Below are 144,179 nucleotides of genomic sequence, written 5' to 3'. Positions count from 1 at the left end.
GCACTGTGGCTCTCTGTGCTATAAATGCCTGAGGCAAGATGCTGAGAGATTAAATTTTGAACAGTTCCAGCTAAAGAAAAACTTGGGAGTATGCAGTGAAAAGAAGAGAATAACTAACTGTAATTTATTTTTATCATATGAGCAGAAGTTTACTTAACAGAGAAACTGAAGATGATTGAGTGCAGAAGCAGAAATTGGAAAGCTGATCAAATCAAGCGCCACAGAAAGAGGCTGGAGTGGGTTACCCACAGTGGAGAACAGCACAGTGGTCTTGGCATTGTGGGTTTTTTTTGTTTGTTTTTTTAAATTTTCATCAATTACACTTTATTCATTCTGCATCCCCCCATAAGCCCCTCCCTCCTCCCCTCCCAGTCCCACCCTCCCTCCTCCCTCTGCTTGCATGCCACTCCCCAAGTCCACTAATAGGGGAGGTTCTCCTCTCCTTTCTGATCTTAGTCTGTAAGTTCACATCAAAAGTGGCTGCATTGTCCTCTACTATGGCCTGGTAAGGCTGCTCCCCCCCCAGAGGGAGGTGATCAAAGAGCAGGCCAATCAGATTATGTCAGAGGCAGTCCCTCTTCACATTACTATGTAACCGGATTGGACTCTGAACTGCCCTGGGCTACATCTGTGCAGGGGTTCTGGATTATCTCCATGAATAGTCCTTGGTTGGAGTATGAGTCTCTGGGAAGTTCCCTGTGTTCAATGTCTCTGACAGAGGTCATGAATCAAATGGACCTAACAGACATTTACAGAACTTTACACCCAAACACAAAAGAATTTACCTTCTTCTCAGTACCTCATGGAACCTTCTCCAAAATAGACCATATAGTGGGTCACAAAGCAAGCCTCAACAGATACAAGAAGATTGAAATAATCCCATGTATCTTGTCTGATCACCATGGAATAAAGCTGGACCTCAACAATAACAGAAATAACAAAAAGCCTACACACACATGGAAACTGAACAACTTGTTACTAAATGACAGCTGGGTCAGGGAAGAAATAAAGAAAGAAATTAAAGTCTTTCTAGAAATCAATGAAAATGAAGACACAACATACCCGAACCTGTGGGACACAATGAAAGCAGTGCTAAGAGGAAAGTTCATAGCACTAAGTGCCTTCAAGAAGAAATTCGAGACAGCTCATTCAAGCACCCTAATGGCTCACTTAAAAACCCTAGAAAAAGAAGAAGCAGACACACCAAGAAGGAGTAGACTGCTGGAAATAATCAAACTCAGGGCTGAAATCAATCAATTGGAAACAAATAAAACAATTCAAAGAATCAATGAAACCAAGAGCTGGTTCTTTGAGAAAATCAACAAGATCGACAAACCCTTAGCCAGGCTAACTAAAAGGCAGAGAGACACCACCCAAATCAACAAAATCAGAAATGAAAAGGGGGATATAACTACAGACACTGAGGAAGTCCAAACAATCATTAGGACTTACTTCAAAAGTCTATATGCCACAAAATTTGAAAATCTAAATGAAATGGACAATTTTCTTGATCGATTTGACTTACCAAAGCTGAATCAGGACCAGGTAAATCAACTAAATAGTCCTATATCCCCCAAAGAAATAGAAGCGCTCATCAAAAGTCTCCCATCCAAAAAAAGCCCAGGACCAGATGGCTTCAGCGCAGAATTCTACCAGATCTTCAAAGAAGAGCTAACACCAATTCTCTTCATACTATTCCACAATAGAAACAGAAGGAATATTACCAAATTCATTCTATGAAGCCACAGTCACCTTGGTACCTAAACCTCACAAAGACTCAACAAAGAAAGAGAATTTCCGGCCAATCTCCCTTATGAACATTGATGCAAAAATACTTAATAAAATACTTGCAAACTGAATCCAAGAACACATCAAAGATATTATCCACTATGACCAAGTAGGCTTCATCCCAGGTATGCAGGGGTGGTTCAATATACGGAAATCCATCAATGTGATCCACCATATTAACAAACTGAAAGAAAAAAACCACATTGTGGGTTTTTTAAAAAATCAGGCAAGGGGAATCTTTCAGAATTTTTATGAATTAAATTGTTCTTTGGCAATTTTATTCATGTCTATAATACACTCGGATTGCTATCACCCCCACCCTACAGTACTCATGTGTGAAATTTTAAAATAAATAAAATAAAATATATACATTTAAAGAAATTTTTATAGAACATGTCCTCATCAAGGAAGGAAAGTAAGGAAAAAATGTAGGAAGGGGAAAAGTAATAGAAGAGGAAGTTAGAAAAAGAGAAGAAAAGCAAGAAAGAGAGAGGGGAGAGAGAAGAAAAGAAGGAGGTCTGACCCTTCAGCACATATCATATGCTTCTTTACTAAGTGTAACATTGATTATTTAATTTTTTTTTTCAATGCAGTTTATTCAGGAACCTTGTGACCCTTCAGCACATATCATATGCTTCTTTACTAAGTGTAACATTGATTATTTAATTTTTTTTTTCAATGCAGTTTATTCAGGAACCTTGAACAATCATCTGACCCTGGGGAAAGCCAGCCCACAGCTTAAATAGCCTCTGGGTAGCCAACCCCAGCGTGCCATATGGGCAATGCAGATAGGTCCACATACATGGAAGCAAGCCAGATCCTCAGCCTTAGCCAAATGTGGAGTTGTTCGTGACAGAGAGCACTCACCATCAGGAAGGTGGAAGGCGGAAACCAGCTCCATCTTTAAGGCGCGGCATTACACAGCTCTCTACAGTTCCCCCTTTTTGTTTTAGACGCATCAGGCAAGAGTAGAGGTCTGATCTCTGATATTAGAAATAAATTGGGACTTTGTACTGATGTTCATTTAGGTGTCATCCACTCAAAGAGCATCAGACCTGTTCGATACCTTTTTCTCAGAGGCGGGACCTGGGGCATCAACCCGCATGCAATCAGACATGCTCTTCTCTGGGTCCAAAGCGGCTGACCCTGAGTGCAGTGCTTAGCCTCGCATCCTGAGCGTTACATTTTAGCTTTTTATGGTAGCCAACCATGCTTGGGGAGACTGTCTTGCTTCAGTGACTGTAAAGGCCTGGATGGTCATGGCTGCATTACACTGTTGTGAGACTCTAATCTTGCATATATACCACAGGCAAACCAAGGAGACCAACACCAGAAGGCCTGCTAATGCTCCCATGCCTGCCCATTCCTTCAGATGATTCATGGCTGCAGCAATCCATGATGATAATCCTGTGGCTAGTCCTGCGTCCACTCTGGTAGAATTTACTGTGACAATGGCCACTCTCAGCTGCTCCATCGTAGTATCGAATTCTCCAGTCCAATTACCTAAAATATAGCTTGACAATTGTTTAGACAGATTTGCAGCACAGGAAAAATTCTCATGTTATATGCTAGTGACTCAAAGTCCAGCATATTTTCATTGACAGCCAAGTTGAGCGATTTGCCATAGGTTATCAATTTGCTCCTACACGAGGTCAATCCTCTGATTGAACACCATCAAGCTTCCTTTTAGTTGAGCATTAATTCCTTTTTGTACAACTAAGGCATGAGCTACATTGGCTAAATGATTATTCAGGGTCTGAGCAGTCTGCACAGTATGACTCATGGCTAATGCCCTGGTGGTAGCTCCAACAGCCACCAATGAGATGGCAGTAACAATGGTGGCTGTAGTTCCAAGATCCCTTTTCTGTCTGAAGAGAGTCATAGCGTGAGGGGCATCAATGGGCACAGGCACCCAGCAAGATTTATTCATTTATGTATACAGTGTTCTGCCTGCATGTACACCTGCACGACAGAAGACAGACCCAGATCTCATTATAGATGGTTGTGAGCCACCATGTGGTTGCTGGGAATTGAACTCATGACCTTCAGAAGAGCAGCCAGTGCTCTTAACATCTGAGCCATCTCTCCAGCCATATTTAATATTTTTTAAAGTTTAATTTATTTTTCCCATCTCCCTGATTGTCTCATATGTGAAGACAACATATTTAAGTCATACTCTCCCTTCCAGCTCCTCCTGAAGCTCCTCCTCCTCTTCCTCTTTCTCATCTTCTCTGTTTCCATAACCCACAGAGTTCAATTAGTGTACTGCCCATGCGCATGCAGGCGAGGGCTGTCCACTAGCAGCACATGGCTGACTCACCGTGAGTCATGTTGCAAGACAACTTACGCTCCCTTCCTCTGTAGCCATCACCTTCCCAAAACACCTCACACAAAAACAAAAACAAAAAGAAAACAACAAAAAACAACAAAGGCAGTACTTTTAAAACTATAGCTACTTTTAAAACGAGAAAATTGTACATCCAGAACAAACACAGTATTTATTAATAAAATACGCCATGGTTGATACACATAAATTTAAATGTCCATTTTGAATGCTGCAAAAATGGGTCAAAGCATGGTACCCATTCATGGAACTTAACGTGGTTCCTGTTTAGCCTCAGGTTGTGGCTCTCCTCAGCTGCTAAGGGTTGAGGTCCTGACTTTGATACCTCTTTCAAACCATATGAATTTCTTTTCCTTCATCCAGAGTCATGGAAAACATAATTGCTGTAACCATGTGTAAAATGCCCCCATTTTCCAGACTGGCTCACACTTCTGCACACAAGTTGTTGACCTAAGAACACACCATTGCCTGAGTCAGGGTTATCTCATCTTTCAAAATGTCGAGGGCAAATGCTGCAATTGCTGCAAGTTGTCCTGACTGGTGAACAGATAACATTTCATTGTGAATGGGTTCAGTCCTGGGAGCTGGAAATGCAGCTTCCTGACTCAGTGGTGATGGTTGGCAAACTCTTTCCTAGAAAAGAAACCTTTTCGTCTGCTAATGAACATCTGGCAGGAGTCTGGCATGGTCAACTGCTGAAGACTGCGAATGCAGAGCAGCTTTCCTCAGAAGGTCCCTACACCTGATTAGCCAACATTTTATAAATAATTTCCTCCTTTGCCCTCCTTCAGCAGATCCGCATAGCTCATTTGAATGTGGGGAGAGATTAGGATCCTAATTTTGCTGGTAGACAAATGGAGATTTCGAGATGCAGGGGAATTCAAGAATAGTTAGAAACAAAACCACTCAGTCTCTATGTGGGTTCCCTAGTAAGGGGAACAGGGACTGGCTCTGATGTGAACTCAGTGGCCAGCTCTTTGATCACCTCCTCCTGTTTGGGGGGGGGGGGAGTGAGAAGGCAGCCTTACCAGGCCACAGAGGAAGGCAATGCAGTCAGTCCTGATGAAACCTGATAGGCTAGGGCCAGATGGAAGGGGAGGAGGACCTCCCTTAACAGTGGACTGGGGGAAACAACATTGAGGTATAAGAGGGAGGGAAGATGGGACTGGGAGACCAGGACGGGGCCTACAGCTGGGATACAAAGTGAATAAATTGTAATTAAAAAAATAAAAACTAGGAAGTATTTGAGACCTTGTTCTAGTTGATGCCCCATGCACTATTTGAAGTATTTTTCTTGTGCTGATCTATTTAATATCAACAACAGCCCTCAGGAAGACAAAAAAATGTCAGCAGTCCAGTCTGGACACAGGCAGAAACAAGCACAGCCGGGTTTATTTTAAGGGATGAACACTCTTTTTTTGTTGTTTTGTTTTGTTTTTCAAGACAGGGTCTCTTGGCCATCCTGGACTCACTTTGTAGATGAGGCTGGCCTCGAACTTTCAGAAATCCACCTGCCTCTGACTTCCAGAGTGCTGGGATTATAGGCCTGTGCTACCATGTCTGGCTGAAGCCTACGCTCTTGCCTCCTGCTAATAAGATTTTAATGTGGCATCAAGTGAGGCATGAAAAACCAGGAGCTGAGAGAGTGGGTGACAGGAAAAACAAAACAAAACAAAACAAAAAAACCTACTGGTATATATAGCATCTATCTACTAGTAGGTGTTTTTCTTATCTTTTCAGATTTGGGGGGTGCACCCATATTAGTCTCAGCAAAAGGAGACAGAAAAATAGATAAAATAGGTGGCTTGGGAAGCTGGGGCTGGTGACTATTCTGAAAGCTGTTTGAGAGAAGTTACCCTTGTGGAAGGAGACGACATTTACACATCGCTTGCATAAGCTGCCTCCAGGCCATCACTACTTCCAAGCTTAACATGTAATGGCACCCTTGATCTGAGAAAGCAATTGGTCATGATATTTTCCAAAGCTTTTAGGCTGCAATAAAATATTACTCTAACTAAGAAAATTCTTTTAGATTGTCCAATAGTATTTTTTGAAGTGGTATTAAATAGTGTTATATTTAACTTGAAATTGTATTGTAAGCATTCCTAAGCATATTGTGCAAATCATCTATTCAGAATGAAACATGAAGCATCAATGAAGAGCCATGTCATTCCACTTAACACAGAGGAAGTTTTCACCAGCCAAATTTTCAGCCTGGGAACAATGACCAATGCATAAACACATTGGTGGATGAATTTAAATCTGGGTTTAGATAACAACTCAAAAGGCGGTAGGAAGTGAGGAAACTAACAACAGGTCATTTTCAAAGCACCACTTGTCAAGATTGACTCATGGAATCCGGGACTTGGGAATGCTTCCCTGTGGCCAGCCAATGAACACAAGGTAGGGATAAGGAAATTATCACAGCACACAAACCTGCTGGTCCCTAGTGATGTCCTGGAAATAATGCTTGACCTGTCCCAGTCTGTCCAGGAATAGTAACGGTGAGTAATGGGGAGGATCTTTGGCATGAAGCAACCCAAAGGAAATTGGTCCTCATTACCCAAGGCCACATGGGTTATTGCCAAGGTAAAAGCGTGTGACTAGCACATATGGTGGCCTCCATACTAAGAATCCCATCTCCTTCACCTTTCCTTGTGTTATTAAGAGAGATCTACCTCTTCTCTAATACCCCAGTTATGTGAGAGATGCTATCTCCATCCTGGCTCTGGAGATGGACACAGGCTAGACCAAGTCATCAAGGTTCATTCTCTCTTTATTAAAATATTTGGTTAGGCTAGAGAAGTGTCACAGTGGTTAAGAACACATACATGTTCTTCCAGGGGACCCTAAATTCAAATCCCAGAACCCACGTTAATTGTCACAAAACTCTGTAACTCTACCTCCAGAGGTTCTAACACCTCTGGCCTCTGCAGACACCTGCACTTGTGTGCACCTACCCCCACACAGGCAAAGGCACAGACACACAAAAATAAAAATAAAATAAACTTTGTCCAAGGGTGAATTGGGATCTACAAGGACACGTTCTGAATGGAAGGAACCATATTGATGTGATCATTCTCTCTATCTGTCTGTCTCTTTCTCTCCCTGGAGAGGCAGACAACTGCCATAGAGCCAGTTACCTGAAGTAACTTAAAATATGATGTGTATTCCATGACTCTGTCATAGGGAAATAAATGAGGTCCTGTGGACATCTGTCTAGTTCGGCAGTTCTCAATCTGTGGGGTGGCATTCATATCAGATATCCTCCATGTCAGATTTTACATTTCTGCTCATACCAGTAGCAAAATTACAGTCATGAAGTAGCAACAAAATAATTTTATTGTTGGGGGTCATCGCAACATGAGAAACTGTATTAAAGGGTCATGGCATTAGGTTGAGAGACACTGGCCTAGAGTTGATGATAGAAAGGGGTGAAGAAGCTTAGCTAAAGGAACACTGTATTTGGAATGGGAGAATGTAGCTTTGAGCCTCCTGTGCTGCTGACCTTCTCTGTGTCTTTGGGACAGTCATTAGCCATTCCAAGCCTTAGATAATCCTGTGGGAAAGGCTCTTCAATATACGTTTGTTACAGGGTTGGGAAAGGCCATTAAACATGCTTTCATTATGGGGTTCTGGTAATAATCATTAAGCAAGCATTCTTTCCATATCAGGTTTTCTGAGTTCTGCAACTTAAAAAAAATAGGCAAAACAACTTAAACGAGAAAATATTAATTTTTGCTTATGATTTTAGGAGCTGTCAGTCTATCATGGCTGGGAAGGCATAGTAGCTGAGGTAGCCAGCGGTGGCAGCAGTACAATCTTTTCTTAGCTTTGTTAAGGTGTTTTTATTTTTAATAGTCACAGATTCTTTAATACTTCTTCAGCTGACCAGTATCTATGTCCCTGTGTTTACATATCACCTCCAAGGTCTATCTCACAGAATCCATTTTGGGTAGCCACAGATCCAAAAGCTTCACCCTCTCCTCACACAGCAACACCACCATTTGCAAGCCAAGTGGACAAACGTATCAGCTAAGACATTTCACACTGAACTGTAAATACCTTGCGTGAGCAGCAAGGGGCTATCAGAGATACAGTGTCAATGTCATCTTTGAAAACTTGATGCTATTTTTGAAATGCCAGCCTTAAACTGTGCCTGCTTGAAAAATGATATTTAAGTATAAAGTGACAGCATTAAAAGTGGCTGAAATATTTATAAACCTGGTTTTCAACTGTGCCGAGAATATTTTTGACAGGTGAGTCTCAAGGGAATCTTTCAAGGGACAAGTTCAGAGGCCCATGAAGAAGGCTTATAATTGGGGGTACTCAGTTTTACCTGAATGCTGAATTTTTAAAGTATGGGGGAACAGTAAGAATTTGAAGAACACAGCTTTTGCGTAATTCTTCTACAGTTTTACTCTCTGAATATGTTTTTTCCGGCCCTGAATCTCAGCTCCATGAAAATAAAAGTCTATCCGTTATCCATGAGGAGTGCTCAGAATGAAACAATTGATCAACTTTGGGTGTGATAAAGTTATAACCTAGTTCTGATGGTTTCATTCACCGTCTGTTCCAACCATGACGGCTCTTCCCCACATCTTCAGATGGGGCTGCAGAGATATGCACATGCAGCTCTCCTGTCATAGACTGTTTAATATGGTTCTTCTCATTCCTATTTTTCCCATCCCAATAGCTCCTAGCTTGCATCTGTCTATCTGATTTCTAAGAAAGTAATGCCTTCTCAGCTTCCTCGGGTAGGCATGAGACATAAGTTCAGCAAACCATTGCATTCCACTTCCATGGCTTCGGGAGTAGAAATATGACTGAGCTTAGAGAATTTAAGTAAGGTTTAGTTGACTACTGTGAACTAGTTAAATCTGTTGGTCAGAATAGAGCAGACACTTTTCATTTTCCCATTAAGTATGTATGATATTGCATACTATTCTGTTGAATGTCCAGAAACTCCAGTGTATTTTTTTTTCTAAAAACTGAAAAGGGCAGTCTGATCATGTTCTTAAGAAGCTTAGTTAAAACTGGAGTCAACCATTCAAAGGTTGATTAATTGCTCATGAGTACGTAAGTCTGACAGCTCTTCTCTATAACTGTTACCTCATTTCACTCTATTAAAAAGACAAAACCAATCAGGATCACATCAGAAGAACTTGACTAAATCATTGCAATAATTCATGTCTCTAAGAACAGTGGTCATTAGTTTACACAGTTTTTCCTAGCCTTGATAATGTGACGTTTTTAATGGTTATAGATTTTTTTATACTTCTTCAGTGTGTCTGTCTCTGTGCTTGCATCTGACTTTACACAAACTATTTCATGTGTGTGGTGCTTAATGACGTGTAGCACTCAGCCATTGACTACCACATGCTTTCTCCTTGATGCTCTTGAGAATTCGCCATGAAAGAATTCTATATTTAAACCATGATGGCCTGAAATGGTGCTGCTAGAGAGACTGTGTGTACGTATTTCACTGGCAATCCCCGTGAGCCTGATATTCAAGTCTTCCACTCTGAGGACCACATCATCCGGCAGAGATAAACCATCTGTGATAGCTCTTCTTGCTTGTCAACTTGATTACATCTGGAATTAACTAAAACTCAAATCGCTGGGCACAGCTGTGAGGAGAGTTTTCTTAACTCATTTGAAGTGGGAAGACCCACTTCTAGACAGGATCTTTGAAGTGGGAACATCCACCTTTAATCCCAGCCACACCTTCTACCAGCAGCCTATAGAAAGGACACTGAAAAAGGAAGCTTGCTCTCTCTCTGACAGCTTGCTCTCACTCTCAATAGCAAGCCCAATCCTTCACTTGTGTTAGAGTCTACTTCTTTGGGATTCTAGAATATACTTAAAACCATTAGTTAAGATGTTCAGCCTCGTGAACTGAACAACCACTGGATTCTTGGACTTTGATTTGGATACCAATTTTTGTACTGGATGAACCATAGCCTGTAACGCCATTCTAATAAATCCCAGATAGATAGATAGATAGATAGATAGATAGATAGATAGATAGATAGATAGATATAGAGAGATAGATATTATGTAACGTAAAATATTATATATATATACATATATGATGGTCTGGGTTCTGATATATGCATGTGTGTGTGGTGTCATATGTATGTGTGTATCCAAAAGACAGATAGAATCCCGTTTTATAAGTTCTGATTCTGTAGATAACTCTAATACACCATTTGTGTATATAAACACAGAATTCCTAATGTAACAAAAATACTTCATGCCAGAGTTTTCAGGGGTTAATTATATAACATAGTAACAAAAATAATTGTCTTTATTGTTCATCATAGATATACTTTTAAGATTTTCCTTTCATAGTCTTCAACTACTCAGTACTTAGGTACATCTCTCTGAAACAGTTAAGATTCAATGACAGTTTTTTTATTTTCCTTTTACAATATTGGAGATAGTCAGTGGTACTTCCTGAACATGAGTGTGTCTCTTATCTGACCCCATTTTTTTTTTTTTTTTTTTTTTTTTTTTTTTTTTTTTGCTATTCTCTGAGTCAAGTTTTTAGCTCTTTAAATCCCAAAGAATTTATGACACTTAATAATGAGAACCTTAGCCAGGCGCGATGGTATACATCAATAAAGCCATCACTCTATAGACTAAAGCTCTGCTTCTTAAACTGTGGGTGGCAACCCTATAGGGGGATGTGACTGAACACAGAAGACACAAAACAAAAACAAAACCTGGCACTAGTGAGAGATTTCTGTATTGCAACAAAGTGAAAAATGAAAAGCTCACTCCCATTGCACGGCGTGACTTCACTTCACTCCAGTCGTGGTTCTGAACACACAACACATGCATTTTACACTAAACGTACCAAGACCACACTGCACTAGCAAGCTTCTGGAAACACCTCAACTCAGACTCAAGACTTTGAAATGTTGTGAGTTGTAGTGCTTCTTTCTGTATATATGAACTTCCCAGCTATTATAGAAACTCGATGGCTTCATTATTTAAACGTACCAGCTTTTACTGTTCCCTCACTATTATTTCTTGGTATGTTAAATATATTAGGATATCTCTGAATTGTATTGTCCTAGGATATTTGATTTTCATAATTGGTATTTGAATTGCTGACTTACATTAAAAAAAAACAACAACATTATTTCACCCAGTAATTTTGTTTTTGGATGGAGTAGGGCTGAATGTCTAATATCTGAAATGACCATAAACACACATCTTCCCTTCTGAACTATAAATTCAAGGGAAGAAGCAACAGAAGAACTGTTGGTAACAGAAGCAAAATATTGATCAGTTCTCCAGAACACTGAAGATGCTTTCTATCCTACAGAACCAAATATTCAGCCATGATTTAATTCTTTATGCAAAAAGTAAACAAGCACACTTTCTTTGTGTGTAAATTTGCTTGAATCTGTAAAGAGTGGTAACATAGAGACCAAAGGATTATTTTTAAATAAATTCCTTCATGATTTATTATCAGAAAAAAATTAACTCCTGTGCTTAAATTTTACATACTTGGTGGGGGGGGAGGATCATATAAGAATTTCTTGAGCAAAGGCCAAGAGTTGGGGAAAGATTAAGAACAAAGGTCTAGATAGAACTGGAGAAATGGCTCAACAGTTAGGAGCACAGACTGCTATTGCAGAGGGCCAGGGCTCTATTTCCTGTATCTACATTGTGGCCTACAAACATAAGTCCTGACCACGGGCATCCAATGCACTTGTCCAGCCCCTGAGGACAGCAGGTACACACCTGTAGCACAGACAAACATACAGATAAAATACCCATACATACAATTGATAAATTAATTTTTAAAAGGCCTACACTAGGCAGATAGTTTGAGAAAAAAACTCAAAGTTGGCCTAGCTACATGTCAAGACCATATCCCAGTAAAATAAAACAAACACTTAAATGAATAAAGAAATAGCAATAACCTTCATGAGCCCTTTACCAATGTGGTTTTTAAGCTCAAGTTGAAGTTTCATCCAGTTAGGATCAGGTGATGGGAAACCTGAGCTATTTAGAGAAAAGACACTTTGTTAAACAGCATCACTGTTGCATAAGTGTCCACCCTAATAGAAGCATAAGTTCCCTTCCTGGTCTGTTTTTAGAAAACTAATACTCCAAGGAAGGAGCACTGATTTATTGGCTCACACCATCCCAAACTTGAGGTAATTTGACTTAGGATGATTAACTGATAAATTTAGTTCTTATCTAATAACCACAGGGAAAAAGTCTTTCTTTCATGACCTCAAAAGTAGCTCATCTTAATAGCATGCTTAATGTAAATGTGGTCATTATTAATAAAGTTTTATCATTAAGAGAAGACATAAATTCCCAAACAAATAATTTCCCCCCATTGTTTCCATTCTGACCAGCCTGGATATGCTTATTAAATAACCACCATGAAAATACATCCCACAAGGGATGTTCTTAGAACAAGAGACCCAGTCTTCATCCTAGTGGTACCTAAGAAACCTGAGCCAAATCTTTGGAAGTCCTAACTCAACCCTGAACAACATGGTAAGTTAAAATCAGGATCCTCATTAATAAAAGATACACTTTCAAAGTAGCCTCTCAAAACAGCCTCACTAAACTGAATTCTGAACTCCAACAAGAACTGTTTATTTGAGGATAGAAAAACTGTTAATGTGGATTTGGGGAAACATCTTCCATGACAGATACTCAGGTGATTATTGCCAACTCTAGAATTTCCACACTTCGATAGGAAAAGAAGCTTACTGAGATGTGGAACATGCTGACTTTAGAAGTCTTTTATGCCTTTTAAAGGGAAATTAAGCAACCATTCTAGAGCAGATTAAGCCTTCTCCAGACCCCATGTCCCTCCGCATTAACAGTTCACGAGTATTTTTCTTGCAGAGAACAGTTGCACCTGTGGGAATAAATATCCAGTGTTATTTCAACTTTTACCAATTATCCTAGTAAAGGAAAATTTTATGTTAAAATTGAAGCCTGTGAAACAGATGCTGAGATTCACAGCTAAACATTAGGTGGAAGGTGGAGAGCCTTACCGAAGAGCAGGGGGAAGGACAGAAGGACCAGGAGGAGACAAGAACTCCAGGAGAGCAACTGAGCAACTAACCTGAGCCCTGGAGAGCTTGTGGAGAAAGACAGATGGACTGGACCTAGGCCCCCTACACATGTGTAACGGAGGGGCAGCTTAGTCTCCTAGAAAGGGGAGCGAAGACTGTCTCTGCTTGTACTCTGTTGCCGGCTTTCTGATCACTCCTCCCTGGTGGGGCTGCCTCACCAGACCACAGGGGAAATAGATGTTCAGTCCTGATGCAACTTAATGAGCTGGCGTGGGTGGGTAGGGGGGTTCCTCTAATCTGAGAAATAGGGGAGGAGGAGGGGGGAGGGGATGAGAGAGGGAGGATGAGACTAGGAGGAGAGGAAGGAGGGGGCTAGAATCAGGGTGTAAAGTAAATAAATTAACTTACAAGTAAAATAAAATGGAGGCCTGCAATTTAGTGGTCTTCATCTGGAAACAAAACAGAAATTATGACTTGTTTGAATGAGCTTCTTTTGTTGGTATTAGTATGAGCAAAAGAAAATCTATAGTTAGACTCAGGAAAAAGAAATATTACCGTGCTGAATTTTTCAATCCGATATAAAATGACCTTTAAGGTTCCTGTAAGGACAGCCCCATGCTTACAAAATCAACTTTTTATATAACTAAGATTTCACTTGCATGCCACCTTAAATGTTAAGCAAACAGTCATTAAGCATTACTATACCTAAATATCCTAGACAAAACAATACAAATCAAAATCACTGTTTGCCCAAAAAAGTCATTCTTCCCATCAAGTAACCCATAATATTCAGGGACTGGTAACAGGAAATAGTTAATACATTAAGTGCATTAGAAGGTCTTTCTATCTTCTTGGTCCAGTATCATCTTCAGATAGATAGACAGACAGACAGACAGATATAGAAATAGATGATCGAGACTATTGATCTATATGTTGATTAATTTTTGAGAATTTCATACATACTTCGAATGTATTTAACCCCAAATCCTCACCTTACCACACCTCAACCAAGAAAGAAAGAAAGAAAGAAAAGAAAAGAAAGAAAGAAAGAGAGCCAAAGAAATAAGCATGAGAAACACAAACTCAGACACACATGTATGTTCCCATATACAGGAATCCACTAGGGAGGGAGAATGGAAGGAAGGAATGAAGGAAGGGAGGGATAGAGGGAGGGAAAGAAAAAGAAAAAATCTGACTTGTCACAACATTATGTGACAAAAAGCCTGCAAAGATGGTACCGAGTTCATTTAATGATGCCCATCTACAACTGGTCATGGGGCCTGCCCTTAAGAATGGCTTGTTTCCCCCAGTGAGACTCCCTTGGAAAGAACTGAGGTGTTTATTTGTATCTGTTTGTTTTTTATAAGTGATTATTAATTGGAGCTAGCTTCAGGGTTAGGAATGGGGGCACATTTCCACTTTTCCTTCCAGCTCTGTGACCCCATCTGGTACAGACCTGTGCAGGCCCTGTGAATGCTGCCTCCACCCCTGAGCTTCTGTGTGTACTTTTGTGTTTAGAAGACCTCATTTCTTTGGTTTACTCCATCCCCTTTGACTCTTGTACTCTTTCCACTACTTCTTTCACAAGGTTCACTGAATGCTAAGGGGAGGGAGTTGATGGAGACTGATGGAATTGTCTATATTGTCTCTGTATTTGTTCCCATCTGCTGCAGGAAAAAGCCTCTCTGATGATAGCTGAGCAAAGCACTGATTTATGAGTATAGCAATTGCTATGTTTCTTTTACAGAACAGTAGTATTTGGTTTTACCCTGTCTCTGGCCTATCTAGTCTCAGGTTGTTGGCAATGTCAGGTATGGAATGAATCAGATCTTAATTGGGAACTCAACAAGCTTGGTGACGCTATTGTACTTATCTTGAAAGCAGATCGCTCTTGTAAATCAAAGTTTTGTAGCTGGTGTTTACCTTTCTTTTTCCTATGGTAGTCTGCATCGTATGTCCCTCAGAGGTGAAGGCTTGGGATAGGCACTTGTTCAACTTCTCCATGTTCAATGAGTTCTGTGGGTGTTGTTTTCAGCAATAGGACCTTACTGTCAGTTTATGGAGAGCAACCAATTGTCTTGAGCAACCAAAAGTCTGGATTGTTTGGAAGTTCTCATGAAACTTTGGCTAACAACTCAGTTAGATATAGCCCATTCTCAGTACTGGAAGCTTTATTTGGTGATAAGAGATGTCCAGCTGGGGCCCTATCTCTATTATTTGGCCATATCACTTAGGTTGGTTTCATTATGTATATACTTTAAGCAGATTATACTGGATTAAGTTTTCATATGGTCCCTTAAATGGCCCCTTCTTATATTCCCTCACTTTCTCCCTCTTCTGTACCCCTCCCTATTTTGTCTTGTCTTCCCATTTCAATCTCACCCCCATCCCCATAGTCTATCCATAACTATCCTATTTCCCCTCCCTGGGGAGACTCATCCCTCCCATAGAGTCCCTTATTTTCTACCTAACTTCTGTGTTTCTTTGGATTGTAGCTTTTTTAAATCAGTGACTTGACAGCTACTATACACATGTAAGTGAATAAAAAACATATCTGTCTTTTGGGGTCTGGGTTACCTCACTCATTGTGATTTTTTCCTAGTTGCTTTCATTTACCTATGAATTTCATGATTACATTTTATTAGCAGCTGAGTAATATTCCATTGCGCTAATATACCACATTTTCCTTATCTGTTCATTCATTGACAGACATGTAAGTTGTTTTGCTTATTTCTGGCTATTATAAATCAAGCAGCAATGAATATGGCTGAGCAAGTGTCTCTGTGACAGAATGAAATAACCTTTGGGTATGTGTCCAAGAGTAATATTGATGTGGATATTGATGTGGATTGATTCCCAGCTTTTTGGGGAACTGTCACACTGGTTTCCACAGTGGCTGTACAAGTTTACAATCCCAACAGCAATGGAGGAGTGGTCCCCTTACTCAACATCCTTGCCAGCATGAGCTGTCACTCGTTTAATTGACCTTGGCCATGCTGACTGCCATAAGATGAAATCTCAAAGTAGTTTTGATTTCTATTTTTCTAATGACTAAGAATGTTGAACATTTCTTTAAGTGTTTCTCAGCCACTTGAGTTTTCTCTTATTGAGAATTCTCTGTTTTTATCTGTAAGCAATTTTTTAGTTGGGTTAATTTTTTTCTTTGATGTTCAGTTTCTGAGTTCTTTGTGTGTTTTAGAAATCAGCTCTCTATCAGGTGGTAAAAATCCTTTCTCATTATGTAGCATAGCACTTTGTCCAAATGATGGTATCCTTTGTCATGTAGAAGCTTCTCCGTTTCGTGAGGTCCCATTTATTAATGAGTTCAGGACTATTCCCCCACTTTCTTTTCCATAAGATTTGGTATATTTGCTTTCATGTTAAGGTCTTTGATTGGTTTCAAGTTGAGTTTTGTGCAGAATGATAAGAATGGATCTATATGGATTCTTTTACATAGAACAGTACCAGTTGCTAAAGATGTCAGTTTCTCCATTGTGTTTTTTCTGGCTTCTTTATAAAAAGTCAGGTGTCTGTTGGTCTGTGGAGTTATGGCTGGATCTTCAGTTCAATTCTGTTGATCAACATTATCTGTTTTTGTGCCAGAACAATACTGTTTGTAGTAGTATATAGCTCTGTTGTACAATTTGAGATCAGGGATAGTGATCAGCAGTTCTTTCATCTTTCAGGAGTGTTTGGCTATCCTGGGTTTTTTTGTGCTTTCTGGGTATTTTGTGCTTCCATATAACGCTGAAAATTATGCTTTGAAGTTTTGGGAAAAATTAAGTTGGAATTTTGATGGGGATTGTATTGAGTTTCTAGATTACTTTTGGTAAGATGCCGATTTTTACTATATTAGTCTTACTAACCCATGATCATGGGAGAGCTTTCTCATATATTCTTCAATTTCTTCAGTGTATTCAAGTTTTTATCATACGAGTATTTTGCTTGCTTTATTAGAGTTATTCTAAGGTAGTTAATATCTTTCCCAAGGCTACTGTGAAAGATGTTGTCTCCCTTATTTCTTCTCCCATCTGTTTGTCATTTCTATATAGGAAGGCTAGTGATCTTGTGTGATAATTTTGTATCCTACTACTTTTCTAAAAGTGTTGACCAGCTGTAAGAGTTTTCTGGTGGAATTTTTAGTCACTTTCATATACTACCATATGATACAAAAATAAAAAGATATTTTGACTTCTTCCCTTCCTCTGTGTATCCTCTTGATTTCCTTCAGATGTACAGATATTCAACATATGTATATGGATAAATATAATTCACCATATAAACAAACCGAGAGACAGAAGCTACATAATCATTCCATTAGATGCCTGTGACAAAAATCAACACTGCTTCATGATAAAAATGCTGGAGAGATTGGGGACATACTTCAACATAATAAAGGTAGTTTACAGCAAGCTCATAGCCAACATCAACCCAACTAGAGACAAACTCAAAGCCACTAAAATCAGGAACAAGACAAGGTTTCCCACTTTCTCCATGACTATTTAATATAGCACCTGAAATCCTGGCTAGAGACAAATGTTTTTTAACAGCTCTGGTATTTGGCCTCTTGAAAAACACTCTAACAAACACATCTGCATTATGCTGAGATAAGGTCTTCCACGCCCAGGTTGTTCAAGATGGTAGTCACCAGTCACATTTACTACTGAGAACTTGAAACATGGCTGGTTTTAGTCAAGATTCATTTAGCTAATGCTAACAATACAGAGTTGACATAACAGCTAATGAATGTATTTAGCTTGGATTTCAAGCAGATGCTTCTGCTACAAGGTCATATTAATTATTCTAAAGCATATACAAACCAGACCTGCCAATTGTGAGGAGAAGTGATACAGAGAAATGCTTCTTTGGCAGACAATTTAGGCAGCAGGCAACTTTCAAATGTAATTAGAACAAGAAAGGTACATGCATCTAACTTTTCAACTAGAAATATGAAATATAAATACAAATAAGGCATTTCTAAATTTAGCTTTTAAATGAAGATGAGTCTGTCCTGCAAGCTATGGTGCTGTAAAAAGGCCCTCATTTTTTTTCAGTCTGGACAGAGAGTTCATGGAGAGTTCAGGCTATGGAGTCATTGTCAGGTGAACATTCCTCCCTGAGGTGGGACAGCTCATGCTGCAGCACGTGAAAAAGCAGAAGCTTGGCAGGTCACAGGAAGAGTTCTTGAGATGCTCTGACCTTCAGGACAGACTGTCTGCCTTTCCTAGTCATCTCACCATTCTTCGGAGCTGTGTGGATCTAACGGGCTCAGCACAGTGCTGTCCAGGGATATTTATTAGACCAAGAAAGCAATCCAGAATTTTTATTGCTTATTTCCCACAAAACATACCCAGGTTCACTGCACAGTGACCTGAGCAGGCTACAGTAGACAGAGTTTTCCCTGTCCTCAAGCACATCATACTTTTTAATGAGTTCTTTAATGCTTTGGGTAATTTTCTGTGTCTATGTGGTGAGACTATAGTTTCCTACGATTTAGCCAAGCACTCTCAAAGGTTTACCCTCTTGTATAAATGGGAAAATTCAGAAGAGGTGAAGGTGGGTTGGAGAGCCTCCAGCCAGGGGAGAGTCTCCATCCTGCCACTATCATTATGGCCATTTTCACCCCACCTGTGAGGGTTAATGTAAATGTGTCAGCTCTGCTGCTCTACTCCCAAGGGCCACAAATCAGAGGCACCATAGATGTGCAGAGCTGATGTACTGAGAAGCAGTGGCCTAAAGATACCACACACGCACTATCTAAAAGCAAAGGATATGGAGTATATGGATTTGCCAAATATCTAGAAAGTCATTACCATGTAACAATTTGAACTAAGATAAGGGACAAAATATCAAGCAGTCTAGATAAGACTAGTGATCATCAGCATCCATTTCTTTCTGTAACTCAGGGGTTATCCTTCATTTCCTTCTAAAGTCTGGCCAAGTGACAAAGAAAGATGAGTGGCGGTAACATGTGTCCATTGCACTTGCAGCTCTATGGCCTTTCTTCTTGGCCTCAGTTACCATGAACCACCTGCCGAGGCTAAAAAGGCATGTGACCCCCATGGGGGTCAGCTGTCCTGAAAACCCAGAACAAATTTTCTCTGGGCAAGAGATATCTTTTGTGTGACCCTCCTGAAAATCAAGGGGATTTGTTATTTGTTTGTGCCAACATTATCTTCCCTATTATAACTGAGGAACTAAATCAGTGGTTCTCAACCATCCTAATGCTACAGCCCTTCAGTACAGTTCCTCACGTTGTGATGGCTCCAAACCATAAAATTGTTTTGTTGCTCCTCCATAACTGTAATTTTGCTATTGTTATGAATCACAATATAGATATCTGATATTCTGGGTATTTGATATTTGACAGCAAAGGGTTGTGGCCCACAGGTTGAGAACTGCAGAACTAAATGATGCAGGGTTCCTGTCCTCTGTTTTCTTATAGTCCAGGAAAATTTTTTTACTGTATCTCAATGGCTGTAATAATGCTATGTTCAGCAAAAACATAATTTACATAAGCATTCACTTCCAAAGAAGTTGAAAAGATGATTTTCATAAGAAAGCATGTGCAAAATCAAGTTAAGATCCAAGCCACTAAGGTATTTATTCTCAATACTCAGTAATGATTTAAATCACATGGTTGAATTATCTATGACAAGGGCCTACATCCCTAAAGACTCTAGTTAGTACTGGGTAGGGCCTAGGCTTCAGAATTGTTCAGAGACCCTAAGTTTCAGACTCAATGATTCTGATTGTTTCCTTAAGCTCCTGAGACAAGTTTGCATGTGACTCTCAAAACTAAACACTAAGTCCAACACTCAGGTTATTTGCTAAGCAAAGAAAATAGAACTTCTATTTCTGGAAATGTATTGTATTTTAATCACGTCTTTAATGTTCCTCCCTGTGGGAATCAGTTTCATGTGTCACGAAGCTAGGCTACAGTTTAGCTTCCCGACTATTCAAACAGACACTAAAGTAGGTATCCCTGTGATAGTTCATATGGTATTACATATAATATTTCGTGGAGAGATAAAGACTATCATTTGCTGACTTGAAATGAGATAGATTATCCTGCACTCCAACAGGGCTTAGATAAACCGATACACCTTTACACTAGAACTAAGACCTCCCTCACAGACAAAACAAAGAATTCCACCTGCGAACAGCAGCTTTCACTTTCAAGCTTGGACACCCTCGTCCTTGTGGCCTTCTCTGGGGATTTCAGACTGCTCTGCCCATCCCCCAAAGTCCATAACCCAGTTGCTTACAGCAAACTCCTTTATATACCTTCCTCACTCATTTTTTTCCTCAGTGAAGCTTGACCCTCATTGCTCCTCCCTCATTAGCTTGTAAACTGTGGAACATAGATAACTGTCTTATTCATTATGATTTCCTGGTACCTAGCAACACGCTAGCCCCATCCAAGTCACCCATTAAGTCCACACTGGATGAATAAAGAAATGAACAAATGGAAGAAACATCTGGCTGCTGAGGGAAAAGTATAGGCGAAAACTGAGGCAAGAGGGAAAAATAAATGCTATTAGAGTTGACTTTAAGGCATATCTCTCTCTCCTCTCTTACTTTCTTTCTCTCTGTGTATAAATAAATAGATGAAAGATAGATAGATGACAAATAGATGGTAGATGAGTCTATATTTGTAGCCTACTGAGCCTGCACAATATTATCTGATCATGGAAGCTAAGCCAACTCTGCTCAATTAATACTTGGATCAGAAACTACATCTAATTTTCATCTTCTCCAACTAACGTAACCTCTAAAGGTGAAGTTCCCTGTGTTCAGCCCATCCATTATCCCCAGGGAGGCACAGATTAAGCATTGATTCTAAATTAATTGAGTGTGTGATTGCTCACTCATTTACTCAGTTGGAAAGTTCATCAATGTTCACCAGTGGATCCCAACAGCCAGCTGCATCTAGTACCAACTCAAAGCAAAAAGAGAAGCCGTGTCTCCCCGTGGTGGGTCCAGGTTGAAAAGTGATGATTACCACCATAGCTGCAGGTCTCTCTGCATATGGCTGGGTCTTTAGGTGCTTTCTAAAACCTTTGGGGCTTATTCCAAAGACAAGGACTATCTGATAAGCACACTGACATTTGTGAAGGCTAGACGCAGGTTTGCCAGATTTTTCTCTGACCTCATCTCTCCTCTATGAGGTTGTGCCAGAGCCCTGGGGAGAGGATAAAAAAAAATAAAAGTGTTCTATCATAAAAATCTCCGTGAAGCACAAGGAAACAGCTAAGATGCTCTGGAGCCACAAGGCAGCACAGCGGCAGTGCCAAAAGCCACTTGAGATGAAGCAGATTCTAAAAATAGACTATGAGGGCATGTCCTCTATCAGAAGAGGAAAATGAGAGGGCCAGCGAAGTCAGAAGTGGGACTGCTTGTCACAGCGTCTGCGTCTGTCATGGAAGAAGCCATATGTCTGACAAATGAAAAGTGGTCCAGGGAAAATTCAATTCCTGGGGCAGTACCCCCCCTTTTTTTCTTCTTTTTCTGGTACTTCAATCGAACTTGTTTATGACAGGTGGGCACTTGACCACTGAGGATAACCCCAGCCTTCACTTTTCTTTTACTTTATGCTTCTTTCGAGATAGGGTCTCACTAAGTTACCTAGGCTGGCCTTGAAGACATGATTCCCCCACTTAAGCCTGCCAAGTTGCTGAGATTGCAAGCATGTACTGCTATGCTTACCTGACAATCTGTCTTTCAGTGCAGACCTTCAGTTTGGTCACAGCTGTACCATTATTATCATGGCAGAGAATCACATAAGTACAACATAAGATTGTACAGAAAATCTCTCCAACCTAGCTGGACCCTCACGACCACCCATCAGCACTTTGTGAGATCACTTGTGACCACCCCAAACCGAAATACTGTCAATATCCATCTCAGTCCTCCAGTACTACAGCCACAGAAAATGGCCCCAAAGACACCAAGGTCATCAGGCTTTAACTGGCCAGGACTTGTTGCCACTGGCCTGAAAAGCAAAACCAGAGCATTCTTCTACTATACATTCTTCTATTATATTCTTCTACGATCCATAAACAACCCCACAGAATATTAACATGAAAGAGGTCACCCTATAACCATGATGGATAAGACAGAAAAACATCTCTGCTCTCCAGTCACATCTGAATGGAACATTAAACGTGTCAAGAGATACAGAAATGACTCAACACCTCCCTCTCCTGGCCAGGATGAGTGACAGCTGCTCCTTTGCCAATCACAACTTCAGTCTTGCTCTATAGCCGGAAGAGCCGGCTTTCCCTAAGCATAAAATGCTCCCTGCCACCATGATAACCAACTGACCCTCTAAAACTGTAATCCAACCCCTGATGAAATGCTTTATTTTATAAGTTGCCGTGGTCATGGTGTCTCCTCAGTAACAAGACAGATGGGAGAGGACCTGTATGGCTCAGTTGAAGGTATAAGAAAAAAGAGCTTCAGAGACAAAAGGTAAAAGCAAAGCCATGTAGAAACAGAAGTGTGGAGCATCTTAAGACAGCGGGTGAGACGCAATGAGTACTTCTGTGATGTATAAGCTAGTGGAGGATGCTATAACAAAACACTCACAGTAGGAGCTTAAACAACCAAAACTTACTTTTAAGAGATCTGGAAGTTTGAAGCCCAACATCCAGGTGCCTAAACATTTGATTTCTTCTGAGCTCACTCACTGACTCTATTTCTTTCTCTCTGCTCTCCCTTTCTCCCTGCTCTCCCTGGCTGACAGATGGACTCCTCATTTTGTCTCGCGTGGTCTTTCTTCTGAGCAGTGACTAGGATCCCTTTCTCTGGTTTTCTACTTTGGATGGTGGACTACAAGAAAACTTGGTATGGCATGTCTAATGTCATTACATTTCCCAAAAAATTGAGGGTTAAATTTATTCACAAATTATCTAGGCAAGTCATGGCATATAATTTGTAACAACTATAACTTTGTGCTTAAAGAGAAGTCTTGCTTTCTGATGTATAGATATTTGTATATGTTTTTTCTGTTTCTATTTTTTCTTCATACTAGATTTACCAGCAAGACCCTGCAGATATTGAAAAGATAGCTAAACAGGCAGGCAATACTAAAAGAAGAGATTTGCCTATGACCATACGACCCCAAATGTGACTGATCTCATCTTAAAAGGGGGATTGATTACTATTTATAAACATTACCCCAAATGCTCGGGAAAGCAGCTGATGCTCTTCTAAATTCAGGTCACCTGCTGTGTCTGAGGAAGTCTGAGCAGAGCATTGGAGGATGGAAGTCTCCATACTGCAACATCAGCAGGGAGCCCGTAGGGAAACAAAGGTGCTGCCCTTGTGCCCTTGGACAAAAGCTGGCAGTTAGCAAAAGCACCTTTCCCCAGGTACAGGTTAGCACTGATAGGAACCTTAAGATGGATATTCTCCAGGGAGAGGGGGAAGGTCAAACACACTTAGCATCAGTCAACTACACTGAAGGCCTCAAGCTATGGAGTTTCTGTGTGTAGAAGCCCATTTCATTCCATTGTCATATTTCCATGTTACGGGTAAGGTAACAAGCATTATTGACATGTTCACAGAGACTAGAACAATGAGTGGAGTCTGCTGTTATAACGAAGCCATATGCCAGGTGTTTCCCTGACCCACTAGGTCATAGTGTCTTCAGCCTTTGCATTGTGTTCACTGTCCACTGTCCCTCTTCATCAGGCTGCAGTACTGGGGAGTGGGCCATCATTCAGGATTGCTCAAGGACAGCTCTGAGCTGAGCAAAAACCTCCCACCCTGCACTGAATAAGCAACATATGAAGTCAAACCCTATGCAATTATTATAGGTCAAAATTTGTCAACATTTATGATTGCATATGATTTACACTAATTGCTTATTCATAGTCATATCTCAAAGCACTCTAACTACTCATCTCCTTCTCATTGGAGAGTGTCGAATGCACAGGCCTTTTGCCTCGGGCACACCTAGAAAATAAGTCTTATACTGCCTGGGGAAAGAAATCCAAAATTATCTTCCAGAAGCTTCCCTCACCTTCCACACACAAGCTGGAAAGCAAGGAGAGCCGTTAAACAGAAATTCAGGCATTCTCCCTGCGATTGTTATTTCCGTAATTAAAAATGATTATGTCCTAGAAATACCAGCAGTGTGGGTGGATGAAAAATAAGATACTAAACCAGAAGGAATACAAAAAGAGGAACCCTTCCGAGAAGGTCCTTAAACATGTATCGTAAAGCAAAGTCAGAAATGCTGATGGTCCATATACCAGAGAAGCTCATGCAATGTGCATCTGCAGCCATTAATTCTGAGAGACACTGGATTCTTTCCTGGCTTCCAACAAATAAACTTAAGTTCTGGAGCATTCACCAATGTCTCCAGTATGTATGGAACACTACATATCAGAAAACCCTAGAGGATGTTTCCACCTTTAAATATTTTAAGTACTTTATAATCTTCTAATTTTTCCTCAAGTATTGGAAAGAAGGATCCTAGGAGCATTATGAAGTCATACTTAATTAATTTTATTTACATCCTATGTGTCTCCTCACCCACCAATGAAATTATTCCCATTGATGTGGAGGCTGGAGAGTGGCCTCACCTGAGTTAGAAGCACAACGCTTTGCAAGGAGAAAAAAGGTAAAGGAGCTGGGGATGACTCAGAGTCAGGACCACTGGATTATTAAACCGAGCCAAACTGGTACTCACACCCCTGAATACATAAGAGGTCATAGGAATGGGAGCTCAAAACAGTCACTGCATTTCATTAACGCCTTTCATTCCCTATGGAAAAGGGACTTGGATTTGCAAACAATGTATTAATGATAAAGCTGGTCCTGAATGGACAGATTCTTTCACAGGTCTGAAATCCATCAAATTCAAGTCACAAGGTAAATGTCCACAAACACCAGCTAATACTAATTGAATGCTTACGCTATATCAAGACCTTTATGTGTCTACTAGCTGATTTAATCTGAGCAAAGTTCCCATGTACTGTTATCAATTCTATTTTAAAGATTAGAAAACTCAATTATAGAATGTTTGATGTCCCCAACATTTCAGTGCCAGGAAGCAGAAGTGCAGATTAGGAGAACAGGCCGTCTGAATCCAGAGCTCATGTTTCTAATCACAAAGAACTATGGCTTAAGTATAACCAGCTGTCAGAGAAGTCAATTCTTGCTGCAAACGATTAGGAAGGTTTGATCTCAAAAAGAAAAAATAAAAGAGATTCTAGCCACCAGTGAGAAAGAAAGGACCTCTTCCAGAATACTAAGTGTCAAGATCAATGGTTTCTATTGCTGTGACAGAACACCATGACCAAAAAAGCAAGTTGGGGAAAAAAAGGTTTGACTTACACTTTCACAGCACTGTTCATTACTGAAGGAAGTCAGGATAGAAACTCAAACAGGGCAAAAACCGGAAGCAGGAATTGATCCCACGACTTCCTCAGACTGGTTTCCTTTTAGAACCCAGGACCACCGGCTCAGGGATGGCACCACCCACAATTGGCTAGGCTCTTGCTCTTTGATCACTAATTGAGAAAATGCCTTACAGCTAGATCTCATGGAGGCATTTCCTCAACTCAGGCTCCTCCCTCTCTGTTGACCCTAGCTTTTGTCAAGTTGATACAAAACCAGCCAGTTCACTAAGTGATTCTTACTCTTGAAAACCTTAAACTGCTCGCTTCCCCAACTGGATTATTGGTTATACCTGAAGAGGAGAGGTCTCTCTGCCTCCAAAGTTCCCACCTGAAAAGATGTCACTCTATCGGAGGGGACCATCCAGTATTTCTTCTTTTTGCTCTGTCAAGCAGACCCTTAGTTGCCTCTGTTGTCTGAAAGGAAGTGACAGTAGCTGGGCACCCTTGACACCAGCTTCTGAGTAGCAGATTTTTTTTTTTTTAGTTTGGGCTCATATGTTTTTAAAAACAAATTTTACTTTATTTTTTATGGGCATTAGTGGTTTTTTTTTGTCTGCATATCTATGTGAGGGTGTTGGATGCCCTGAAAATGAAGGTACAGACAGTTGTGGGTTACCATGTTGGTAGTGGGAATTGAAACCGGTCCCCTGGAAGAGCAGCTCTTGACGGCTGATCCATCTCTCCAGTCCCTAGTCTGGTGCTTCTGCTTTTGCCAACCAAACACTGACTGACTTGACCATAAAGTTCACAGTTACGTAATGATAAACTAAACTACAATGTTTACATTCTCAAGCCACTGATGCTACAGAAGACTTCATTAACACACAAAACCACCCATGTTCTCTCTTGTAAAATAATGGTGTGAAGAGACTTTTTGTTCAGCATTGCAGTCTTCAGTACTGGTCATTGCAAAATAAATGTTACCACATGGCTCCCACAGGGGACCTTTAAAGAAATATTGGAGCTATCTATTATTTAACTTAATGGTCTCTGTCCTTAAGATAGATGAGAAAATGTCCCTGCAGAATGTCAGAATAATGAGATATGTCATTTGTCCCAGATCTGCCAGGATAGTCCCGAGATTTAAACCGTACCACATTCTGAGCATCTGTATCCCTGCATAACCCTTATCTGTAAATCTGGAATTAAAAAAGAAAAATTACTCTGCACAGTCCCTGTTTGTTAAGAAAAGCATCATCTACAGAAAGATAAAGACTGCCACCTGCTGAGAGGACAGAAGAAATCAAAACTTGTAAGTCCATAAACCTTGAAAACAACATCTTCCAGGCTACATCAAAGGGACTTAATGTGTTCTTCGCTTTCCCTAATGATGCCTGACATGTGGGAGCAAATATTTGAGCAACATGCCATATTCCCAGCCAAAGAGCATCAAAGGGGGCTTTGTCCAAAGCAGTGAACCCAACGTTTCCTTACAGGCAAAGCAAGTGACTATCCTCACCATTATTTCATCTGCCACGTCCACAGAATTTGCATTTCTTAAAGGTTCACAAATTATTCACAAACCAATTTAGCACTTCCAGATAAGGGGAGAAAGAGAGGAGGGTGAAGAGAGGTAAGGAAGGGAAACAGAGCCAAAATCATTCCCACTTCTGAACATATGTTACACATCTCTGGAGTCACCATTCCTATTCCTTTACTCCCAGTAAACATACTGATTTATGAGAAAGTCTTTTGAATATAAAATACCATAACTTTTTTACTTTTGTTGTTTATTTCATAGAGAATCTTAAAAGGTGGGAGGAAGCTGGAGTAATTTACAATTTTATTCAGTTTCTGTTCCTAGTGCCAGGGTGAAAATAAAATGGTAGCTTACAGATTGAATAACAGTAAGGCTGAGAGCTAAAATATACTGAGATCAGTTCTTATGATTTGGTGGCTGGAGGAAAAAAGAAAGAAAGAGAATGATCCCCTGTTGACAAGAATGGTGCTTCTGAGAGCACATCAAATGATTCATCAAATGTAAAGGATAGAATGGATGAAACTACAGCCATCCCCCGTGACCATGCAGTACTTGAACTGTAGATTCAACCAAATATGGACCAAAACTGTTTTTGGAAACTGTATTTCTATGAGGAATATGGACCAAACGTTAACATCTAAACTGGCCTTCTCTTCACTACTTAGCACTTCTGGCTCAGTAGAGAATCCTGAAAGATAGTTCATAGTTAACTGGAGAAAATATGCACAAGAACAAGCCAGAAACACTCCAACCTGGAGTGGGGAGGGGCTCACCAGCCTTCACTCCTGGCTGAGGATCTGTTAGCCCGTTGGTGGCAGCTAAAGGAAGGAGAATCAGTTTTCCTTAGGGTGCTTCTCTGTTACTGCTTCCCACTGGATGGCCCCATATCCCTAAGTACATGGCCAGGAAATATTGGACAGTGTTTTGTTTTGTTTTAAGAAAACAAAGGAGGAGAAGGAGATGTGAAATTGGGAGGGGCAGATCTGGGATGAATTAGGGGGAGGAGGAGAAGATGAATATAATCAAAATATATTAATAGAAGGTCAATTATCCTAGGAATGTTAAATTTGTTTCATTTAAAAATCTAAATATCGTATGAATCCCTGCACTCTACCCTAGCAGTGGACTTGGAAAGGGGCAGGGAGGAGATGAGAGAGGAAGGGTGGGATTGAGAGGGACTGAGGGAGGGGGCTATGGCTGGGATACAAAGTAAATATCCTGTGATTAATATAAAAATATTTTAAAAATCTAAATATGTCTCCATAGGACACTATAAAACATCAAAATAATTCAGATCTTTACTCTAAGTTCTGAAAAAATGTGGTGTTCTTTTCTCAAAAAAAGTGGGGCTGAGCCTGCTTAGTACCTGGATTGGAGAACACGTACCCAGGCAGCCTGACTATATCATTCACAGGAAATATTACAATACCATGCTGTCTTTCAATCAAGTACAAATAAAGTGGTTGTGCCATCACTTTCCATATCATCTTGATTATTTAGGCACTTATTTTTAAGAAAGAGTTTCTTCAGTCCTGGAATCCCAGGCCTATAATCCAAACTTCTCAAGCAGCTGAGGTTGAAAGACTACAAAATCAAGGCCAGTCTGAGCTACAGAAGGAATTCAAGTGAGAAACTTGGCAAGACACAGTCTCAAAAGAATACGGTCACATGACTGCCCTAGCTATCTTTCTGTTGCTGTAATAAAACAATGACCCAACCAATGTCTGGGAGGGGTCATGTCATACATAGTCTTTCATTGAGGGATGTTAGGACGGGAACTCAAGGCAGAAGTGTGGAGCAGAAATCAACAGAGGAACACTGTTTACTAGCTTGCTCCTTCCTGCTTGCTCAGCTACCTTCCTTATAGAACTGAGGGCCACCTGCCCAGGGAAAACCCAGCCCACAGTGAGCTAGACCCTTCTACACCAATTAGCAATTAAGATGTCCCACAGACATGCCCATAGGCCACTCCAGTGGAGGCACTCCCTCATCTGGGCTTCTCCCTTCCCAGATGTGTCAAGCTGACAGTTAAAACTAACTGTAACACATGACTAAAGCCAACTAAGGGTCACAAGTATGTGTCTACTTCTTTAGAGTCTTAAAAGTAGCTGTCACAGTGGAGAAAACAAAACAAACAAACAAAAGCCAGTAACTTCATTAAAGTGTTGGGGAAGCAGGAAAGGCATACAATAAATACAACTGTATCTTTATTGCTATGGTTAGGATCCAGAACATCTCCCAGAGTCCCCTGTGTTAAAGGCTTGGTTTCCAGCTTGGTGTTATAGGGAGGTGGTGAAAGCCTAAATAAATGGGGCCATAGGGAGGTTCCAAGTCAGTGGGGGCACGACCTCCAAAGGGACTGTTGGACCCCCTCAGACAAAACTAACTCACTCTCTCTATCTCTCCCTCCGTTTTCCTCCCTTCTCACTGTCTCTTCTTCTTCGCCCTCCCCTTTCCTCTCCCTCTAGCTCTCTCCTTCTTGGCCTGGCCATGAGGTAAATGATTTTGCTGTCCCTTATCTCCTTTACTACAAGCCCAGGAGTAACTGGACCAACCAGTTCCGTACTGAAACTTCTAAAGGACAAGGACAAAAACAAACCTCCTTTAAGTCAATTTTCATTATCCTGGATATTTGATCATAGTGATGGAAAGTTAATTAAACTAAATGATGTAGACAATACACAAGAGTCAGCTCAGAAATCCATTGGAAATGTTAACACTAAGGCCTGAAACCATAAAACTTCTCCAAGAATCATTAAGGGAATATACTGTGGCACCAGTCTCGATGATGGACATCGGTTCCGTTTAACATATCCTTAGAGATGAACCCACCTACATGTATTCTATGCCACTTTCAATACAGAATACATTTACTGGCAAGAACCATTTTATTCTTTGTGATCTTACTCTCCAAACATATAATGAAACACTATTGATAAGACATTTTGTCTAAAGATTTTATTGACGAGAAACTGTAACATCAGCCTTTGAGCAGAGTCTAGAAGATTCTAGAATCTAGAAGAAGTGCTGTAAAGGCACTCTGACTTCACTTATCAGTATGCTGGTGCTACTGAAACACAAAACACAACAGAAACAATGAGTGGCATTGACCGCGTGTTACGCCTGCGCCTGTCAACAGCTCAGACAGCACCAAGAGAGGATGTAAGCTCACTGGCTTTCATGCTCATGTCTGTGAGGTGGGGGGCAGGGTGCCCCACAGGTGAGCTGCACGAAAAGGGGAAGCAGAGGAAACAGGCTCACTTGTTCTCTGGAGGTTCAAGTTACTGGTCACTGTTGCCAACAGGCCTGCCCTGCCGCAGGGTTCTCCATCAGCGCCATATCCTGCAGGAATTGTCCTTGCTGCCTGGGGAAGCAAATTGCATGATCATGTTCCCCTTATCTTATTTTTGTTACCCTTTTATGCTTGTTCTAATAGGTGGGCTTTCTCCTCGGCCACTGCTACTCAGCCATGTGTGAAATATGAGGCTCACCTAAAGGTCACACAATTGCTGATAGCTGAGAAAACCCCCAATGCCTAGCCCTTCCCCCACATATTGATGTATTCAACAATACATCTCTACTGGGCTATAAAACCATCTTTGGAAAGTGATGGTCCTGACTTGTTTGGGGTATTGGTGTCCATTACCATCAGCTCAGCAATAACCATCAGACCCATGGATGGCTGGAAAAGTACAGTGAGCAGCGGAGACAGGTTTCTAAATGGCTACCTTACCTAGAGCAACAGAATTAAAAGTCACAGAAGCTTACTGCCAGTAGCAGGACACACTCTTGTGAGCCCTAGTACAACAAAATGGGACCGGCATGGTGGTTAACACCTCCAAAGCTAGCGCTGGGGAGGCCAAAGCAGGATTGCCCCAAGTCTAAGCTAGACTGCACTACATAGCAAGGTAAGGACACCTGCAGATACATATCAAGATCCTGTCTCAAAACAGTTTTTATAAACCCAACAATAACAAAAAAATATCAATAATGGTAGCAAAATGAAATTCCAAGATAAGCCAAGCACCCTGGAAAATGGAGCAGAGGTTGGGCGTGAACTCCTTTTAGCATCCTTTTAAAAATCTAGTAGCCTTCAGGAGCAGTAGTGCATGCCTGTGATCCCAGCACTCAGAGAACCAGAGGCAGGTGGATCTCTGTGAGTTCAAGGCCAGCCTGGTCTACAAAGTGAGTCTAGGATAGCCAAGGCTACACAGAGAAACACTGTCTCTAATAACAAAAACAAAACAATCTAGTAGGCAATTTAAAACAAAAACCAGGTCTACGATGTGTATTTCTCCGATACCTGTAATGACTATATTTCCTTTATAGTTGAAAGCACATGAAAATATTTCATCAGTGTGTCCCTCGAGGACCTGGAGACACTGGCCACTCTGAACATCCCAGATTCTGGCTGTCTTATCAGAGCTGCCCGTCAGGAGACGGTTTCCTTGGGGATTGAAAGAGATCTGCAAAGAGACCACAACAGGTTGATATTTGGGTTAACAGTAGACTTCCATCAGCAAAACGAGAGCTGAGCACTCCTTTTCTCTCTGTCCTGGTATTTATTTTTAGAACAATTTCCTCCTGATGGGAAAAATATAGGGACTAATATCTAAAAATTCAAACCTAGATGCTAACGTTTAATCACATGCTCGCTCACATTTCTAACCATAAAAAAACCAAAGCACCTGTACACTTTGAGTAGTCTCCAACAGTTTCTTCCCAAAGAATCATGGTTCCCTGATCACCCAAAGGAGAAGCAGAGCCAGGTTTTAGAGAAGAACAGAGCAAGCTAGATGTGTAAAGTCCAATATCACCTCTGCAGCACATTCTGTCACTAAAGGTACATAGAGGCCCTTTCCGTCTGCCCCACAGAAAGAGCAGACAACCAGGACAGGGCTTCAAAAGGATGTTCATCCATTGCCACCCAAAACACATCACTTTCAGATAATACATTTGGATACTTCCCCCAGGCCAGGTGTTCTCCTTCAGTGTCTGAGTGGCACAGGGACCTGCTGCTGGCCATTGCATCCCCCCGATAGGTCTGGTTACAGCCATTTATGTTTATCACAAGACAATGATTTGAGCCACTTCCACTGGAACTGAAGACAGGAGGAGGACAGAGCTGTGTCTGTTTCCCATCCCCATCTCACCAGCATCTGCAAAATGCCCAGAGTGGTGGAAGCTCTCAGAGGATTACTGATACCCACACTCCTCTGAGCCATCCTCATGAAGCTCACCGGGCCGCACATAAAACTAGAAGAAGACCGACTGGAAATAGGAAGGGGATCTACAGGAGAGGAGGACAAGAGTGGCCAGTGGGGATGAATATGATGAATATGATCACAATACGTTATACACGTGTGGAAAGCATTATAATAAATCCACTATTGTACACAGTGAATATGTCCTAATGTTTTAAGTGTTTGGTGAATGAATAAGTGAAGCACTAATCGCTTTGGCTCTGTGCTCCTTATGAATATTGCCAGACAGTAAGTAATTTCATGAGCAATATATTCCAATTTTTTATAGTCACATGTTCACAAAAAGAACCATGCATTCATAGAGGGAAAATGTCAAACATGATGGTAGCTACTTAGCCAGGCACTTGGGAACATGACCCAGGGTGCCCTTCCATGCCCTACTTTCCCATGCCCTCCTGCCACCCCTTTATCTCTCAGTCCACGAAGGGGTCAGTGGCACCCATTGCCATGAAAACGAGCACTTACCAGCCACAGTAAGTGGCAATGGCTACCAGCAACATGGGTAAAGAAGAAGGGATGGAAAAACACAGAGGCAGTGCTGGAATCTGGCTATGAATTTTCAGAGTTCTGAAGTAATTAAGCTGTTATTCCATAAGGAAGGAGCAGACAATATCTCACTTTTAAAACCAAGAATTTGGGCTGAGCTGGGAAGCAAGAGTCCCCAGTTCCAGCATACTCTGCCACGTTTCAGGGGACACATACAAATTTCAGACTCTCATCGGATAGCTCTGTTCTGTGGAGGTTCTAAAAAGTGCTCAATAAAACCCTAAGATACAGCCCTGGAGTTTCAAAATGGGTAATTTTAAACTTTGTTAAATATTTCCAAATATCACTTCATCCATTACATCTAATTCAAAGATCCCTTGAGGCACCACATGCTTCTCTGCATAATACAAACTTGCCTGTTTACTAGAACTATAAAAAAAAAAAAAAAAAAAAAAAGCACTTTACAAGCTCCTTAAATTGCTGAGCTGGGTATTTTCAGCTAATTAAATATTTGCTGATGTTTGAAAAGAATACTGTTTTATGCTTTTTAAGTGTTTAGGCAATCATTTGTTTTTGCTGAATCAGAGAGAACAGACTCAAAAAATAAAGGCTTAGGTAGTTGAGTTTTAGAGCAGCATGATATAATTAAAGATACTTTAATATCTCAGTCCCAATATACCTGTCTTTTCGGGGGGATTGGGGGGATTGTTTGTTTTTTGTTTTTGTTTTTTTTTTTTAACTGCTTGAGACAAAGTACCATTTAGCCCAAGCTGGTCTTGAACTCCTGATCCTCCTGTCTCTGCCTCCAAAGGGCTGGAATTATGAGCATGTGCCACCATGCCCAGCTAACACCTCTAGGATGTAAAGACACAGGGTGTCAGGCAAGCACCATGAGGTGTAGCTCTACTCTCTATGAAATAAATGAGCTTGCTGATATTTTTCAAAGGAAAATTAACTGAAATCCTTAGATTCCTAGCAAGTCAACTGTGTGTAGGTGAAGTCTAGTCTGATGCCAACATTTTTTTTTAATTAATTCAATTTATATCTCTGTCCTGGCCCCTCCCTCCTCTCCTCCCAGCCCTTCCCTCCCTCTCGCATCCCCTCTCCCCTATTCCTCAGAATAGGGGAGCCCCTGTACCCACACACCCCAGCTCATCCTCACCTCATGAGGACTGAGATTGTCTTCTTCCCCTGAGGCCTGGTAGAGCAGTCCCATCGGGGGAAGTGATCAAAAAGCAGGCCTCGCAGTCCATGTCAGAGACATCCCCCACTCCCCTAAATAGTAGCCCCACTTGAGGCTCACGCTGCCCATCAGCTACTTATATGTAGGGGATCTAGGTCCAGTCCATACATTGGCCTTGGTTGATGCTTCAGTCTCCAGAGGCCCCTCTGGGCCCTGGTTAGTTGGCTCTGTTGGTCTTCTTGTGTGGCTTTTGTCACCTCTAGGTCCATTTAGTCTTTCCCCCTCCTTTCCAGTAGACTCCCTATGCTTTGCCCAGGGTTTAGCTTTGAGTATCAGTATCTGTTTGAACTGTTGCTAGGTGAAGCCTCTCAGAGGACAACTCTGAAAGGCTCCCATCTGCAAGCATATCAGAGTATTCTTAAGAGTGATAGGGGTTGGCTTTCTTCCATGGGGTGATTATTAGGGTTGGGCCTGGCATTGGTTGGATATTCCCTCAATCTCTGTTCTATCTGTTCTATCTTTGACCCTACAGGTCTTATATATTTTAAAGGGTAAGCTTTGACATATAAACTTGGAGGGTTAATTTGTAGCCTCTATTATCCTACTTGTATTAGACATACTCTTTTTTGTTTGTTTGTTTGTTTTTAAACAGTGAACACACTGCCCCAAATGAGAAAACAACTCACCTTTGATATTTCTCCTTCATGGCCTTCCAGCTTAGTTATGCATTTTCTTGTGGTTGCGTCGTAAACTCTTGCTGTTCCTTTCGGAGAGAGAGAGAGGGATGTTCATTAGCACAGGACTGGAATACAGGGTTTCACCTTACCTAAAAGTCTGGCCTCTGGCAAATAAAGCCCTGACAGAGCTTGTCCTTCCTGTGTCAAAAGCCATAGTCAACCTTCTAAATGCAATCTGTCCCATTGCAGAAGAGGCTACAGGGGACTTTCTCTCTCTGTCTCTAACACTGTTGGGAGAGATCATGGGCTTCCATGTTGAAGATGGAGTGATACGTGGAATAAGAAAGAATGAAGTAGATAATTTTTGAATGTTATTTTAGAATTGGTATGATTGCAAACATAAAGCTTACAGCTGGAATGCTTCACATCCAGTAAGTCAGAAGTGTAGGGCAACTTAAGAAGGAAGACTGGGACTTGAAATAAATTATGTGATGCACAGACTCCCCATGACATCATAGCTACGGAATACAGGATGGGAATGAACTCAGAAGTAAGACTCCAGGTCCACAGCCCACATTCATTATTTCCTAACTCTGTGTCCTGGAATGAGCTACTTTAGCTACTTTATGTACACTTAAGCTCTCTCAGCTGGAAAACGGGGACAGCAATTATACCAGGCTGTGTTAATTATCCGTGATTGTATAACAAACTAATCTAAACTTATGAACCTCAAACAATAAAAAATGTATCATTTGGGAGTTAAATAAGAGTGCTCTAAATCTCAAAGCTTCTTAGGAAGCACAGAATCAGAAGTTCTTAGGATACCCCAAAAGAAGAGATTGTTTTGAAATAATGTTTTGTGGAACAGTGAAAGGACAGAATCAATACTGGATCAACTGTGGGTAACAAGAAAATAAAAACAACTGAACTTGTATTTTAGTCAACTCTTCCCCCCTCAGCCTGCTGATCCTCCAACCCTATCCCCAGCAGATGTTGCTGAGTGACATCCAATATTCTCTGCAATATAACGTTTTATGTAATAAGTGTGTGCGAAGGATTACATCCTATCTTGTTTTACTTCACGCTAACTACGGTAAGATAAATTACAACATGAAACCATAGAACACTTGCAAGGGCATGATGTAGATGCCAGTGTGCATGATGTGTGCTTATAGGGAAAAAGGAAGAAATTATGCAGCATTTTACACAATAAAAACAACAACAACAAACTGACACAGGATATAGCTCAGCATCATGCAGTTATACTGAAATACAAGCTAATGGAGAAGTGAGGTAAAAACATCACACAACTTCATGCAATGTCATGAAGTTAGACCCAGCCTAAAGCCCACAGGTCTTCACTGTGGGCACGCAATAGCGTGTAGGATCCCGTGTCACCTCGAAGGATGTGCTATGCATCCAGTAAGATAGCGTAAGCAGCTCGTTTAAAGATTCACTCTCTATTTAATTGTGTGTTCTTGTATGTGTCTTGTGTAGGTGCATATTATAGGTGAGTGCAGATGCTGGTGCAGACCAGAAGAGAGTGTGGCATCCAATGGAACTGAAGTTGGAGGCATTTGTGAGCCCCCCAGTATGAGTGCTGGGAATCAAATTTAGACCCTCAAGAGCAGCAAGCACTCTTTACCACTGAGCCATCTCACCTGCCCCTCTTATGCAGATTTTTTTAATTTTTATTTTTCCTATTAATTACAGTTTATTCACTTTGTATCCCAGCTGTAGCCCCATCCCGTATCCCCTCCCAATCCTACTCTCCCTCCCACTTCCTCTTCTCCTATGCCCCTCAACGGAAGAGGGAGAAAGAGGGACAGGAGCCTATCACAGAGGGCCTCTGAAAGACTACCTAGCAGTGTTTCAAAACATATGCTGAGACTCATAGCCAAACTTTGGGCAGAGTGCAGGAAATTGTATGAAAGAAGGTGGAGATAGAAAGACCTGGAGGGAACAGGAGCTCCACAAAGAAAGCAACAAAACCAAAAAATCTGGGCACAGGGGTCTTTTCTGAGACTGATACTCCAAATAAGGACCACGCATGGAGATAACTTAGAACCCCTGCACAGCCCATGTCAGCTCAGTGTCCAAGAGGGTTCCCCAATAATAGGAACAGGGATCATCTCTGACATGAACTCAGAGATGATCAAAGGCTGGCTCTTTGATCACCTCCACCTGATGGTGGAGTGGCCTTACCCGTCCACAAAGGAAGACAATGAATCTAGTCCTGCTGAGACCTGATAGACTAGGGTCAGATGGAAGGGGAAGAGGACCTCCTCTATCTCATGCATATTTTAAAGTGATAGAAAAGATATGAAACTGAATCACACATAACATCACTAAATAATGGAGCACGGTGTGGTAGCATGCAAGATGTCAAACATCCCACACATGTGAAGCCCAGCATTACTAAGGGCTTTAAGGACATGACACAGTTAGCGTATTGTTACACATGATCACTGGGAAGGAAAAAATGGTCATTGTGCAGTATAATATATGGTGCCAGAAGCTGTCATAGAAATAACATATCCTCATATGCATCATATTGTATGACAGAACACATGAAAAAATATCATTCCTATTCATAGCATCATATATCCTTGAAAAAATGTCATGATATACTGTAGAATCAAAGTTGGATGTGGTGTTCAAATATCTTCATGAGATGGTACAGACATATGTAGCATCAGCGTATGACTCCTCAGAATAAACTGTATAAAGCTATGTGGTGTTTCACCTCACTATTTTCACACCTCAAACTACAGAAATGGGTTCAGTCAGTGAGAATGTCTAAATATGGCATACCATCATAAAGGAGCTTTAGGAGATAAGAAGAAACAGTGTAACATAATGTGGGATTGCTGGGGATATGGCATTTCTATAATATTAAAGCTATGATACAAAAAAGAGAGACAGCACGGGACTTGGCTAAATAGATAAAATACGTATAGTATCACATTACATTGATCCAAGAAGGTTGGAATATATATATATATATATATATATATATATATATATATTTGAAGACAGGGTTTCTCTGCATAGACTTGGCTGTCCTGGACTCACTTTGTAGACCAGGCTGGCCTCAAACTCACAGAGATCCTTCTACCTCTGCCTCCTGAGTGCTGGGATTACAGGCGTACACCACTGTACCCGGCTCCTAGTATATATTACTAGTAATATATATATATATAATATTACTAGTAATATATCCTAGTACATGGAAAGCATAAATAACAAGGCAACATACACAACATGCAAGTTTCAGTATGTCACTCATTAACCAGAAGATGGCATAGATATGATATATTTTAATACACTGTCATAAAAGATAAATCGATAATATGCTCTTGCATCATAAGTGGACATCAAACTGATCCAACAGATGACATTTCACTAAATGTGGCTTTTCAAGATGATGAGATAGCATCTCAGGTCCTTTTCAAGGCATTGGATATGACATAAGACATCACGATTCATGGGACACAGGAAGAGCAGACAGACACAAAGTTATCACCAGACATAGTAATTTGGGATATGGAAACACAATGCCACACCACATGTGGCCATCAGAAAGATAACAGAGACAGGGCATACCAGCATCTGTGATCTTTCTGGAGATGGGTCACATACAGTGACCATGTCTGTGTGCTGATCAAGGCGATATCACAATATAGCATTACCCCCAGCTATAAAAGGGACATCAAAAACACAGTGTGGCAGCTTAAGGGATAATTCATATTAGTGTACCATGCATTTATATCAGAAAGATGGCATTCACACATTAAATATAAATTTTATTTTGGGGATTTTTTTTGAGATAGGGTCTTAACTATATAGTCTGGTTATCCTGAAACTTGCTATGTAAAACAAGCTGACTTGGAATTCACTATGTAGACCAGGCTGGTCCAGAACTCACAGAGATCTGCCTGCCTCTGAGCCCTTTCCCTAGGCCCTGCTCATCATAACTATTGTCCAAAGTTACAGAGGTATGTTACAAGAAGTTATATTTCAATGATTGATTTTATGATATTAATCCCATGAGTGCAAATTCCTAAATTTACACAGTATGGTGGTATTTCACGAGGGTGGGTGCTATGAGGCCTATTTAGACTGTTTATTATGAACTAAGGAATGTGATCACCAAGGAGGACAGAAAAGCAGGTAAAGGATTTCAAAGGACAGCATGTGGAGAACTTTTCTTTCCTGTTACCAATATTTCCCTTATGCCATAGTAAATAGAGCTGTGTGGTTCTGGCCCAAGAATAGACATGGATCACAAGTAGAGAGCTCGGGAGAGGCTCACACACGTGGTTCCCACCCCGTTGCCCAGTCCAGCCCAACGGGGGGAAATACAGTGTCACATGGATGTGGGTCTGGTAAACAATGAGCTCACAATTCTACCTACTGCACATGCAGAAACTACCGCACTAAAATGTAAAAGCGAAAGCTACAAAATCTCTACATTACATCTTTCTGCATATAGCAAGTTCCCCACGGCCTGTGCGGTTAGAGACTCCCTTATTTGTTACTTGATAGCTGCTGTGTGAAGAACTCAGGAAGAGTTTTGCTGGCTAAGAGTCTCTTTGCTGTGATTAAAGCGTGTGCCACCATTCTTTGTAGTTACGCAAAAGAAGAAGCAAGTACGTAGAGACATCACACATGATGTTTAAATTCATGACGAATACATAGGGTGGAATTTATGGTTATCATAAATCACACAATACCATCATGCATAATTATCCAAAAAGGGTGAACATAGAGTTTCCGTGCCCACAAATCTACCAGAGATGTGAATAATGGCAAGGCATCACATATTTGTCACAACGTGTCACATCAAAACCATACTGTGACTTAAAATTTAAGTAAGAGGCACACTGTGTTTTTGTCTTGCAGTTGGAGTCGACAATAACATCATTCTGTGTCACCAGAGAGTTTTACCCATGGCATAGAGGGATTGCACATGGTTATCAAAGATGAAAGTAGTCAGACTGCACTACCATATATGTAGTATTTTAAAGTGTATACCTACAGCATAACAGGATGCATAGTTGTCATATTACCTACAGAATAGAATCATGCAGAGATTATGCAGAAAACACAGTGTTATGAAATTGGCAAAGGGATGACATGTTAATAGAGCATCATGTGTGATCTTCAAGGAGATTACACAAGCATTGTGCAAAGCTGATATGATCAGTGCAATAATAAACCCGGTCACAAAAAAGGTGATACGTATACAATATATTACCACTATTCAATGGATTATGTGAAACTAAGATTATCTCTATGGGGCATAGAGTAAGATGTTGTCAGTATAGATAATGTGTGTATATATATATATATATATATATATATATATATATATAATGTATCAATCCACTTATATATAGCAACATATAGAGTATGATTTTGTCAGTAAAGATCATACACACAAACACACACTACAGGATTACATAGAGTAAGATATTGTTAATAAACATCAAGTATATATATATATGCATCATATAAAGTAATTTCTGTCAGTATAGATCATGCAAAGATATATACTGTAGCATAATACAGAGTAAGAAACTGACAGTAAAGCTCATATATGTACATATATATATATATACATATATATATATATATTCATGCTGCAAGCAACATATGGTAGATAAGGAAAATGTGGCATGTAACCAGACATAAATTCCAAGAATTTGCAAATTTTACTGTTATGTTCGAGGTGAATTTTTCTTTAACTTATGACTCTGACACACTGTGGCATAAGACATGATCACTCAGAGAGTATGGCTGACATTGTGGATTCTTATAAATGATGATAATCAGTGAGATGACAATGTGCTGTCATTTGTAGATAGAATGGAAGTGGTATAGCTTCACCTATAACATTATTAGAATGTGTGTCATTCACACAGTGCACAGGATCATGAGTGGTATTTAAGTAGATGAAACATAAAGTGATACCATACATGTAACTGCCCAGTGTAAGGCCATAACTGGTCATCAAAGTGATGATCAAGAGCATAGTGTTGGAAAACAGACATTAAGAAAACTTTATGTAATGTGTAGCATCAAGGACAGGGGTACACAATATTATTCCACCATATAACTATACCATTTATAGTTAACAAGTGGCATTATATACGATGAGCTGGGCAATGGCACAAAATCAGAATGAGGATTTGGGGTTTCAAAAGCATATATGATCATCAGAGGGTTTTGTAGTTGCCTATGAATGAGGTAATGAAAGTATATGCTAGGATACGTTTCTCTATGAGTGGAGAGACATGGTGTAGCAGTACGTTACCTATAAAGAATGGATGCAGTTTATAGTGGTGACATTAATCGTGGCCAGGTTGATAAATCCAACAGAATGGAGTACTGTACACAATCATCAAAGAGATGACTCTGAACATGGCACCATGGCACCATATGCATAGAAGATATCTAGGCCTGTGCAGTCATGTGTGGCCCTATTGGTGCAGTGACATGCACAACAGAAAACATCACACATGATTATTTAGAATGTGACATGGATCCAGGATTCATGGCTCTTCAGAGACTGCACTGGGAGGACCACTAGCTCAGACCAGCCTGGGCTACAGACTGGTCAATCTGGACAACTTAGTGAGATCCTATCCCAGGATATAACTCACTGGAAAAGTGCTGCTGAGCTGATGCTGAGCTCTAGATTCAGTGCCCCAACAGTACACATGCACAAAAAAGGTGACATGGACACACTGCAATGACATGCATGTCATCGTGGACACTGGCTCTCAGGGAGCATGGTATAAAAGTCAGGCACCATTTCCAAGGAAAACATAAATTCCTCCATAACTCAAATGTCGACATACAACTTACCATCAGCAGAAGCTGTTGCAATGAGTTTCCCCGTGTAATCAAAGCAGCTGTCTAGTATCTCATCATCATGGCCTGTCAAAGTTGCCAGGCATTTCCCGGTTGTAGCATCCCACAACTGAAATTGAGAGACAATGAAATCATCAATTAAGCAACTAAAGTCCTTCCCAAAATGGGAAGATGCCCAGTGATCCTCATGATATTAGTGTGTCTTGCTAAAGAACTGTGCTAAAAGGATACATATCACGCTCCCTGATCAGCTAATTCTACCTTGATTTATGACTATGACCATGGTCAACCATATGGCCACAGGAAAATCAAAGAGGAGACATTTAGAATTTTCTACAGTATTAAGGGAAAAAAAATCCTAGCGGTATGCTTTAGGGACTGGAATGACAGGATGAATAGGGGTTTGATCCCAAAGTGTGAGGACAGAAAATGGAAAGCACATCATGAAATTTATGTGTTTTTGTATAAAATCAGGTGACAAATGATTATCAACTCTCAGTAAATATTTTTGAAGAGAAGAGACACTACAGCAGGAAGAAACTCATTTAAGGCTCGTTGGGGCCATGCCAATTCTAAATATGCACACAAAACAAACAGCAGGACACTGGATGAGACTAATGTGGCTTTTCAAACAAGATCCTCATTGCTTTTGGAGCAATCAAAATTGTTTTATCACTTCCCAGTTCCTTCAAGCTTAGAAAAATGGACACTTGAAATAAAAATGACCAATTATTTATCAGGCTGTGCTTAACTGTATGCCCTCCTTGAAGGCTGTTAGTGTTATGATGAAGGACGCAGTATGGAGGAGAGAGACAATGAACAAAGCAAGGCTGACTCTGAGCTCACCATGCATGTCTTGTCCATGGAGCCCGTTAATATGAGAGAGCAATCCCAATTGAACAAGGCGCTGCTGATCTCAGCACAGTGGCCAATTAAAGTGTGCACCTTCCTGCAAGACAGAAATAGTCACAACGGGTATAGGGTGTTATCCTGGTTTCCTTTCTGCTGTGTGACAAACTGTCCTGAAGAGAGCACTGTAGGGGAGGACGGGCTTATTCGGCACAGCATTCCAGGTTACAGTCAGTTCAGGGAAGCCACGTCGGAGGTCAGGGACTCAGACAAGCTCGCCACATCCCAGAGGAGAGTGAGCTCACCCCACGTCTTACACCCCAGGCCTCCGACTAGCTCAGATAACTCCCTTCACTCTTACACAGTTTAGGGCCCAGCCTAGGAAATGGTGCTGCCCACATCAGAACAGGGTCCTTCTACCTCAATGAACCATTAACACAGTCTCCCACAGACGTGCCTATAGGCCATCTTTATCTAACAAATCCCTCTTCCCTGGTGACTCTGGCCATTGGTACTCAGTGGTCAGTTGTGACTCCTTTGGTAAACCTCTGTCTTCAAAAATAACTACATTACAGTTCATAACAGCAGCAAATTGTTATAAAGTACTATCACTGCAGCATGAGGAACTGAATTAATGGGCCACAGCGTTAGGAAGGCTGAGAACCACTGTTCTAGGTTGTGTCCATTTAACAATAAAAACTAACTCCCACAAGTGTTTACCACAGCAGATGCACACACCATCAAGCCCGTATGTGTGAACTTAACTGTAATAGTTACAAAATTACATTCTTGATAATAAAGCAAAAACAGGTCTATTGTCACTTGAAAAGAGAACATCAGTTTCAACAAACTGATGCACAGAAGTTTTAAGCAATCAAAGATCTTGTGACTGATCTTGTAAGATGGCTCCAGCAGTTAAGGCACCTTGTTCAGTTTCCAGCACCCATATCTCAACTCATAACCACCATAACTGGGGGCAGAGGGCTGAGGGTCCTCCCTGGCCACCCTGTGTGCCAGGCAGGCATGTGCTGCACATACATACATGAATGTAAAAAAAGCTCACATACATAAATTAAAAAAAAAATCTTTGTTTTAAAAGATAACAAGATTGTGCCTGGCTTATTCCAGCCCCAAATAGTTTCTGGTTTAGTAAGTAACATGTTCATATATCATAGAGTACCCCCAAAATTTGTACAATTAGTATAACTTTGAAAAACAATATTTAAAAAGATGGGAGATGTGAACTACCCTGTTCCATTATTTAACAGCTTATACATGAATTGAATTATCACACTGTACATAAATATATACAATTAAAATAAAATTTTAAAACTATAACTTTAAAATAGCGTTTTGCTTTTGATTTTTCAAAACAGGGTTTCTCTGTATAGCCTTGGCTATCCTGGAGCTTATTCTGTAGACCAGGCTGGCCTCGAACTCAGGAATCCACCTGCCTTTGCCTCCTGAGTGCTTGACTGAAGGTGTGTGCCACCACATCTGGCTAAAGTAGCATTTTATAAAGGAATGGGTAATGATTCATAAAGGCCGTCTAAGACTTTAGAAATTGCCTTAAAAATCAACCATTACAGCTAGAAAGTAGCTCAGCAAGCAGAGTGCTTGCTTTCATAGCTTTCATAGCTTGCAGAACACTCTGGGTTTAATCTCCAGCATCTTCAATCAGGTGTGGTGGGCAAGAATCCCAGCATTCAAGTGATAGAAGCATGAGGATCAGAAGTTCCAGATCATCTACACTACAAAGAGACTTTGAGGCCAGCCTGAGCTACATGGAATCTGACTCCAAAAATTAGTTAGTTAATAATTAATTTGCTAAATAATTCATGAAAACGCATTAGTGGGTCCTACAGATCCATAGGCATTCAGGAGCTGTGCATCAATGGTTGAAAGGTCCATCCTTCCATCATGCCTTCTTCAGTATCTCTTGGATGATGGCATTAGTAAGGAATCCCTCTATCCAAATTTGGAATCCAAGAGTGGAGTTTTCCAACACAAGCTAACTTCTTAACAAGTACAACCAACAACCATTAGAACAGAAATTGAAGTTCTTGGGCTAAATTAAGATTGGGGAATTAACAATGTGAGTTTTAATTCATGATATTCAACCTTACCATACTAAGATGTCATTGGAATTTGATTATATAGTACATGGGACTAAGAACAGCTATGTAACCAGGATCCTCATAACACTCTTTTATGTTGTTGCTTGACATTATTTGTGGGAACATTTGTGGGAAATCAGTTATTTTGTGGGTCAGAAATCCCCTAGAGAATCAACTATGGGAATTAGAGAAATGGCTCATAGTTAAGAGCACAGACTGCTTTTACAGAAAGCCCAGGTTTGGTTCCTAGCACCTACAAGGCAGTTTTCAAGCATGAAGTCACCAGACACATTTGTGGTGCTAATACATATACATGCAGGCAAATTAAAACACGTTAAAAATAACAATAATCAACTATGAGTTATACACCTTCAGAATTTAAATCACAACCAGCTTAGACAAAGCTATGCTAGTACGTAACACAGAATCTTCGAAAACCCTCACACAGTTCACAAATACCTAGAAAATTACCTTCCAGTACTAGCATCCCATACAACAACTGTGTGGTCAAAGGACCCTGTGATTATTCTGTCCCCTGAAGTGTCAAATGACAAGGAAATGATTTCTGCCAAATGACCCTGGAAAAAAGAACAGGTACAGTCATGTACTTGTGTAGATAACAGCACATAGATAAGAGTATATGCAGACAAGGGCACAGTATCATCCAAAAGAACTTAGACAAGAGAAAGCTGCAGGGAGAAACCGGAAATCCTGCTGGGCTGGGCTGGGCTGGGCTGGGAGGAGCTGCGCATGTGCACAGCTTTCCCTGCGAGGTGAGGAGTATTTGGTGACATTTGCAGAGTAAATCAGCAAAGCTCCTTGCCTTGCGCACTTCAAACAGGTTCACTGCAGAATAATGAAGTTGTTGTAGGGCAGGACGGGGTTATTTTTAAAATAAAAGAATATATTTGGGAAAACTTAGAGTCTTTTTTATTTTACTGAAAAGACTTTAAAGGGCCGACTTCGTGCACGCATAAGTGGCGGGCAAGAGAAAACAGTAGACGGGGTAATCTAATATCTTTAAAGAGGAAGAGACTCCCGCGACAGGGTGATCTAGAACTGGTCACGGATAGGCAGCTGCCTCTGTTCTCTCTCTCTCTCTCTCTCTCTCTCTCTCTCTCTCTCTCTCTCTCTCTCTCTCCTCTCAGGCTAATCCTGAGGATCCTACTGTATGAAACCATATGATAAAGTTCCTCCTACAGTAAATTCTGATAATTTGGAAAGAAGACCCTGTTTGGGTATGAGTGTCATTTTCCTAATTATTTCAGTAAATAAATACAGTTAGATACTTTTATTCTCTATTATTTTTGCTTTGCTCTGCTTCTGCATTATAGCCTTGAACACACAGTCCTCTTATCTTAACATCTGAACTGCCAGGATCTCTGTGTGTGTGTGTGTGTGTGTGTGTGTGTGTGTGTGTGTGTGTATGTAAGTGTATGTATGTTTAGTGTATGTATAGATGCACATATTTATGGGTTCACTTACCTGTGGAGGCATTTGTGGAGGCCAGAGGTCAACTTCACATATCGTTCTCCATCACTATCCACCTTAATATTCTTAAGACAGAGTCTCCCACTAGACTTAGAGCTGACTGTTAGACTAGGCTGGTTGGCCAGCAAGTTCCCAGGACCCGTCTGTCTCTACCATTCAAATACTGGGGTGGGTAACCTGTTACACACCTGCCATGTAAATGTGTTCAAGGAATCCGAACTCACTGTCTCATGCTTGGAGGGACTTTAGAGGTACTTTTCCTATCGAGATAGCTCCTCGGCCCTTGATTATATTGGTAAATAACAAAATAGTTTAAGTGCTTGTTAACAAATTGACTTGCTGCTGAGGTGAAGCGTAGCTGAGCACTGGTATTCGGGGCAGGCACACCAGTGCTTTCCACCAGCAGACGGGTGCACACGTCAGAGCAGAGTTCGCTCTTCCAACGAGGCACAGCAGAGACAGTAGGAGGAGAAATACGTTGAAACCACAAACACAAACACAAACTGAAGCAAAGCTTTCCCTCTACATGTTCCTGAAAGAAAGGCCAATCAAGAAGCTCTGTTCCATGCTGGCATTAATAATGCTAGGTCCTCAGATTTAAAGACAAACAAACAAAACGCTGTTGAAATAATGGCTTCTAAATACTGGCTTTTTTCTTCTCTTGTTTTAGTCTACTTTTTATTTTCTTAGAGAAAATATCCTTTTTATACATGTTTGGTGTGAGTTTTTAAATTTCACTTATCCTTTTAATAGGACAAGGAAGCCAGCATCCCCATCAGATGGTTCCCAAGTTGTGGCCACTTGGGCTGTATGGGATGAAGTGGAGGGTGACAGGTCCTGGGAAGGTGCTCAGACATGTGGTGGCAACAGGCAAGACCAAAAACCACACCCGTCCTCTCTGTGGTTCGTGCCCTTTGGTCTTTGTGCTTCCCATTCCTGACCCTGCTCATTCTCTGTCACCAGAAGAATTCTAAACTGAGCATGAAAGGGGAGGGAGAGAATGAACCATAATCTCAGAAAGAACCTTCTGGAATGGCTCAATTCTGCATCTCCCAAACACAGTCCCTACCTGTTCTCTTTCAGCCAGGTAGACAGCAGATGCAAAGATGCTGGGATTTACATAATAAAAACAAAAGCCTGTTTGGTTTCTCCAGCACCTTCACCTGAGTCTGCAAACCAACCTGACATCTCCCATCCTTTAAAAGCCAGTGGCTCAGGAACTTCTTACACAGCCTGCGTTTCATAACAAAGAGCATCTAATAATCAACACAAATGATAGGCTAATCAACAATATGGACGTACTGTTAGAGTGACCACTTCCTCTCCATTCTGAATGTCCCAGAGTTTGGCTGTTGTATCCATACTTCCGGTAGCAACCACTGTACTTTGAGGGTTGAATGACAGACACACCTACAAACACATGAAATGGGGGAAACTTGAAAAAAAACAATGCTTTGAACTCTTAGTTATACATGGAATCTGTTGCAGCTCTCTTAGCACATTCAGGTTCAGTAGGTTTGTATAGGAACACACTAAGCCATCGAAAGTGAGGAACCTGTTATCTCCAGGTAGAACCGTGAGCAATCTCCTTCTAAAGAGGGGCCTGTTCCTTTCAGGCTACTTACTGTGTCACAGGTTCTCTTTACAGCTTCCAGGACACAGAACTGCAGCCAAAGCACAGCCCATATCAGGCAAGATTCAAGCTGGGGGTGGGGAGGGTGGTCTCTGTGTCCTTGCAACTATGACCGCAGTCCTTCTGAGCATGCTTTTCAGTGGATAACTGCGACTTCTGGCTCACTCTGTCAATTCCATGTCCTGGATGCCCTTCCTGTAGGCAGTCCTTCTAGCACCCCTCAGACTCAGGCCCTAGGTCCTCCTTTTAGCAGCTGTGCTATGGTTATATCTTCATCACCAAGTACTCTATCTCTGGCAAAAGGATGCTTCTTAGATGGCACAGGTATCTCTCTTCAATCTGTCTCAAAATTCATGTGATCTCCTCTTAGTACAAGCACAGAATTAGGGAAGGGAATGACAATAACATGAACTTCCAGACAAGGAATCACCCTGGATTCCCCTTTCCTCGGATCTGTGTGGTCCTGAGCACCTCTCTCTCTATTCCGTTTCACTTCTCCCCATCTCATCTTCTGTAGGACAGTGCTCATCACAGATCACTTGAGTAGCAGTAAGATCTCCAGCGAGCTAGCGGGTGCCTACCGCTTCATCTGCCTCCCACTTCTCCTTCATAACGTTAAGAAAAGAAAAAGAAAAATCTCAGAGGAGCATGTCTGGCATAACCCTTCCAGCTGGAAGGCCTCAAAGGCACAGCATTCATTACTCACAAGATAGAGCTCGGACGCCTTTGTGTGTCATGCAAGTCCCCTTCTATCTACCACATGACTTTCTCCTGCCTCTTCTACTCATTCACTTCCACTTGATATTCCAGCTTCGGCTAGATACAGATGTACAGAGACACGGTGTCATTAACCCAGGAAGCTGTGCATCTCCAGAGCCCCTTGCCTTTTACCCTGGACCAGGGGTAGCAGGCAACTCGGCGCGTCTGCGGCACATCCATATGGCATATTCCATGCATGCCACTTCAGGAGGTTGAGTTCCCTGGCCACAGAGAGCTACCTGAATTCTCAAAATAGCCCCCCTGGGTGCACATCTCTGGACACAGAGCAGTACTGATCCCTAGGTCTGGAAGCATGTGCCATTCTCCTTCTCTCATTCTTCCTGAACATCTCCCCTGGTCAAGGACACCTGGCTGCCTCCACTCCCGTACACTTCCAACACAATTATCTGTGCATCTTTGAACCTCTTCAGTGATGTGTCTACTCCTTCTGCTGAACTGAAAAGTCCTTAGTGACAAAACCCTGCATCCAGTTCCACCCGGCATTCCACAACTACCCACCAGATTACGCACGTAGATAGCTCTGGAGTTTTTTGTCTCTTTGTTTTAGTTTTGCTTGTTATTAGCCCAAGTTAGCCTAGAACTCCCTATGCATCCAAGAACGACTTTGAGATGATTCTCCTGCCTCCACCTCCCAGGTGCTGGGATTAGAGGGCTGCCTGACCACCTCTAGCTTATGCAATGCTCAGAAGCAAACCCCTGTGCTGCTGCTAAGTAAGCATGGGCCAACTGAGCTACTTCACTGCCCTTCACACATGGTTAACAGTTAATAATTATTTGGTTGATAATGTTGCCTATGAAATTATAAAATAAACCATGTGCAAAACAAATCGTTTCAAAATTCTAAGGGAGTGTGGTGACACCTCTGTTTTCTAAAAATAATGTCTTTCTTCAACTTTGGCCAAGTGACTGTCGGTGCCTCAGTTTCCTTAACTGTGCCTCAAGATAGGGATGCTAAGGGCAAAGGTAAGCAAATGCACATCAATGCCTTGAGAACAGTAAAGCCACTGAAATGTGCCTACTACATCCCATGTCTACACCTTGCCTTAAACCCACCACGGGCTCCTGTCGAATGAATATGCTATGAACCTGAAGGTGGGTGAAAACCAAGTTGCTCCTAATTCAAGCAGCCTGTTTGTTCTCAAGGGTTCGTCACGTGATCCACACATGTCAGTTTTCTCACTAACTGTCATAAGATAGGATACAGATGACAGGGGACAGGGGCCTCCCAGCAGGGACCACTATTTATTTGGAGTTTTAGACAACTTGCACAAGTCGGAATCCTATTGAGATGCAGGAAAAAATCAGCTGACACTTTCCGTGTGGTTCATAGAAGTTATTTTAGAGCAACAGTGGTACCTCATCAACCCTCATTGAGCCAGTCCTTTAATGTCCAGCAAATGAAGGTCAGAGAGCAGAGCTGCCCATCACACTGAAATGCCAATCACGTGGCATGGCTACTTAGTCGGTGCAGGCTACTTTAACTGTATCCATGAGTGGTTCCATTTTAAGTGGTGAGAATTACATCTGTTCTGCCATGGACAGTCCACGCAGGCTAAACATCCTGGGTCAAAATCGGAAAACTCAGTATAAAAGCAACCTCCACTCTCAGAATGGGATCCTAAAAGGAAAAGTGACCCGGAGGAGTCTGCAGGAGGTCAAATGTACTCACAATCTCTGCCGTGTGGCCCCGGAAGGTATGGTAACACTTTCCCGACTCTGCACTCCAGAGTTTACAGGTCTTGTCGAAGGACCCAGTGGCAATTTTGTCCCTGCAAATTTTGAAAGTCTGGATTTTAGAAACAAATGCAGCCACCTTACATGATACACCGAACTAAGACTAGATGTACATGGCTATTGGTCCACTACTTAGGCATACACTGCACTGTTAAAACAATGAGCAAGTTCGTGTTTGCTCCAATAAATAACAAAACCAATGTCTAATTTTAATCATATGTGTGTATGTTAAAGATGTCACATGAACAGTATGGATATTTTTTGCAATTATGACAGTTTTTGAGTTAACGAAATAATAATGTAATTTCAGAAAATTCATCATATGAATAGCAATAATACGCAGACTTAGCTGTATGTACATAAACTATACAAAGGGGTAACAATTTAAAAAGGAAAAAGTCACAGAGATAAATCTAGGTAAGCACATGGCTGATAAGATTTTAAGAAGTTGACCTCAGTGATTCCTTGAGAAAATAATACCAAATGATTCCTGTTGTAGAGGGATTTAGAGCGGATAGACTGGAGAGTGGAATCCTGTGGGCAGAAAAGATGGCTCAGTTGGTCAGTACTTGGTGCCCAGGCTTGAAAACCTGAGTTCAAGACCTAGAACCTACATGAAAAAGCCACATGTTGGGGCTAGAGAGACAGCTTGTGAGTTAAGAGTTTGCACTGTTCTTGAAGAGGACATGAGTTCGATTCCCAGCTCCAGCAACAGGTGGCTCAGGTGACTACAGCTCTAGTTTTGGAGATCCCAAGCCCTCCTCTGGTATCTAGAAATACTGTATCCACACACACATGTCAGTCTCTTTCAAACAAAAGGTCACGTTGAATTTAGGACAAGGATATAGTCTTTTTATTTTTATTTTTTCTTTACAGTTTATTCATTATATATCCCAGTTGAAGCCCTCCCTCAACTCCCCCAGTCCCACTCTCCTTCTCTCTTCCCCTTACCCCCTACCCCTAGTCCACTGAAAGGTGGAGTTCTCCACTATTGCCGTCTGCCCATAGCTTTTCAAGTCTCATCAGTACTGCCTGGATCCTCTTCCTCTTCCATGGCCTGGCAAGACTGCATCATCAGGGGAGAGTGATCAGAGAGCAGTCAACTGAGTTCATAATAGAGGCAGCCCTTGCTCCCCTCACTCAGAGATCCTCATGGAGACTGAGCTGCCAATGGGCCACATCTGAGCCAGGGGTCTTGGTCCTTCCTCTCCATGCATGGTCCTCCATTGGTGCATCATTCTCTGAAGGACCCTTGAGTTCAGATCTTTTAGTTTTGTTGGTCTCCTTGTGGGGCTGCTGTCCCCTTCATGCCCCTCTAATCCCAACCCTCTCTTCCTCCATAAGACTCCCTGTGCTCTGCCCAAAGTTTGACCCTGAGTCTCAGCATCTGAATGGATACAGAAATGGTACATCTACACAACAGAATACTACTCAGCTATTAAAAACAAGGAAATCATGAAATTTGCAGGAAAATGGATGGAACTAGAAGAGATCATCCTGAGTGAGGTAATCCAAAAACAGAAAGACAGGCATGGTATATATTCACCAATAAGCAGATATTAGCCATATAATATAGGTCAGCCATCTACAGACCTAAAGAAGCTAAACACTAAGGAAGACCCTAGGGAGGATGCTTAAATCTTATTCAGAATGGCAAACCGGATAAACACCAGAAGTGGTGGAAGAGAGGAAACAGGATGGGAATCTACTATAGAGTGTCCTCTGAAAAGAAGGATATAATCTTTACTCAAAAGTCATAAATAACTTAGCCTGATTATCCTTCCATCTTAGTACTGATATCTTTTCTTTCATCCCTAATCCATATTTACCCTTTTCAGAAAGTAATGTCCACCCATTTGGATTATTTGGTGTGGTGGTTTGATTTGGTTTGCTTCAGTTCAGTTTGGTTCGGTTTGGTTTAGTTTGGTTTAGTTTGGTTCAGACAGGCTCTCATTACAGAGTGGAGGCCTCAATCGGGATTCTTGTGCCTCAGTCTCCTGAGTGTTGAGACTCCAAACATGCATCACTGTGCCTCAAATTCTATTTTATTTTATTTAAAAATCTAAAATATTTACTTTTTTCTTTCGTTTCTCCAGTATTCTCATTTTTCTTTTCCAAAGTCAGGCTCTTGCCTTTGCTGAGCAAGCGTTCTACCACTGAACTACATCCTTGGTCCCTACATTATAATCACATATTATCTTGCTGAAAATTCATGGCTTTTAATATAAAAGCCAGACCATGAGGCCCAAATCACATACACCAAAGTTATAAGCGTTGAGGACAGGAGCAGAACTTGCACTGTCCAGATTAGTGCTGAAGTCTTGTCTTTTCCCTCTGGTCCCAGGCCATCTGCTCATGTGTCTGCAATCACCCTGACTACATGAAGCAAGGGCCTTTCTGTGCATGCACAGGGCAGCTTGTCCCAGTGAACAGTCACAGAATCCCCAAAAGCTTCCTGGCACTCCAGGCCAGTCAGGCTCCAGGGTCTCAAAAGGGCTCTTCCCTGCCATCCAGTCCTCTGCTGCCCTTCAAATCCTGCTCGATATGAGCTCACAGACCTATGAGTTACCTCAGGCCATTTCGCTAGCCTTTCTGGTCTTCAGATGCATCAATCTCAAGTTGCCATTATCTCTTGGTCAATTTGTATTCTGTAACAAACTGTTCTCTATGCCTTTACGACGTCATATAATAAAAGATAATTATCATGATTTAAGAATTACAGTATCGAGTCAAAATTACCCTTGGCAATATAAAACACACCAACACTAAGTGAGCACACACACATAGGCACACACTTAGACACAAATGTGTGAGTACACAAACATATTCCATCTCACTCTTTGAGAGCTGTCTCAGACTCCTTCTCTGAACCCCAAATGCAATGATGTGCAATGGGAAACCCTGCTTTGGCTCATAAATAAATCATCAGGCTGGGATGACTCTTCATAATTTAACACGTGGCTCTTCATCAAAGTGTAGGTAGAAATTAGTAGAACAATCAGAATATATGACTCTCTCCAGAAAACATTGTTCACAGACACAAAAATACCATGCCTGTTAAATAGACTCCTAATGAACATTTAGTAAAATTAAAGATTACACCAGCATTAAGACAGTATATTTGTAATTTCAATGAAAATTTTTATTTCTACAAGGGAGTTTAATTAACTACTATAAAATTATCATTATGATATAAAAATGTATGCATCGAAATTAATGTTCTACAATTTAATTATACTAGTTAATCAGTTTATAGTACCAATTAAAATTGATTGTGCCATCATAATTAAGGTGTTTGGGGAGTTCTTTTAAAAGATATAATGAGAGGAGAAGCTCACAAGTCAATTGTTTCAACTGTGACATAAAATTCTAAGTGCAAACAATCTTACAGACTCCATCTTCTCCCTCTGCCACTCTATCAAAGCAGGCCCCATGCCTCGTGGGGGCTGATGATCCCCTGCCTCCTCGCATTGCCCTCTGATCTATCAGACTACCAAAGCCTTGTCAAAACACATTCACTCTCCCACTCCTGTGTTCACAAGCCCCTTTAAGAAGCCCAGTTCCACAGGATAACGACGCATGTCCTCCAAAGAGCGTGCTGACCTCAGCCCTGCATCGCTCTGTGGAAAACAGTCACTTCACAGACAGATTAGCTTGCTGGGAAGCTGGTGAATCAACAATTTAAAGCCCAAGGTGCTCCTGCTCCCGCCCTTGGGATAGTCACCAGGCTTCCCTCTTCAGACTTAGGCTTTATGAGAATCATCTTTAAAGACACACAAACCAGGAGAAATCTCCCCGGTTTCCTTCCCTTCATCCTTAAACCATTTACTGTTCTATTCTAGCCACTACGGTGAGATAAGAAATGAGCCAGATTCCTCCAGCTATCTTCATTAATGGAAAAAGCCATTTCGAGGGATCATTTGTAAAAGAAAACACTTTCATTGAAATTCTGCCCAAAAAGATACACTCGGGTGGCACTCTTGTGACAGCAAGCCAAGGTCTCTGAACTCACTAGAGTGACCCTGGGTCAGCCAATAAGACACCTGTGTCGCAGTAATCTGAATGAATCCCACAATTTTTGGCTTTTTTTTTTTTTTAAATGGGATATGAAGGACTGGAGAAATGCTTCCTTGAGTAAAGATACCTGCTGCCCAGCCTACAGAAATTGATCTCTGGGCCCACATGGTGGAAGAAGAGAAGTGAGGCCTAGGAAACGTCCTCTGACCTTAGCATCACCATGTATGTGTGTGTGGTGGTGAGGGAGAGGGGTAAAAATTAAAATTCTGAAAATAAATTGAGTCCGTATTTCAAGTTTTTAAATAAAAAGAGCAACTTGAAGACTGTAAATACATCAGAGGACAGAACCCATTGGATTGTACCCACAGTTTCATTTAGGAAAAATCTTCTCAGACATTCCCCTTATCTGCTCATAGAAGGCAGCAACTCTCTCTTCATCTTTGGGTCTCCTTGGTGTAGACTATATTTTTTAATTATTTTGATACTTTGTGTAACTAAACTCCACAGTCATTTTCACACTTATTTTCACAGGTTTGTGGTCACACAACCACCCCTCCCTCGCAAAGCTTAGAAACTCACCTCTGAAGGGCCAGGCAGAGTGATGGGTGATGGGTGCTTTGTGGCTGCAAGCACCCACAGTGTCGCCAGCATCAGAAATGTAGTGGATAAGAAGAGGGCACTGCTAGCGTACTGGATCAGCTAACCGCATTGACCTGAAAGGGGAACTCCACTGTTCTTGGCACTGTTATTTAGCACATTGCCACTTGCATATGTTTTTTTTTTTCTCTGCCTTGAGACTGACTACTCGTTCATACGTGAAAGAAGTCATGGGATGCAGTAGTTGAATGCCATACTCTCCAGAGCCACCGACACAAGGCTGGGCACCAGCGAGAACGGCTTCCGAGGAACTTGAAAGGGAGGCAGGGAGGCAGCCTCGCTGACTGCATCCCCAGCTCTCTGCAGCGATGCCGGGGGAAGCGCCCTTCAGCTCTGTATTCAGTAGAAAAACTAGAGCCAAAAGGCAGGAGACGTTGCAAGAAACTTGAACAGCTTCCAAGGAACAGCAAAAACTCAGTACATTTTCATTCTCTCTCTTTTTTCCCTCCATCAGCCACTAGGTGCTGGGGTGAGTACACGGACGACGGAGTGAGAGAACGAAGGAACATACCCGTAAGGATTGTTGAAGGCTATGGCGTAAACCACGTTCCTGTGGCCCTCCAGGGTGTGAAGCTCCTCTCCGGATGCGGTGTCCCACACCTTGCACGTCCGATCATAGCTTCCTGTGATGAAGCTAAAACAGGCGACAGGAGCACATTGCAAAGTGAGAAAGGCAGGGGTTTGCTCAGTGATACCTTGTTTGGGTTTTTCTGTTGTTGTTTCGTGGTGGTGGTGGTGGGGGGGTTGGGATAGGGGAGGGTATCCTTGTTTGATTTTTGTTTTTTTTTTTCCTACATGATAACTTTTTAATTATCCTTTGGTGTGCCTTTTTATATAGGATATTATATATTCGGAACAAAGAAAACTGACTAAATAAAAATCAAATATCCTCAGCTCCATTCCTTTAACATTCTTGTACAATTAAAGTGTGTGTTATAACGACTTCTGCGGCTTTGTAACACCTCACATCGTGAGCAGGGCTCTGCTCTTGGTTGTTAGATCGTAACTTCTACCTTCATCATGCCTCCTCTCGTCCCCTATACCCTACATATCCTCTGTCGTTACGTTCTGCAATATAAAAATGCCTTTATTTTTGAGAGCCACTTTGTTTGTGCTGTTGTATTACAGGGATCAGAGCGAACTGGTAAGGCATATTTGCATGTCTGTATATGGCCCTCAGAGCTGAAGCTGATCAGAGCATCCTCAGAACACAGGGGTGGTGGTCCTAAGCATCACACAAAAGACACAAAGCCGGATAGAAAACGCCCTCTTTTGAAGGAACACATCCTGACCAGCCACAGTGATGCCCCCAACTGACAGCTTCTACAGCCCAGGCAAAGAGGCAGACACCTCCGTGTACTGTTCTGCATCTTCTTATTCTTGGCTGTAGCTCTTGAGGACACCTCTGGGTGCTTCTCGCACAAGATTACACCAACGCATAGAAAAGCTGGATTAGAGCAGTGGGAGCCAGTGCTTGCAGCATCTTCTGTGGTTAGCAGGATCAGGGAATCCGGGAGATGGGCACATTAGGTCTGTAACTAACTGAACTACTGGAGAAACCCTCAGAAAGGTTCATCCTTTGATTGCTAAACGTTAAAAAGTTAACAAGGGGACCTTACCACGATCCTGCTTTGTTGAGCGCCACATTGGTCAACGGCAGGATGTGTGCTCTGAGAACCTTCAACGGAAGGAAACACCATTTATTTCAGACTCACACCAAATTAAATGTATCCATTTTAACTTCAAACATATGGTGACTTGTGATGTATCCTTAGCCACATGTAGTAAATAGACAAGATCCTCAATAGCCAAATGAACTAAGAATAAAAGATAAACTGTACTCTCAATAGCTACAGATAATTGCAAAAAGTAACTGACTCTTCACTTTCCATCAATATCAACTAATTGTTAAGGTAAATTATGGCTACTGAAGAACATTCCATATAGCATTCTTTTGTAACGTTTGTTTTGTACATGCTATGATTTTCTATGGATATTTGAGCAGTGTACATGAGAAAAAAACCTTAACTATGTTTCAAATATATTTTACAATACAATATTACTTTTTTTTTAAATCTTAAGACTCCCTTCAAGTTGGAGTGCCTCATTTATCCTTGAATCCCTACACTATCTATCAGGTAGTGGATACTTTGTGAATACTCATTGAATAAATATAGATCGAATAACCCATTGGTTGGGTGGGTAGCTGGTGTGAGTCAGCCTCAGTATGTCTGCTTTCAGAATGTGACTATTATTAGCTTCCTCTTAAAAATCAAAACATATCAAATATGTTCCTTTACATGAGACATTTCAATGTCATGGAAGTGACACAGCTTATATTTGTAATTAAACAGTGCCACCTGCTGGAGAGAAAATAAAGTGTGGGACCTTGACTGGATGAGGACCAAGAGAACGTGGACATTTATCATGAATGATAAACAAAAAATGTTTGTAATAATAATACTTAAAACAAAATGATATGTCAGTCTGATATTAAGCAATCTTAGAACAATTTTAATTTAATTTTAAAAGCTGTTCTTCAGTAATTACATAGGTACATTTATTATATTTTTAACTTAGTCAGAAACAAAGGGGAAAAAGCATATTTATACCACATTTGGTCAATAATTCGCTGGCTTGTAATTAGTTCACCATAAAGCAGAAAATTGAAAGTGTTGATATACTATGAAATACAACTTCTTAGAAGTACTCTAACTAGAAAATAATCTGATTTAAAAAGATAAGTAAATTTACTCCAAGTCCTTATTGAAATTCTCAAAAAGTTAGTATTTTGAGATTCACTCATTATTTCAATAAGTACCTATTGAAGGTTAGTCTTGGCAAAATGCAAGTATTTTTCTAGAAAAAAATAAAATAAAAGTAAACATAGCCAAGCAGTGGTGGCAATGCTATTAATCCCAGCACTTGAGGAGCAGAGGCAGGTGGATTTCTGAGTTTGAGGCCAGCCTGGACTGCAGAGTGAGTTTCAGGACAGTCGGGGCTATGCAAAGACACCCTGCTTCAGAATGAAACAAAAAACCAAATCAAACTATATATGTGTGTGTGTGAGTGTATGTATGTGTGTGGGTATGTATATGTGTGTGTATGTATGTGTGTATGTGTGTGTATATATATGTGTGTATGTATCTATATGTGTGTGTATGTATATGTGTATGTGTGTATGTGTATATGTGTATGTATGTGTGCGTATGTATGTGTGCGTATGTATGTGTGTGTATGTGTATGTGTATGTGTGTGTGTGTGTGTGTATGTAAGTGTGTGTGTGTGTGTGTGTGTGTGTGTGTGTGTGTGTGCTAGGCAGCAGTGGTGGTCCCCACGTCCCAAAGCATGCCTTACCTTAAACAGGTAGAAACTGTGGTCGCAGTGCTGCCTGAGTTTCTCCTGCAGTCGCTGCACGAGGAGTCTGACTTGCTCTGTCCGAGACTCTGTGATCAGAGGCTCTGCTTTCTGGATTTCTCCTACTAGAGTGTTGACGTCAGTACTGAAATTCACCCCAGAAGATGGAAAGATATCAGAACATGAAATATCTCCCATGCTCATGTACTGTTAAAATTGACATAGTAAAAATGGCCATCCTGCCAAAAGCAATCTACAGATTTAATGCAACTCCCACCAAAACACCAACACAATTCTTTACAGACCTTGAGAAAACAATTCTCAGATTCATATGGAAAAAGAAAAAACCCAGAATAACTAAAAACAATATTGTACAATGAAATATCTTCTGGAGGTATCTCCATCCCTGATCTCAAGCTGTACTGTAGAGCAACAGTAATAAAAACTGCATGGTGCTGGCATAGAAACAAACTGGTAAATCAACAGAATCGAATTGAAGATCCAGAAATAAACCCACACACTTACGAATACTTGATTTTTGACAAAGAAATCAAAACTATACAATGGAAAAAAGTAGCATCTTCAACAAATGGTGCTGATCTAACTGGATGTCTACATGCAGAAAAATGAAAATAGATCCATACTTATCACCGTGCCCAAAACTAAAGTCCAAGTGGATCAAAGACCTCAACGTAAAACCAGACACACTAAGTCTGTTAGAAATAAAATTGGGAAAGAGCCTTGACCTCACTGGCACAGGAGACAACTTCCTGAACAGAACACCAACAGCTCAGGCTCTAAGATCAACAATTAATAAATGGGACCTCATGAAACTGAAAAGCTTCTGTAAAGGACACTGTCATCAGGACAAAATGACAGCCTACAGACTGGGAAAGGATTTTCACCAACCCTACATTCAACAGAGGGATAATATACAAAATATATAAAGAAATCAAGAAACTAAACACCAACAAACCAAATAACCCAAATAAAAATGGGGTATAGAGCTAAATAGAGAATTCTCAACAGAGGAATATCAAATGGAGGAGAAACACTTAAAGAGATGTTCAATGTCCTTAGTCATCAGGGAAATACAAATCGAAACAACCCTGAAATTCCATCTTAAGTCCATCAGAATGGCTAAGATCAAAGACTCAAGTGACAGCACATGCTGGAGAGGATGTGGAGAAAGGGGAACCCTCCTCCATTGCTGATGGGAATGTAAACTTGTGCAACCACTTTGGCAGTCAATCTGGCATTTTCTCAGAAAATTAGGAATAGTGCTACTTCAGGATCCAGCTCTACCACCCTTAGGCATATATTGGAAAGATGGGGTACTTGCTTTAATGAAGAGCATTATATTGTGTTTTTTTTCCTGTTGCATAAAGTAATTCAATTTGTTTTGGAAATCAAAATGTAAGTTATCAACACTCCCTCCCTTCTTTCCTTTCTTCCTTCATTCCTGCATGCCTGTGAGCTTTCCTTCTCTTCCTCCAGTAATCCCTGTGCTCCTCTCAGGAGGTGGGAGGCAGAACAGGGAGACTTATTTTCAGGGAGAATGGAGTCTCAGACCAACCAAAGCTTGTGATTTTTTTTTTTTAATTAGGTATGTTACTGGTCCGTGACATGCTGGCTTTGCCTGTGCAAGTGGAGATTTGGATGGGATTTCCTACAGGGTGAATCCCAGTATTCTAATCTATGGAGAGTTCCTCTGGGCTCACAAGGAGCCTCAGTGGAGGAGCTCCGACTCCAAGCCTCTGCCCACACCCTGACAGTCCATAAGCCTTGTGAGATACGTCTTTACTGAAGAAACAACAGGCTTGATTGTACCTTTTAAACTCAGTAGCCAGCGCTCCTCAGAAGTGTTAAGGCTACCAACAAAAGGAAAGCCTGAGAAACCTGTATGGCAGAGAAGAACTAAAGAGACATGAAGACTGAATGACCTGCAGATCCCAGCTAGGGTCCTGGAACTCAGAGGGGAGATAGGGCAAACCTCAGAAAGCCTGAGCACACTATGGCCATTTATGATAATGCATCGATACTGGCATGCCAGCTGTGACAATGCTACCTAGAGAGAAAAGCCTAGACACTCTCTCTTCAATACTTTTTCTGAAACTATTCTAAACCAACCAGATCATATTCTAAAATAGCCCTGCTCAGAAAAAAAAAGGGGGGGGGGCGGGGGAGCAAAGTGATGACCTTATGACCTTTGTGTTTTCAATAATAAGGTTATTCAACCCAGCCACACATCCTCACCGAGTGTTCCTCTAAAAGGTTCTGATGTGAAGCGCGTGCTGCATTATGTGGCAAACTTACCTAGGACTGAGCTCAAGCAAATCTATGGATTTGGTCTTTAATTCTCCACCTTTTTCATATTCCAGCATAATTCCTATAAAAGAAACAAGCATGCTATAAAGTGCTTAAGAAAACCTGGGAAAAGGTTAACAAAATCTGAGTTCGGTTTTTTTCTTTTTTTCCACTTTTCCTTTTTGGATGTGTAATTGTTGTTGATTGTGGTTTGAGTCTGCATTTGTGTGTAGTCGATGCACAAGTTCGTATGGCTATATAAACACGCAAAAGAGAGAGTGCACACACTCGCGTGAGCACACGACGAGGCCACAGGTCAATGCCAGGTGTCTTTGTCTGTCACTCACTGATTCCGGGTCTCTCAAGCTCATAAATGGGGCTAAGCTTGCTTTCCGATGACCATCAGTGGTTTGCCAGTATCTGCCTCAGAAGTGCTGGGATGCTGCGGGTCTGAAATCTGCTCCTCAATCGCGTTTGGTGCTGTGCTTTGAATACGAATTATCCCCCATCGGCTCACAAATATGAGCGCTTGGTCCTCAGCTGGTGGTGCTGTTTAGGAAGGTCATGGGAGCTTTAGGAGTTAGAGCCTCCTGGGTAGAAGTGGATCACTGAGGGGCGGGACACCTGGGTCCCACTTCCTGTTCCTTCTCAGCTTCCTGAGGGTAGGTGTCATGGGATCAGCCCACAACAGATCCACACCAGGAGCCCTGAGTTGTTGCAGTATATTTAATCACACTGCAAACTACCCAGGCCTGGTGCTGGCAGGACTGGGAAACACACAGCTAGGATCCCTAGCACTTTTCACTGAGGCTGTTCAATGGAGGACAACGCATCCCATCCATCCTAAAAGAGAAACAGTAAAGTCCCAGGTGTGCAAAATCTGCCCACAACTACACACGGAAGGGACCAGACACGTAACAAGGTGATGAACCTTTAAAACAAATATTCTAGATAAAAAAATCTTAATAATAATCCCATAGTCTTAAAACTAGTAAGAGATGTTCAACAAACACCAATATCCGGGGTATGCTTTTTTTTTTTTAATCACCCATTATACTCACAACTAGCAAAGGCCAGTAACAAACACCAATACTGAGATGAATGATACTTTTTAATTATCTGTTATACATTTTGAAGAAAGTATTATTAAACGTGCCTTGACACGGGCTGGAAAGATGGGTCAGTACTTCAGCATGCATACAGCTTTTGCAGAGGATGCCAGTTCTGTTCCTGGCTCCTACAACCACCTATAAACCCAGCTTCGAAGGAGTCAGACTCCACGGATACTTAGAACTCATATGAATATATCTACATACAGATCCATTCATATAATTAAAACAAAAATTGAAACTTAACAATAAAAAAATGTTTCAAAAAACGCACAGAAGTTGTTTATGCCAGCATAAGACCTGCACAAGGTGTAACCAGCCAACATTCGGGCACTGAGGGGGAAAACGGACTCACAATTGCCTACCCCTCCTTGAGGAGTCATGGACAATTGAAGCCTGTTGGAAGGGAAGAGTCAGTTTTCTTTAAGGGTGTGGTCCCTAGTACGTAAACCATGTTTCAATGGATGGTTCCACACTCAGGAATGTGTGGACAGATATGAAGTTGAGGGGTTGGGGATCTCAGAGGAGTTGGAAGAGGAGTAGAAAGTGAATATAATCAGAATACATTATATGTGTGCATGGAATCCTCAAAGAATTAATAAAACACTGCATATATTAACCCTTAAATCACAAACCCGTCTGATTTTTCCATTCTGAAAAAAAAAGTCAGGCAATAAACATAACTCAATACAATGAATCGAATGAGAATTTCAAAAAACAAAAGGACAGTAGCTTGAGGAAAATATGAGTCTATTGTCTCAGTCATAAAGATGACCAAAGGTATATTCTATGTCTGTGTACACTTAGACATGAAATATACTCAATCCACAAAACAGAGAGGAGAGAGACCAGGGCACAGAATTGACCACATCCCAGTCACACATATTGTCTGCCTTCTCGTACTTCCTTGGGATACTGCACCTCCTCCAAACTCAAGTGTGGGCCACAGGACATTTTACACTTTCCAGACATCTTGGGACAACAAATACTCTTTTATTGGGTAATAGTTTCCACGTTAAAGTTGAGAATTTTAAAACATTTGTTCAGTGGTTTTCTAACAGATTCGTAACAGGCCAACATAACAGTATACTTTAAAAAAAAAAATAGCCATACATGGATATAACCTAGAACCTCTGCTCAGATGTAGCCTGTGGTAGCTCAGTAACCAATTGGTTTTCCATAGTGAGGGGAACAATGACTATTTCTGACAGGAACTCAATGGCTGGCTCTTTGACCTCCCCATCCCCCAAGGGAAGAGCAGTCCTGTTAGGCCACAGAGGAGGACTTTGCAGTCAGTCCTGAAGATACCTGATAAAACAGGATCGGATGAAAGGAGAGAAGGTTCTCCCTAAGCTGTGGACTTGGAAAGGGGCACGGTGGAGATGAGGGAGGGAGGGTGGGATCGGGAGGGAATGAGGGAGCGGGATACAGCTGGGATACAGAGTTAATAAAATGTAACTGATAAGAAAAAAAGAAAATTAAAAAAAATAGCCCTGTGTCCCCTCAAAGGAAACCATCAGAACAGTGGCAGAGTAGTTTCGCACTCATCTTCAACACCCAGCCTAATTGAGGCCAGGTGTATTCTCACTCCTGCCTCTGCATTCAAAATCATGCCATACATATGCTGTCTCAGATGAAATACAAGAAAAAAAAATGGTCATATAGTGATATGTAATAGTCAATAGCCTTTTCAAATGATGACAGTTCTTCATTAATATAATATTAAAACTTAATTTAAAACTTAAAAGTTCTTTCAACTTTTAGTGATAGTTTCAGCTTGGTGAGTTCTGTGCTAGACAGATACATTAAAATCCAAATTGTCAGTGGAGTTTTATCCAGGCATAACTGAAAGAAAAAAAAACACTCTGAATTATGCATAGCTTCTAAGTGTTCACAGCATCTATCACATAGCTTCCAGCAACCACATCTGTTAGCAGCACCTCCAATCTGTCATCAGAAAGCTCTCACTGTTGGCAAACTATCACTATTGTGCTGGTAGGTACAAGTTTTCTGAACTTTTTTTTTTCTCTGAAAGCTCAAATTTTATCATTGGCAAAAGAAGTACTTAGGCTTCCAGTAGAAACTTTGAAGTTCATTTTGTTAATTCTCAAGAAAATGTCTGCCAAATGCTCCAAGTCTGAAAAAATATCAGTTTATACGTCAGTCCTTCAAGAAAAAAAAATGACCTTCAAGGTGTGTGTGGGGGTGTAGGATTTGGGGTAAGGAGGTGCCACACAACCACAAATATTTTGCTAAGGAAAACCATGGTGCTTGCTAAACACATGAATATGTGCCCTCAGACTGTTAATTTAGATTGGCAGTTCCTGCCTTTCTACCCATGGCCCTTCAGAGGTAGCCAGTCCCGAAGCTCACACTCCCTTCTTCCTCAAACACATCTTCCTCGGGCTTTTCCAAATGTTTTCCCTCTTTTTCCTCCAATGAATTTGTTCCTTTAAGGTTCTTTACTGGTAAACACTAATGGTCTTTAGAGTCCCTGTTCAAGGATTCTTTCTTCTTACTCATTCTATTTATCTGTCCGTCTATCTATCTATCTATCTATCTATCTATCTGTATTTATGTATATATGTATGTATGTGTATCTTTCTTTCTATATATCTACCTACTTATCATTCATTCATCTATCATCTGTCTATCTATCTATCTTCTATCTACCTATATATCCATCCACTCATCTATCATGTATCTATCTATCATGTATCTATCTATCCATCCATCTACCATCTATCTACCTATCATCTATCTATCTAGTTATCTAACTATCTATCTTTCATTGATTGGTATTTGGCTTTGTCATGTGCTAACCATTAATTATAATTATAAACTTAATTACAGCTCCACACTATGGACCACTTGAGTTCCAGACATGTAAGGTGACTTACCCTCACATTAAACAAGCAAGGCTCTTCTCCCAGCCCTACTCCTCCTCTGGGATCCCTTCTTGGTGTCACAATCTAGGAAGGAATTTATCTCAGTACAGTCTTGCGACACTTGGCAAAACCTACACAGTTCACCCAAGCATCTGTTGAGTAATGAAGTTTACTACCTTGGAATAGAGAAGGCATTCTGAATGCTTCTAATGACTGATGAGATGCCCCAGAACCTTCTAGCACAGGAGAAAACGGGAGCTAGGGTGCTGTTCTCCAGAGTTTGTGTTAACATTTCCCACCTCGACAGGAGATAGGTGTAGTAAGGTTTTGGAGTCAGACTCTAGTTCTATAGTTGCAAAACAAACTTATAAACAGAAAACAAAAGGTTCTGAAGAAAATTCTTGTTTAGAGTGAAAACAGCCAGCCTTTGGCACATTGAACTTGTCAGCAAAATGTGGATACTACAATATTTTTCTCATTTTATTAGTCCTTTAAGAATTTCATGCAATGTGTTTTGTCCATATTCCCACAACTCCTCAACTCCTCCCAGATGCACCTCTTACTTCCCTATGCACCTTACTTTGCATCCCCAGTTATTTATTAAATCCATAACATTTTTAAAATCGTTTAAGAACATAATTAAATGCACTATGGTATAAAAATAAACTGAATGGGGTTTAAAAACAATGTAAAGATCTAAGGTTGAAATTAGATAAGAAATACATATATATTAACAAATGAAGATGCAATTAATAGTAAGATCCCATTTTCACTTGCAAAGGAAACTGTTGGGTGCCTGACTACAAAATTAGTGAGAAACACACAGGATATATCCAAACCATTCAACAACAATCAGAAAAAAATGACATATGAAGAGGTGCGGTTTCAAAGGACAAATGTCAGTGTTACAATGATGTCAAATGAATGTATGAAACTGATGCCAAGAAATTTTTAATTTTTTTCCTGAAATATTGTTTTACTATGCAGCACAATAAAGTATAAGACAAGAAAGTGTAGTCCGGATACCAAACTAGATCACTGTGATAGAAATTATCTACACATTGACATCTCAAAGTAAGATGAAGGCAGCATATAGAATTTGGAGGGAAAACAATATGTTATTTAACAAGTAATGATACAAAAATCAGCTGGATTGAAAAAAAACAAAAGCAAAAGCATAGTCACACACATAGAAAAAAGCTGCAAGTTGATTAGAGATATTAAATTTGAGATAAAATATGAGTATTTTGAATAATAGAATATACTTATATTTCAATGTCAGTAATCAGTTTTTTAAGTGTGTAAAACTCAAGAGCTAAAAATAAAATTTTTGAAAGAGATTTCTGCAATTAATTTTAAGCTCCTACCTGGTAAAAGAGATGGCATTAAGAACATTTCAACTCAGGGAGTTCAGTATGAAGAACTCTAATCCTGATTTTAAAGAAGTGAAATGAACAAACGGCAGGAGTGGTTAATTTGGGCGTGGGGGCAGACAATGATGAGTAAATGTACAAAATTAAGAGTCTGTCTCATTAACAAGAAAAAATAAAAATACGATTTCTATAAATTAACAAAGGTTGCAGGTGCCAGTGGCACTCGGTGGTAACGGAACTAATGTACAAAGCGACTTTACCAAGGATCATGGCATCCTCTGGAGGACAAGAGCAGTATTAGTTCTCCTTTAACGTTAGCATATAAACCCTTAAAGAAGAGGGCTCCACGGGTTATCTGACCCAAACAGGATGCAGTATTTTGTACTATATAAAGCCTACCTGACTGCAACGCACTGTTACCAATAGAATGTTTTACCTGTGATTGTAGGATTTTACATTTTATATAAATTAACCTGCTATGTACTGTTACTGAGGAAAGCAAGCACTCAAAAGAAAAAAAGAAGTTTTCTAGTAGGTGCTATGAAGCACAGGTGTTCTACCTGTGGGTCCCAACCTCTTTGGGGGTTGACCGACCCTTTCAGTCGAGTTGTTTTTGACCATCAGAGAACACAGATATTTACACTACTGTGCATAGCAGTAGCAAAATTGCAGTTATGACGTAGCAACGGAAATAATTTTATGGCTGGCAGTCACCACAACATGAGTAACTGTATTAAAAAAAAAAAAAAAGGATCGCAGCATTAGGAATACTGAGAACCACTGCTTTAAGGGATGGATAAGTAATAAAATAATCTATGTCTTAAAGATTGAAAAAATATAGAAGTTGGCACCCCACATTATACAATCTGGTATCCCATAAAAATGCATTCTTTTAAAATTAGCAAATATTTTTTTAAGCCTGGCCAGGATTTTCTCCCCTCTGTTCAGTACTAATCTTCTTTTTCTATCAAAATGAGCCGTGTTCAAAGCCCTAAGGCTTCCTACTAAAAACCTGCTAAGTTGACGTACAACCAGATCTAGAAAGTAAGGTACAAAGCACGAAACACGCACATTTGGCTGCTTCATTGTGACATACTTATCACAACTACAGAGCTCAGACCGGAGCCGAAGGCTATGGAGCATGCTACAGAGAATACAAAGAAAAAAAGACAAAGGTGCTAATGGTATACATGTCTCCCCAGTGATTTGTTTCCACATCCCAATATTCTTCATCTCATGTTGGCCTTCGGTTACTATGCAACAATAAGCCTCATCCCGAGGACACTTCAGAAAGAAGCGTCTACTCCCACCTCAGCAATGCATCAAGAAATGTTAATATCCTTTACTCGGAACAGCAGAAACTTTTGAAGCAGTGGGGATCTTAACCAGTTTAATTGGCGTGTATTTAGTTCCTAACCAAAGAGCAAGGAACTGAACACAAAATAACAAAAGAGACAAAGGCTGTCATAACTGCATTGGTGGAAAAGCTCAGTCAGCCAGCTCCTGAACTTTAAAAAGCCAAGACCTTAATTGGTTACTGAACTAATGCGCCTGACCAACATAGAAGGGAAATGGTCTTTGTTGGGTCTGCCACAACCTGCTATGTGCATTTGGTCACCAGGTACTTAGGTAGGGACAGGATTGATTTTGTAGATGCTAACAGAAGGTTGTTCCAGACATGCAAGTGGGAGGATTGAAATGAGAGCCTTAGAAGGCAAAACAAAATTGTCCTCTATATAGACCTGATAGAGGGAGTAGAGAAACATTCCAAGTCAGGCATTTTTATCTCATAGGATAATGTTATCAAAACACCCACTTGCTATTCAGTAGTGTCTGTAACACTTGCATATAAAATAACACCCAAGGATTGGAATTTAAAAATCAAATATTTAATAGTGCTAAGTAATGTGGCCTCACTATAAAAATAATTGAGATAAGAGTTGCAAGCCAGAGTCTGCAGCCTGCCCTAAATATGAGAATCCTGCTAGAATATTGGCTGTCACAGCTGGAGCAAGCAGAGATCATATTTCTCTCAGCTAATCTCCTCTCAGTTCCAACATCCTCTCATAAAGATTTCACATTCAGCACACATGTGGCTGGATATTTTATGCACCAAGGTCTATGTAGCTGCTGAAAGCAGATGATGAACAAGGCAGGCAAAGTTCCTCATATAATTCTTATCTTGTGGGGAGAACTAAGCAAGAAAAATTAATTAAAGGGTGGTATATTAGGTTGAGATAGCCCTGGGGTGGGAGGGTTATAAAATCAGGAAGGAGGGCTGGGAACTACCTTGGGAAGACAGAGTCTTTAGAAAAAGAAGCCATCGAGGCTTCACTTGATACACCTTTGAGGAAAGGGTTAAAAGTCTGGGAATACCTGAGATGCAAAGGACCATCGAGGAAGAACTATCCCAGGAAGCAGCAATAGCAGGGACTCTGGGTAGGACTACACCCACCTGGTCCAACGTACACAGAACAGAATGTTGTTGTTAGGGTAGGGTTCAGAAAAGTTCAGGGTCAGAGAGGCAGAAGGATGAGGTCCTGCAGGAGGCTGGACAGCATGGCTCTTTGCTTTTGAGATTAAAAATGAACAAGTGTGTGGGGAGCTTGAGTTGCAGAGTGACTTGGTTGGACATTTCAACAGTCATCAGGTTGCTCTGCTAACATGGGTCAAGGTGGAAGCTATAGTAATAGAGAAAATTGATGTAGTGAAGTGAAGGTGGAACAAGGTTTCTGATAGTTGGTAATACTGGTATAATATTGGTATAATGTTACGTAAGATGGATGGATGGAGAGAGTCAGAGACAGAGACAGAGACAGATACGGATAGATGAATCGGTGGGTGAATGAATAAGGAGACAAAAGGCGAACACATTATGCATTAAAGAATATACAAAGTGAGAGGAAGTGCAAATAAGAATGAACCCCAATATTTGTGATGAGCTAGTATAAAACCAAAGCTGCAGGAGAGATGGGAGGGACCATGGAAAACTTATCTCTTGTGATGTCTAGATGCTCTGGACTACTCAGAGTGTTTTCTTGGCCTTGGGAATAGCTGAAGTTGTCCAGCAAATAAATACAAATGTGTAAGAGAAGTTTGAAGTCAGAGGACTGAGGCATTCCAAATTGAGAGAGCAAAAGAGCCAACATGATAGAGAGGTTAGTAGTAGTGAGGGAGAAGAATGGCAGACCATTCCCCTTAGAAGCCAGACAGAGTATCCTTGTGAGTCCAGCGCTGCTGTCTGCCCAGGATTGTGCCTTAGGGCAGGTGTCATCTAAAGAAGTAAACCGCCAAAGAGGTAAGAGTGAAAACCCAGTGCAGATTGACTTCAGGGAGACTAATGCCAGGTGGTTCATTGTCAGCATATTTAAAACACAGCACAATTTGAGAAGAGGTTTTCAGGCAACAATCAATCCAGTGAGTCCAATTTCAGGGGCACAATAAAGTGTAAGGCATGTCTACATAGAAGCTCTTTTTCAAAGTACATGTGACCATGAGAGTGGGTCCCATAGCTAAAAGGCCTAGAATCTAGTATGTTCTGTGACCTACAGCATAGAGGTCAGCAGAACATAAAGTACATGAGACATCTCCCTTAAGGTCTAAGGAGGGAAGAGTCTGGGATAACCACTCTAGGAAATTTGGGTAAGGTCTGCCCTCTACTGCAAAGGGTGGCTGAGGTCTACCTCCACCGATAGCAGAAAGGCCACCATGCCCTTAAAATCCACTCTCATCTTTCTGGATGGAATTCAGGTATTTGACTTTCATCTCCTTCATTGAGGAGACATCCCTATGTGAATAACATTCCTGGTTCTCTTAGGGCTTCTCTGTGAGTACAAGGAGCTCTGTGCCCCCAACATGTGATATAACCAATGCATTCAGAAACATGGAGGTCAGTAACTCAGTAGGAGGTACTTTAGACATGGAAAAGGAAGGTTTCTCTGAGTCAGTGGAATTAACTAGAATAAAGTAAAGAGGCTAGTCATTGTGAGGTGTAGGGGAAGCTTTGTCCAGAGAGAGGACAGTGAGTGACAGGTCTTCTAAGTTTTAGAAGAACAGTTCAGAGATCTAAAATATAGAGAGGCCAAAAAGTAAGGTTCTAGAAGTCAGCAGAGCAGGCTGCATCAATTCTTTCAGACTGTATTTTCTAAGCCTAACAGGAGTATAATAGGAGATTACTGGAGATGTTTGCTTCAAAATCTACCGGCAAACAGTAGATGAGAGTGAAAACCAAGAAGCCAGTTGACAAGGCACTGAAGTTTCCCAACAAGAGATGGCAGGTGCCTAAATTAAGACTTGAGCTAAATTAGCAGATGGAAGGGATTCTGAGTCAAGAAAATTGTGATGGAAAGATGGGTGAGCTGATGAATTCACAAAATATTTTGGAAGTAGAGCTTCCAATTTGTTGAGAGAAGGAAAAGAGTGAGCAGAAAGGAAAAATGGGAGAAATAAGGACAACCATGTGGCTTCTGCAAAAACAAAACAAAACAAAACAAAAAAAACAAGCAAGAAAAAAGAGACAGGTGATGATATTATCTGCTGACAGGGAACAATGTGTAAAAACAATGAAACCCAGACAGCATCGAAGAAAGGAAGAATGACAACCTTGTCTGTTAGACATTTTGGCCAAGATGATGACCTAAAATATCGGCTGCATAGCTGAAGAAAATGAGACATGTGTCCTGAAATTCAAGTCCACATCCTTAAAACTGTCTTGGTTAAACTGGCACAACACTCTACTCTGAAATACCTGCCATTTCTTTACCCATGTGTGTCATTGAGCAATTGTGTTTAGCCGTTCTTCTGAGCCATGTTTTGAGGACTTTATTTTTATTTAATATATATATTAATATATTATATATTAATATATATATATATATTAAGACAGGGTTTCTCAGTGTAGCCTTGGCTGTCCTGGACTTGCTTTGTAGACCAGGCTGACCTCGAACTCACAGAGGCAGAGATGCCTCTGCCTCCAGAGCACTGGGTTTATATGCCTGCACCACCTCGCCAGCTTACATATTTCGTCTTATTTGCTATTTCAGTTACACGTATTCATTTGTGTTATGTGTGTATGCACATGAGCATGTGAGAACATGCATACATAACATACCACAGTGCATGCGCAGAGGTCAGAGGGTAACTTTGGGGAGGCAGGTCTCAGCTTCCATCACATGAGATTCAGCTAGGATTAACAGGCTTGGCCACTGAGCCTTGTCCCTGACCCTTTTATTTTCAATTTGAGTTCCTAGTTGAAGCTGGAAGTTCTCCTCCTATTTTGTTCTCAACAAGTCGAGTTCCATTTCTCTCTAATGGTGACCATGCCCTCTACCTCCACAGATGTGACAGATGACCACTAGAAAAGCATATACTACTCTAAAACGGCATCATTTTTGTTGACTCATTTCACAATCACCATATCAGACACAAGGACTCTGACCCACTTTAAAGTCCTAGGACAAGGTACACAAAGCTTGCTCATAATCAACTGATTTCTTAATAGGGCAGACTGGAGGGTGGTGACCAAAGGTATTACATTCAGTTGAGTGTGCAGTTTTTTTGTTTTTGTTTTTGTTTTTTTTTTTTTTTTTTCACGCTCCGTTCACTCTAATGTGATCATTAAGAGTTTAAAATAACAAGAGGTTCTTCTGTTAAATTCCAGGAAGCAATGTCCCAGGAAGTCGCTTTTCATTGCCCCTTCAGCCCCTCCTCCTCCTGAGTTATCTAGAAAGCATTTAAAAGTTTAAAGACTTCCTCAAAGAGTCACTTAAAGAGTTTGAGGAACTGAGGTCAGCACGTGAAAGGATGGGAAGCCCAGACTGGAGAGCTCTGGCTTTCTGTCCCACTCTGTCACTGAAGCAACACACTTTGCGCCCTTCCCCAAGTCCCCGCCCCCTCCTTCAACCCAAACCATCCCAGGCTGGGAATCCAGGGCCCATCCGTGGGAACCCCGTACCTGGTGGGTAATACCGAAGCAAGAGGCTCTTGAGCTTCATTTTCTTACCCTCCTACTTTGATGGGCTTCGTAGCCATGGAAACGGATAAACAGCAGCGGAACGCTGAGGCGCATGCGCAAGTGTTTCCGCGGGGTCTTGGCGAGTTCCGCCGCCCAGAACTAGGTATGTTCAACTTGCGGCTAGCAGTCCAGAGAAGCAGCCAGTGTTCCCAGGAATGGCGCTACTTCACCCCAAAGAGTTAATTCTTTAACTTTAGGATTTCCCCAAATCAACTCATTATTTTAGCTTCTTTTCAAGTGTAAGAAGATGTGCTGTTGTGGAAAATAACATGTTCATACAGTTTTCAATGAAGATCAAAGAAAATTATGCAATTTTTTAAGAAACTATTGAATTAGTATTCTATTTTCTGCCAAAGCCTCTAAACCAACGCTTTCTCTTTCCCTTCTTTGTTAAAGAAAAATATCACACCTCTTGTAAGATTTAAAAAAAAAAAAAACAAGCCAACCAAGATGGCTTGCTTGAAAGACTGGAAAGAAAGTTGAAGGAAAAAATACTGACAAATACAATTAAGTCTGGTAGAAGAAAGCAACATACTTCCAGCTAGAAGTGACCCACACTGGGCAAGCAAATACATACACGACTCTTCCTGCTCAGCCATTCTACTAGTTAGCACAAGGTTCAAACCTGAGAAAGGGCTAAAAATTTTATTTTCTAGAAATGAGGAAGTTTTTGGGTAGGTTGTGTTCACCTGTGTTATTGCTTCTACACCTGCTACTTGAGAACATGGCCACTGGAAAAACAACTTCACTATGGGGAAATCCAGCAGACAGGATCTAAACACTGACACACTGACATCCCATACCTGCTGTCACCGGAGAGGACACAATTCTGAATGTCCTGCCCAAATGCATTTCTTGACCCCACCCAAGAGGAGGGGTCACTTATTCTTTCGTAGTCAGCTTTCCGTAATAAAACACCTAAAAGAAATCAATTTAAAGGATGAGGTTATTTAGGATTATGGACTTTGAGGGTTGAGTCCTTTGGTTGGCTCTGTGACTTTGGGGGGGGGTCTATCCTTATAATATCATGGCATATGCTGGAGGAGGCAACTCATGTCACGGTGGCAAGGAAGCAAACAGAGGAAGGGGAAGGGACAAATTAAGGGAAGCCCCTAAATGATCTATTTCTTCCAAGTAGGCATCAATTCTTTTAAATTGCCACCAATTCCCAATAGACAATTAAGCTGTGACTCCCTCGGCGGTCAATCTTTGGGTGAGCTTAGAGTCACCAGTTACCTCCAAAAGACCCCACCTCTGAACTCCACTGCCCTGGGGTCCAGACCCTCGATGCATACCTCTGCAGACCCAAACTATAACATACCCTTTTTGTTGAATCCCAATCTGTTGAGGGCCAACACCTCTGAGGAAGGAGCAGGCCTTGCCTTGATCTTTCTATGAGAACGAGTATTCAGAGGTATGCATCCTGGGTTCCATTCAGTTTCCAAAGCTGTAGTGGTTCCTTCAAGGACCTCTTATTCTAGGGATGTTGGGGTCCTAACTTAACAACCCAGAACCCTTGTCAAAATACCCAATTTAAGGTCTCTTAGGCCATGTTCCTAGAAGACTACTGTCTTCCAGTGTGTACAAACAGAAAGGTGACCCAGAGTGATGATGGACTCCCTTGGCAGTGGCTTAAACTGAGGTTGAAGCTGACTCAGCACTTACTCATCACCAGAAGCCACAGCGCCATTGTCTCAGCCTCATTCACCCCAGCACATTATGTTTTAAGCCTCAAAAAAAAAAAAAAAAAGGCACACACTGCACAGGTGATGGTCCCCATTACAGTGTGTGGCTTAGAATGGCTTCCTCTTAGGACGACAATACTGCTCTTCCTGAATGGAACCATCAGTGGATTTGCCCAATTCCTCCTCACTAGATAAGCAACTGATGTTCACAGGGACTTATCCAGAGTATATAGTATTTGACTCTTGGCCTATTCCCTGCACTGAGGTGACAATCTACTTCATTTCCCCCAAATTTCATAGGTTCAAATTCTTCCCCAAAGGGGATGGCATAGAAAATTGGGTTTAGGGAACTACTTATGTTCTAGGGGTAAGGCTCCTTCTTATGAAGAGGCCTCCCAGGGATCTCTCCACTCCCCTTTCTACATGAGGATACAGTGGGAGGTTAACAGCCTAAAACTTAAACGGAGTCTCACCAGAACTGACTAGAGTGTCACCCTGAGCTCCTGAATCATGAGGGATCAGTTCCTACAGTTCCTCATCAATAACACTTTCTTGCAGCAGCTTGAGCTGAGATGTTTCTGTGGGGACCAGCCTTGAGCATCCAGAAGCTGCACATGTAGGAGCCTTAATTTAATTGCTCTAACCCAATCCCACTAATCAAGTGAAATTGCCGTAGCCTTCAGTTCTCACAATGTGATCTGGGAACAGAAGCAACAAAATTGCTCCGGAAATCTTCAGAAATGTTTGTTCTGTGCTCATTTCCTACCTCCCCACAACTTGCTGAAATAGAAAAAAATCAGCAAGGAGGCCCTACAGTTCCAGATGAAACAAATTTGCTAGTGATAATCACAAAAGATGAAGTCTGAGAGTCACAGTATTGGTTTAATAAGTTTCGTTGATGTGGCCAAAATTGAATGATTCAGGTTGCACCCTGTCTTCCATCGTCATATCTTCTGTGTAATTTATTCATAACATGTTTCTTTGATTGTCAGTGTTTTAGTTACTTTTCTGTCGCTGTGGTAAAATGCCATGATCAAGAGAGCTTATAGGAGGAGGGCTTTATTTGACTCCAGAGGCTTTATTTGACCATCATTGTGAGGAAGTACGGCAACAAGAGGAACTAGAAACTGCAGGATTCTTTAAACTCTCAGATCCTGCCCCAAGAAGAAATTGGAATTCTTTGTATAACTTTGCTCTGGATAGCCCTGTAGTTGACAAATGCTAGTAAATAGAGTGATAAAGTCACCAGGGGGGAGGGTAACCCCTAAAAGTGATAGAGGCAGAGAGAGGCAAAGAGACAGACAGAGGGGAGAAGTCAGGCTAGGCAGCAAGAGTCTAGATTCAGCGTTGAGGACAGACAGAGTGGAGTAGAGTACAGCTTCCATCTGCAGTCCATCTGGGGCCTCCTGGAGAAAGTCACAGCATCAACAAGAGGTCTGCACCATTGGGCCTTCACTGGGAGCAGTAGAGAAAAGACAGCCTCCATCTTCTATTGGAGAGAAAGGAAATGTTGGTCATCACAAGCCAGGTGGCGGAGGTGACCTATCCACGGGAACTGGAGGTGGCCTTGTGCAATGGGCCTCGGAGCAGAAGGACTACTTTGTGCCGGAATACATACTATCTCATTGCATTTTAGCTTTTTCCAAGTTCCCTTGCATTTCCACAGCAGCACTCGAAAGATCTCACATGGAACTTGAAAGTGGACCAGAAGGATCCACTGAGTCATTCGGTAAATATGCATGGTGGATCTGGATCTGGATGTGTTACTCTTATTGGTACCTACTTCTGAACAACACTTCAAAGGAGTCAGTGCTCAGGTGGATTTGAACTGAGTCACACTTAGGCTAGGGCATGCTCTGGACACAGACAGAAGGACCCAGCCCCTTGCTTTCTTTCTTCAAAGGCTCAACCATGAAGTGAGCAGCTTGGCTCCATCCCCTCTGTGAAGCGCTGTCTCAGCACAGGCTCACAGCAACAGAGCCAATCCTCCCAGGGCTGAAGCTTCCAAAACCATGATACAAACTAGCTTCTTGCTTTAAAATTTGCATTGTCTGTATATATACACATATATGAAAAGAATTAAAATAAAGTTGCCCTGGAGACAGGATAATAATGTCCCTACTTGATACTACCCCCTCAAAAAAAAAAATTTTAAAGTCTAGTCCCAAGAATGGATGGATTACCTCTCTAAGAGCTGTTGGCAACTGAGGTCCCATAGACCTTTGAGCACTACAGACCATTACCAATGCTACTGGTTACCCTCCAGAACTTGATGGTAACCCCTTATTGCTGATGACACCATGCATTTGAAACACAGAGCATGGAGAAACCAAGCTATTTCTGACCTCTACTGGCTGGCTTTCATGGTACAGAAAGGTGCTGTGAATGCCACACTACAAGAAAAGAAAAGTGATCATTAATCTTACCCAGCTGTGAACCCTGTGAGCTACCGTAACGTCTGTCCTGAACAGACATGCCCACTGGTACAAGAGTGGCATGAACATCATGTGAGCAACCAATCCTCCCCCCCCCCTTTTTTTATTTGATTTATGGCTCGTCAAGGTGAAAGCCATATCTGGAACCATAACCAGGCCAAGAACCTGTGGCTGCACAGGTCATAGGCCCTATGGAAGAGCCTACTCCTGTTATCCTGAGAGGTAGATATAGATTTCAATTATACCCATATATTAATGTATCCCTTTGCCCTCATCAGAGAAGCTTCCATTTGTAGTGTGTGGTTATTAACACAGAAACACACAAGTTGAAAAGAATAAGAGACTCTAGCATGATTGCCCGTAAATGGGACACCTACATCTCACCTCCCATGATTCATGGGATCATTGCAGAGGCAGAGGCAGAGACATTTTAAGAGCCCAGAATACATGAAAATAGTGTTCTCCAAGCACAAGGTGGAAATGAACACCTAAGAACTAACAGAGATTGTGACAGCATGCACAAGCCCCATATAAGCTCAAGCCAGACCAAATCCCATGGAGAAGGGAGAGAGAGAGAGATGAAGTCATTCTCTAGCCAAGGAACTATTTGCAATAGGTAGCTGCTGGGAAAAAGAGGATCTATTTTTTTTTAAGAGTGTTGGCCTTGGTAAGTCAAGTATACTCTAATGGAAGTCTACAAGTCCAGGAATGTATGGGTAGCACAAAGTAGAAATGATGGATGAAAAAAAAAGAGGAAAAAAAATTGGGTGAATGGAGACAGGAGTGGATCTGGGAAGAGTTGGAGGGGAGGAGTGACTACAATTAAAAATTCTCAGAGAAATAATAAAACATTAATTGCTTTATCTCATACATTGTTACAGGAATGGAAAACTGACGAACACAGGCTGTCTCTAAAGCTCAGACAATTTCCCAGCACCGGAAGTGTTCTAGCTGGCTTGAAGTGACCAGCTGCCAAGCTACAGAACTTGCTGCCAAGTGGTCTCAGTCAGAAACATGAAATTCCCCTCACAGTTCAGTGACTCTATGATTCTGTACTCGTAATGCCTCTGTGTGTTTCATAAGAGATTAAGGAAGGCTTAAAAAAAAAAAAAAAAAAAAAAAAAAAAACACGGGTTGCTAGTTAGAAAACTACAATTCCCGAATCTGGCCCTCTCACCCTGAACTTGATGAAGCAGTTCCTTTACCCTGGTCACCTTTAGTTACTCAACTCTAAATGACTTTCTTCCATTCCATTCAGCACACACATCCCACAGTCTGCTCATTTCTGCACTGGGGTTTTATCCTCCATCTCATTCCTGGCACCTGATAAGCCTCCTACTCCAGCTCTTATCAGCATTATTAGCCTAGGCTCATCTGTTTGACATGCCAATTTCATTCCACAGAGTGTGGTGGTTATGAATTGCATATCACGTAATCCTCAGCAGCTCTGCTCTGCCATTCCATCCTCAAGCCCTCAGACCATAACTGGAGGCTTCCAGGTAAAGCCACATGACCTGTGATTCCTCAGTCACTTCATGTTGAAAGCCCCATTACCTTGAAATCTCTTTCTTCCAATCAATTTTATTTTTTTTCCTTTGTTTGACCCTTCACCTTCATGGATGTATATACGCAGTGCTTCCTGCTATCTTCTGTTGATGGGACTGTATCCCATCACCCAGCTCATCTAATGAAAACATGTCATGTCTTTGACTACAATGGCCTCTTTCTTTTCTCACTTTAGTTGCTCCCCTACCCTGGAGTCAAGTTTTCCAGGCACTAGAAGATCCAAAAAGGTCTATAAAAACTCACTTCAAATTTGAACTTCAACTTAGAAATCCAGCCCCAGAAGACGACTAAGGGCTTTCTTACCAAGATACCAGGAGACACGAAATGGGAGCTGAGGGACTGGTAATGAATCTTTTTGACAGTTCATGTGTGGATAGGGTTGGCCTGAGACTGTTGCATTGGGGTCCACTCACAGTGCTTGCTGGCATTTCTATACTTTTTTATGTTCTATCCTAAGATGGTACGAAGACCCGTGGTCATTTTTAGCAAGCCACACATGGCCAAAGGATTACAGGCATGCCTGGTTTCAAGGGATGCACTTACTGACTGGCCAGATGAAACTGCTTGCCTCTCTCCCCATGCCTTCCTCATGTGTACGCCATAACCCAAATATTCACAGTGCAGACTAAGGAACTCCATGACTCTTAGGAAGTCTCACATCCCCCCTGCAGGGTCCGGTGGCCTTTCAAATGTCTCATTTCCAAATCAATAGAAAAAAAAACATAAGGCTTCCTCTGGAGCCTGCAGCAGGCTGCCACTTCTGCTCAATTTCCACCCATGTTGGCAGAACATAAAAGTTTCTTTGTGGGGCTTTTGAAAGTCCATCATCACCTTAGGGAAGTTACAAGTTATTCTTTTGGTTTTAGTTTTTTTCTTCTTCCTGCCTTGGTTCCCAGAAATTTCAAAAAAAGCTCTGCCACCTTGCCCCCCTACGTGCAACTGTGACAAAGTGTCTCTCTCCCCGCTTCTACCGTACCCGGACAGTTGGTCATCATCTAAACATGCTGCTGCCAGTGGCATGATGGGAAGGGACTGGGATAAAACCAGTTCTTGGATGCCCTTTGTCTCGCTGGGGGAAAGAGCCCTTGCTAGGGTTATGAACGCTGCACCTCTTATGGGACAGGGTGACCGTTCAACCTTCCATGACCTCCAGGTTAAGGTCAAAAGGGATATTTGGACATCTGGGCGATGAGAGCTCATCAAGGCCAGCCTTTACCTTGGCCATCTGCCCAAGCAGGTTCTCTAAACTGGTAAGACTTCCCAGCCACATAGCCCTATAGGGGAACTCTAATCCTTGGGAGTCCTCCTTAAGCTGACGCTGATGGCAATGAGGCCCTGCACATGTACTTTTTTTTTGGGGGGGGGGGCATACACCACACTGCTGTAGTGTGCGACAGGCTCTCCTTTAGGGTAGTTTGTCTTACCACTTTTCAATTTCTTGACTTTGCAATACATGTGTGGAAGCAATACATACCCAGTAGAAATCATATATTTGCATTTCTGAATTTTAGTATTTATTCAGGCTTTCTGTGCTGGAGAAAATCAATGAACCACATAGAGCAACCAACAACACTCCACAGGATCCTGATATTGCTAAGCTAGGATGCTCTGTAGGATATAACCTCATTGCAAGTCAAGAAAGCATCTGGGTTTTCTTTCTAGTTGCTTGTCAACAAAAGACAAGTGTGGGGAATATTGTGTGGTGTGACTAGCTTAGAACTGCTGAGACTCAGGCTTCTGCTATCAGGAAATATCCTCTTCGGGAGGCAGCATGCACATGAAAGGACACAATTTCAACTCGAGGGAATCTGCTATTTGAGTTTCAACTCTGCCATGTATCGACACGGTCCCTTCTAAAAGGTCAGTTGCTTCCACTTAAAGTGAGGATAATACTTCCTGCCTCCTGGGACTGTTAGAGTCCACAGCATACACACAGTACACAGAACTAGTTGCCAAGTTCTAGACATTTATGACATTATTCTAGAAAGTCTCATTGCTGCTACCCCCCCCCCAATAACCTAATGCTTTAACTCTCAAGCATGTCTTGGCACGCAGAGTGTATCTTAACATCCACTCCAAGTGAAGTATCAATGAGGGAATTTTGCCACGGGAAAGGTTCTGTGTGTGATAGATGGCCCCATGACAGCAGGGGGCAGCAGCGTACATGGTTCTATCTGGACAGTGTTTCCCTTTGGAAAACCTTGGTTGGGTCAGACCAAAGGCATTCGGTACTGAGTGGAATAAGCCAGTTCCTTTTAACTTTGAAACCTATCTTTAAAAGTACAAAGACAGGTGCTGATGTTTTTTGTTTTTTTTTTCCTGCATATATTGGGTGTCTCTGACTCTTTGTCTCACTCTTGGGACCCTTTTCCTCCTACTGGGTTATCCAATCCAACCTTGATTATGAGGGTCTGTGCCTGGTCTTATTGTAACTTGTTGTGCCATGTTCAGTTGATATCCCTGGGAAGGCTGCTCTTTTCAGAAGGGAAACAGAGGTTTAGATCTGGGGAAGGGGTGGTTAGAGGTAGGAAGGAGACTTGGAAGAGTAGAAGGAGGAGATACTGTGGTCAGAATGTACTGTATGAGAGAAGAATAAGTTTTTAAAGTATGGATATATTTTTAAAAATTTCAATTTAGTAAGCCACGCTGAAAACAAGATTGAAATGTTACTGTATTCCACAAAAATCTACGATAATTAGGTATCAATTAGAGATAAAGTATATTTTAAATGGTGTTAAATTTTGTGAAGTAGATTTAAATGTCATTTTCTACTGCATTTAGCTTTTCTTAACTGTTACTCCTGTGTTCTTAGCCATATAGCAATATATTAGAGCAAGATAAAAATATGATTAAAGTGTGATAGCTGCACTTATACAACTATAAAAAAATAAAAGTTATTGTTTAAGTAGCCCCACAAAAGACAAATGCACTGATAATACAAGTCATTATGAGTGGTAATAGTTACTGAGTACCTATTGTGTGCCAGACATTGGATGACACAAATTATTCCCTAATAAATCTTCTTAAAATCTCTTTGAAATAAAGATTGTTGCCCCTTTTTTTATAGCTGGAAAACTGAAGCCATTAAAGGATTGATAAAGACTTAAGATTATCCCTTCCTGTATTATAACTTTTAAATACTTCTTTGATTTTGCCAACTTTCTTGCTTGCCTTTTAGTCTATATGTTAAAAAAAAAAACTGAAAATATTTTTGCTTATATCTTTGTTTCCAAGATGAAGACCTGTATGTATTCCTTCTCTAAGCATGCCTTTGTGGAACTCAACATTCCAAGGTCCCTGCAGACTCACAGTAATTTATGACAGAACCCTTGATGAGAATAGCTCAGGCAGATCTCAGACGGGTTCTCAGTGATGTGCAGTAGCTGAGCCAAATGCATGGTTGCTAAAAAGCAAATCCAAAGAGGGTAAAATCAGCCTTCCTTTGTTTTCATTTGTTTCCCTTGAGCGTATTTACAACAAAACGACAAAGTTTAGGATGTGGATCTGTGCTCGTTGCTGCTGCAGCTGCTGTGTTTTGGATGAAGCCTTAAGCCCTGCAGCCTGGGAAGCCATGTAGAATAGTAACACTCCTGGGTAGCTGCGGGAAATGATAGACTGAACATACTCCGGAACTCTGTCAAACCAGGATTCCAAGTGTTTCCTTTCTTACCCCTCTTTTTCTGGTTCCGTTTTGTCTCTTGCCTTTTTCAAGCATTTTGACTTCCTTCTGCCTTTCTCCTTCCCCCTCCTTCTCAGTTTTAGTGTATTCTCTGACACCAGCTCCAAGGCCATAATCCACCTATGCTGTACCAGCTCTTCATCGGCATCTTCCTGGACTCCTTTGTCTGTCCTCTCCTATTTAGTCACCCTGAAGAATCCTGAATTTCTACAACACTCTCGTGGTCCCTTTGGCTGCCTGGTGGGTTGGCTAATGGGCCTCTCTTTCGTCCCCTCCATTGATGCATGCAAACCCAGAGCTTGGGTGTGACATATGGCCTGACTCCCACCAGCGAATGACACCTGTGCCCTATTAAAACAGAAGTGCTAGAAAGAGGCACATCCCATGCTACATCTGGTCAAGCTCAGTCACTCCGTCAATCCTGTCACTGAAGCCCTGTGGCTTCTTTCTGCAGCAATTTCACAGCGCCCTCTGCATCTAGACTCCTGGCTTCCAGATAAGAAAACAGAGCAAAGGCCACCAGAACACCAGCCATCCTGAGGTCCCATAGCCACCCGCTATGCGCTGATTGATGTCCTGGCTCCCTGCTCCTACTTACAGAAGAGCTGGTGACAAACCTGATTGTCGCTGTTTTTGGTAGACTCAACTGTAAGTTCTTTTCAAATTCTGCCCCTCTTGGTTTTGAAAGTTTTGTTTCCCTGTTTTAAGCATTTTGGTTTCAACTGCCACTGAGCTCTGCCACATCATTAACTGGTAAGAGAGGTAAGTAAAAGCAACCAACTCTCAAACAGCAGAGTCTGGAAGTGGTTGTTGGGTGTTTGGGGGTTAGCAAACAGTACAGAAAAGAGATGCAGAGAGTTATCTCATGCCTGGACTTGGGTCATCTCAGCAACCTATACTGCTTCTCTGTGATGTCACCTCACTGATAAGATGATATGAGCAAGTGGTAAGATGATGACCAAGAATGCCAGTGGTTCAAATATAATCTCTACTAAGTACAATGGCCTGCCCCTGCACTGACATTTCTAGAAGGCCAGTGTCCTTGGGTTTGTTGACAACTGGAAATAGAAAAATAAGATGCACACTGAACGCCATCTCATTAGGAAGCAAAAATCTAGGCAAAAAATATTGCATCTCGTCTCCTCAGTAAACTTGTAAAACAATCCACGTGAACAGAGCTGAGTGTAAGGATTCGCATCTGTCTGAGGAGGCAATGCAGGCAGAAGGGCTTCAGTCACTTAGGGTCTCAGGCTTCAGAGATGCTGTAGAACCTCTGGTGAGCCTTGGCAGAGAGCTGCACCTCGGAGCCCAGTGTTGGAAGTGAACCATCTCCTGTTCTTTAAGTAGCTCTTTGTTTGAAAATAGTTCTTCTCTTGCCAAAGGGACCTGGCGCAAACTAATTCTCTGACCTTGGCAAACTAAATGGGAACAGCATCTAAAGATCTGATTAAAGAAAGCCCTTCTGGAGGAGGACCTTCCCTATTAGTGGTCTGGAGGAGAGGCATGGGAGGAGAAGAAGGAGGGAGAACGGGATTGGGAGGGGATGAGAGAGGGGGCTACAGCTGGGATACAAAGTGAATAAATTGTAATAAATAAAAAAAATTTTAAAAAAGCCCTTGTGCTCAAGTCACTGGGTGAACAAAATTTAAGCTTCCGGTATACCCATCTGGAGATGTTAACATTTTTTCTTCCATCTACAACTTTCCCCCACTGCAGTTGCAGTAGAAAAGATAATCAAATATATTTTACATATATCCCCATAAGTGGTGAGTAGATGGCTGTAAAGTAGTTAGAGAAACTATGTCCTGTGAGAAAGCTTGGCGGCGAAGGCCTCCATGACAGTGGAGCTTATCAACAATGGGTTTGGAGGGTGGAGGGTGATATATGTTTTTCTAGTTTCTTAACTAGGGTTTGATCTCATGGCTCATTCAAACTGTGTAATCATTATACCACCGGAGCTACATTGAAAGCTCTATCGATATGACCAATAATCAATAGAAAAAAAGAGCCATGGTTCCGAACTCGAGAGAGCCACGAGAGAGCCAAGTAAAAGTTGGCTCTAGAGGCACAGGGATGGAGGAAGATCTGGCTCGAGAGAAGTCCAGCTCAGCAAGGACGACCAGCGACTAGACTGGAGTACATATTGCTTGCTGAATGTTTGGTTCACTTTGAACAGAAACCAATCCTAAATCCAACTGTGTAAGTCATCCTACCATCGAGGAAACAAGAGACTGTGCTCACAGGAAAAGAGTAACGTTGGATCAGAACACTTTTTCTCTTCCTCTCTGAAACAGCGGCTGCTTTATCCACGGTCACAGTGTTTAAGCAGCATTGCTTCTCAGCATGAACCTGACATCGAGGTCCAAGAATAAAGGCATTCAAAGGACCTCCTGTTCTTGTCAAGAAGTTACATAACTTGGAAGGCACAAACGTACAGAGTACATGGTTACTGGGTTGCATGGAAAGCAGCACTTTGTGGCTTTGGTATCATTATTTTTGCTAAACTACAAACTGTACTGGAGGCAAAGTCTCTGTAGATAGATCACACTATTCTGGGATCCAAAGGATAAAAATTATTTGGGCATCTCTGAAAATTCCATCTAACAATTCACTGAAAAGGGTTTTATTATTATCTTTTCCGCCATCATTCTCTTTCCTTGAAAATTGAGATTCCCAAGGATAAAATTATTCAAACATTATAAATATGTTCTCGTATCGAAAGACTTCCTTTTGGCCATTTCAAGTTGCTTATGTCCCAGAATAAATACAACAAAAGAAGGGAGTTACTGCACTGACTGGAAAGATTAGGTTATCAAGAGGAAATGGGGTTCCTGTTAAAATAAGAGACTATTCCTCAAGCGTAGATTTTCAATGGGATGGCATTTTTGTGCCAATCAGCAAAAGCTAATGGGAAGATGGTGGGTTTGGGGATGCCTGAGACCTCAGGAAGCTCCCTACCCTCCACTAATTAAGACTTGTATTAACTTGTAACTATAGGCCCTCCCTCCCCTGGTAGATGGGTAGCTGAGACAGAGGCAGCGGGCTGGGGAACATATAAAGTCTTTATACTAATTAAACCGTATGGCTAGTTGCAACAGTTCACTGTTGTAGCTAATGCGTTTTCTTGTATGTCATTTCATTCTCTCTAATCTCTTTTTTCTCTTTTATGTGGGGATTGTTGGTGGCATGTAAGTTCTCAATTTTATCCACAGGTTAAAGTATAACAACTATGATAAGAAAAAAAGGATGGTGTCTAGAGATGAAGGCCACTGACAATGATTGGGGTCTGTGTTTGGGAAAAATAGTGTGTGTGTGTGTGTGTGTGTGTGTGTGTGTGTGGTGTTTCTGTGTGTGTGTGTGCTGCGTGTGCATGTACATGTCTATATATGTGTTCTCATGAGTGTGATAAATGGTTTCATTGCATCCATGAGAACATCTTTTCATTTCTTTTGTTATGGTTTGAAGTCTTAGAGGGGGAGAAGAGTGAGTATGTATGTCCAGCAGCTGATGGTATGGTGAACACCAAGAAGTAGCCATTGGCTCCTTGAAGTCCATTTCAACCACTTCGTCCCTGGCCTTCACTGTAAGCTGAAAATAAAAAATAAAAATAAAAATCCAGACTACATTTCCTAGCTACCTTGGCTCAGGTTTCTGTTGTGACCAGACCACCCAGATTCCCTGTGAGCTGTGCCAAAGAAAAGACAATGAGTGACTAAGGCTAAATATGGGCTATTTTTAAATTGAATTTCTAGAAAGTCTGAGAGGTATTCAACTAAGAAAAAAAAATCAGAGCTTGAGTCTGAATCTGTAAGAATATGGGCAACTGAGGGACTTTATAGAGCTCTGAGTCTTACTATCATGTGTGGAAACGAAATGAATACTTATCCCTGGAACAATTAAAGAGCAACATAAAGCATCTAAAATAGTACCTGGCACAAATCATAGAGTACCAGTCAACCTAACTGACAGATTTGGCAACCTGGCGGCTGGTTGTGTCTTCTCCAGGAACAACTAGAGTAAAAGCGGTGTTGTGTTACTGGCAGGATAAGAGAAGAATTTGCGATATTATCTACCTGGGCTTAAAGCCAGGGGAAATCTTAGCCAGCTAGACTCTGACTTCTTTTCTGGACTGTGAAGTTATATAGACAATGACTCCCAACATCACGATAAAACTTCTGGACTGTCTCTCAGGGCTTGCGGGGACACAGGACAGAGAAATATATCCTGTGTATCCATTGTATCCACTGCCATCTTGCTATCTTTCCTTCTTGGAGCAGGAAGTGCTATTTAATTGGCCACAGTGACCTCTTTTTCAGTTCTTCCCACAGGTTAAAGTTCCCGAAAGCTGCTGTTACACGCCCTCCAGTGTCTTACTACCGCACAGCCATTTGAATGTCTGTTCTTAAAATTCACCCAGGATTTTAACTTCTACACAGGGAAAGGAAAACAAATAATTCACTTACCAGTGGAAAGTACCTCTTTTTAAACAAAGAAGTGAACGGAACCATTCTGCCAAGGTGTTGCTTCAGAAATGTCTCACACCTGAGCACCTGCAGTAGAACAAGAAGGCTGTTGATTATTCAGTAACAAACACAGACCAGGTGAGGTAGTTCTGGTATAAGCCTCTCAGTACTTAGTATGCCCAAGGTGGAGGAGAAAAGTTCCTCTTTTGCAAATTGATTTGGAAGAGACAAAGAACTTGTGTTTTTCTTTTATTGAAATACGTCAGGAGTTCAGAGAAAGTCATATGTGAAACTTAATCTACTTTCAGGCTGTATTAAATTTGTATTTTCTCTGCAACCAAGAATACAGAAATGATGAATACATATTTTAGAAATACATAATATATATAAAAGATTTTGTTCAACAAATGTGTGAGTGCTATTTATATATTGATGGGTAATGACATTGAGATATATGGAAAAATAAGAGGTAAAAGACTTCAAAAAATATGGTTAAATGTTGGGAGCCGCCGCGTGAATGTTTCGCCGGCAGAAACGCACGCGACCACAGGAATCCTTCCGCAGTAAACTTTATTAGTCACGCGATGAAGAGGGGAGAGAGGCCGCCCTGCCACCTCGTGGGCGCCGGCGGCCCCGGGCGGGGAAACGGGGAAGGAAGAGAGCGAAGGAGAGCGCGGGCCCCGAAGTGGCACTGTTTATATAAGCCGGGGTCGCACCTGAGTGACATGTGAATACCCTGACTGGCTGCTTACTTTTACCCCGCCTGATGACTAGGACCATTATGCTTAGCGGCCTTGTGACGTGTCAATACCCTGATTAGCTGCTCACTCTTACCGGCGTGCCTACGCAATCCTTAGCGTGCTCACGCAATCTTTAGCGTGTATACGCATCTACGCATGCACCCTGGAGGTTTATAGTTTTGAGGGCGAGATGTCAGCGCCAGCTAGTGGCATCTGAGTCTCGGCTCTCCACAGTTAAATGGGAACATAATGAATCAGAAATAGAGAAAAGGAACAAAGATTGAAAATCAAAGAAAGGGAGGGGTGGAGAAGAGAGGAGAGGGAAAGATTAACTCTAAAATGTAAGCAGAAAGCATTGCCTTATGTAAAACAATCTGAAAGTCTATTATAAGAGGCACAGGAGTCATTTCTGCACTCTTATGTGCATGTATCTACCACAAAATCAATTACGCTCAAGGCCAAGCCAATGAACTGTTGCTCTATGTGAAGTTGAGGAATCATCCTAGAAGCACAAAATCTCAAGTCACTTGAAAAGACACAAAGACACAGACAGACTTGGCAGTAACTGTTCAGCTCTAACAGTTCTTTGGAAGTATCATAGAAGATGTTCAAGGCACTGGGTCTCGGTTCTCTCTTAATGTTAAGTCCTCCGTCACTGTCTACCACCAGGTAAGCTTTGAGGATTGTACTCAGCAAAGCTAACTTTCTTCTATAGACTAGCTCAGAGGAAGCCATCAGGACACGCCTTTCAAAATGGCCTCCAAGTCCTATCCCTTCCTTACACCAATCTCCAAGGCCTTCATCCTTGAGGCCCTGTTATGATTTCACTAGAAATACCCTCTACAGGTTTATGTATTTAAATACTCAGTCCACAGCTGGTGGTAGTGTTGTGGGAAGTTGTGGAATTTTATGGGGTCTGGCCTGCCTGGACCAAAGGGGTTGCTGAGGAGAAAGGCTTCAGGTGATCCAGGCTCACTTCTAGTCAGCTCTCAGCTTCCTGGTCTAGCGAGATATGACAAGCCCCACTACCCGCTCCCTCCACCGTGCCTTGCCCAACGTAGTGAACTATAGTCCTTTATACCATGAGCCAAATAAATCCCTCCTTCCTAGAGCTAGCACATCCTCTGAAGCCGCTCCCCTCCTTGCTTCTTTTCCAAGCATGGCTCATTCTCTTGGTGTGCTCTGAACCAGCATAAGAAAGGACTGGCACATCTCTTAGTCTAGAAACTCCAAGTCCAAAATCATGCCTTCTGTGAATGACGGCATGGGGATGGGGGCAGCCACCCGGTAAGGGGAACTTCCCTAATGAGCACTTTACAGTTTACATGCTTTACACTAGGTGTCAGTTTCTGTCCCTCCTCTGGAACTACTGAAACCGATTCCAAGGAAGTGTGTGATTTTGCACCACAGGCATCGACGCTCCTTCCCACTAGGGATGTCTCCGTGTGTTCATTTCTTTCAGCTTCTGCCTTGAATGAGATTCTCCCTGGGTGCACCCTTGAAAGCTAAAGTACCACAAGCCCGAATACCCTGTTTCTTCTTTAACAATACCCCTGTAAGCCCTTTCCCAGCCAGACTCTAATTTCCCCCGCCCACCAATCTAGTTGAAGAGACAAATTGTGAGTCAGGCTCTATCCCATTCAAGAACATGAATCCGGGCAGCAGATTTAACTTCCATTTCCTTTCCTGCAATATGAGGTTGATAACAATGCATACCTTCTTGAGTCCTTGAGGGATGTGGTAATATAGGGACATCGCAGTGCATGCCTGGGGACTCAGTGAGCATTCAGGAAGTACTACATATGTTACAATGTGTGTCCTGGTCCTGCCTCCTCAGGGAATCCCTGAATTCTACAGTCACACTAAGGGAGTAGCTGACTCTTGGCTCTGGAGTCTCATTGAGCTTGTGGAACAACATGCAGAACTAGTAGACACAAGCATTTTCTCCCCAAAATTTCTCTAGTATGGTTGTATATCTTTGTCTGGGGAGCCCCTAAAACTTCTAGTGTGTACCCCATACCTACACATGTAGACTCTAATACAGCTAGGGATGGAAACACAGAAGCCCAGCAAGGTTCTTAACACAAATGAGTATCCAATCACTTGAGTGGTTTCAGAAAAAATAATAATAATAATAATAATACCCATGCCCCAGGAACTGTGGATCTAAAATGGAGCTGAATAACCTTATGTTTGTAAACCTTTTCAGGAGGTTCCAGTCTGTTCTGGACAACCACTGGCTGGCAAGTCTTCAGCATGCTTTCAAACACAATGGGAAAATGGCTGGCTCTCAAGCAGAATTTGTGTCATAGTATATATTTAATAGAAGGTTCCCCTGGACAGAGCTCTCTCATTTGGACTAGCACTAAGTTCCTGAGGTTCAGTTCAGGGCAAGAGCAGATCTCAAGGAAGAAGTGGCCCAAGTCTTCTGGCTCTTTTCCTTTCCAGGAGAGCAAATTGCCAACCATAGCATTTTTTTTTTCACAAAGAATGAGACAAGGCAGGACATGACTATAACCCCGAGGACCCTTCTTACAGATGCAGAAAACTTTAGATGGAGAGAAATGGCATCATTGTTTCTGTTCCTGTCTATATGAGAATATATTTTCAATAATAAACTGATAAAATGAAATCATGCTGCATCAAATACAAATATGTAAATTGACAAGCTTGTATAAAAAATGCAAGAGAGAGATAATTCAAATAAACCATTGTGTTATTGTTTTTGTTTTTACCTGCCTGAATTCTTTAATGTTCTTTTAAAGACACCCATGTGTCAACATGTTTACCTCCAATGGCTTCTTAAAACATTTCTCTTTATTCTGAAATTGTTTTCCCCACATTTGTAGTGTTAAAACATCCTTTTCTCAATAAAAGAGTAGCACATTTTTTTCATTCCTATTTCCATGACTAATGAATAGCATGGCATGGCAGGGATGATAGAATGTGTGAAGAGGTCAAGATTAGTGGATTTGAAAGTGTTATTGTGAAATCACGAAAATTAGTCAAAGGATGGTGGTCCTTATAGGCAGATGGATAAATGGTTGGAAAATGGTCAGGTAGCTAACAGAGATGTTAAGGGACAGAAAGAGAGAAAGTTGAAAGGATTTGGAAGAGAGAGATAATTCAATTTTTTTAAGTATGAAAATACAAGAGAAATACTGTGTGGGCAGCATTAAGGAAAGCATCCTGGACCAGTCTACAGCTGAACTACTTGGCAGGTTCCTCCTCTGAAAAGGAACAGAATGATTTGGGTCATCCCCAGTGCCCTTCCAACTGACACATCCCTTTGCATCTCCCCAGCAAACAGAAAGAGAGGGAAAGGGGGGGGTGAAATGTGGGGGACATAATTTCACTTTAAAAGTTCTGCTGTGGGCTGGAGAGAGGCTGAGCAGTTAAGCACACCAGCTGCTCCTCCAGAGAACCCAGCGTGGCTCCCAGCACCCACCTGGCACAGTACACAGCCATGGACAACTTCAGTTCTAGAGCCTCTGTCGCCCTCTTCTGGCCACCATGATACATACACATATGGCATACCCACACCCAGACACACACACACACACACACACTCACACACACGTATACATACAAACACAATAATATAATACATACGTATATAAATGAAGAATAAATAAAACTATTATGCTACTTGCCTGAAATCAGAGTTCACGGATGATTATCCTTTAATTTATTTTTATAGGAGAAGCTTTCTTGCCGTCATACCAACCAGTTGGGTGGGAAAACATCATGCGGAAAGATGCGCCAAGGAGTGTTTGTGGTCCAGGTTGGACCAAAGTTGCTCATCAGCCAGCAGTCTCTCAGAATGCCTCCACACTCTGGCCAGTCTCTCCCATGTCACTCAACAGTCACTCACCAACCATGCTAGTCTCTTCTGCTCTTGCCCGAATGCATCTGGTCGTATTACTACTCTCTCTGTCACCTTCACAAACTCTCAGTGTAGCCTGGGGATCCATGTCTGGACCGACCTATTGCTGTACAGTCATTGATGTCTTGCTCACCCATGTCCCTCACTTCTGCTCCGTATACCTCTTAGGAATCTTTGATATGAAACAGAATCACTTGTACCTCCCCAATCGCTCAGAGAGGAACACATACATATAAAGGCACTGACCTGCTCTTTGACACCAGGGCCAGGCTAAGAGGCCTGCTCACAAGTCTGCCTATCCTGTGGTGTCCCAGATTCTGTTTCTTTGCTCCACGGAATGGGAAGTGATTGTACAAAATAATCCACACTGTGCACTTTTTGAAGGGAGGGGGCTTTTCAGGCTTCTGTGTGGAAAGAAAGAAAAACAGCCTGACCCAGTTTTCAAACTAGGTCAAGACGTGGTAGACTGAGTGAAATCACGAAAGACACAAATGACTCCAGAGCACAGGACTGTGTGAAGTCACTTCCTTACTGTCCCACTGGCTGACATGTAACTTGCCTTTCCAGCAGAGCCAGTGCTTAAAGCCCGAAGGGAGAAGAGGCGAACTCGTGGTTTAAACAGCCCTCCACTTGCATTTTGCCATTCACCTCTCCAGTTTTACCAAGCTGAGTAAAACTGGAGAGGTGCAGTTTTCTGCAATACTCTTCTGCAATACTTGGTTTTCCCCTGTTTTAATGACTAGGAGTGACTCCAGATGGATGGCTTTTGTGGGGCTTTTCAACCCTTCTGCCTCCTTTCAGTTTTACTTTTCACAGAACAAGATGTGAGCAGCATTGGAATTTAGAAGAAAAAAAAAAACCTGGCAGTTTTGTTTTCTGTGTTTTCCTCGTGTCTGTGTTGCCGTTTGTGCAGGTGCATGAGCATGCGTGTGGAGGCCACAGGTCAAGTTCAAGCGTCACCGGAAATGTGGTCCACATTGCTTTCTCAAGCGAGGCCGTACACTGGCTTGGAACTGGCTGATTTGGCCATAGGAGTCTGTCTGCTACTACTCCCTACAGTTTAGCCACCCCCTCCTGCTTTTAATGCATGTTCTGAAGGTTGGCACTTCAGAACATGTCCTCACGCTTGAGTGGCTTTAGACACTGAGCCATTTCCCTGCTCTCTTCTCTGTCTTCTATGGATGGCAACATCTGGTCCTTCCCTCAGTTCATATCCCAACCTCAGTGATCCAGTTATGAAGACTTTTAGGTCGTTCTTATTTTCCTGTTACTTTGCCTTATTGAGCTTTGAAGTTTGAACCCTTCTGCTTTCCTATAAACGTTTCTTCTAAAACCAAAAATGATAGATAGATTGACAAATAGCCTCATTTCATTTTTCCGTGTGAACTTTTGATTTTTCAAATCTTTGAGTAATTCCTTTTTTCCTGGCCTCACTGTGGTTCTGTTTCTTTTGACCTATGCACTATGTTTCACCAAAAGAGTAATGAGCGTGGGAGCCTAGCTGCAAATTCTTCTTCTGTTTCTTCTTTCCTCCCTTCCTGGCAGTTCTTCCTTCTGCCTTTTCTCTTTTTATGTCTGTTTTTTTTCTCTCTCTCTCTCTCCTCATTTCCACCCCTATTTCCCCATTCATTCTCCACTCTCTTCTCCCCATGTGTTCATGCCTTAATTCTCCACCTCTTTTTCTGTAGATCTTCCTGATTTTGCCCTTTGTTTGTATCTGTCTGTTTGTTTTTAGAGGAGGAAGATATTTTAAATCTTCCTTTTTCATAGAAGAGATGTCCACACCCACAGAGACGTCTTTTGCCTCTAACCCATTTCACAGGCCATTTTGCTCATACTCTCACACAGACCTAACCTGCTGGCCACCAGAGTCACTCGCTTTCCTAGAGTGCATCTTGCCCCCACCTATTCCTCGAGAGCTCTATCTATTTATCGCTTTTTTTTCCAGTGTCACCTTCCACCTGACCTTCCTAGGCTGGTCAATGAAACTTTACCTAAGCTTCCATCAGCCCATGGATCAAGCCTTCTTACCGACCTAAGATCAAACCGAGGTTGTGAATTCAGTCTTTGGAACTGCATATAAAAGCATAAGGAATGTATAAACAGACACATGGAATGTTAAATAATTACTGTCTAAAATTTAATAAAACCTCCGTAAAAATCAAATCTCTTCAAAACCCCCACACATCCTGCGTCAGCTACGCTCTACTAATCAGTGCTTATCATGAGGGCCTTCCTGTCTTCCCAGCAAGCACTTCCTCGCTGTTCTCCCTTCACTACTCTGGCATCTGTGTTGAAACACATGAAATTTACTGTTAACCATTTTCAATTTTACGGAAAAAAAAAATGAGATTCTCCTAAGTCCTCTGTCATTGTCCTTTCCCCCTCAAAGCCATGTTGGGAATTCCAGGGTGTCACTGCGTTCGGTTACCCATCACTTGTTATCATCTCCGTTTAGGCCCCCAAGCGTCTGATAGTCTACAATTCACTTATCCCTTGTAAGCTGCTGGACCAGTTTGGAGCCCCTGTAAACGATGCTTCTGCAAACATTCCGGAACAAGAATCCTGGCCCACGTGTGCGTGTGTCTCTGCAGGGCAGCTGGAAGACCTGCTGAGTCACAGCCTGTGCCACACTGACTTCTCTCTTCAAAGGTGTTGCCACAGTTTGCGATCCCATCCGCAGAGCATAGGGATTCCCTTTATTCTACAGCTTTGACAAAAGCCTTGCTCATCCAGGGCAAGAGCGGCATTTTCATCTCTCTGTGGCCGGAGCTACCAAACTGACATGTGTGGGAAGACCTTCCATCTGTTTGTTCATTCATGAAATTCCTTTACACTTCTGAACCCTTACTAACTTAGCTGGCATCTGATAGTCCCCAAGAACCAACTTTAGGAAGTGTTAGGGTTGAATGCATATGGACAAACCTGACCGAAAAACCTGTTTCCAGTAATTCATAAAATACTTTCCTAGTACTGTATATTTATAGGAAAAAAAAAAAGTGGACTAACTTTTAAACAAAGTTCAGGAGGCAACAATGTACCATACAGCCAACGTCTAAAACCATAGGGCAAAGGATAAAGGATGCTCACACCCCCCTCCATAGGTGTGTGTGTGTGTGTGTGTGTGTGTGTGTGTGTGTCTTTCTCTGTCTCTTTTTCTATCTCTCAGTCATTGAACCCAAGTCCTCCTACATATTAAGCAAGAGCTCTCCCGCAGTACCATATCCCCAGCCCAAAATTTCCCTAATCTTGCGCTCAGGAGAAGCTGCTCCACTGTACCTTCACAACGCAGTCCTGGGTCCAACAAATTTGAATATCCCCAGGACTTCCAAAGGTTCTGCTAACCTTGGGAGCAGGACACGAGGCCGGGTGTTATAGCCCAACCTCTTCACAGAGCCTCTGCTGAAATCCTCACTGTCGGTGAATCCACAGAGGCCCACTGCAGACTTCCTGAAATGACAAGTCTTAATGTGCTGATTTTCTTTCTAATTGAAAGGTGCTCAAGAGATTCTTTGGAAACACCTCCGGCTGCACCTTCAGTCTTCTGCGGAGATCATCTCCTACGGCGAAGAAATCAGGTGGACTGATGTTATGAAGCACAAATTGAATCAAACTTGTAAATAGAAAATTTTCTCAACTCATTGTTTGTTTGTGTGTGTGTGTGTATGTGTGTGTGTGCATGTGTGTCTTAGTCCCTTGAGACAGAGACTCCCTCTAAAACTGGAGCGAGGCCAGTAGTCAGCAAGCTCTGGTGATCCCAGTCTCACTCCTCAAGTGCTGAGATTGTAGGTGCATCCACTGACCCCAGCTTCCCCCCTCCCCCGGGGGTTAGGACCAGAACCCAGCGCTGCAGGTGCTCCTCCCCGTTTAGATATTTCTGTAACCAGACTTTTTTCAATGGTGGTAAAATACTGAAAAGCAAAACACACCACCAAACGTTTCCTTTAATTCAGATGTTAATCAAATATGGGCATTACTGCTTTATCACCTTGAAACGCATTTTTGCTAATACTTGTATGACACACTGGTTCAAATCCTCATCGTCAAATCTCTTCCATCTCAGTGCACATTTAAACGGTTTTTCAAATCAAATGCTACATAAAACGCCCCTCAGAGAAATTACATACCTGTAAGAACTTTATCACAAGTATGTAGGACAAGAATACCCCTACCATTTGAAATTTTTTATAAATTGTCCTAATACCATCCAAAATCAATATTTGAAACTTCCAAAACTTCAAAACCTCTAACTTTCATACACTGTAGTTAGCAGTTCTGCAAACTCTACCAGTTATAAATGGACTCCTGTATACAGCTATTAGTGAACAGAAATCAAAAATACATTGATAACTTTTGTTTTTGCCCTTCTATTCAGCTGTGTTCTTTTGTGTTGTTGTTTTTTTTAATTTATTTTTTGATTTATTACAATTTATTCACTTTGTATCTCAACTGTAGCCCTCTCCCACATCCCCTCCCAATCCTGCCCTCCCTCTTCTCCTCCCATGCCCCTCCCCAGTCAATGATAGGGGAGATCCTCCTCCCCTTCCATCCAGCCCTAGCCTATCTGGTCTCATCAGGACTGGCTGCATTGTCTTCCTCTGTGGCCTGGTAAGGCTGCTCCCCCACCAGGGGGAGGTGATCAAAGAGCCAACCACTGAGTTCATGTCAGGGACAGTGTCTGTTCCCCTTACTAAGGAACCCACTTGGACACTGAGCTGCCATAGGCTACATCTGTGCAGGGGTTCTAGGTTATCTAGAATGAATGGCCTTGGTTGGAATATCAGTCTCAAAAAAGACTCCTGGGTCCAGATTTTTTGGTTCTGTTGCTTTCCTTGTGGAGCTCCTGTCCCTTCCAGGTCTTTCTCTCTCCCCCTTCTTTCATAAGATTCCCAGCACTCTGCCAAAGTCTCAGCATCTGCTTTAATACCCTGCTGGGTAGAGTCTTTCAGAAGTTCCTGTCCTGTTCCCTGTTTTTTTCCTCTTCTGATGTCTATCCTGTTTGTCTTTCTGAATGAGGACTGAGCATCTTACCCAGGGTTTTCCTTGCTTGGCTTCTTTAGGTGTACAGATTTTTAGTATAATTATTCTATATTATATGTCTAATATCCACTTAGAAGTGAGTATACACCATGTGTGTCTTTTTGCTTCTGGGATACCTCACTCAGGATGATCTTTTCTAGTTCCCACCATTTGCATGCAAATTTCATGGTTTCCTTGTTTTTAATAGCTGAGTAGTATTCTGTTGTGTAAATGTACCACAATTTCTGTATCTATTCCTCAGTTGAGGGATATCTGGGTTGTTTCCAGGTTCTGGCTATTATGAATAAACCTGCTACGAACATGGTTGAGCAATGTCCTTGTTGTATACTTGCACATATTTTGGATATATGCCCAGGAGTGGTATAACTGGATCGTGAGGTAGCACTATTCCTAATTGTCTGAGAAAGCACCACCAAATTGATTTCCAAAGTGGTTGTACCAGTTTACATTCCCACCAGCAAGGGAGGAGGGTTCCCCTTTCTCCACCTCCTCTCCAGCATGTATTGTCACTTGAGTTTTTTGTCTTAGACATTCTGGTGGGTATAAGGAGAAATCTCAGGATTGTTTTTATTTTCAGCTGTGTTCTTGATTCAAAGCAGGAATAAGAGACTTCTCACAAAAAAAAAGAGAGTGTCAGTAGTTAGGATAGAAAAACACATAATCCAGCAGCTAGGATCTAATGGGACACAGAAGACTCTGAACTCAGAATGGATGGCTCACATTTTACAGCTCAAACAGGCTCTCTAATCCCCAGTTTGCTCACCTGTGAAGTGAGTGAAATTAGATGTACCCCAAATCAGCTGGGTGTGGTGGTGCACACACAAATCATGGGCTATCTATGCACTGGAATAATAGAAACATAGATTGTTAACACAGGCTACACATGGAGGAACTGCAAAAACACTGTGTTGAGTAAATGGACATGCTGGGTGTGAAGGGAGGTAGACTTAGGAGACAAAGCAAAGCTATACATCCAGCACCCTGTGCGGTCGGTCATTGTAGCTTGTGAGCACCAGTGGACAATCATTTCAATGTTTCTTGATGTTTGAACTTATAAATAATGAGAGGAAACTAACCATCATATTATTTAAAAGTAACCATCATATTATTTAAAGCCATCAAAAGTAAAGCAAAAGAAAGAAAGAAAGAAATGAACCTAAATATTTATCAACTCTAATACATAGTACTTTCTAAAAACTTGGTAGTATTTATCTCAAGAACAAATAAATCTAAATTAATAAATAAACAGCTTTATTTTAATTGACTTAATTATTTTTAGTCACAGCAGCCATCTATTTATACACTAATTTCGTCAGTTACTCCATAATAGTTATACAAATATGTGGGGTACAGTGAAAATTTTGACATGTGTATTATTTGTTTCATGTATAAAGCAGCATAATTAGCAGATCCACTACCTCAGGCATTATTTACTTTTGCCTAAACATTTTGTATCCTTTAATTTTTATATTTACTAATTTTTCATATAGGGATGAGAGCATATATACTCGTGGAAGACAGGGGACAACATGAGAGAGTCCATTCTCTCTTCCCACTGCTCAAGGCCTGAAGAATACTACTCGGGTCATCTGGGTTGCCTGGCAGCAAGTACCTTTAACTGCTACACCATCTCACAGGCCCTGAAGCATTTGTTTTGAGACCACTATCCCCATGTCTCAGTCACCCAAAAGCTGATATTGTACAATAAACACACACATGCATATATATATATATACACCTAATACATATGTATGTATACACACACACATTATTCCTGAGCTACACAACAAGAGCTTGTCTCTAAAATGGGGTTAGGACAATGATGAGTGAAAACATAGAGTGCTGCTGTTTGTACCCTCCATCCCAAATTTCTACTTTGAAAAACAGCAACTCCCCAAGGACAAGAGACTACCTCCCATGGGTTAAAGGAAAGTCCAGCTTTACAGAATTTGCAAATAAATATAGAAGAAATAACATGATGTCTTAATCACTGAAGAAGTAGTTGCCTGAATATCATCAGGCATACAAAACTACCAGTGAGGTCATGATGGAAGTGGGATGTGATGCCCAAGTGTCACCCGTAACACCTTGACTATTTGTCAAAGGGACACTCCCTGATGGTGGAAAGATCTGGCCTTCACAACCCTACCCAACAGTCGAATTAGCATTATTAATCACAGGAAAGGGTGGTGCGCTTTGTAGAGCTAGGCACACAATCCAAGCCTCACCTACGAAATCATGTCAGAAAAGTTTATGTAAAGTCACACAATTATTAGAATCAACTTCCAGCTTGAAGGTAATATAAAAGACAGAAGAAAACTAAAACAAACAAAGACAAAACAATTATTAACTACTCGATGTGACAGTCAGAGTGAGGTAGAGCACCATATATGGGATGTGATCTATACACTAGAGAGGGATAATTACATTTATTAGATGTGACATCATACAGAGTATCCAAACCTCAGATCTCCCCATTTCTGCTGGATACTTAGAGGGGAGGCGTAGCCATTTCTCCAATTGATTTGAAGAATTCAGGTCTATACATCAGAGAGAGGAAGCACAGGAGCAGGAGTGCATTGTGGGAAAATGTGCACAAGCATTGAAGTGGTTCTCAATCTGTGGGTCTCCACATCTTTGGAGTTGAATGACCCTTTTCACAGGTGTTATCTAAGACCAACAGAAAACTCAGATATTTACGCTACGATACACTTACATAATGATGCAGCAGCAAAATTAAAGTTAGGAAGTCACAATGAAAATAATTTTATGGTTAGGGGTCAGCACATCATGAGGAACTATATTAAAGGGTCACAGCATTACGGCAGTTAGAACGGCTGGCATAGGAGCTATGCAGTTGGCCGCCTACTTTTCTGTACATATGAATGTTTCTTTTCAAGAAATGTCAACAGAGAAAGTGGAAGATAGTGAATACAAGCTTCATAAACTCATAATGAAGTCTGTGATTTCAAAACACAGTAACTTGAAGCCAAAACACATTTGAAGGAAAATTAAACATTGGTCAAGTCTGGTGACACATGCCTGAAATCCCAGCTACTTGGGAGCTGGAGGGGAAGATCTGAAGTTCCTGGACAGCCTGGAAAGGTTAGCTTAGGGAACTTAGCAAGTTCCTTTTACAAAGTTTAAAAAAATGCCGTGGTAGCGTGCTCACCTGGCTCGTGAGAGGAAGAGGGTCCAGTCCCCAGAACTATTCCCTCCATGAGTGTACCTGACATCAGCCCTAGACTCATCTAACGAATCGATACCTTATCATCAAATTACTTTCCAAAGACCCGATCATGGATCCCCTCCTTCCGTGTTTTAGAGATAAAATTGCAGCTTCCTTGTGGACACTCCCTGACTTGCACACTCCTGCTCAGTGAGACACGTGACTTTATCCTGCAGAAAAGTGCCCTTTACCTCAAAGACTCCTCTGCGCCCCATCCATGGTGGACACGGCAGATGGCTCATTTCACGTAGTAGCAACTGCAAACTACCTGTCAGCTAGAGAGCCGGCTGTGAGCCGGGATCAGCCGTCCGCTAATCTGCTTCAAGGTTTGGCATGCGCGCTTACAGGCAACATTATACAGACTGAGCAGCTTGTACGTATGTATTTAGGAATACAGCTGCACACACATACGTCTATGTAACAAGCAACTGGTGAAAAAAAGAAGGCGTGGATTTGAGAGCACAGAGGCCGTATGCGAAGGTCTGGAAGGAACAACGAGGTGGGAGAAGTGAGGTAATGGCATTACCATCTTCTAAAAAAATCATAATTTAAAGATTCAGAAGTAAGGCGCATCCATCACCTTTACCCCCGCCTCCCTCCTTTTTTTAAGATTTTCATGATGGAGAAGCCACAGAGGGTGCCTTTTTTTTTTTTTTTCTACCATCCGACATCCACCTCAGCTGCCTGAGGCCCCGCTTGCAACTGCGTGTTCATCTTCCAGGGTCCTGGTCGTGTAGAGGTGGCTGAAGTTGTGCACACCAACCGCCGCTGCTGCAGCTCTTTCTAGGTGTCCTCAGCCCCAGAACTGCACCCACGAGGGCTGGGGCCTTTCGCGATTAGAACCCTCCCTAAGCCCCTCAGTTGTGAGCTCGCTCCTTCGCTTTCCGGAGATTTTTCTATGACCCGATGCGCTCTACTGAAACCGGCCTTCACCGAGATGCTGACGGCGGTTTTCATTTCCCACGTGGAACTCAGACTGACGGAACTGAGCGAATCTGGAAAACAATTTATCCAACAAATAAACTGTTTTGAACCAGCAGGAACTTACGTGGGGACTCGGCGTAAAAGCACTTGGAACATGAAACCGCCTTAGACGATCCCGGGGAGAGAAATGCATTGCTCGGACTCCACCCTGAACCTATAGAGTAGGAATCTCTCCGGGCAGAAAGCCAGATACCTTAGGTTAAACCTCCAGGCAGCCGTGACGCAACCGACCCGGTGTAGAAGTCATGGAAGACCATTACAGGTGAGGTCACTTGGGCGTCACGAAACCCAAGCCTGCCACCCGAGTGATGCAAGAGTGCCGGTGCTGACATTTTCTTATTTCCCAATCCTCCCCGCCTCCGGATTACAAGCCCTGTCCGCAGCAATCTCCCGGCCCAGCCGGGACTCTCGGCTACCGGAAGCCACCCTCGCAGAAAGGATGAAGTCACTTGCTTGCAGAACTGTAAAGCAAAGCAAAGCAAAGGCCTGTGGCGAACTGCCATTTCAAAACCCGAATTTTTGCTATAGCCCTGCGTGCACTACGCAACTTCTAAGGCTCTTCGAAAGGGTATTTGTCCTTTGTTGTGGTTTAAAGGAATTTATTTCTTGTGGTGGTAAAGTGTCCGTAGCTGGCTCACGAGGCTGGCACTGTTAGCCTGAAGCTGGTGATCCTGTTTTGGGGTCTGGTAGGGCTGTGTTAGCATGTATATGAAGCGGGGGTCTCGCTGGTATAGCTGCTTCTGGTTGCAGCTGCAGCTCCCTCCTTCCTTGCCAGCTACCCACGATGCGACCAGCCATCTGTCCTTCACCTTCGTGGCGGCACAGACAGAGTCACGGCTTACACCCAGGCCTTCCCCACGTGACGAACTGAAATCCCCTGAAACATGATCCAAAATAAATTCTTCCTCTCCTAAGCTGCTTCCGTGGTGCTTTTTGTCACGGCTTTGAGAAAACAATTGTTCTATTAGCTTAAGACACATTCCAGATACCACAAATACGCCAAGCAAGGAATGAAAGTATGAAATCACACACTTAAGAAGCAAACATAAGGATAATTATTTGGTAACGGGTCTGTACTGGAAAGCGCAATCTGAAAACAAGTACGTTGTGGAGAAAAGAGAAGTCGAGGGCCTCTGTGTTTGTGCTCAGTAACTGCTGAATAAAAAAATAATGTGTTTATCAGGGCATTCCGGGGTCTTTTCAAGTAAATGCCAATATATGCCCATTCTCCTCTTCATCACTATGTCATGCTCACTGAAATAAATCCTTCTTTGAGATGTCCTTTCCCTCATCTCATTTGTGGATCCCATTTTAACATAACATTTTAACCAGAACTCTGACCAGAAATGAGCAGGAAAAGAATTTTTATAAAGTGGCAAAAAAAATCTGCAATTTTTTGGAAAGAAAAGCTATAATAGAAAAGCTTAGAGGAGGTAAGTCAGAAAACAGAACAAAGAAAATAGCACACAGTTCCCTCCCCCCCCCCCCACTGTCAGCTTCTCTTGATGTTAGTGCTGAGAGTAACAGTGTGAAAAGGCTTTCTATTGTTTACAAAGGTGGGGCACAGATACACCCGAGTTCGTTTCAGTTTCTCCTCCCTGTTTTGTTATTTTCTTGTTGTTTTGTTTGGGTTTTTTTGTTTTGTTTTGTTTTGTTTTGTTATTAGAACTATATGGAATTCCTTGAAGGGCTGAACAGCTAAGTGTCAAATACCTCAGAGATAGCCTGAAGTGACCTTCAGGATAGAAAGTTTATATTGACTTACATACAAAGAAACACGTTAAAAGCCCATCTGCATGTGTTCAGAAGTTCATGGCTAACAGCTTTGTGTAAACAGAGTCAGGCTCTCAGACTTAAGAGTAAAATGGCTGCTTGTCCAAGCCTAGTGAGTGGAGAAGAAGAAAGAAAGGAAGAAAGAAGGAAGGAAGGAAGGAAGGAAGAAAGAAAGAAAGAAAGAAAGAAAGAAAGAAAGAAAGAAAGAAAGAAAGAAAGAAAGAAAGAAGAAAAGTAAGGTAACCAGCAAAGATAGATTGCATCCAGCAATCTATGCAATCTAAGCACAGGAAGAATTTTTCTCCCAAGGTGCTGACAGAAAAGGTAGCCACCTCGTTTCTTTGAACATCACTAGAATTAGGCTTTTAAATAAGAGGATACAAAGAAAGAGAGTTGGCATATGGTACTTTGTTAATACTGTCCCTGCTGTTTGGGTTTTCTCTAAAATGAAAGGTTTTGCTGTCTTTTTAGATTCAGAAACATTTTAAGTATCCTACAAATCATACAACACATTTATCACACTAACCCATTGAAGTTTTAGATAACATCGTTTTTGAGGACTTATCTGATTAATAAATTAATAAACATTTAGTTCATTTGTGTACATAACACATACTATTTGTTAAGACAAAAATAAAAGTTGCTTGTTACCTGACAGTTTAAGTTTTTAAAAGTTATTTTGATTACTGTTTTTCTTTTCATCTTATTTCCTACGCATATTTATTTTTTTTATTATATTTTAAAATGATGCTACAAATACTGATGTCTGTTTCTGTATGTTTTCACGTGTATTTATATGTATTTGAACATGTGTCTGTTGCTATTTCACAGAAGTCAACAGGCAGACACTGTTATAGGTATTGGGAATGCAATGATGATCAGGTAGATTCCTAATAAACTTGTCATGCTGGATCATGGTCAAGAGATCAGCTACCCAATGCATAAATGTATAAAATAGTTGCAGCTAAGAAACATGTCAGGAATGGCAACACTTGGGTGCCTTCCAGGAGTTAGGAATGGTTCCAAGTTCAAGTTAATTTAATCCTTCCCATTTAGTCAAATGCAAAGATAAAAATCAGGTGTCTTATTATTAGCAAGACACTATAAAATAAGTAGGAAAACCTACTGAGGTCAGATGGCCAGAAGAGCCCACTCTTGTGGAGATGTTTATTTACAAATTATAATTTAGAGCAGCAGGTCTCAACCTGTGTGTCATAACCCCTTTGGAGCGGGGGGGGGGGGGATTAAGCAAACCTTTCACTTGGATTACATCTCACATATCCTGCATATCAGATGTTTGCAAAATCACAGGTATGAAATAGGAACAAAATAACTATGGTTGGGAGTCACCACAACATGAGGAACTGTGTTAAAGGACGGCAGCATTAGGAAGGCCGAGATCCACTGATTTAGAGAATAAAATATGGGGGCAATAATATGAAATGTGAGTAGTTTAAAGGTGTGGGTAAGGATATTCCTCATCACTGTGTACAAAATCCTGCTGTGTGAACTAATATGGTCAGCTCAAAGATGCCCACAAGCCGTTGCAGTTTTCTGCAGCTGGACTCAACTGCAGGCCGGCTACTCCACTTACAGCATCAGCGTTGCCCCTTCCTTGGAGTATCTACATTAGTAAACTTTCTTTGTATTTTTTTCTTTGTCCCTTTGAGATGTAAAGTTTTGAAAGGCCATGCTTTACAACCTCAGTATGTCTTTCTCTAGGACCCAAGAATCAGTCTTTGAACCCTTCAGTTCTGCCCTCACTTCTGAGTGTTATTCCAAAACCGTAAAAACTCATCATGAAGTTAGGATGAATTTACTCTCCTGTTGGCAAAGCCAGTTAACAAACACAGATTGCCTAGAATATGCTATGTTAGCTCTTAAAAGTGAGTCTGTCCTTTGTCTCAGCAAAATTGAGTCCAGATTTGGTACTGACTTATTTCTGATACGTTACGCCTTTGTTCAGCTTTGTCCAGTGTAATCTTTGCTCTGAAGAGCATGTTGATACCCTGCCAATTTGGAGGACCATGAATTTACAGCTAGACTAGAAAACAAATAGTGAAGGAGCACGGTGACCTGCAGTCACCTGAGGATCAAGAAGACGAACTAGATGGAGCCACAAGAAAACCACTGAAGTGTGGGTGTGGCACAGGGGAGGGAAAGGGTCAAGGATATGGACAGGAAACTGATTCAATGTTGCATTCTGGGATTTAGGCAGATGCGGGGGCAGACTCAAGAAATTAGAGACGTTTGTGGAATTAAAAGAGAAACAAAGCTGTGGAATTTGGTACCAGTGAATTTAAATAGCAAGATGGCAGCAGTCATCCTCTGGAACTGGCCAGCGAAGAGCTTGTCACTCACCATTGGAGTCTGGAGTCCTTTGCTTGCTTTCACCATCTCAAGCATGAAGGCACTACCTTAAAATCACTACTACCTCTGGCAAACCCCATCTTTAGGCAATTCTGCACCATAGACTCACACACACACACACACACACACACACGGCCATGTACACACACCCTTACACATACACACCCACTAACACATCAGAGCTTTGGTGTACAGATGTTGATTTTCCAGCCCACAGTGGTAAGCACATCCTTCCTCTCTTGGCAAGGTTCCCTGGAAACCCTGTCAAAACCTACAAGGCCCAAGTAGAAATCCTGGCCCTTCCCTTAACTATTAAAACTACATCTATAAGTTTAAGAAATGTCCCTTTGTCCTTCTTAATTGTAGGATAAACTTAAAACTTGAGGATTTTGTTGGTGGGGTTTTTGCCGTTGGCTAGGCTTGGGGTGGGGAGTATTTTACACTTTTGTTGTAAAACAGGAAACATCCCTTTACTCAAATTGACACTGGCACCCACAGTGAGTCATGTGCGGGCAGGTTCTACCAACCAGAGAAAGTATAACTAACTTTCACAGCAGGGCAGGGAGGAGGGCAGGATGTGTCAGGCCCAGGCAAGGTCAGGCTAGGCTGTGCAGGATGGCGGAGGAGCCAAACCAGGCAGATGGGGAGGAGCAGGCTGGCTCATGAGTGAGTCCTGAGAGCTGAAACCAAGGAAGCAAAGCCCTTTCAACAGCAAAATGTAACATCTCAGGCCAAATCAGATTCTGCCCAACCCACCAGATACAAGGAGCCACCGGAACTGGGTGATGAAAAAGGGTGGGGATGGCTGCTACAATCATCACAGACTTATTTATTTTAACAAGACTATCTTACTAAAGTTGACAATGCCACAGGATCTACTTGGAGTCCGTACCTCACAGGCACCCAACAAAATGGCAAGGCCAAGGTGGCTTCACTCGTTAAAACAAAGAGAGCTTGCTGATTTCCCACTACCACCCCAGGACATGGGAGGAGAGTCCAAACACGCATACACACATAGAGATACCCTTGGAGTATTTCATTGAGGCAGCCACTGCCTTGAAATGTCCATAAATTGCTCTTAAATAAGTCAGGTGGTGTGGATGCATGGATGAAGAAATCTTATCAGTACTGTTCCCCTAAGAGGATTGTGGTTCCCCCTCCCCTCACATAACAGGACTAAGGTGACAAAAGAAATTTCTACAGTTAAAGACCTCACATTAGGAACTGGAGATCTTGTACTGGTCTTGGACTGTGGCAATGGCTCAATACGTAAGGGCTCAGCGGGAAAAGATGAGGGCCAGAGTTCAGATCCTCAGTACTCACATCATGTGTGCATCAAGTGTGCATCTCAGACAGGTAGATTGTTGCGACTCACCAGGTAAGTCTAGCCCATATCATGAACTCAGACCAACCCAGGAGAGACCCTGTCTCCAAGATATGTTGGAGAACGAAAGGGATGACACCTAGTGTTGGCCTCTGCCTTGACTTTAACTGAGTTCCCGTTTGTTTCACCTCTTTCCAACATTACCAGAGACCCCGCCTGCCTTGGCCTTTTTAGGGGTTCCCTGGCAATCCCATGATGAAGCTCAAGCCACTTCACTTAGTAAAGCTAACAGTCTTAATTGGCTGTCTCACACCTACTTCACTTCTTACATGCATCCTGCTTCGTCCCGTGTTGTTCCACGGGAGCATGACTGTGACTGACATCTCAGGTCGGACAATTCTTCATTGTGCAGAAGTATTCTGTGCATGCCAGGAGGTTTAACCTCCCTGGCTCCTGCCCACTGGATGCCTGTGCTACCCACCCTCAGGTATTGTGACAACTAAAACATGCCCCAGATGCTTCCAAGCACTCTGCACTACCCCCTTTCAACTGACTACCTCCCACCTCAAGTGCTGAGCTCGGCCACGTGGAGCTGCTCTGGTTATAGTGCAGGAACACAGAATTAGCTGCTTAATATGGCTAACCTAAATATCCTGTTCTCCTGGAAGCCCTCCCCAATGATGTACAGGTATACCCTATGACTGACTATAGTAAAGTGCTTGCCACCAGGCATTGTAATAACCAGGCTGCTTGTCGTCTCTCCCCACATGACTTAACCCTCATTAACTATGAGCAAGTTACCCACTCTTGCGTGATCTCATCTCTCTAGCACTTGACACAGTCTTTGGCACATAATGAGACTAACCCTGGGCTGACTGAACCAATGAATGGGATGTTAGGCATACTTTCCCTGATGACTCAAGGTTATATTCCTGAGCACCGAGATGTCTTCAGGGCATTACTGGGCCATTTACTTTTTTGGCATTTCATCAAATGACCCACCTCTGGCCTGCACTGCAAGTGTGTGTGTATAATTTGCTTCATTGCATCAGCATGACTGCCTTCAAGCATCCTTAGTGTTCTTTAGAAACAGAGGCAGGCCATGTGGAGGCTCACAGTGAATGATACCATTCTTTCAGAATCTTGCTACTAGATTCTCTCTAGCTTTAATCATCTTCAGTCTTTCCTCTAGCTACTAAGGCATCTCTGTCTGAGACCATCCTGAGTAGTTACTTTCCTTTGGAAAACTGCTGAAATTGTTTCTCTTTAATGTAGAGAAACATTCCTAGCTGAAATGAAGAGTAGCTGATAGAAAGATGAGCCAAATGACTTCTCCAAGTATTTTCTAAATGGTTGTTGTTTTTCTACAGCCACAAAGTCCTACTTATTTATGATTATATCAATCAACATTGGACTATGGGCCTCAAATATAGCACCATAATTTGGAGGGAATGACTTCCAATTATAAAACTGCAATTTTTTTGTTGTAATCCATATAGATAAAGCTCAGGCCATGAGGAGGAGAAGTAAAAGGGAAAGCCAGGCAGAAATGAATGAAGACACACATTTTTCAGAAAATATTTATGTATATTGTGCCATTAGATGTCTTCAATATTCATCTCAATAAATAATATGTGACTCCATCAATAGGTAAATTTTCAGTCCTTTTATTTTCAATATATTTTCATAGTTCTTTTCTGCTTTATAAGGTACTTACATCAATTTGAGAGACAATTAAATACACAGAAGAAAATTAAATAATTTTTACAATAGCTTATTGCTCACAAGAAGGTTTATATAATCTTATTCCCTTAAGTGTAATATTACTTACACTAAGCCCCCCTCATAGAATGTGGGAATTTGACATTAAATAGCTAAACATAGAAAACCCATATCTATAAATAACATGAAATACAACTTAACTCTAACATGAGCTTAAACAAGACACGATATGATGCAATATGAATCAACTTCATCCATTGGACAAGTCCAGTGGGACACAAATCAGGTCTGCTCAGTGACGTGCGGGTGAAGCCTCCATCCCCAGCCGTGATCACTTCCTCCCCGGGCTGTGTCCAATTCCATCCCAGGAAAGAATCTGTGTTTACATCCTCTTGACTTTTAGGCTGTAATAAAAGAGGAAAAGTGCAGACTGTGAATGGAGAGCTGGATGATAAGAGCGGCTTTGGGACCTAAAGGTTGCTTCACATCCCTTCAATCTCATCTCAATATGAAAAGAGGAATTTGAGTCTGACAAAGGGTGATCTCTCCCAACACAGCTAAGCTACTTCATGACAGGAACAGGATATGAACACTGATCTAGGGTTTCTATGTTTCTAAGTTCTAAGTTTCTATGGTGCAATAGGTACCATCTATTGATAAAACTCTACATTAAATTGATATAAACCAGAATCATTGGACTCTTTTTAGCTAAGTTTATTTTTCTGGGTTTAGAAACCAACTTGTCAGGAGATCTATAAATGATATAAAGAGGAAGCGTCTTCGCAAGGAGAGTCAAGCAGCTAGTGACTATCAGATGCAAAGGGAAATCTAATGCATCATATGAGACAAGTCATTAAGTTAAAATAATAAACATGACAATGGAATTGACATATAAGTAGAAATGCATCCTATGCGTGCAAGAGCTACGTCAAATTTCCCCTTCTAAAATTCGATGTCACCAAACTGAAGAACTCCAACAGGTTGCAACCTACCCTCTGCACCCTTCTTTTCCCCATCATTTGGAGAGAACCTGCTTGCCCTTCAGTGGTCCATACCTGAGGAGGTGCACAGCCTTTTTCACCCAGCTCTGCTTTGGATCGGCACACACAGAAAATTTCTTTTTCATGTGAAAGCTGAAAATCAAAAATTAAAATTTTGATTTGCATCCATTAAGCTTTTGAATGCATTTGTTTGTTTGTTTGTTTGTTTGTTTTTTCACAGACCATGCAGTGGAAGCTTTATACACTACTTGAATATCCTATGCACTAAACCTTTGGATACAGAGATGAAAGGATAGGAAAATGCTTATAATAATTTCTGGTAGAAGGAATGAAGGGACTCCTTTTGACTGTTCCTAAATTGTAACAGACAACTGTACAATTGCAGAAGATAAGATCCCAGACTTGTCATTCATTGTTGCTTCCCATGGAGGCTCAACACATATATGTATATAGTTAGTAGCTTGTATTGTTCCAAAATACAACACCCGAAATGAACCATGAATATTTTAAGTAATATTACAATTTGCCCCATTTTCTAGTAGAAAATGCTCATTTCAAAGATGTCCTCCATGTATCAAAGTCAACAAATTTATCCTGGAAAGGGACTTCTGCCCTCTGAAAAGTTTACCTTTTTTGAACACTAAAAGCTAAGCTCCTGATTTACTTTGGTCCTCCTTAAACTTTTGAAGTGCATATGAAATAAAGGCGCTTGTTCCTGCCGTAACTGAGTTAAAGCTGGTGAATGGCTTACATGATGGCATCAATGTCGCAAGCCTCGTCGGCCGTCTGTCTTGTGAAACCCACGATAGCTCTGTAAGGAAGAACCTGCTGCGTGTACCGAAGGCAGCAGTCGAAGTTGCTTGCTGCTAAAAGAAAAATAAAACGTATTGAGTCCACAGGAATGGATTTTCCTGTCTTTGAAGCCTAGTTGGGGTCTTTGAGGTCCAACTTAACACAGATCCCGGTTATCATTTTTAAAAGTGGCGTGCTGTGATGTTTTGGCTCCACTCTCTTAGCTTACAAGCCCATGGCTTCCCTCCATCATCAATAAGAAATTCAACTATTTCGTCTCAGTTTGCTGTAACCACTCAAGAACATAGCTGCTCATCTCTGCCACCATCATTTAAAAACACAAGTTCATTATAGAGAGGCCTTTCCTATTCAGAACAGAGGGGGAGGACAAATTTCAATCTGTCCTCTGGTGACTGAGTAGGCAGGAGTGAAATTACAAAGAAAATGTGATTTTCTAGGAGCCATGAAAAAAATTTTACAGAGGAAAATGTAGCTATTAGGAGTCATGCCAAAGCATTCTAAAACTGCTGGGTTGACTGGTGGAGCCTAAATCCTGTTCAAAAAGTTTACCACGTGTTCCCAGGCATGCACCTGTTGCAGATAGTGATATCATAAAGCAATATTTGGGCACTCCTCAAAGTTAAAGTGTAACCTGCTAAGGGACTGGATAAATGTTATCTCAAAGTTGGAGAACAATGTCCTTTGGGCCTCACAGAGACACTGAGGTCAAGTGTCACAGCAGAAAGCTTAAGAGTAAGATATGAAGTTCACTAACGTTATGAGATTCTCTAACGTTACTTAGTTGGAAGGTTAAAAAAAAGTGGGGGAGAAGGGTTGGAAGTGAAATATCCTACACATTTCTGAACGACCATATATCCTGAAATGTCACACTCTGGCACATCACTCCCAGAATGGTGCATGGGCCTTGTCCTGAAGTTCAGGTGTCTCTGAAAGCCCATCACTCTCCACGTCTGCTAGGATTGACAGCAGAGAAGAGAACCTGATTGCTAGCATCAAGTCTTCCTTTTCTTACCTGTGAGCCAACCAGTCTTTTTATATACTCTTTATCAGGCTGCTGTCTACAGGGAACCCCTAGATAAGACCTAGGGGACAGAGAAGCCCTCTCCCCTCCTGTGCCAGCAGAAAGGGGCCACACTTACCTTCTGACTGGCTGCAGAGGTGAGCGAGCAGCACACATGCCAAAGCAAGGAAGAGCAGAGGCTTGACACTGCGGGACATTCTCAGCTCCAGGGATGGTCTGCTCAGTGCTGCCTTCCCAGTGCTCTGTGAGTGCCCTTCTGCTCCAGCAGCAGACCTACTTATAGCAAAAAATTGGGAATGTACACAAGGAGGCGTGTTCTCACCAGGGGTTTTCCCCATTGATTAATCTGCCTCATCATGTCATCACAAAGAAAACCCACAGGAAAACTTCCTGCCTTTCCCTACTGTTGGGAAGGTGTGAAGGTCAGGTGGGGGCTGGGGAGGGCCAGGGAGGAGCGGATTGTGTTAATTCCTCTGGATGTAGGAAGAAGAAATGCAGCTCAGACTAGTGGCCTAGAAATGGCACCTGTCCAGGTTTAGCTTGATCTCTCTGTCTCTCTTTTTCCTCTATGTGAAAGAAGGGAACAGCCTCTGAATGGCAACATTTCTTACTCCTATTGTTCCACCGGTTTCCTTCCCACAGCCATCCCTAGAGGGGAAAGAGCAGGAGGGATGCCAAGCAGGCTGCTGCACATGCCTGTGATGGCATGGCTGATATTCAGCTGTCACAAAAGATTCTGGATTTCTAGACCGACATCCACACAGGCAGTAAAACAACATGACTGACGTGTCCCAAACCATTATGGAAAATACCAGCCTCACTACCAGCCCCAAGCAGCAGCTTCATCTCAGTTTTATAGGAACTACTCGGAGAATCACTCATATTTCTAGAACTTCTAGCAATACTGCAGCCCAGAAAATTCCCTCAACCTGCCTTTTGTTCTGTGTTTTGATGTACTTAATACAGAGCCTAAGGGAAGGAAGAAAACTATCACTGTCAGAAAAAAACAATACAAAAATGGTGGTGATGATGATGATGATGATGATGATGATGTATTAGAATCCCAGTGTATGATAAGAACTGTTTAACTGTATACCAGGCAAAATTGGGTGGAAGTAAGAGAACCAAAAAAAAAAAAAAAAAAAAAAAAAAAGAAATAAAAGACAATTGTAGTTTGCTAGCACTGTATTAGCTGTATTAGACATGATAGGTTTTACATAAAACAAATGGATGCTGCTCCAGAGAAGGAGAGATACTTGGACTGTTAAAGAATCTATCCATTCAGGAACATAGGAGTGTGTGTGTGTGTGTGTGTGTGTGTGTGTGGTGTGTGAACATTATTAACATATAACATCAAGCAATTGTGCCACTAAATACATGAAGCAGAAATTTGCAAAAGCTGAAGAGAGGCGAGAAAATTCAATAATACAATAAAGTGAAGATTCCATTCCACTCTTGTCTTCAGTTATCAGGAAAAGTGGGCTGAGGATCCATCCCCCAAAATAGCGAACTCAAACAGCGCTCTAAGCTGACTAGATGACAGACATCTCCAGAACATTCTACCCAGAAATAAAACAGCCCTTCCTCTCCACCACAGATGAAAGATCCTCCTAGATACACTATGAGGTAGATCACTGAAAAAGTCCAAATAAATTTCAAAGGTGCTTAAATAACACAGACTATGTTTTAAAATACGATGAAATTAAACCACCAATCAATAAGAGGAAGGGACTTGGGGATTCATGAGTGTATAAACATTGATTGACATATTCCTAAATTACCAACATGTCAAAAAAATTACTGGAAGTAGAAAAATACCAAGAGATGAGTGAAAAACAAAATACAGCATTCCAAAACTCAGGGGAGGCTATAGGAACCGTACTCAGAGGGGAGCCCACAGCTGCAACACCTCCATTAAAACTAAGAAAAATGTCCAGTTAGTGACCTTCCCCTCCACTTCAAGGCACCTGGAAAAGGAGAGCAATCCAAACCCAAAGCAATCAAAGGGAGGAAACGGTACTGACCAGAGCAGAGTAAGTGTGGCACAGGAGCGAAAAGCACTAGAGGAAATAGATGGGACACAACCTTATTTTCAGTCATGGTCAGCATTAGTGGGCTTTAGTTATGATAGCTGGAATGATAGAAAAGAAAACTCCCTCATGAACGAGAGCACATCACTACTGACATTAAGGCAATCAGAATTAAAAGGGAAAGCTGTAGGCAACTGTGTGTCAATCAAGCATAATAACACGAATAAAAGGAACACATAGTAAAACTCATTTAGAACTGGAATAGATTTAAATAAGGTATCACATTAGTAAATATAGTTTGTCTTCACAAGGAAAACTCCAGGACCAAATGGTTTCACTGGTAAGTTCTGTCAGCCTTCCACAGCTTTAACAAAAAGTCAGGACAGAAAATTTACAACTCGTTCTGTGAGTACGGTGTTGACTGACGATAATAAAATGAGCGAAAGCCCTCATGAGGAAAGAAAACTGCAGGTCAGCGTCTCTCATGGGGAGATGAGTCAGACATTGAAAGCTTGCACTGCCTTGCTGAGGGCCCTATCTCATTTTCCAACACCCAAGGTAGGCAGCTCATCTCTGCCTCCATCCACAGGGGAATCTGATGCCCTCCCTTGGCCTCACAGGGACAAGAAGAAGCTAAATCTTTTTTGAAGCTTTTACAAAGGAGCAGACACGAAAGTCTGCATCAACACACCAGCACACTGACTCTGACCACTTCTATAAAAGGCTCATACCTCACACTTACGTGGGATTTATTATACCAGCCAATTAGAACATTGGCAACTCCAGAGGGTATAGAACTGAATGATGGTCTTGGAGCCTTAGAGAAATTCCTCCATCTGATAAGGCTGATCTGTAAAAAAAAAACCAGCGTTAATGTCACGCTTATGGGTGAAAGGCTTAAAACTTGATCCTGAGGGCATGGACAGGACAAGGATGTCTGCTGTCACCAGTTATGTTTAGCACTGTACTGGAAGTGCAAGCAAAAGTGATCAAGCGTGAAACAGGGAAGGATGGAGGCACCCAGATGTTAAGGGAACTAGACATTGTATTAATGTGCAGATAAGGTAAGCTTTTACATGCCAAATTCTCTTCAAAATCCTCGAGGATGATATACTTTGGGATTAGAGTGTTTAAAGCTCTTTGATTTGATTCTTGAGTCAAATATTCCAATGTAAATTATAGTCGAGCACAGTGGGTTTTTTTCTATTACAAGTCTGTTGATATTATTAAATTCTGGTATATTTAGTAAAAAAAAAAGGGGGGGAGGAAGAAAAAATCATCTACTGTGATTAAAACTGATAAGCAAATTTATTGAGGTCCAAGATTCAAGCTCACTATACAAAATCAATTGTATGTCTAAACACCGTCAGTGAATATTCTGAAAACACAACTAAAAAGACAATTTTACAATGCCATCAAAAAATAAAATATGAGCTGCTGCTGGTGGTATATGCCTATAATATCAGCACTTTGAAATTAAAAAGAATATAATAGCATAAATTTGAGAAAAGAAAGGACCAGGGAGATGGCTCAGCAGAAAAAGGCATTTTCCCCTGAGCCAGACTTCCTGTGTTTGATCCCAGAACTCACAGAGTGAAAGTAGAAAACCATTCCTGAAATTTGTCCTCTGACCCGTGAACAAATGCACACACACAGTGACATATGCACAAAAAAATATCTTTTTAATTTGACATAAATAAAAAAATACTAAAAACTAAACAAAAATCATTAAACAATTAAGAAAGCTACATAAATGGAAAGGTACTTCATTTCCACAAGACTTACTGCTATTAAGACGGCCATATTCACTAAATGTATCTGCAGATTCAGCACAGTTCCTATTTAAGCCGAGCTAGATTCTTCATAGACATATTTTAAAAGTGGTTTAAAATAATAGGGAATTTAAAGGGATCCTGAACAGACCACATGATCTTGAAAAGGACCAGACTACATGGGACGAGTCACAGCTTCTGACACCAACCCTTACTGCGAAGCCGCAACAGTAACTGAGAAATGGGGCTGGTCCAAGGGCAATTTTGGTCAGTGGCAAAGGCCTGAAACTGGAGTTAAGCCCCTAGTTTTGAACTACTGATGTTTGCTTAACTGTGACAATGGCAATTGGCAAAAGAAAGTCTTCTCAGTAAATAGTGCTAGATACTCACGGGAAAAAAAAAATGATGTGAGACTCGCAACACGTACAAAATACCTCAAAATGAGTCAAGGCATAAACATAATTTTAAACTTTAAAACTCCTAGAGGTAAACACAGAAGTTAATTTTCCTGACCATGGATTAGGCACTGGCTTTTTAGATCTGGCATTAAAAGAAATGGGATAAAAAAAGAAATAAAGTTAACTATGTTAAAGCCAGCAAGAAGGAGGAAGAAGGAGGGAACAGTAGGGAATGAATACAAGCAAGATGTAATGTACACATGCATGAACGTTACAAGAAAAGCCGTCACTCTATACCTAAAGGGGTTTTAATTCTTTACAAAAAAAAAAAAAAGAAAAAAGAAAAACTAAAACTAAAAATGTTCAACACATTTCAAACGGATAATACAAAAATAAGTAAATAAATATAAAAAGACCACCACCAAAAGGAAGCAAATATTACAAATTAAATATGTGGTAAGAAATGTCATTTGTATCCAGAATATGTGGACAACTTCAGCAGTTAAATAAATAATCCAATTTGAAATTATCTACTTTTTTAGTAGGCCAGGGGAGTAACTCAGTGAGTTAAGGTGCTTGCTGACAAGCCTAATTTTACCTGAGATTGGTCCTAAGAATTCACACAGTGGAAGAACAGAACTGACTTCTATAAATCGTCCCCTGACTTGTGCCAGGACATGCATGCACAAGGGCGGGCACCCACACAGATGCACATACAAAATAAGCACGTTAAAATTTTTATTATTTTTTTAACAAAGTGCATGAGTAGCCATTTCTGCAAAAGGGCCATATAAATGCCCAAGATACCCAGGATGCTCAGGCAATGCAAATCAAAATCCAACATAACGTACTGCACCGCGCTCACCAGGATGGCTATCACCAATAAGACAAATAGGAAGAGCTGCCAAAGCTCTAGAGCAATGAGAACCTCCTACATTGTTACTGGGGGTGAGAAACAGCAGGGGTTTTCAGCAACAGTTTGACAGTTCCTCAAGCCTTTATTCATAGAGTTTACCCAGCCATCCCACCCCCAGACAGACACCCAAGAGAGTGAAAACACACATTCACACAAAAACTCCCTGAATGGCTGTTCTCACAGTACCTAGTGAGCAGAAACGGCTCAAGTGTCAGCAGCTGATGAGTAGATAAATGCAGATATTACCCAGTGCTCAAAATGAATGAGGCAACAAAATGCATGAACCTTGGAAAACACTGTCCTGCGCGGAAAAGTTCACATACTTATTAAAGGCTACCCACATTTTATTCCTTCTATGTGACCTGCTCAGAACCAGCAAGTCAGTTAAGAGTTGAGAGGCAGAAAAAGTAATCGTCCAGGGCAAAGCTGAGGGAAGGAAAACAGAATGCGGGTGACTGCTGGTGATGGTGCCATCTTTGTTCTTTTTTACTCAAAAACAGAGAGTGGCAATGGCCACACAGCCTGGGGAACACACCAAGACACCCTGGGTGGTGCGGCTTGGCTGCTGGTTTTTACGGTATGCCAATTACACCGCAATAAAGATGATAACAACAAAGGAGTGTAGTCTACCTGTGTCTGACGCCTGCCCCAGCTGGCAGAGCCTCTTTCTTCTTTGTCACTACTCACGGGGCCTCGCGGTCTGTGTTCATCATCCCTTTTCCCTCCACCCCGCCACACTTCCTGCTTGCCCCGCCCCTTTCATGTCTGAATGAACAGGCACAAAAAAAGAACTTACCTCAATTCAGTATTGAGACAAAAGAGAAAACATATAATACTCTAAATCTAACCTATTTCATGTAACACAATGGTGAATTCCAGTTGCATGCATTATCTTGCAAATGTCATGATTTTGTTTTTACTTATGGCAGCATAAAATTTATATGATACCCACAGGCACATACAATATATATGTTATGTGTATATAATATATATAATATTTGTATGTAACAGTTTCTTTACCTACTTTTTATGGATATCCAGGCAGTTCTCATTTCTTGACCATCATGAATAGCACATCACTGTACGCAGATATATATACATACGTATATACATACATATATATACATACGTATATTTCTGTGGTAGCACTTACAGTCCTTTCTATAAAACCAAGAGTATATAGCTGGGTCACATAGTAGCTCTGTTTTAGCTTGCTCAGAACTTTTTAAGTTAATTTCCTCACAGTTACACAAGTTTGCATTCTCACCAGTGAACGAGGGTTTTTCTCTCATATCCTCTCCTAGAATTGGTTGGAATAAGTTGGAACAATACTGTATGTTTTTTCTTGATACTAGCCATGATGACTGGTGTGAGATAGAATCTCAAAGTAGTTTTGATCTGCGTTTTACTGATTACTAAAAAATTAAACATGTATTTTAAGTGTTTTTTGGCCCTTTTGTAAACTTCTTAAAAATAACTCTGAAGTTGTCCTTTGGGATTTTTTTTCTTTGATTGGCTGAACTTTTCTGTGGGGTTGGAGAAGTCTCTGGAATTTATTCTACTCAAATAACTGAGAACTACTTCTCACAAGTCCTAACTCCTACATACAGTAAGTGGAATCTCAGGGTCTCTTTTTCCACACCCTCTCACCAAATGGACAAGTATCACTTTCTGTGGCAGGAGCTTCATGGTGTATATATGCAGACTGCTGAAACCTGATGTCTGTGCTCGGTGTAAGCACCTTTAAGAGCAGTGTGTGCCACGTGTGTGTTACTTAAAACATTAATAGAATTGCTAGCAAGGTGAGCATCCGGACATTGCGTGACTCCCTTCGGTTTCTGTAATAAGTGAGTATTAACTCGGCATGCTAATCAAGCTATGTGTCCACCCAGTGTTTTCTCCCTCTGGTGAATTTCCGAGACGCATTTTAAGAAGGAGGAAGTTCCTTTCAAAGCTGCATGGATTGTGTCTTTATCAGGTGCAATATGGTTTCATAGGAAATGTACAATGAAAGCCAGGAGGCGTGATGTCTGACGCTTAGTAAGGGCTGCTCACACCTGGGAAAGGAGGCTTCTGTTTGACGGTGTCGATTTCCGTAGAGCCTGAAGACCACTGCAGCAGAGAGAAATCAAAAAGCTTTGGAAGAAAAAGTGAAGTCTCTGTCCAGAGTAGCAGAAAAGGTTTGCCTGAGCTTCAACCTGAAGGGAAGCCAGAAACTTCCCTTCACAAGGTCAAATTCAATCATTCCCAGCCCTTTTTTCCTGACCACCGAGGAACTGTGAGCTTTAAATTTCCAATCTTTCAGTGAGAGAGTTCAACTCGCAGCTTGGGAGAAAGTCTAATCATATGGGTGTAAATCTCGCACTCTTCCCAACTCCGTGACTTTGAGAATAGTAAGAAACTGACTCTCAGAGCCCCTTCTCACAGGTGGGGATAATACAATGTTTCACAGCACATGGCAGGTTTTCAGCAAGGATTCTCCTCTTCCTCCCTCTCCACTTTTTCTTTCTAGTCTCGGTATTAACTCATTCTTTATGTGACCTCTTAACTCTATCTAACAATATAGTCATGCATCATTTTCAATGCTTATATGACAGTGAGCCGACAAGATTATATGGAAACAGCAGAAACATTACTGTCTAGTAATGCTGTAGCTATCACAACATCTTTTAGCCGTTTAATGTTTGTAATGATGCTGATATAGAAAAGTCCGCTGTTCATGGTACGTATGGTACCATGTACGGCTCTGTGCAGTGCGGGAGACGTGATAATTAGTACAAAGCTACAGATTTACGTACTTGCTGTACTCTAATTTTCAGCACCTGCTGCTTATATGAGAGGGAGAGAAAGAGAGAGAGACTGGATAAAGCTACCTGTTCTTTTTAAGAGGTGCTTTAGAAGAGGATATCATTGCCATCAAGAACAGCTCCATGGTGCTATTCCCCTGACAACCTTCCAATGGGCCAAGGTGTGGGGGCAGAATACGGCGACGCTGCTGATCTTGTTCCAGCATAGGTGCTACGATTTGGATGTAAAATGTGATGTAACACACACACAACCCCGTGGGGTGGTTTGGACAAGAATGGCCCCCATAGGTTCCTAAATATTTAAATATTCAGGGAGTGGCACTATTGGAAAGGATTAGAAGGTGTGGCCTTTCTGAAGGAAATGTGTCACTGGGGGATGGGCCTCAAGTTTCAAAAGTTCAAGCTGGGGCCAGTGGGGCTCTCTTTTTTTCTTGTTGCCTGACAATCCAATACAGAACTCTCAGCTCTAGTCCCATATATGCCTGTGTGCCTCCATGCCTCCCATCATGCTGACAATGAACTGTAAGCAAACCTCAGCTGATACTGCCTTTCTTTGTAAGAGCTGCCATGGTCGTGGTATCCCCTCACAGCAATAGGGCACTGACTATGTCACCTCATAAAATCACACGTTCAAACACTTGGATCCCAGCTGACGGTTCTGTCTTGGGAAAGGGCAGAACTTTGGAGCCTCTGATCCAACCAGTCAAGGTGGGTTTCTGGGAATGGGGCTTGAAGACTGTTATCTATTTCTTGTTTAACCACAAGCTTTCTGTTTCTCGGTCTGCTAAGAGGTGAACAACCCATGCCTCAGGTTCCTGTCACTGCAGAGCCATTTCAGCTTGTCACACCTTCCATGTTGTGGTGTGCTATGATCCCCAAAGCCGTTGTTCCCAAGGAACTTCTCCTCCCTTCAGTTGTCTCTGTCAGGAATTTTTGTCACACCGACAAGGAAAGTAACCAACACAATAGGTGTTTTTGATAAACGTAGCCCCATGTGTGTGTGCGAGCAGCTCCCAGGTGCCATGAGGTCAAAGACAAGAGACAAACAGACCCAGGATCATACAAAAGGTGACTTATTAGGCACTTGCTAATGGAATCATGGTTCTTGGGGCAGAGCGAGTCCAAGTAGGTCTCCATAGTTTAAGTCATGATATGAGGACTTCTAAAGCACTCAGAAGAAGGGGGCTCCTCTAATAGGTAATGTAATATGATTTATCCCAGACTAGTATCAAAATGTCAGACATATGTCGGGTACCAGGATCCAGCTATAAAGCTCCATAAACTTCTACTGTAGACTTCTGTTATAGTAGCCTGGGTAAGCATTTGGGGAATACCAACCAGGTTTACTGTAAGGAGTGGTGGGGATTAGGAGTCAAGAGGGCTACAGTCCTCAGAAGAGGAACTCAGAGTAGGTTAACATGCATGCTTGTGCCTTACCTTTCATGACTAGGTTTAGAAATTAAATAATAATAATGAAAGAAAATATGTTTTAAAGGAGGAAAATATTTCTGCACGTTCTTATAGCGTCTTTGTGTTTTAAGCAGTGTTTTTTTTTCTTTTTGCCAAAGTTAAAAGGTTTTAAAAAAAATGTAAAAGTTTATAAAGTTAAAAAAATGTCATAGTGTCTAAGGCTAATTTATTCCTGAACAATTATAGTATTAGCATACTGCACTTATAAACTGTGCACAGGGCACAGTAGTGTCCTAGGCCTCCACATTCTTTCACCACTCACGTACCCAGGGGCAGAGCAACTGCCCCTCTGTGAGCCCCACTCATGGTACCTACATCTTGTAACTTTATCACCTTTTACTTTTTATAGTATCTCTTTATGGTACCTGCCTTACATTTAAGAACACAAATATGTACACTAGTCTGCAGCAGTCAATAAAGTCACATGCTTTGTGGGTTTATAACCTGTGACCAACAGACTGTACTTTGAGCCAAAATATGTGATCAACTACACATCTAAATTTGTGTAAGGACTCTCTGTGTACACAATAGATTCTCCTAACTTTGCTTTTCTCAGAGCCCAGTTTTATTGTTAAGAAACACGTGACTGGGTTTAGATTCATTCAGCTTCAAAATCTAACTTTAGCTTCAGGAGGTGTCCCATGAAAGTAATTCTCAGTATCTGCTCTGTCTACTTGGAAATAAATATGATCATGATAACATATACCATAACATGTGCCCCCAGATACAAAACTTGTACAGAAACACACTGGAAACTATAGTTATTCTTTGTCTCATAAACAACTCTGATAACATTGAGTAATATTTATGTATTTTCTGTCTCTGAAAATGTAGCCTTTGGACTAATGCTATCATTTCTTTTTTTTTTACAATTAAACAAATTGATAAATTACAATAATTATTAAATTACAATACTAGTCTTCCTATATTTTACTTTCTTTTATATTAAAGTAAAAAATGGATACTATTATGTTTTATAAATGAGCATTTTTCTACTACTGAAAAAACACATTTGCTGGGGTGAGGAAAATTTAAAAGGGGAAAGGAGGAAAGAAGGAAGGAGGAAAGGAAAGGAAAGGAAAGGAAAGGAAAGGAAAGGAAAGGAAAGGAAAGGAAAGGAAAGGAAAGGAAAGGAAAGGAAAGGAAAGAGGGAGGGAGGGAGGGAGGGAAGGAAGGAAGGAAGGAAGGAAGGAAGGAAGGAAGGAAGGAAGGAAGGAAGGAAGAAGGGAAGGAAGGAAGGAAGGAAGGAAGGAAGGAAGGAAGGAAGAAAGAAGGGAAGGAAGGAAGGAAGGAAGGAAGGAAGGAAGGAAGGAAGGAAGGAAGAAAGAAGGGAAGGAAGGAAGGAAGGAAGGAAGGAAGGAAGGAAGGAAGGAAGGAAGGAAGGAAGGAAGGAAAGAAGAAAGAACCCTTCAGTCCCAGCCAAGCCCACGCTTCTCTACAGGCCACTCCTCATGCTTGTGAGGCAGAGTTCCTTGTCAGAACAATCCTGTGCATTTATGAGTGGCATATGCTGAGAGGCATCACTGGTGTTCTTCTGCCTTCCAGTTACAGCAGCAACCACTGCCTCCCACCCTCAACTATAACAAACAAAATGTCAACTGTTCCTAGAAGACAAAAGCCTTTGCAAGTGAGAACCATAGCCTCAAAAGAACCAAAGTGAATACTTTTTTTGTCTTTTATTACATTTCTAGTTAATTATTTTCAGTGATACATCTTACCTTTAAATTTTGTATCCTATTTTTAATCAATATATTGTAGGCATTTTGTCATACACTAAATGTTTTTTTATAATAAGTGGTCTATAAACTGTGCCTCATGCACAAACCAAATGAAATTTACCTCCTGTTTTGTGCATAAAGCTTTACTGATACTCACCACATTCTCCTGCCTCAGCATGTCTATGGTAGACATGAGAAACTTGAAATGGACTATGTGGCCTGAAAAGTATAAACTATTTGCTACCTGGAGTTTTCTAGTTTCCCACATCCTGTTCCAGAGTGTGGTCATTAATGGACACACAGCATTTGATGGTTTGTGGAAGCCACAGTTTATTTATTCACTTGTAGACCTAAGTTCTTTACAGTTTTTATGATTCTAATTTTTTTTTCAGGTGAGCATGCCGCCTTGTATACTTCTTTCATTACTCATACTCTAAGACACATTGTTCTCTGTTATTCACGTAAAGGGCATAATTTTTGGAAAGTACTCAAGGTTTTCCCTGGCTCAGCATCTCAAACGGGCATGTACACAGGTATGTGTGATGTGGTTAAGGACAAATCATGACAAGAACCAGAGAGTGTTTAACGTGCAACTTTATTGCTTTTAACATTTTTCTTTTTCTTTCTTTCTCTCTCTCTCTCTCAAAATTATGACCTGCTTTTCTTTACTTGCCATGTATGGATGTGTGCATATGTGTGTATATATGTGTATATATTTATTCCAAATATATAAATACAACCCTCTGTTTCTGTGCAGTGTTACTTATGTGTGTGTGGTTTCAATGCTGACCACTTGGTAGTGGATAACCAACAAGGAGGTGCACCTCTGGGGAGAACTATTTCTCTCATTCTTAACATCCCTTAGCTGCCTGTAAGCTACATTTCTGCTCTAGTCATATCATGGGACATTTTGTCATTCACTTTAGTAAATGTGTATGAAGGATAACTATCTTACTATCTACCTGTTCCCCAATGCAATTTATTACACTAATTTCTTGGCCCAGTTTATGACTGTTTTGATGAATTATGAGTGCAGTTAAAGTGTTCTTGACCCATTTTTTTCCTTCTTGAACAGTGCTAAACTATATAGTTCCTAAAAAAGAACAGCTTGAAGCCCATTGAGCTCACTGCCTTAATGCTAAAGATGAGGTCAAGAGGGTAAGAGAGACATGAGGCATTATCTGTGTAGACCTTGAGGATCAGAACTGAAGCTCCTGACCTCCTCCCTAGGTCAATGTATTATTCCTCATTTCCTTCCCAAGGGTTTATTACCTAATTGTGGAGTGGATCACATTACTACATATCATTAACCTACACATTAACCTAGGTGCTTTCAGAGAACAACACACACTATAGCTTCTACCCAGGCTTAATCATAAGTGACGTATTATCAAACAACTAAATAAAAATTGCTAGGCATGCACCTGCAGTCACAACTTCTTAGATATCCTCACTCAAAAAATAAGAGCCACTGAGGAAGACATCTGAAATTGACCTCTGGCTTCTTCATACATGCGTACACACACATGGACATCTATGTCACAATGCATATGAGTCTATGAACAGCTATTGAAAGGCCTCATAACATTTCCTTATTCAGATAAGATGCAAACTACTCCTTGTAAGGGGCTTATGAAAAATTGCAAAAATATCCTTTGTTTTGGTGTTCCCTTCAAGATGCCTAGAAATCCCTCTATGTCTTGGCTCTGAACATCATTAAAATGATTTTTAAAAAACTTTCTCTTTTATAGCAATGGCATCATAACCTGAGATACTTTTGACATGGGAGGATAGAGGCATTCCATGTAGCCAAACATACCCAGGGAGGTCTGGAGAGGTGGCTCAGAAGTTAAGAGCACTTGCTGCTGCTCTTGAAAAGGTCCTGAGTTTGATCCCCAGCAGCCACATGGTGGCTCATAACTGTGGGTATCTCCAGTTACAAAAGATCTCATGCTCTCTTCTTTTCTTTCTTTAATTAAAAATGTATTTTTAATTTATATATTTACTTTACATCGTGATCATAGCCCCCCTCTTTCTCCTCTCCTTCTGGTCTCTCCATCCCACCATCTTCACCCTCTCCCCTCTCCCCTTGTCTTCAGAAAAGGGGAGCTCCCCCACCTCCAACCCACCCCAGCGCATCAAGTCCCATCAAGGCTGGGTTCCCCCTCTTCCACTAAGGCCAGGCAAGGCAGCCTGGCTAGGGCAAAGTGATCCAAAACAGGCAACAGAGTCCATGTCATAGACAGCATCTGCTCAACTTACTAGGACACCCACATAAAGATCAAAATGCCCATCGGTTATATATGGGTAAGGGCCCTAGGTCAAGTCCATACAGGCTCTTTGGTTGGTGCTTCTGTCTCTGAAAGCTTCCTTAGGTCTAGTTTAGTTGATTCTGTTGATCTTCATTGTTCTTGTCCCCTCCAGGTCCCTCTAACCTTCCCTCCCACTCTTCCATAGGACTTCCCAACCTCTGCCTGATAATTGGCTATGAGTCTCAGCATATGATTTGGTCAGCTGCTGGGGGTTGGGGGAGTGGCTCTCAGAGAATGGTTAAGTTAGGTTCCTGTCTGTAAACATAGCAGAGTATCGTTAATGGTGTCAGGGACTGGCTCTCTCCCTGGGATGGAAGTCAGGTTGGGCCAGGCATTGGTTGGTCATTCCCTCAGTCTCTATCTTTATAGACATCTTGTAGACATTCCCATATCCTCCCTTGTAGCCTACCCTGCTGCAGGTCTCAGCTTGCCTCAGTGATACCCCCGTCTTTGATTTTCTTTTTCTCTCCAGACCCTCAAACCTTCCTTCCTCACTCTCCCCAGATCTGATCCCCCCACCCCTTATTTCCTGCCCCACACCCTCTCTACCCTCTCTTCCACTGTCTATTCTATTTTCCCAGCTGAGTGATATTCAAGGAAGGCCTCCCTTGGGCCATCCTTGCTAGCTTCTTTGGGTCCATGATTAGTAGTTTAGTTATCCTGCACCATAGGTCTAATAGCCACTTATAAGTGAGTATATACCATGTGTGTCTTTCTGGGTCTTATTACCTCACTCAGGATGATCTTTCTAGTTCCACCCATTTGCCTGAAAATGTCATGATGTCTTTGTTTTTAATAACTGAGTAGTATTCCATTGCATAAATGTATCACATTTTCTTTTTCCATTCTTTGGTTGAGGGACCTCTAGGTTGCTTCCAGTTTCTGGCTATTATGTATAAAGTCACTATGAACATAGTAGTTCAAACATCCTTGCAGTATGGTGGAGCTGATGATGCTCTTTTCTGGTCTCTGCAGGCACCAATCAAAGCACTCATACACACAAAATAAGTAAATATAATTATATATGTATACATACATACACACACACACACACACACACACACATAGAAAGAGAGAGAAAGCAACCCTTTTATATTTACTTTGCCTCGCTTAAGTATAAATTTATTGGCACCTAATTTGTGCCAGAAACTATGCACAAAACAGCCTTTACCCACATCCCATCTAGATAATAGCAGATAAAACAGAGGAAGCAAGTTAAAGCACAAGTGACATCAAGCAGTGGAAATGTAATGGAAAAGGAGCAAGGAGGTAGGAAGAGAGTGACCCAGATGCCGGTTTAGATAAGGCGGTTTGTTTAGGAAAACACAGCATGGAGAAGACATTCAGCAGAGACCTGAGGGAAGTAAGGGAGTGAGCCAGGCCAGCATCTGATGGTAGCACATTCCACACAGAGGAAGCAGTCAACACAATGACCTTGAGATGGGCAAGTATGAGGGGCATGAAGGACAGTGGAGAAAGTAGGCTGGCATAAATAAAGAGAAGAGAGTTGGGGTAGGGAGCAAAGCCGTGAGTTAATCAACACAGCTCATTGGCCTTGAAGAGGCCCTCCCTCCTGGTGCGAAAAAAAAAATGGGATAGGATGCCACTAGATGGTTTTATGAGGGGAACAATGTTTTCTGATGTCATGTTTTGAAAGGATCCAGAGCCACTGTGAGGGCATATGAAATGTCCCATAGACTCATGCCCTTGAACACTTGATCCTCAGCTGTTGGCTAGCGCCATTTGTAAGATGTGCTGGAGCTAGAGCCTGGCTGGAAGAGGTGAGTCACTAGGGAGTTTAATAGCCCCGCCCCTTCCTGTCCTTTCTTTCCCTGCCTGGATGAACTGTATTTGAATAAAATGGAAGCCAAAATAAACCTTTCTTCTCTTAATCTGCAATCTGTCAGGTATTGGCCTTCATAACAAGAAAGAAACCAGTCCAGAAAGGAACAGAGTAAGTGCAAGCAGAGTTTACATAGACCATGCAGACATGGAGGAGATGGTCAGAGGTGGCTGTGTAAGAAGAATCCATGCTAGAACTGAAGTTTTATTGAAATAGTTATTGGATATTGGATATGAAGGAAAGGGAGACAACTCCAAATGTACAGGCTTCAGTAGCTAAGGGACCGTCAGCACTACTGAATGAGACACAGAGCGGGAGCGGAGGGGATTCCTGGAGTAAGAGTGCAATTGAGAGTTGGATTTAAGGCAAGTCACATCTATGATTCTATTTGAAGATGTCCAGAGGTTGAGTGAAATACATGTTTCAGAACTGTGAGGACCTGATTTCAGATCCCTAACACCCAGATAAAAGCCAGGCATGGAGGCACACATCTCTAACCTCAGCATTGTGTGTGGTCGGAGGGCCTGGAAGACAGGGAGCTTTCTGGGGCTTACTGGTTTGGCAGTGAACTCCAGGTGTAGTATGAGACCTTGACTCAGAAAACAAAATGGAGCACACAAAAAGAAGTTACTCAACACTGACCTCTTGTCTCCTCTGTGTTCTTGAACGGGCAGAAGCATTTGTACACACACACACACACACACACACACACACACACACACACACTCACTCACAATTTTGCAAGTAATAGCCAAAGAAGGTGTTTCCTTTCTCCAGAAATGCCAACTCAGCATTGATTTTCATTGTCAGCACTCAGACAAGCTGAAGCAGCCTCAGTCTTAAAGACCATTAATAATTAATTGGAGACAATGTGGAAGTTTGTAGAGAATACTTAGCCCTTCTTGATAGGACATCAAACATGGTGCAACAGGCTCTTGGTGTCAGCACCACAGTTTACAGCCTGAAACTTGAAAAGAAATAGAAAACAGTGATAAACATTAAGGGAGGAACCACCCTTGAGATCCCAGTTTTGCCCAGATGTGAAGGAGTCACGGCTTTGCTCTTGCCTTTTATCTCAGGAGTGAACTATGACATTTCCATAAAAATAAAAATCAAATAGTGGAGGGGTACTTCTATAGGAAGATGACACAGACCTTCTCTGCATAGCAAAAGCTAGCCGCACTGTTAAAAACATATCATTGTGCTTTGATTTTTGTGCTCAGGTTCAATGTCTTGTGGTCAAAATACTTTGCTGTTAGATATTATAAAAAGAGATGGCTCCTGTTTGTTTCAGATCACCACTTCAGCTGCTTGAGGAAGCTGGGGACTTGACTGCTCCCCAGTAGCCCTTCACTGTAATATGATTCTGATTAGTAATGTAAATGTAACAAGAGCTCAAAAGTTTCTGTAGGAATTTCCCACTGTGAATTCTGAATCCAGTAAGTAAGCCTCTTACTGCTGCAAAACGATTTGCATAACCGGATAAGTCCACTTCCCTTGGCTAAGTTTTCTTTTCAATAAACATACATTGTGTTCTACCAAGGCAAAACCGTTCTTACAGAGAGCTGTTTGTCTGTCTGTTTAGATCCTCGTGTCTTTTAGGATATGATGGTGTTTCCAAATACAAGCATTTTCAGACCAACTCTGCATTGCTTTGTCCAGGCATTAACTGAGTTCTTCAAAACTGACTGGCTCAAACAAGACATACGTACTGAAATGCAGACTGAAAGAGGAGGACACTGATTCTAAAACTCTGGTGTTGAGTGTCTGTGACTATAAACAGAACTCTGAAAATTTTTCTAGGTGCGAACAATTAGCAGGTGCACACTGAGTGACTTGTCATATTGCAAAAATATTCTTGATTTTTCATGCCGACATTGGATAACATTCATCACACAAAAATTACACCCTTCATTTAAATGTTCTGAAACATTCAGTATCTCCTTCAAAGGACTTTCCTTGATGAAATGCTATGCCTCTTGCTTTAGTTGACTTCCTTTAAAATAAATAATATTCAGTGGAAAAATACAACAAACTCTTTCCAACAGTGTCACAGTTAATTGGCATATGAAAAATTCCTGAGATGGCTAGTAGGTGCCAGTCTTTATGAAATGCACTGAGAAGGATTCTGAGGAGAGTCTCACAATGTATTGAAAATGCTGGCTTTGAGAGGGGGAATTACCTATGAATCTAGGAATTATGCATTTGTAAGCCTCAGGAAGGTCTAATGTCTGAACTTTTAAATATTTCTTCCTTCCTTCCTTCCTTCCTTCCTTCCTTCCTTCCTTCCTTCCTTCCTTCCTTCCTTCCTTCCTTCTCTCCTCTCTCTCTCTGTCTCTCTCTCTTTTTCTTAAAGTTTACTTACTTTGTACCCCTACTCTAGCCTTCTCCCTTGTCTCCTCCCAGTCCCACCCTCCCTCCCTCCTCTCATGCCCTTTCTCTAGTCCTCTGAGAGGGGAGGTCCTCTTCCCCTTCTATGTGACCCTAGCCTATCAGGTCTCATCAGGACTGGCTGCTTTGTCTTCCTCTGTGGCCTGGCAAGGCTGCCCCCATCCCCCAGCCAGCCACTGAGTTCACATGAGAGACAGCCACTGATCCCCTTACTAGGGCACCCACTTAGGAACTGAGCAGCCTATGGGCTTCCTCTGAGCAGTGAGTCTAAGCCCTCTCCATGCATGCTCCTTGGTTGGAGTATTGGTCTCTGCAGGACCCCCTGAGCCCAGGTTTTTGACTCTGTTGGTCTCTATGTGGAATTCCTGTCCCCTCCAGGTCTTTCTCTCTCCCTCTTCTTCCATAAGGTTTCCTGCACTCTGCCCAAAGTTTGGCTGTGAGTCTCAGTATCTGCTTCCATACCCTGTGTGTAGAGTCTTGATTAAACAGTCCATCTTGTCCTCACAAGATTTTACCATAGAAGAAAATGTGTTTATGAAGCTGAATACATAAATCTCCTAATGTCATTTTGTTGGAGAAAGTCTATAAAGAAAAATATAGGGGGAAAAAATAGGATTTATTTTGCACTTTAATCATTACCATAGGACTATCGAGATGCATCAGTGGGCAAAAGTGTTTGCCACACAAGACTGACAACATGAATTTGATCCATGTAATTACCAAAAGTTGTCCTCTGACTTTCAGATGGCTACCAAACACACATTTCCATACCCACATCATAATACATAAATTGCTATAATGCATACCCTGTCGAAATACAAGAAATATATAAATATAACAAAAACGAATCATGCTCACCAGTCAGAGAATGGAGAACTAAATACTACATTATTTTTAGACCGATTGCTAGTCACATACTTAGCATAAATTTATGATAATTTACATAATTACATGCACCTCAAAGTGACTCCTTTTCATTTAAAGCTATGAATCTGGCCATTGGCCCATATCAACAAATGAACTTTCTATGTCATCATTTTCCACCATTTTCACTTTCTCTTAGGCATTTAACCATGAGTTATTTCACAAAGTTGTTCACTTACTATCACTTGTACTGTGTTAAACATTTTTCATGAACTTTTGCACATATTTCTAATTATTTTCTTAAGGCAAATCCAAAATATGGAATTGTGGAGTCAACACACACTCAGTTGCTTTTGATACAGCAAAAGTCCTTGCAGAAATTTCCTGTACAGTTGGCAATGTTGGGAAGTAAATGCTAAGGGCATGCAAAAACAGCTAAGGCTCACCAAGTGGAGCTTCCAGGCTGACACATGACTCAGTACACACCCCTACTGGCTAGAAAATGTTAATTTTCCCCCAGACACAAGTTGAGCATGCCCTGTGATGTAGATGCCCACACCCAACCAAGTAAATATTTTGCCAGAGAAAAGGAAGAACCCCAAGAAAAGAGCTGAGGGCAGGGGAGAGGGCAGTTTCTATCATTCCCGGACTTTCCAGAAGAGCCTCGGGGTATTAAGTATATTTACTCAGCAGACCAAAGGTTTTAATATGTAACTGAGCTCTCGCTCCAATGGTGATAAAACCATGGTAGCTCCCTATTGTAGAGTGGAAAAGTCCCCACAGGCTTTTCTCAAAGCTGCCACAAAGATGCCAGCTAAAAATAGCCATCTGACTGATTAGAATGCAACTTGCTCAGGAATTCTGTTCATCCTTGTCACATGGTCTTTCATAACATGGCACTTCAGGATGGAGCCAAGAAGAACCACTTGATCGTCACCAATGCTATTAGCTAAAAGGCCCACATGTCGATGTGATAGTGTGTGGTTTCGTGACAGTATGTCTCAATACTTTGGTTTTGTACAGGTTAAAGTTTATTGTACGTCTGTGAGGAAGGTTCAGATACCCATTTATTGCATGTTTATCCAGTCTAGACCGTCTAAGACTAATTATTTACATAAGACAATACCGATCTATTCAGAATATCGTGAAAGCCAGGCTTGTTAATGGCACATTGCTTGTTATCCCAGCTATTTTGGAAGCTGAGGCAAGAAGGTCACAAGTCCAGGACCTTCCTGAACTATGGAGTTCATGCCTAAGCCTGGGAAAATTAATGAGATCCTGTCTCAAAACAAAATTTAAAGGATGGCTGGGACTGTACTCAGTGGTAGAACATTTGCCTGGCTTATGTGAGATTCTGCATTCAATTTCCAGTACTTCAAATTACGTGTGTGTGTGCCCTTGTGTGTGTGCATGCATTAAAGTGCATCTGAACACAAAAATCATATACAAATAACTGGTCAAAAAGTTAAGAAGAAGCCAGATGGTGGTCATGTGCACACCTTTAATTCCAGCAGTTGGGAGGCATGGCAGGCAGAACTCTAGTCTGAGGCCAGGTCTACAGAGTGAGTTCCAGGACAGCCAAGGCTACCCAGAGAAACCCTGTCTTGAAAAGCCAAAACAAAACAAAACAGAAAATAAACAAAACAAAACACCACCAACAAAAACCAACTGAGTGGAACATCTTCATAAAAGCTTATCCCCGCATGGTTGGCAGGACATCTCGATAAAGCAGTGCGGTAAAATACTGTGCTCTACAAAGGGCAGGACTATTGCACACATGTACTCATACAGCAGTGGGTACCGGCACAAGATCGAGTGGGCCAAAATGCAGGAGATGAGGGAGATGGTCTCCAGGCTGTGCCCCTTGGTAAGAAGCTATTGGCAGCAGATAGCTGCTGAGGGAGGAGGAAATTACTCTCCTTTGAGGGTGTGACCACCTGTAGGTTTCCAGCATGCCAGCGATGGCCTCATGCCCATCTATATACGGGCATCACTAATTGGGCTTAATCAGTTTTCAAAAAGAAAAAACAGAGAGAGAGATGGAATTAAAGAGGGACGTTGTGGGAAGACAGAGCAAACTGAAGTGGGTGTGCATATGATCATATTTCATTGTATTTACATATACCAAATGATAAAATATATATTAACTTTTGAGAAACACATGCAAAGCTATCCTTTGAAGCACAGCTAGCATAGGAAGCACAATGATTAAAAAATGAATTTTCAATAACGTAGTCATAAAATAATTATAAAGCAACCATAGAGTTGTGTGATTTGTTGCCATTTAATGTCTTTGAAGTACTTATGAGACAAGGACTGTTGTCACATAATAACAGAAGAGTGAGAACCAAGATTATAAACAATGTGTTAAGTCACCATAGAAAATCATACTTACTTACCTTCATGTGTTAACAAAACCTGAAATTCACCAACATTAAAATAGAATTATCCCTCAGTATGGAAAGCTCTTGCCATTTTTTTTCTCTTTTTTCTACATGTTTTTTTTAAGCATGTTGGTAAGCTCATACTTCTTGAGCATGATACTTTTATGATTAGAGAAAGAACAAATAGTTTTCAAAGGCAGATGCAAAAGGAACTCAGGACCTAGTACAGGAAGTAAGTTAAATTTGGAAATATGACCTTGGAAAGCAACTTTTTATTTCCACTTTCAGTAGTTTTCTGGTTTAAAAAAAATGGAGAAGAGAATGTATCCCCTCATAAGGCCGTCCCTCCTCCCCTCCCAGTACCACCCTCCCTCCCCCTTCTTCGCACATGCCCCTCCCCAAGTCCACTGATAGGGGAGGTCCTCCTCTCCTTCCTTCTGATCTTAGTCTATCAGATCACATCAGGAATGGCTGCATTGTCATCTTCTGTGGCCTGGTAAGGCTGCTCCCCCCTCAGCAGGAGGTGATCAAAGAACAGGCCAATCAGTTTATGTCAGAGGCAGTCCCTTCTTCCCATTACTATGTAACCCACTTGAACACTAAACTGCCATGGGCTACATTTGTGCAGGGGTTCTAGGTTATCTCCATGCATGGTACTTGGTTGGAGTATGAGTCTCTGGGAAGACCCCTGTGTTCAAATTTTCTGGTGTTGCTCTCCTTGCGGGGTTCCTGTCCTCTCCAGATCTTACTATTTCCCACTTCTTACATAAGATTCCCTGCACTTTGCCAAACAGTTGGCCATAAGTCTCAGTGTCTGCTTTGATAGTCTGCAGAGCAGAGCCTTGCAGAGGCCCTCTGTGGCAGGTTCCTAGGTTGTTTCCTGTTTTCTTCTTATTCTGATGTCTATCCTCTTTGACTTTCAGGATGGGTATTGAGTGTTTTAGTCAGGGTCCTCTCTCTTAATTAGTTTCTTTAGATGTACAGATTTTAGTAGGTTTATCCTATGTTGTATGTCTATATTAGTGAGTATATACCATGTGTGTCTTTCTGCTTCTGGAATAGCTCACTCAGGATGATCCTTTCCAGGTCCCACCATTTACCTGCAAATTTCATGATTTCCTTATTTTTCATTGCAGAGTAGTACTCCATTGTGAGTATATACCATGTGTGTCTTTCTGCTTCTGGAATAGCTCACTCAGGATGATCCTTTCCAGGTCCCACCATTTACCTGCAAATTTCATGATTTCCTTATTTTTCATTGCAGAGTAGTACTCCATTGTGTAGATGTACCACAACTTCTGCATCCATTCTTCAGTTGAGGGGCATCTGGGCTGTTTCCAGCTTCTGGCTATTACAAATAAAGCTGCCACAAACATGGTTGAGCAAATGTCTTTATTGTGTACTTGAGCCCCTTTTGGATATATGCCTAGGAGTGGTATGGCTGGATTTTAAGGAAGCACTATTCCTAGTTGTCTGAGAATGTGCCAGATTGGTTTCCAGAGTGGTTGTACAAGTTTACATTCCCACCAGCAGTGGATGAGGGTTCCCCTTTCTCCACAACCTCTCCAGCATGTGTTGTCACTTGAGTTTTTCATCTTGGCCATTCTGATGGGTGTAAGGTGAAATCTCAGGGTCATTTTGATTTGTAATTCTCTGATGGCTAATGAGGTTGAGCATTTCTTTAAGTGTTTCTCTGCCATTCGATATTCCTCTAAAGAGAGTTCTCTGTTTAGCTCTGTTCCCCATTTTTTAAGTGAATTACTTGGTTTGCTGTTTTTCAGCTTCTTGGGTTCTTTATATATACTGGATATTAGCCCTCTGTCAGATAAAGGGTTGGTGAAGATTCTTTCCCAGTCTGTAGGCAGTTGTTTTGTTTTGATGATGGTGTCCTTTGCTTTACAGAAGCTTTTCAGTTTCATGAGGTCCCATTTATTGATTGTTGCTCTTAGAGCCTATGCTGTTGGTGTTCTGTTCAGGAAGTTGTCTCCTGTGCCAATGAGTTCAAAGCTCTTCCCCACTTTTTTTCTAACCAATTTAATGTCTCTGGTTTTATGTTGAGGTCTTTGATCCACTTGGACTTCAATTTTGTGCAGGGTAATAAGTATGGATCTATTTTTATTTTTTTACATGTAAACATCCAGTTAGACCAGCACCATTTGTTGAATATGCTGTCTTTTTTCCATTGTATGGTTTTGGCATCTTTGTCAAAGATCAGCTGTTCATAAGCATGTGGGTTTATTTCTGGGTCCTCTGTTCGGTCCCGTTGATCCACCATTCTGTTTCTATGCCAGTACCATGTAGTTTTTATAACTGTTGCTCTATAGTACAACTTAAGATCAGGGATGGAGATACCTCCAGAAAATCTTTTATTGTAGAGGATTCTTTTAGCAATTCTGGGTTTCTTGTTATTCCATATGAAGTTGAGAATTTTTCTTTCCAGGTCTGTAAAGAATTATGTTGGTAATTTGATGGGAATTGCATTGAATTGGTAGATTGCTTTTGGTAAGATGGCCATTTTTACTATGTTAATCCTGCCAAGCCATGAGCATGGGAGATCTTTCCATCTTCTGATATCTTCTTCTATTTCTTTCTTCAGAGACTTGAAATTTTTTTCATACAAGTCTTTGACTTGCTTGGATAGGGTTATTCCAAGGTACTTTATGTCATTTGTGGCTATTGTGAAGGGTGTTGTTTCCCTAATTTCTTTCTCAGCCCTTTTGTCTTTTGTATACAAGAGGGCTACTGATTTTTTTGAGTTAATTTTGTATTCGGCCACTTTGCTGAAGGTGTTTATCAGCTGTAGGAGTTTCCTGGTAGAGTTTTTGGGGTCATTCACATATACTATCATATCATCTGCAAATAATGATAATTTGACTTCTTCCTTTCCAATTTGTATCTCCTTGATCTCCTTCAACTGTCTTATTGCTCTAGCAAGGACTTCCAGAACAATGTTGAAGAGATATGGAGAGAGTGGAAAGCCTTGCCTTTTCCCTGATTTCAGTGGGAATGCTTTAAGTTTCTCTCCATTCAGTTTGATGTTGGCTATAGGTTTGCTGTATATCGCCTTTACTATGTTTAGATATGTGCCTTGTGTCCCTGATCTCTCCAATACTTTAAACATGAATGGATGTTGGATTTTGTCAAATGCTTTTTCAGCATCTAGAGAGATTATCATGTGGTTTTTTTTCTTTCAGTTTGTTAATATGGTGGATCACATTGATGGATTTCCATATATTGAACCACCCCTGCATGCCTGGGATGAAGCCAACTTGGTCATAGTGGATGATATCTTTGATGTGATCTTGTATAAGGTTTGCAAGTATTTTGTTGAGTATGTTTGCATCAATGTTCATAAGGGAGATTGGCCTGAAATTCTCTTTCTTTGTTGGGTCTTTGTGAGGTTTAGGTACCAATGTGACTGGCTTCATAGAATGAGTTTGGTAGTGTTCCTTCTGTTTCTATTTTGTGGAATAGTTTGAAGAGAACTGGAGTTAGCTCTTCTTTGAAGGTCTGGTAGAATTCTGTGCTGAAACCATCTGGTCCTGGACTTTTTTTGGATGGGAGACTTTCGATGACCACTTCTATTTCTTTGGGGGATATAGGGCTATTTAATTGATTTACCTGGTCCTGATTCAGCTTTGGTAAGTTGAATCGATCAAGAAAATTGTCCATTTCATTTAGATTTTCAAATTTTGTGGCATATAGATTTTTGAAGTAAGTCCTAATGATTGTTTGGATTTCCTCAGTGTCTGTGGTTATGTCCCCTGTTTCATTTCTGATTTTGTTGATTTGGATGGTGTCTCTCTGCCTTTTAGTTAGCTTGGCTAAGGGTTTGTCTATCACAGATTTTAGTACCATTATCCTGTATTATATGTCTAATATCCACTTAGAAGTGAGTATATATCGTATGTGTCTTTCTGTTTCTGGGATACTTCACTCAGGATGATTTTTTTCTAGTTCCCATCATTTGCATGCAAATTTCATGATTTCCTTGTTTTTAATGGCTGAGTGGTGTTCTGTTGTGTAAATGTACCACAATTTTTGTACCCATTCCTCAATTGGTGGATATCTGGGTTGTTTCCAGGTTCTGGCTATTACAAATAAAGCTGCTATGAACATAGTTGAGCAAATGTCCTTGTTGTGTACTTGAGCATCTTTTGGATATATGCCTAAGAGTGGTATAGCTGGATCTTGAGATAGCACTATTCCTAATTGTCTGAGAAAGCGCCAGATTGATTTCCAAAGTGGTTATACAAGTTTACACTCCCACCAGCAATGGAGGAGTGTTCCCCTTTCTCTACATCGTCTCCAGCATGTTGTCACTAGAGTTCTTGATCTTAGCCATGCTGATGGTGTAAGGTGAAATTTCAGAGTCATTTTGATTTACATTTTCTTGATATCTAAGGATATGGAGCATTTCTTTAAGTGTTTCTCTGCTATTTGATATGCTTCTATTGAGAAATCTCTGTTTAGCTCTGTATCCCATTTTTTTAATTGGATCACTTGATTTGTTGTTGTTTAACTTCTTGAGTTCTTTATATATTCTGAATATTAGCCCTCTGTCAGTATATAGGGTTGTTGAAGATCCTTTCCTAATATCTAGGCTGTCATTTTGTTCTGACAACAGTGTCCTTTGCTTTACAGAAACTTTTCAGTTTCATAAGGTCCCATTTATTGATTGTTGATCTTACAGCATGCTCTGGTGTTCTGCTCAGGAAGTTGACTCCTGTGCCAATGAGTTCAAACCTCTTCCCCACTTTTTCTTCTAACAGGTGTAATGTGTCTGGTTTTATGTTGAGGTCTTTGATTCACTTGGACTTTAATTTTGTGCAGGGGGATAAGTATGAATCTATTTGAATTTTTCTACATGTAGATATCCAGTTAGACCAGCACCATTTATTGAAGATGCTATATTTTTCCATTGTATGGTTTTGGCATCTTTGTCAAAGATCAGGTGTCCATAAGTGTGTGGGTTTATTTCTGGGTCTTCTATTCAATTCCATTGATCCACCAGCCAGTGTCTGTGCCAGTACCATGCAGTTTTTACTACTATTGCTCTATGGTGCAGCTTGAGATCAGGGATGGAAATATCTCCAAAGGTCTTTTATCATAGAGGATTGTTTTAGTGATTCTGAGTTTCTTGTTATTCCATATGAAGTTGAGAATTTTTCTTTCAAGGTCTGTAAATAATTGTGTTGATAATTTGATGGGAATTGCATTGATTCTGTAGATTGCTTTTGGTAAGATGGCCATTTTTACTATGTTAATCCTGCCAAGCCATGAGCATGGGAGATCTTTCCATTTTCTGATATCTTCTATTTCTTTCTTCAAAGACTGGAAGTTTTTTCATACAAATCTTTGACTTGTTTGGTTAGAGTCACCCCAAAGTACTTTATGTCCTTTGAGGCTATTGCTCACACCAAGTTTTAACAACAACAGCAAGGCTAACCTTGCAAAACTCTCATTGCCTTTGTAGGTTGCGGCTGGCCCTAGAAAAGACATAACTGTCAGAAACATAAGAATTCTTCTTGTTGTGGAGTAAGTAAGCTAAACTTTATGGGAAACAGTTTATGTGGCTACTAACCTTCTCAGTAATTTAATTATGCATTTGCTTTGTTCACAAAACAGTTTTAGACCGCATTGTTCGATCTGCTTGGCCTGAAGAATGACTGATTACCTAAGTCTCCATGTCGATAGCTCACTGTGTGACTGGGAAAGTCATTATGTCCTCTGGCTCTGAGCCTACCTGCCAGAAAAATATGCAAATCCTAGCCTCTGAACTCTTTTCAGGAAGTAGAAGGTATCAAAAGTCGCTCACATATTTCAACATCATAAAATAATTTTTATAGATCATTCTACCTAGTGACTTCATTTCTGCTCAATGGAAAATGACTCTAAGTGCTTGCAACCTGTGAGCCATATAATTTAAACCAACTTATAAGAATCCAGTTTAACCTGTAGATGTTTTCCACCATGTCCTGATGCTATGCAAGCTTCCATTTTGACCTGTGTTGTTTTCCATGACTATACTCTTTTCACAGCACAAGCGAGACAAAGCCTAGGCTGCCTTTCCCCTTCCTACTACGTACATTATCATTCATGACACGTCTTCAGCGCTCACAGGTGCCGTTGGGAGTAAACCCAATGACAGAACCAGATAAGTAATTGGAATGTTCCACCATGCCCTCTAGCATAAGCCAAGAGGCACTTATCTGCCAAAAGTCTATATGTCAGTGGAAAGATGAAATGAGTCATTAGCTCCATTCAAACGATGTTAAGATTGTCACAGGTATGAGGCAGGATGACAGCAAAGTTATCCAGGGAATGATACTCGTTAAGTTCCAAGTTCAGAGCCATTGGTGAATGGCTCATTCATTGCTTCCATCTAGGGTTCCATAGACAGGTGACAAAATATACAGATGGGTCACAGCAAACAATGGATTTCTCCATCATACAGTCAATACAACTTCTCCAAAATTAACCCCCAAAACCAATGGTGAAAAGTTCCCAACAGGATTCATCCAGTGTGACAAGTTAAAGATCTTCTGCAATGCTTCCACTGTATCTTAGGTCCCTTGCTGGAGACTCACGGGTGAACCCAGTAAACTCTTCAAATGTCAAAGCCACATGAAACAAGGCTTCCAGGAAGGAAGCTGTTCCAGCCATGAGTCAGATGTCTCTGGTGATTTTACCCAAGGGTAAGGAGGACCATTGGGACAATAAACATTTTAAGGAAAGTTAGTTTGGGATTCCATGAAATTGTGTGTCTCACCATTAGAGTCACTGGACACTTCCCCTCCATAAAATGGTAGGTTACTAATTAACAGAGATTCCTGCTCACTTTCCCAACAAGGGTAGTTCAAACACCTCCAAGCACAGAAGTTCAGGAAGTATCCTCAGAGGGGTCTCTGTATATTTTGTTTACTTGGTGTTTTATTCTAACATCACTCATGGCTTGCTTGGGAATTAAAACATTTTTTTCCTTACTCCTCCCTTTCTCTTTCTCTATTTCTTGATTTTTTTTCTTTTTCTACTTTCTTTTTCATTGAAGTAGGCCACTGTTTTACTCACATAAAGTATTGAAATAAGATACATCTTCCCCTCTCTTTCTGCCCATTTTTTTGTTCTTTCCTTTTTATACCATATGGTCACACACAAAGATAGAATATCCATTTACCTGCTCTAGAAAAAAGTGTTTCCATTACTGATTAAAATGTGTATTTATTCCTATGTCAGTCACAAATATGAAAGGTATTAGCAAATTATTGCACAGGCCCTTTAGAACTTAGAGTCAGTGAAATGAAGTGACCATTTTAGTGATTACACATGAGAAAACTTGTTTAGATTTAGAGGGATGGCAGTGAATAAAGTTATCAGCTAACAGTTCTCCCATTTTTTTTATCTCCAGAGAATCTTGACTCTCACTGATAATGATAATGAGAAGACTTAGTACAGAAATGCAAAGAAATATTTTTTAAATATCTTAGAGATGTTTTAAACACACATTTTAATTGGTTTGGGGGTAATTTCAAACATGTAATGTATTTTTATCATTTTTATCTCTATTTCTTCCCCTAACTCTCTAACTCTTCCAAGATCCACCTGCCATCCACCTCTCAATTTCATGATTTTTTTTTTAATAACCCACCGAGTCCAATTTGTGCTTCCCATATACTCCTGGGTTCGGGGCTATCCACTGGCACGTGGTCTATCTAGCAGGACCCACACCCCTAAAGGAAACTTCTCTCCCTCCCTTAGGAACCACCCATCAGCAGCTCCTTAGCTAGGAGAAGGGGCCTCATGAGCCCCTCCCCTGTCCATGCAAGAATACATTCACCAGCTTGATCTCATGCTGGTTTCGTGCAGAAGCGACGGCGGCTGCGTGTTCGTGAGTGCAGTGGTCCTGTCATAGCTGGAAGACCCTGTTTTACTTTGCTCCTCCTCAGGGGAGGGGGTGTGGTGCAGAGGTCCTACTGCTGGCAAAGCGCCCCTTACATGCTTATTTTATGCATTTTGACCAGTTGTGAGTTTCCACATTAACCACCTGCCACTGAAAAGTCTCTCATGAGGTCTGGGAGCTATGCTGGTCCGTGTATAGAGACAGGAATGTGGAGAACAGTTTGATTCTATGACTACTTAACAACACAACTAGTAATAGGTTCACCGCCAGAGCCTGTGCGCTCTCTGACTATGACTTTTGGATGATTTATAGCCCCTGGAATAGGTCTTAAATCCAATCACACAGTGGCCTTTACCCCCACAATATTTGTGCCATTATTGCACTCATGGACTATCTTACCATACAGGTAATTACTATAGGTTAATAGATGGGGAAAATTGTTGATGACCTTTGCCCCCAGTAGCCTGAATAGCCCTTTCCAGTCCTATGAAAGCTAGCCAGCAATGGGGAAACTTACTAGCCAGTGCCAGCTTGATTTCTCTATGGCCTGCGACCAAAGTGTACAGTGTCTTCAGCAATAGGGACTTACCATCAATTCCCTGCTAATCAGCAACAACGGCATTATCCTGTATTGTTTGGGGGACTGTATCTGGGATAGGATAACATAACTCAAGAAGAGGCATCCCATACCTGGCACTGGAGTTTTTATTCGGCAATCTATGTCTTCTGGGAGAGGCATTCTCCCCTTTGTAGGGTAACCCAGATTAAACTTTCACATGAATTTGTGAAATACTAAGTTTCCATATGTTTTTTTTTAAAATATCCTTAATGTTGGTTATATTTCCTTCCTACCGCTGCAAAGATTTCATTAAAGGGGGGAGAATGGAGGTGGAGACTGAGTGTGAGGCTTCCTATAAAAGCAATGAAACAAATAAGGAAGAATGACAAGGGTTCCAGGGAAGGCACCTGCTGTCAAGCCTAAGGACCTGATTCTGATTTCCAAGGTCCACATGGCGGAAGAGGGAAACCAGCTCCCACATGTTGTCCTCTGACCTCCATCTACGCACACTAAATAAGAGGGATTTTTAATCATTTTTTAAAAAGAAAAACTGAAGAAGCTAATTCTTCACAAATCTCAATCATACAATAAGACATAAATAAGAAGTGGATCCATCCCTTCCTCTCTTGGAACCAGGATATGAAATATTCATGTTTGTATCCATAGACAAATAGTACTCTCAGCGTTAATGAGAGAAGGTTCTCTTTTCTTCAGCACTCCAGGTGTTAAAGAAAAAGTAACTGTTTAGTGCTCAGCTCTGAACATGACCTTAATAGCACCTCCTCTAAGGATCTGCAAGCATTGCAGAAGAAGGGGCAGAGAGAATGAAAGATCTGGGAGATAGAGTGAAGGCAGAGAAATGCTATCTTCTGGGCAGAAGAGAAATAGAAGGGAAGGCCCAGGGTTGTGGTAGAGCAGTTCTTGCCTAGCATTCACTGATTTCCAGTACAAAGAAGGGAAGGGAGAGGGGAAGGGAATGAAAGGGTAAGGGGAAAGGAGGAGGGGGGGGAAGGAAAAGGAAAAGGGAGAAGGGAAAAAGGAAGAAGGGGAAAAGGAAGAGGAGAGAAGGGGGAGAAAAAATAAAATAAAATGTGGTTGTAAATTATGCCTTTTATACTTTCCCTTATTGAAAAAGAGAACTGAGGTGACCAACAAGCTATTGAATGCCCTCACTAATAAATACACTAAGAGAGCAGAAGTTTAAAAATGATTTCTCTGTCCTTATTCTGTCTACTAAAAATAACGTGGTGTGGCATGAGGATCAGACACGTGACAGTTTACCAGAAGACAAAATGGATCTGTTCACTTTTCCCCCATCACTGTTATCTCAAAACTTGTCGTGACTTAAGTAGGAACATTCCTTGAGTAAGAGGTAAAATGCACATTCTTGAAATGGGAGGAGTAGGTGATTAATTAACTAATTAATTAATTAATTGAAAATGTTTTTGCTTGATACTAGTGCAAAAGCACCTCGGATGCTTCTAAATGTGCTAAGATACCTCTAGGCACCTATACTTACTTCTTTTATTAAGTCGCTTAAAAAAATAAAATAAAGCAAAACCCACGCCCCTCTTCTTGCTTGACATTCCAAAAAGTTTGCAATCCTCCTACACTCTGCATGATACCATCCTACGAAAGTTTCCCCAGCACGTGTGCCATTTGGCCAGAGGGTCTAAGGATTGCCACCACCTCCCTCCTCTACCTCAACTCTTGCAGCTGTGACTGCTGCTCTCGGTCCTGCCTTTCCTGTGACCTAGTTATCATTTCCTGCATACCAAGAAGAGACTTGACTTTTCATGAGTAGAAAGTAACCTGTCAGCATCTTGTTCCAACAGATGTTCTAGTTCTTAAATATCTTCCAGTTCCCAGGAGTGAGCAACAGCAGCCTAGCATGATTGTACTTGAGCATCCGATTCTTTTCCCTAAGCCATAAAACGATGCTCACGCAGGGGTTTGAGCTGAGCATATCCAAACCACCTGCTCACTGGGGTGTGATCAAGAAGGAGGATGTGGGGAAGAAGAGAGTGGGAAGACAATGCCTGGCAAACTGAATGCAGAAGGCACGTTAGCCTCAGGCAGAAGTTACAGCCAGGACCGGAAGTAAAGGCATCTTCCCGGGATGCCTTAAATCTCTTGGAGCCAGGCTTTCCAGTTGTCCAGTGTGTCCAGAGGCACCTAGGATAGACGAGATTCTCAAGAACCCCTATGAGCTTGGGAGCCTGGGAGAGGAAGGAAAGCCTCGCTTGTTAACATTCTGCTTATGGCCATCAGCTGCAACTTAGCTATCCCAAGAACTGTTTAGAAGTCTCTGCTGTATCTCCCCCTGAGCCCTAGAGCGCTCCTGGCTTCAAGGTCTCTCTCCAGTGTGTCTCCTCTCTTCCTGGAGCAGCCAGGTCATTGTCTTTCTTAGCTGTTGTGTCTTATTTATCACTCAAGATGTAGTTAGAAGCCCGCTTTTCCAGGCAGTGAGATGAAACAAAACTTGAGTCTTCACTGTGAACTCCCATGTAGTTTTTCTTTTCTCACACCACAGTCACCCTCACCATTCACATCCTTGTCTATAGTACCTCATTAATGCTTCCCAGAGGTTGACAAATATCTACATAATGATTAGAAATAAGGGTTATCCCCACCCTTATTTCCTATATAAGTCACTAATTCCTTTTCACACTTTATCTCCAACTCACGTTTTTCTCACTGACCGCTGCCATCTAGTCTCAAGTTTCAGAACTCCCTGTCTGTGCTAATACGTTAAGTGATGGCTCTTGCCCTAAATAACATGATCAAAGATCAGCAGGAGAACAACAGGAACAAGAAACCGGTCTCCAATGTTGTACTTCATTGGTCACCTTGGGGAAGAAAAAGATGTCGGCATATCATACCAGGCCATCTTTCTTGGGTGGCTACTTTTCTTTTTAAATATGTCACCTTTAAAAATTTTTTTTACTTCATTTATTTACTCATTTATTCTAATTCATTCATTCGTTTAAGTGTGTATCATAAGCGTGGGATCAGACTACAACCTGTAGGGCCTGATCCTCCCCTTCTACCATGTGGGTCCTGGGCATTGAGCTCAGGTCACCACGATTGGCAGTAAGCACCTTTACCTGCCATCTCTAGCCTCTAATTCATTTGTTAAATGTCCATCAATTACATAAGCCATTAGAAACCTCCCCTGTATAATTTCTGCATCACTGTCATCACAATACTTTTTGACTGAAACAGCTTAGGAGAGGAAATGTTTATCTTGTCTTGTGGCTCCTGAGGGTGCAGTTCCTGATGGAATGAAGAATAGGGCACCACAGACCAGTTCGTGGTATGGGAGCGTGTGATAGAGGTTGTTCAGCTTCCTGACACCAGAAAATAAAGAAGAGAAAGAGCCCTCTGCCAACCAGGAACTGGGCATAATCTTCAAAGGCTCCCTCTAGTGACCTACTTGCACCAGCCAGGTCTAGTATCCTAAAGGTCCCACACCATCCCATAATACCACCAGCCAGGAAACAAGCCATAAATAAATAAATAAATAAATAAATAAATAAGTCTGTGAGAAGCATTTCGGATTCAAACCTTACCAGACAAGGTTAAATACTCATATAAGAAAATGCTAAAGTGCAGTTTTGAAACTTAAAACGTATTTTATTTTGCTGTCAGGGGTGCTTTATCGAGGGTAGCGGCCCCAGCATTCGAGGTGTTGCCGTTGGCTCTCTCAGAAGGCCCCTTTCTCCACAAGCTTCACTCTACGCTTGTGCCTGAACTTGGTTCTCTCCTGGAGTTTTGCTTCTGGAAGCACTTGAACAAGTCTCAGAGGATATTGCCTCAGGGCAGGCAAAGCAGGTCAGCCAGGCCACTCGGAGCTCAGGTCTAGGGAGGATCCAGGGCAGGTTGTGAGGAGGAGCGGGGCAAGGCCCTTTGCGTACTTTAGAAAGACTTCACTATGACGTTACTCCGGGAGTGAGATGGGGTTGGGAGAGCAGAACAATATGAAGGACCAGGATGGAATGAAAGGCTTTCTGAGTATCATGGGCTTATATAAATACCCAGTTCCACACCCGGTGGCGACCTCAGCCCAAACGGTTCAGGTCAAGGGCAGGCATGGGGTCTCCTGTAGTCCCTGGGAACAACGATAGCTGTCCTCACAAGGTAATGTTCAATTTTAACAACATCAGCAAAAGTTGCCAACACCTTCTATAGAGTTATGCTTTCCTTATTAGTACATGTTAATTATACAGTGTTCTGGATTTTTTATTGGAACATTCCCATATATCCATGCTCCAGACTTGATCTACCTACACACACACAACCTTTCATGCTCCCACACTCCCTGTCCCTCTCCTTGCTCTCCTTTCTCTTTCCTGATAGAACTTCCTCCAGAAGGACTTAAGCAAGAATATTTTCCCTTAAGAAAGAACATTTTGCAGGAACTAGATCTAAACAAGTAAATAGAAGAGTCATGGTTGGGGGAATTTTATAGAATTTTATAGAATGAGATAAAAAGATTTTAGAAAGTAGTAACTGACTTTGAAATTTAGAGAAGTGAAAAAAGAAATTAGGTAATAGCAAGCACAGATAGTAATGGGACTCACGAACTACAATCCTAGCTAAGAAATGGGACCAGGGTAAGGACAGTCAGTTTTCTTCAGGGATATGGTCCATAGCAGGTTGCTTCTACTCTACTGGATGGCCCTACACCCTTCTACACATTGGCAGCAGTAACTGGATTAAGTGTATTATTAAATATAGATAAATAAGTAACGCATGGAGCTGGAAAGAGAACATGGGAGCGGGGTTGTCCAAAAAGAGTTGGGAGTTTGAAGTGGGGAGCAGAATACAGAAATATGACCTAAGTACAATGTATGTACATGTGAAATTATCAAACAAATACAATTAAAAAATATAAATGAAAGGAGTAGTTTGAAAGTGTTTTCTATGTATTCCACCATGGAAAATGAAAGACCTTGACGTACCTCTGCAAGAAACCCAACATTAAGATGAATTTTATTGGTTAAGATTTTAAAGTTTTACATTTTGAATTTATGTATGTGTGTATTTTTTTCAGTGTCACGTGAACGAAGGCTAGAGATCACAAACATCTTTGCCTTACATTGCCCCCAGTAAAGCCCTGGGATCATAGAATCTTAAGATTCAAGAAGAAAACTATCACCTACATGAATAAGATAAAGTCTACC

At 41.5% G+C, this 144,179-nt stretch overlaps 2 protein-coding genes and 1 long non-coding RNA gene across 4 annotated transcripts; all 3 read right to left on the bottom strand.

Annotated features, from left to right (window-relative positions):
- Window positions 1-30,027: 30,027 nt before the first annotated feature.
- Window positions 30,028-72,128, bottom strand: Daw1 (dynein assembly factor with WD repeats 1). The gene is made up of 13 exons (XM_021657579.2): window positions 71,839-72,128; window positions 60,525-60,597; window positions 58,209-58,353; window positions 56,471-56,529; window positions 55,363-55,485; window positions 50,113-50,212; window positions 47,333-47,440; window positions 45,011-45,117; window positions 42,420-42,522; window positions 41,568-41,682; window positions 34,704-34,780; window positions 31,388-31,550; window positions 30,028-30,448 (listed from the first exon to the last, which is right to left on the bottom strand). The coding sequence occupies exons 1-13, from the start codon at window positions 71,876-71,878 to the stop codon at window positions 30,414-30,416; spliced, it is 1,248 nt and encodes a 415-aa protein (XP_021513254.2). The 5' UTR covers window positions 71,879-72,128; the 3' UTR covers window positions 30,028-30,413.
- A 572-nt stretch (window positions 72,129-72,700) lies between these two features.
- LOC132648005 (uncharacterized) lies at window positions 72,701-90,707 on the bottom strand. The gene is made up of 3 exons (XR_009586330.1): window positions 90,599-90,707; window positions 85,727-85,813; window positions 72,701-72,816 (listed from the first exon to the last, which is right to left on the bottom strand). It is a non-coding gene; the product is annotated as an uncharacterized LOC132648005 (long non-coding RNA).
- Window positions 90,708-106,723: 16,016 nt separating this feature from the next.
- Window positions 106,724-109,881, bottom strand: Ccl20 (C-C motif chemokine ligand 20). Of its 2 annotated transcripts, none has more exons than XM_021657582.2 (4): window positions 109,748-109,881; window positions 108,547-108,661; window positions 107,850-107,927; window positions 106,724-107,198 (listed from the first exon to the last, which is right to left on the bottom strand). In XM_021657582.2, the coding sequence occupies exons 1-4, from the start codon at window positions 109,824-109,826 to the stop codon at window positions 107,177-107,179; spliced, it is 294 nt and encodes a 97-aa protein (XP_021513257.1). In that variant the 5' UTR covers window positions 109,827-109,881; the 3' UTR covers window positions 106,724-107,176. The 2 variants fall into 2 exon arrangements, with proteins under 2 accessions (XP_021513257.1, XP_021513258.1); XM_021657583.2 differs by having other exon boundaries at window positions 108,547-108,658.
- Window positions 109,882-144,179: the final 34,298 nt, after the last annotated feature.

The sequence above is a fragment of the Meriones unguiculatus genome, chromosome 15, assembly GCF_030254825.1.
Source record: "Meriones unguiculatus strain TT.TT164.6M chromosome 15, Bangor_MerUng_6.1, whole genome shotgun sequence".
NCBI lineage: Eukaryota > Metazoa > Chordata > Mammalia > Rodentia > Muridae > Meriones > Meriones unguiculatus.
Note: the sequence above shows the minus strand (reverse complement) of the source record. Positions and strands in the feature narration are given on the sequence as shown.

Excerpts from the sequence above, each read along its gene's own strand:
- Daw1 (XM_021657579.2), bottom strand. The coding sequence starts at position 71,878 with ATGAAGCTCAAGAGCCTCTTGCTTCGGTATTACCCACCAG. Across the intron at positions 55,486-56,470 it reads CTCAACAAAGCAGGATCGTG|CTTCATCACAGGAAGCTATG; the intron begins GTAAGGTCCCCT and ends CGCCTGTTTTAG. Across the intron at positions 42,523-45,010 it reads TGGGATGCTAGTACTGGAAG|GAAGGTGCACACTTTAATTG; the intron begins GTAATTTTCTAG and ends TCTGTCTTGCAG.
- Ccl20 (XM_021657582.2), bottom strand. The coding sequence starts at position 109,826 with ATGTCCCGCAGTGTCAAGCCTCTGCTCTTCCTTGCTTTGGCATGTGTG. Across the intron at positions 107,928-108,546 it reads TGCGACATTGATGCCATCAT|CTTTCACATGAAAAAGAAAT; the intron begins GTAAGCCATTCA and ends TTTGATTTTCAG. Across the intron at positions 107,199-107,849 it reads AAGGCTGTGCACCTCCTCAG|CCTAAAAGTCAAGAGGATGT; the intron begins GTATGGACCACT and ends CTTTTATTACAG.